General features: G+C 41.4%; 1 protein-coding gene and 1 non-coding gene across 2 annotated transcripts; one reads left to right on the forward strand and one right to left on the reverse strand.

The window, feature by feature from the left end:
* The first annotated feature begins 50269 nt into the window (after nucleotides 1-50269).
* Nucleotides 50270-120031, forward strand: LOC124595058. Its single transcript, XM_047133625.1, has 3 exons — nucleotides 50270-50485; nucleotides 65936-66100; nucleotides 115750-120031. Exons 1-3 carry the CDS (start codon nucleotides 50351-50353, stop codon nucleotides 119197-119199), a joined length of 3750 nt encoding a protein of 1249 aa, XP_046989581.1. The 5' UTR covers nucleotides 50270-50350; the 3' UTR covers nucleotides 119200-120031.
* On the reverse strand, nucleotides 102803-102877 carry Trnan-auu. The gene has a single exon. It is a non-coding gene; the product is annotated as a tRNA-Asn (tRNA).
* Nucleotides 120032-144179: the final 24148 nt, after the last annotated feature.

The following is a 144179-nucleotide window of genomic DNA, read 5'->3' on the forward strand; positions in this document are numbered from 1 at the left end:
GGACAGCCAAGCAGAACATCTGCTATCATCCACTCTAGACACATGTAGTATCATCTAAATGGCCCCTTTCTCAGATGTGTGTTAATTAATAGCTCTGTCGTTTAACGATTTACAGTCATCTTAATTTTTATGTAAATGGAGGTAATTTTGCTTTAGTTACTGAACAAGTTTTAGCTCGATTGCATTAAATTTTTAGAAATTTTAGTAGAACATGACCTCTGTACTGCCTCTTGAAGATTCCTTGTAATCATTGCTATTTACAATAGTACTGAAACTTGGTTCAGCTTTATTATTGCATGAATGTTATCCAGTGCTGCAATTAGAACTTTCTATTACAAATTTAGATGGTACCTACTAATACAAATGATACTTAAACTAACATTAATAAGTATATTTTCGTTCAAAATTTGATTTTTAGTAAATAATTCGAAAACTAATAGATGTAGCATTGTTGTGTCATATACCTAAGCTTTTATATGCAACTGAGGCTACATACGAATTTTCAGCCTTCTGAGTCTAATATTTGGCAGTTTCAATTTTTTGGAAAATGCTGATTTTACCCAAAATATTGCTCTGATCAAGTTGATACTTGCATATTCTGAATTTTTTTTAGTTTTGATGTTGTAGTATTCAGTGCCACTTGTTTTTTCTTAAGGTCATATAATTTGCCTAAAATATTCATTTAATCATTTTGAGGCTTTATCACGTCGACAGTAATACGCTTAAGCATACACTGGCGAAGTGTGGAATAGTTATTTTAATTTTACTGCTAAATTATGGTGCAATCCTTCGTTTGTAAAGCACTGATGTGTTATGATGACATGGTGCTGGTAGTAGTGAACCGGGGTAAGCCTCAGCCCACTCACTTGCCTCTGTACCTTTTACAGTGATACAACCCTTGATTCACCTCCCAGTGTATAATGTAATTCACTATCTCTATTCCTCCTAAAATGTTGCTTGAGAGCAATTTAAATGTGCTAACATTCAATTTCAGGGTGTACTGCGACTTACATCAAGAATAGGCCCAATTAATTGCATTCTGATTGTTAATCCATTTATTTGCTTGCCTGTTTAGCGTAGTATTTTAGGTAACACATATTTCATGCAGTTATAAGCTTGATCAGGTTGGTTTTACGAAATCAATTCCTTAGGCCTGCATTCTAAAATGTCAGCCATTATTAAATGGAAATAGTATTGGAGTATGTACTTCAGAGTTTTAGGCACTAATGTGATGACTGTGTGTCTATGTGCAAATTAACATTAAATACTTGATGTAAACATTAAATTTTTTATTCTGTGGATGCATTTTTGCAAAGATTTTAAAATATTGTAGCACCTGGAAAGCGCCATAGACATGGAAATTGGTCAACTGTTATAATGCATAGAAGTAGCGTAGCAGTACTTTAGAGTTTTAGGTATTAATTTTAGAACTTTGTGTGTACGTGGAAATTGGTATTTCCATACTTGATGTAAATGTCACACTTTCTGGCACTGTAGAGGCATTTTTACAAACACTGTAGAATATTGTGACACTTGACAAGCATCACTGATGTGGAAAATGGTCAACTGTTTATTTAGGCATAGAAATAACATTGGAGTACTTCAGACTTTTAGGCACTAATTTGCCAACTAACATTATGATAATCGACATAAACATTCCACTTTCTTATATTGCAAACATACTTTGCAGACATTTTATACTGGGAAAGAATATTGTGGCATTTGTGAAACCTCATACAAGTGAAACAGAATTAGTTTAAGACTCTGTTGCTCTTAAACCAAGCGTTGCACATAGAATGAAAAATTTTCTGTTTTTACCACTGCAGACGTCTGCTGGTGACAATAAGAACTCATGGTACAAAGCTGGAACAGTGCACGTTTTCAACGGTGCAGCCATCTGTTACTGATCGTGATCAAGCGAGAAATAAAACAGCAGATAACTTTATATCTCCTTTTTCAGGATATATGGAATAGTATTCAAGTAAAACTCATGTCTGGCAACTGCATATTAGTAGTTCATTAATTATATTTTATATATGAATCTTTTTAATTATTTATAGAGAGTCTGTTATATACTCTTTTAAAAATTCCAGAGCAAATTATACATAGCTTTAAATGAAATTTACCAATTTAACAGGTGAGCCAGTACAGAAATGATGTTTTGGAATTCGTTAATATTAACACAGTTGACAACATTTATGTAATGGGATGGACCGAAAGCAAAACGGGCGCATGGAGTGAGAGAAGGGGCTATTCTTGAACATAATGATCATAGTAGCATTAGATGCAATCTGATACCAGTCATGTTGAAGATAACAAGCACAACTGCCTCACCTGTAAACTGATACCAGATGCTGGGCTCATTCTCTCCTTGCTACCCTGCTATCAGTTTCCAAGAACAAACACCAGTAAACCAAAAGAGAAATCTAATTACAATTCAATACCAAAAAAAGAGCTGTCCTACAGACTCCTGCATTTTCTATTCCATTTCAAGAAGAGGCAACCAAAGATGCAAGTATGAAACTTGGAAATGCAGCTATATTTGATGCAATATACCCTGAATTTCTTTCTCACTGTGGACCAGCTCCAGTTAATTGGCTTGCCAACTTCTTCTCAAATATCCCACAAATCGAAAATCTTCCACTTCCGATGTAGAAATCAAAAGTATTAGACATACTGACACCAAATTATGGTCCCACAAAGATGGATAACTATCATCCAATAGCACTTCTAAGTGTCACGTACAAATTTCTTTTGTATCTGATATCCAATAGAATTTTTGAAGTAATCAACAAACATCCCCAAAGAACAATTAGGATTTAGACCAAGGAGAAGTTGCAACGCTACTTATATTGAATATGGATAGAGGAGAAACCAATAAGTGTAGCTGTCTTTTTTAATCTATCAGCTGTTTATGACACTGTTTGGTAACAACGACTTTTAGTGAAATCCATGAATGTTAGCAGATGCCATAAACTTATGGATTTACTTAACAATGTACTAAGCAATACGTACTGTACACAAACAAATATCACATATAATTACAAACTATGTAGGAAAGTTAATCCAACAGCAATAGAGAGTTTTTTAAACCTTGTGAAGGAACAAGAGTGGCAGGATGTTTATAGTGCTGATAACATACATGACAAATATAATGCTTTCCTTAACACATTTCTCATGCTCTTTGAGAGTTGCTTTCCATTAGAAAATTCTAAATGCGGTACTAGCAGTAGAAGACAGCCTGGGTAGACTGACTAGTGGGATAAGATATCATGTAGAACAAAGGGGGAATTATATCAAAAAATGTTAGAAGTAGTCACAGTAGCCCATTACAAGCAGTACTGTAATGTGCTTAAAAATGTTATTAAGAAGGCAAAGAGTATGCGGTACACAAATGTAATAGCTAATTCGCAGGATAAATTTAAAACCATACAGTCAGTTGCAAAGGAAGTGTCTGGTCTACAGTACAAGGTAGACGATATAAAATCAGTTCGCAGTAAAAATATTTCTGTTACTGATAAATCAGATATATGTACATTATTTAACAATCTTTTCTGAGCATTGCTGGTGAATTAAATAAAAATTTAGTTTCTACAGGGAATCATAAAACTCTCATGACAAGTTCCTTTCCAAGATTGATGTCTGAAATACTCCTCTGTGATACAGACAAGGGGGAGATTGAATCATCAATTAAATCACTGAAGATTAAGGACTCTCATGGATATAATGGCGTGCCTAGCAGAATATTAACATACTGTGTTGCACATGTTAGCCCTATATTTAGCCATATTTGTAATTTTTCCTTTACAAATGGTCAGTTTCCTTTATGATTAAAGTTCTCAGTAGTAAAGCTGCTTTATAAAAAGGGAGAAAGGGATAATGTAGACAATTTTAGACCTATTTTTATGCCATCGGTGTATTCTGAAGTTATTGAAAAGGCCATGTGTCTAAGGATAATTGATCATTTTATATCACATGATTTGCTATCAAATGTACAGTTCGGCTTTAGAAATCGTTTAACAACTGAAAAGGCTATATTTTCTTTTCTGTGTGAGGTACAGGATGGGTTAAAGAAAAGGCTTCGAACGCTAGGCATATTTTTTGATTTAACTAAGGCATTTGATTGTGTTGATCACAAAATATTGCGCCAGAAGTTGGACCATTACGGAATACAGGGAGTAGCTCACAATTGGTTCACCTTTTACTTTAGCAACAGGCAGCAAAAGGTCATTATTCACATTGTTGAGAATGACTGTGATGTGGGGTCTTATTTGAGTATGGTCAAATGGGAGGGGGGGGGGCGGTGCCCCAGAGATCAGTGTTGGGGCCACTCCTGTTCCTTATTTATATAAATGATATTCCCTCTAGTATTACAGATAACTGTAAAATATTTCTGTTTACTGATGGCATTATCTTGGTAGTAAACGATGTTATGTGCAACATTGGCTCGGTTTCAAATAGTGCAGTTCATGACCTAAGTTCATGGCTTGTAGAAAATAAATTAACGCTAAATCACAGTAAGACTCAGGTTTTACAGTTTCTAACACACAATTCAACAAAACCCTACGTTTTAATTTCACATAATGGGCATATTATTAGTGAAACTGAACAGTTCAAATTTCTAGGTGTTCAGAGAGATAGTAAATCGCCATGGGAAGCCCATGTTCAGGATTTTGTTCAAAGACTTAGTGCTGCCATTTCTACTATTTGAACAGTATCTGAAGTGAGTGATCATTCGACATGACAATTAGTCTATAATATACTTTGCTTATTTTCATTCGCTTATGTCATATGGAATTATATTTTGGGGTAACTCTTCCCATTCTAATAGGATACTTTTGGCTCGGAAACGGGGGGTTCAGGCAATAAATGATGTAAGTTTATGAACCTCTTGTCGACTCCTTTTCACGAGTCTGGGTATTTTGTTATTGGCCACAGTGTGCAGTATACTGCTGGATGCATTTTCAATAAGCTAACACAAGAATTCAAAAATCTTAGCAGTAATCCAGTTGCTTTCAAATCGAAACTGAAGTTTCCTTATGGGTCACTTCTTCTATTCTGTCGAGGAGTTCCTTGAAAATTTAAGATGATTCTTGTTGTATTGTCGACTGTGTTTACTTAAACTTTTGACTTTTTTGGGTTCATAAACATTTTATTTTTATCTGTTATTACTTTAACGTTGTAATTTCATGTACTGACATGTTCCATGACCTTGGAAATTTGCTCCTCAATTTGGTCCTACAGAACTTGATGTGTAAATAAATAAATAAATCTATTCTGACAATGACAGAAACAGAGTATTTAAACTAAATGACAGTTTACTTCTGGGGTTTATTTTCTGACTCCCTTCCTTTTCAATCTGTACACAAAGAACTTAATGGAAACATCTGCAAGAAAATTCATTTATGCTGATGACATTTGTTTGGTGGCCCAGAGTTCCAACTTTTCTGCTGCTGTAACCATCTTATCCAGGTGTACACTTCAAGAAATGGTGCTTCCACATACGTCCTAAATAAGCAGTTATGCATTTCACCTATGCAATTGACAGGCAGGTTACAAACCAGAAGTAAGATTCAGAGGCCAAGTCTTGCTGTACTGCAGTGCGCCAAAAGACCTGGGAATAAGACTGGCTAGAACTCTAACTTACAAGTAACATCTTTCAAATGAAGCTGCTAAATCAAAAGGAGAAACATTCTTCAAAAACTTGCTGGTATCTTATGGGGATCTAACGCTCATGTTTTAAGATCCACAGCCTTAGCTCTAGTACACTCTGCAGCTGAATACTGTTGTTTGACCTGGATCACTAATACTTTCATTCAGTTCAGTCAGTCAATACAAATAAACAGAAGGAGATCATAGTCTGACACTCTTCCGCCAGTTTTCTGCCACTATTTTTTTTCCTCAACCATCTTGAATAAATCTGGCTACCATGCAAGTTATTCCAGCATTTTCTGACATTTTTAAGCCAACCAATTGGTCAAACACGGGAAAGGGGGAAGGGAGGAGGTGACTTTCACCTTTGCCTTGGCAGACATCTGACAACAATGCAGAGTGCGTCACTTCTCTCTTTGATCTACTACTGATATGCCACAATATATCTTCCCAATACATCACTGGTATACTCAGTGGGATTTAAGTTCGGGAAATCAGAAGGCCAGTCTGTTCACTGAATATCCTCTTGTTCCAAGAGCTCCTTCGCCTGCACTGTTTGACACAGTCATGTGTTGTCATAAATAAAAATGATCTCAGGACTGAATGCACTCCTGAACAGACACATATTGGAAAGTAGTGCAGTGTCACAATAACATTGACTGGTAAGTATAGTGTGTTCGAAAATTGGAGGGGTCAGTATCCCACACAACGTGATGCTTCCCATACCATAACAACTGGACCACCAAAACGGTCATGTTCGACAATGTTGGTCGATGCATTACATGTTACCACCACTCGCCATATGAGGACACAGCCAGAACCACTACACGGATTGAATCTGCTCTCATCCGAGAAGAGCACATGACACCACTCCTCACTGGTCCACTACCAATGTTCCGTTCACCACTGCTGCCATTGATGTGTGGGCGTCATCTGAACAAACTGTACTGGGTGTGGTCAAACAGACCACCATCATGCTGTCGCTATGCCACTGTGGAGCATGAAATTGTGTACCTTGCAGTCCTGTTAAATGTGGTTGCAATTGCACCTGCTGTTCCCTTCTTGCCTGTTGCCCAATTTAGTGGTCATTTTCTGCTGTAGTTGAGCGTGGGTGGCCACCTCCTCTTTAAGTAGCAGTGCTTGTGATTTGGAATTCTCCCAATGGATATGAAACAATGTGTGAGCAATACCAAAATCCTGGACTACACTGAACAGTCTTCTTCCTCCTTCCAATATCCCGATAATTCTTCCCCATGCGAAGTCATCCATATCTTGTCTCCGGGCCAAGTTGTAATGAAGAACACTAGCACAGTGCACCATAACTGCTCGCTGATTGACGCAGACTGCCTTTGCCCATTCCTTAAAATGTCTTGTGCTGTAGGGCCAGCCCCATTTGGCGCTATAGCAACACTGACCTCACACCATGTGGCGTCCAGCTTTCCAAGTATGTCAGGGAGACCTCTGTTAATAATTTATGTTACTTTATCCATCTTATCTTTAAATTTTGCAGACCAGTGTATTGATTATATTACTAATTGAAGGATTCTTGAGGAAATCATCCAGACAATAGAAGCAGCTCACTTCACTAGCTGTTACACAGTTTAGGGTAGTACATTTCCATCTATACTGTAGTACCATTTATTTAAAAAATAAATTTTAGAGCTAATTTTTAATATCACGTGGTAACTCGTAAGTTTTTTCCTTGCCTTCAGTGGCCCAAATAGCCTCAGTTTTGTTTTTGCATATTCACTATGCAGTTCCATTTCCTGATGCATATTATATTTATGTGCTGTTTCATTTTTATACACTAGCTGGTTGTCAGTGTATCTTATTTTCTTAATGAAATATGTAATATGCAGAATATATAAACAAGGAAGTTGTAAAATTTACCAGTCATTAGAAAGTGGCTTGCACGAGTTTGTAGGAATTAGGTTTCCTGTGGTCCTTACAGTAGTTTTTTAGACGATGAAGAAACTCTGCTGGCCGATGTGCTGCTCCCAAAAATACCATACTCAATAGAGACTCCAGCTGTGTGTAGTACATATTTTTTATGCTTCGTTATATCATGTAGCCAGTAAGAATTTTCATACAATATCAAATGATCCTCAGTTTTTCTTTCATTGGTGAAAGTTACATGCTCGTCTCACGATACATTTGCCTGGATCTATATTCCAAGAAATGCTGTATTGTTTACAGTTTCTAATTGTTTACCACACGGCATTATAGTAGGGATTAATGGAAGTGTCCTTTGCGCTGTATTTAATTGCATGGTTACTATATTTTTTCCATTTTATGATATAAGTATTTCTGGAGGACCAAACAGTGATGTGTGATACACATAGTTCGATTTTATTCTCCAGTTCATCTTCCCTCTTACCAGAATTTATGTAGTGTATGCAAATTTTGTACAATTTTGGGATGGAGCTGCTCACTAACTAATTAATAAACAGTAGGAAGAAGACTAGAAGAGAACATTCTCTTTCCCTGATTGATACATATGCACTCTTGATAGTTAAGTCCCACTACGTGTTGTCTGTTTTACAACTATGATTGTACCCAAATATGTCTCAGACCCCTTTTAACCTAGACATTCCAATTTTGTGAGTAGCAGTTTATGGTTAGCGTCAACGTATATGCCACGGTGGATACACTCGTTCCCGTCAGATCACCGAAGTTAAGCTCCGTTGGGCGTGTTTGGAACTTGGATGGGTGACCATCCAGTTTAGTGACAGACGCCGAGCCGAGCGGACGCGCCAGCAGCGGTAGCAGCAGCAGCAGTTGTCTGATACACAGTAATTTAGTTTAGTTTATGTTTTTTTTTCTTTTTTTCACATGCCTCTGTTAAGAATGAACTATATCTGTGTATTATAGTGTGTAGACTAGTGGGTAGCAAATTTCTCTAAGCTTTTGTTTTTCCGTAAATCTTGGTGCACAGCCTTGTGTAAGGCTGCTTCCTAGTGTAATTTTCCCGCTGTCGGATCACTTAAGTCACACGACTAAGTTTATATCTCGTGCTGGTGTACAGCATACAGTTTAGATCAGTGCATTGTATATTGCTTACCTATCTCGCGCAATAGCTTTTGGGTAAGCGGAGTTTCTAATAACAGGTAACTGTAGATATGTCTACTTCAAAATACAGAGGGCTCCAAAAAAAATGTATCCACTGCTTACAAGTCCATAACTGGCAAGCTAATTGACGTAGTTGTCTCATCCTAGGTAGTGTAATAGTTTGTAATTCCAGCAATTGCCACACAAGCGTTGTATTTCGTTGTTTTGTTTTGTCAGATGACAGTCGCCAGATAGTCAGTGTTTTGTTCTTAGTTGCACTTAGTTACTCGAGTAAACATGGTTGGCGCAAGGCTTACACTCGATGAAAGGAAGTCAGTTTTGAAGTGGTATTTTAAGTACGAAAACATTAATGATGTTCAACGGCAATGGCGAAATGAGTATCAAACAGAGCCACCGACACGTTTAACGATTCGTGGCATTCAAGACAAATTTGAAGCCGAAGGCTGTGTTAAAGATGTACACAAACAACGATCTGGACGACCTGTAACAGTAACAGGTACAGCTAACTTCCGTCGTGTGTTACAACAATTCACTCGTTCACCACAGAAGTCTGTGAGACAGTGTGCCGGTGAAACTGGAGTGAGTCGCTCGTGGAAGTGCTACATCCCACGATTGCTACACGCAATGAACGAGGACGACCCAGATCGTAGAATGGAGTACTGCGAGTGGTTTACTTACATGGTGCGCAACGATGAAGAGTTTGCAGAGATGATTGTGTGGTCTGATGAGTCACAGTTCAAACTCAATAGTACAGTAAATCGCCACAATTGCGTCTATTGGGCCGCCGAAGATCCGAACGTCCATGTAGACAAAGCCGTGAATTTGCCAGGAGAAAATGTGTGGTGTGAGTTGTCTTACCGGGGCTTGATTGGGCAATTCTTCTTTGACGGCACAGTTACGGGTAAGGTGTACCTTCAGAAGCTTCAGACATCCATTTTACCTGCCATCCGAGACTTGTATGGAGGCGGAAGAGTTTACTTTCAACAAGATGGTGCCCCAGCCCACTACCAAAATCGTGTTAGGACGTATCTCGACGAAAATCTACCAGGAAGATGGATAGGCCGTAGAGTTGTTGTGGAGTATCCACCACGTTCCCCAGACCTAACTCCTCTGGACTTTTACCTGTGGGGAACACCAAAGGACGTCGTTTATCGACAAAAGCCACGCACATTGGATGAACTTCGAGAATCCATCGTACATTCATGTGCAAATATCCAACTGAAAACGTTGCAGTCAGTAGTTCGTGCTACAGTTCGGCGGCACACCTACAGTGACATCTTTAAGTTGGACTTTAAGCTACATTTTCACCAAAAATGAGATAACTCCGTCAATTAGTTTGCAAGTTATGTACTTTTAAACAGTGGGTACATTTTTTGGACCCCTCTGTAGAATTTTATTTCTGTTTAAGAGCTTCCTTTCTCAGGGCATAGTAAGAAATCTGCAAAGTAGTTTTTAGTGTTTCTTTATTCTCCTCTTTATATTTTACGTACATTCCAAACTCATTAGCGCCATTTGAGATTTTACATCCATTTTACGCAGGCTAGGGACTGCGCTTGTTGTGAGTGGACACAAGGAGAATTGGCTGCAGTCCATAAACAGCTGGAAGCTGTGTTAGCTACCGTCGATGTTCTTCTGTTTAATGCTCAAAGTTGCGGCGACACTAGGGCACTGGTGAAAGTCTGCAACAAGTTTAGTGCCGTTGGAATCACCTGGTGACTCGAGTGTCGCTGCATCTTCTGATACACAAATCTAACCAGTCCATCCCCACTCGAGAGTGGGTGGCAGACAGTGGTGAGTTCACGTGTCACTGGGCGAAAGGCGAAAGAGGTAGCTGGTCGCACTGCTGGCTCGGTACGCCCTAACAGAAGGTACGGGATGCTATCCAGTGCTGATGATAACTCTGAGCCAGCACGAGAAGCTGCTCCTGTTGGGCCAGTGACCCATTTTCCTGAACAATTCGGACAACTGCAGAGGGTGGGTGTGCTCGTCATTGGGAGCTCCAACACTAGACGGGTGACGGAGCGCTTTAGGGAAACAAGAGGCAAGGTGGGAAAGAATGCCAGAGTACACTCGGTATGTTTGCTGTGCGGTCTCGTCCGTGATGTGGAGGACGCCCTGTTGACGGCTGTCGAGTGCACTGGGTGCAACCGGCTGCATGTAGTGGCACATGTCAGCACAAATGGTGCATGCCACTTGGGTTACGAGAGCATCTTCGGCTCCTTTGGGCGGATGGCTGATATGGTGAAGGTAACTAGCATGGCACGTGGGGTTCAGGTCTATTTGTAGCATTGTACCCAAGGTTGATCGGGATCTCTGCTTTGGAGCAGAGTGGAAGGTCTAAACCAGAGGCTCAGATGACTCTGTGACGGTATCGGATGCGAATTTCTCGACCTCCGCTATTGGGTACAGAATTTCCCCTCAATAGATTCGATGTGTACTACATGCAGGAAGCAGCTGTTAGTGTAGACGAATGTGTGGCGTGTACATGGGGCTTTTTTAGGTTAGAGAAACTTTACCTTGGGAATAAAGATTGTTTGTCTGGTAAATTAGCCACAATATCATCAGAGAACGTTCGTCGTCGCAAATCAGAGATAAAAAAGGTTAATATTATTTTAGTAAACTGCAGAACCATCCAAGGAAAGGTCCCAGAATTAGTATTGCTTACTGAAGGCTATAATGCACAGATAGTATTAGGAACAGAAAGTTGGTTGAAACCGGACGTTAATGACAACAAAACCCTAAGTTCATATTAGAATAAGGATAGGTTAGTCGCCAATGGTGGCGGCGTGTTTATTGCACTAAAGAATTTGATAAAATCTAGCGAGATTTTCACAGATTCCGATTCTGAAGTAATCTGGGTGAAGTTAAGTATCAAAGATCGGTCAAAAACGGAAATCGGGTGATTTTATGGACCGCCTAGGTCAACAGCTGTAGTGGTAGAGCGCATCAGAGAGAGCTCGCAGAATATCGTTAGGAATTTTGCTGATCATGCCGTTGCAATTGGGGGTGACTTCATCTTGCTGGGTATAGATTGGGAGTGTCATGCTATCAAAACTGGAATTCATGTGACAGTGTTCTGAAGCAGCAGTTAGAGAATCAATTCGTGAAGGTAACGTCTTAGACATCCTGGCAACAAACAGATATGAACTTACAGAATCAGTTAACATAGGCGAAGATATCAGTGATCATAAGGCTGTGATAGCATCTATGACAATGTGCCTTACAAAGAATGTTAAGAAAGGCAGGAAGATATATTTGCTTAGCAAGAGCGACAGGATACGAATTTCAGAGTATCTGAGCTGTCAGCATCAAATGAGATAATAAGAAGACGTGGAGGATAAATGGAAAAAATTCAAAGGCATCATGTTGTATGCCCTAGAGAAGTATGTTCTGTGTAAGGTCTTAAGGGATGAGACAGACCCATCATGGTTTATAGCTGTGTTAGAAAACTTTATCTCAGATTCAAGTAAAAACCTAGTTTACAAACAAAAGCGGAACGAAGCGAAAATGACCGTGATGAGAGCAATGAAAGAAGCGTTTGATGACTTTGAAAGTAAAACTTTGTCAACCGATCTGAGTAAAACCCGTAAGAGGTTTTGGTCGTATGTAATAACAGTAAGTGGGTCAAAATCATCTGTTCATTCACTCAGTGACCATACTGACACCGAAATGGAAGGTAAAAGAGAGAAGGCCGAAATACTGAAATCGATATTCCGAAGTTGTTTCACCGCAGAAGCTCTAACAGGTTCCTTCTTTCAATCATAGTATGAACGTCGAAATGGCAGATACTGAGATAACCGAAAGCGGAATAGAAAAACAGCTACAATCGCTTAGTAGTGGAAAGCAATCAAGACCAAATGAGATACCTATAAGATTCTACAAAGATTATGTCAAAGAACTTTTTCCAAGCTCTAGCTCTCGGCTGATATACATCTACAGAGTGGTAAGTTAAGTGCTTATCTTTTTCTTTGTTTTCCTCATACCGATACTATATTTACTAGATTAAGTGCGCATTTTTCTGTTTAAAAGGTTTAATCTAGCGTTCTTTAACTGTAAATTCATTCACTCTGTAATGCAGTAGTTGCTGAACAGCTAGCTATATATCATATTAACGCCTCAGCGTCTATTGGTGACACATCTTGAGGGTAGCTAGTTGTATATCTAGGATTCTGTCTGCTTTTATAGTTCACTTCTTCAATTAGTCTAGCTGGGATTGTTAGGATGTGTGTGTGCTGCGTGCAGATGCATGAGGAGCTGGCCACAGTTCGTGAACAGCTGAATGTAGTTTTGGCTATGGTCAGTCACCTTCAAGCTGCTGCTTTGGGGTGAAATGGCGGTGGAGAATCTAGTGCATCACGTGGGACACCTCAGGTGTCGTTAGTTTTGCCCACAGGCTCTGCTTCCGGGGTATCTCATAGCGCCCTTGACGCGGTGGATCCACCTTCACAGCAGGGTGAGTGGCGAGTGGTAACGCGTTCGCGTCGCTCGAGACGGAGGGCCAATGTGGAGACTGGCCTCACCCATTCATCCTGTGAGTGTACAGGTGTCTGGTCCTTCAGCAGGATCTGAGCAGGCACACGATGGGAACTCCAATGTTAGGTGCATTGTGGAGCCCCTTCTGCAGATAGCGTTCAGGGCTGGAAAGAAAGCCAGTGTGCACTCAGTATGTCTGCCAGGGAGCCTCATCCACAATGTGGATGCGCTTTTGCCTGCAGCTATCGAGCATGCAGGGCGCAGTCGTCTGCAAGTAGTGGCTTATGTCGGCACCACTGACGCCTGTTGCACAGGTTCTGAAGCCATCCTCATTTCATACAGGCAGCTGGCACAGGTGGTGGAGACTGCTGGCTTCACGTATGGGGTGCTAGCAGAGTCGGCAATATGTAGCATTGTTCCCGGCGTTGATCAGGATCGCCGGCCGGAGTGGCCGAGCGGTTAAAGGCGCTACAGTCTGGTACCGCACGACCGCTACGGTCGCAGGTTCGAATCCTGCCTCGGGCATGGATGTGTGTGATGTCCTTAAGTTAGTTAGGTTTAAGTAGTTCTAAGTTCTAGGGGACTTATGACCACAGCAGTTGAGTCCCATAGTGCTCAGAGCCATTTGAACCATTTTTTTTTTTTTTGATCAGGATCCCTTGGTTTGGAGCTGAGCGGAGGGGCATTCGAAAGTCGATGCGCGGAAAGGGAAGTCAGACAGCATTCCGAATAAAGACACTTCGACTGTCAAAATTTTATCAGTAAACTGTCGAAGTATTCGTGATAAAGTTCCCGAATTTACTGCTCTCCTGGAAAGTTCTCGTGCTCAATTTATTCTTGGGATCGAAAGCTGGCTTAAACCCGAGGTGGGAAGCTCTGAGATATTTAGCGACTTATGGAATGTATGTCGGAAAGACAGATTAGAGGCCATAGGAGGGGGAGTGTTCATTGCAGTTGACAAAAATATTGTGTCTGTTGAGGTCGAAGTTGAGTTTGACAATGAAGTTACCTGGTCGCATATAACAGATGTACGTGAAACCAAGTTATTGTTATATGTTTTTACTGGCCACCCGATCCTGGTGTGACAATTCCATCGTCATTCAAAGAAAGTTTACGGTCAGCAGCTCGTAAATACCGAGATCATGCAATATTAATTGGAGGCGACTTTAACCTACCGAGTATGAATTGGGATGTCTATGGATTCATTGTGGCAGGTACAGACAGACAGTCGTGCGAAATACTTTTGTACACGTTTTCTGAAAACTGTCTTGAGCAGCTAGCCAGGCAGCCCACATGCGATGGAAATATCTTAGACCTTTTAGCTATAAATAGCACAGACCTTATCCATAACGTCAGTGTAGAAACAGAGAGTATCGATCACGGTGTCATTGTAGCAATGGTTACGAAAGTTAATAAATCAGCAAAGAAGGCTGGGAGAGTGTTTCTGCTAAACAGAGCAGATAAGCAGGTGTTAGCATCTCACTTAGACTTTGAACTGACATCACTTCGTTCCAGTAAGGGGGACGTAGAGGAATTGTGGGCAAAGTTTAAGCAGATTGTAAACCGTGATCTGGAGAATTATGTGCCTAGTAAGTGGATAAAGGATTGAAAAGACCCACCTTGGTTTAATAACGAGATTTGGAGGATGTTGAGAAAGCAGAGGCTGCTGCACTCTCGGTTCAAAAGACAATGCACAAAAGCTGAGTAGAGATTTGTGCGTCTGTGAATGCGCCAAGCATGCAACAACTACCACCGTCGTACCTTAGCAAAACATCTGGCAGGGAACCCGAGAAAATATTGGTCCTATGTAAAATCGTTGAGTGGGTCTAAGGCTTCCATTCAGTCTATTGTTAACCAGTCTGGTGTGGCACTTGAAAATAGCAAAACTAAAGGCGAAGTTTTAAATTTCACATTCAAGAAATCGTTCACATGGGAGAATCTTGCAAACATACCGTCATTTGACCATCGGACAGACTCTCTAGACGACATAATAATAAGCATCCCTGGCGTAGAGAAAAAACTGAAATATTTCAAAGAAAATAAATCACCAGATCTGGATGGAACCCCAGTTCAGTTTTACAAAGATTACTCTACGGCATTGGCTCCTTATCTAGCCTGCAATTATCGTGAATCTCTCGCCCAGCACGAAGTCCAAGTGACTGGAAAAAAGCGTGTGACTCCAGTATATAAGAAGGCTGAAAGAACGGATCTCCAAAATTACATACCAATATCCCTAACTTCCGTTTGCTGCAGAATCCTTGAACATATTCTCAGTTCAAATATAATAAATTTTATTGAGACTGAGAAGCTTATGTCCACGAATCAGCATGGTTCTAGAAAGGATCACTCGTGCGAAACTCAGCTTGTCCTTTTCACACATAATGTACTGCAAACTATGGGTGAAGGGCAACAAGCAAAGTCCATATTTCTAGATTTCTGGAAAGCATTTGACACGGTCCCACACTGCAGGCTGTTAACGAGGGTACAAGCATATGGAATAAGTTCACAGTGGCTCAAAGGCTTCTTAAGTAATAGAACCCAGTGCGTTGTCCTCGACGGCGGGTATTCATTAGAGACAAGTGTATCATCAGGAGAGCCCAGAGAAGTGTGTTAGGACCGCTGTTGCTTCCTATACACATAAATGATTTGGCAGATGAGGTGAGCAGCAATGTGCGGTTGTTTGCTGATGGTGTTGTGGTGTACAGTAAGGTGTCGAAGTTGAGTAACTGTAGGAAGATACGAGACGACTTAGAAACAATTTCTTATTGGTGTGATGAACAGCAACTAGCCCTAAATGTGGAAAAAATGTAAGTTAATATGGATGAGTAGGAACGATGGACCTTACCATTGGTGGGGAGGCTTGTGTACTACTGAGATACAGATAGCCGTACTGTAGGTGCAACTACAATGGAGGGATATCTGTTGAGAGACCAGACAAACATATTGTTTCTGAAGAGGGGCAGCAGCCTTTTCAGTAGTTGCAGGGGCAACAATCTGGATGACTGACTGATCTGGCCTTGTAACATCAAACAAAACGACCTTGCTGTGCCGGTACTGCAAATGGCTGAAAGCAAGGGGAAATTACAGCCGTAATTTTTACTGAGGACATGAAGCTTTACTGTAGGGATAAATGATGATGGTGTCCTCTTCGATAAAATGTTCTGGAGGCAAAATAGTCCCCCATTCGGATCTCCAGGAGGGGACTACTCAGAAGGACATCGTTATCAACAGGAACAGAACTGCCTTTTTACAGATCGGATGTCAGATCCCTTAATCGAGCAGGTAGGGTAGAAAATTTGAAAAGGAAAATGGATAGCTTAATGTTAGATATAGTGGGAATTAGTGAAGTTCCGTAGCAGGAGGAACAAGACCTTTGATCAGGTGAATACAGGATTATAAATACAAAATCAAATAAGGGTAATGCAGGAGTAGGTTTAATAATGAATAAATAAAAAATGGAATGCGGATAAGCTACTATGATCAGGAAAGTCAAGGCATTATTGTAGCTAAGATAGACACGAAGACCACACCAAACACAACAGTACAAGTTTATATGCCAACTAGCTCAACAGATGATGAAGAAATTGAAAAATTTATGATGCGATAAAAGAAATTAATCAGATAGTTAAGGGAGACGAAAATTTAGTCATAGGGGACTGGAATTTGATAGTAGAAGAAGGAAGAGAAGGAAAAGTAGTAGGTGAATATGGACTGGGGGTAAGGAATGAAAGAGGAAGCCACATGGTAGAATTTTGCACAGAGCATAACTTAATCATAGCTAACACTTGGTTTAGGAATCATGAAAAAAGTCTGTGTATGTGGAAGAGGCCTGGGGACACTGGAAGGTTTCAGATCGATTATATAATGGTGAGACAGAGATTTAGGAACCAGGTTTCAAGTTGTAAGACATTTCCAGGGGCAGATGTGGATTCTGACCACAATTTATTGGTTATGAACTGCAGATTAAAAGTGAAGAAACTGCAAAAAGGTAGGAATTCAAGGAGATGGGACCTGGATAAACTGAAAGAACCAGAGGCTGTAGAGAGTTTCAGAGAGAGCATTAAGGAACGACTGAAAAGAACAGGAGAAAGAGATACAGTAGAAATAGAATGGGTGGACTTTGAGAGATGAAATAGTGAAGGCAGCAGAGGATCAAGTAGGTAAAAGGACGAAGGATAGTAGAAATCCATCGGTAACAGAAGATATATTGAATTTAATTGATGAAAGGAGAAAATATAAAAATGCAGTAAATGAAGCAGGCAAAAAGGAATACAAACGTCTCAAAAATGAGATCGACTGGAAGTGCTAAATGTCTAAGCAGGGATTGCTGGAGGACAAATGTTAGGATGCAGAAGCATGCATCACTAGGGGTAAGACAGAAACTGCCTACAGCAAAATTAAAGAGACCTTTGAAGAAATGAGAACCACCTGTATGAATATCAAGAGCTCAGAAGGAAAACCAGCCCTAAGCAAAGAAGGGAAAGCAGAAAGGTGGAAGGAGTATGCAGAGGGTCTATACAAGGGCGACATACTTGAGGACGATATTATGGAAATGGAAGGGGACGTAGATGAAGATGAAATGGGAGATATGATACTGCACGAAGAATTTGACAGAGCACTGAAAGACATAAGTCGAAGCAAGTCCCGCGAATAGACAACATTCCATTAGCCTCATAGCCTTGGGAGAGTCAGACATGACAAAACTCTTCCATCTGGTGAGCAAGATGTACGAGGCAGGCGAAATACCCTCAGAATTCGAAGAATATACTAATTCCAATCCCAGAGAAATCAGGTGCGGACATGTGGGAAAGTTACCGAACTATCAGTTTAATAAATCAAGGTTGCAAAATACTAACACGAAATCTTTACAGATGAATGGAAAAACTGGTAGAAGTAGACCTCGGAGAAGATCAGTATGGATTCCATAGAAATATTGGAACACGCGAGGCAATACTGGCCCTACAACTTATCTACGTTTATAGCATTTGTAGACTTAGAGAAAGCTTTTGACAATATTGACTGGAATACTCTCTTTCATTCTGAAGGTTGTAAGGGCAAATACAGGGAGCGAAAACCTATTTACAATTTGTACAGAAACCGGATGGCAGTTATAAGAGTCGAGAGGCACGGGAGGGAAGCAGTGGTTGAGAAGGGAGTGAGACAGGGTTGTAGCCTATCTCCGATGCTATTCAATCTGTATATTGAGCAAGCAGTAAAGGAAACAAAAGAAAAATGTGGAGGAGGAATTGAAATCCAGGGTGAAGAAATTAAAACCTTGAGGTTTGCCGTCGACATTGTAATTCTGTCAGAGACAGCAAAGGACCTGGAAAGGCACCTGAACGGAATGGACAGTGCCTTGAAATGAGCTCATAAGATGAACATCAACAAAAGCAAAACGAAGACCATGGAACGTAGTCGAATTAAATCAGATGATGTTGAGGGAATTAGTTTAGGAAATGAGGCACTTAAAGAAGTAATTGAGTTTTGCTATTTTGGAAGCAAAATAACTGAGTGTCGAAGTAGGAAGGATGTAAAATGTATACTGGCTACAGCAAGGAAAGCGTTTCTGAAGAAGATAAATTTGATAACATCAAGTATAGATTTAAGTGTCAGGAAGTCTCTTCTGAAAGTATTTGTATGGAGTGTAGCCATGTATGGAATTGAAACAAGGTCGATGCATAGTTTAACAAGAAGAGAATAGAAGCTTTCGAAATATGGTGCTACAGAAGAATGCTGAAGATTAGATGGGTAGATCACATAACTAAAGGAGAGGTACTGAATAGAAATGGGGAGAAGAGGGATTTGTGGCACAACTTGACTAGGAGAAGGGATCAGTTGGTAGGACGCGCTCTGAGGCATCAACGGATCACCAATTTAGTGTTGGAGGGAAGCGTGGAGGGTAATAATCGTAGAGGGAGACCAAGAAATGAATACGCTAAGCAGATTCAGAAGGATGTGGGTTGCAGTAGTTATTCAGAGATAAGGAGGCTTGCACAGGATAGAGTAACATGGAGAGCTGCACCAAGTCAGTCTCTGGACTGAAGCTACAACAACAACAACAGGAAGGAGTAACCTGTAATCTTCAGATACAGTATTACTAGAGTCCTGCTTGACACGGTCAAGTCGCTTAAATATGTGGTGCCGTTACATATTGATATGGAATTGGAACGAGCATTTGAGAACTGTGGTAGGGAAGGTGAATGGTCAACTTCGGTTTAATGGGAGAATTTTAGGAAAGAGTGGTTCACCTGTAAAGGAGACCGCATATAAGATTCTGGTACTATCTATTCTTCAGTACTTCTCGAGTGTTTTGGATTCGTACCAGGTCGGATTGAAGGGAGACATCGAAGCAATCCAGAGGTAGGCTGCTAGATTTGTTACTGGTATGTTTGAACAATACGTAAGTGTTATGGAGATGCTTACGGAGCTCAAATGGGAGGCTCTGGACAGAAGACGACGTTCTTTACGAGAATCACTACTGAGAAAATGTAGCGAGCCGACATTTGAAGCTGGCTGCTAAACGATTCTACTGCCGCCAACATGCATTGCCCGTAAGGACCACAAAGATAATATACGAGAAATTAGGGTTCATATGGAGGCATATAGACAGTCCTTTATCCGTCGCTCTGTTTGCGAGTGGACCAGGAAGGGAAATGACTAATAGTGGTACAGGGTTACCATCCGCCACGCACCGTACGGGTGCTTGCAGAATATCTGTGTAGGTGTAGATGTAGATCTTGCTCCTCTTCTAGCAGTAATTTATCGTAGATCGCTTAAGCAACGAAGGGTACCCAGCGACTGGATAAAATCACAGCTCATTTCCGTTTTTAAGAAGGGCCAGAGGACAGATGCACGCAATTATAGACCTATATCGTTGACTTCAGTCTGTTGCAGAATTATGGAACATGGTTTACGCTCAAGAATTATGAAGTTTTTGAAGCATGAAAATTTCCTCTATAAAAATCAACATAGATTCCTGAAGGAGAGATCCTGCGAAACTCAGCTCGCTCTGTTCCTCCCTGCAATCCACAGCGCTCACGTTGATGCTGTGATCCTTGGCTCCAGGAAGGCATTTGACACCGTCCCGCACTGCCGTTTAGTGAAATAAATACGAGCTTATCGAGTATTGGAACAGATTTGCGACTGGATTTAAGACTTTCTTGCAGATAAAGCTCAACATGTCGCTCTTAACGGAACAGAATCGACAGACGTAAATTTTCCGATTACCCCAAGGAAGTGTGATAGGACCGTTACTTTTTACAATATATGCAGGTATAAATGATCTTCATCAGGTTACTTTCCATTAGGAAAGTGGGTGCACTCAGCGGCTGTTATGTGGTTTATAAATGATAGAGCCCAGGAATCAGTCATCATTTTTTTTGTAGGTTTTATTACGCAAATCGATATTTCAGGTAGGACCTAGCCATTATCAATGCACTATTTTTTAATCTCGATGCATGTTAGTTCCCTGTTGTTTGGGAGTAGTATTCAAAGAACCGTGACTGACGCCAGAACAACTGGGAACTAACATGCATAGAGATTAAAAAATAGTGCATTGATATTGGCTAGGCACTAGCCGAAATCTGGATTTGCGTAATAAAACTGGAAAAAAAGGACGACTGATTGCTGCGTTCTGTCATTTATAAATATATAAATGATCTAGTAGAAAGAGACTAATGCTCTTTAAGTCTGTTCGCTCGTGATGCGGTTGTCTATAACAATATAGCAACATCAGTAGGTAGTAACGATTTGTAGAATGATCTCCAGAGAATTGATGAATAATGCAGGCTCTGGCCGTTGACACTGAACGTAAATAAATTTAACATATTGTGCATACACTAAAAGAAATCCACTACTGTACAGCTACACTATTGATGACAAACCGCCGTAAACAGATTCTACCGTAAAATATCTTGGAGTAGCTATCCAGAGCGACTTTAAGTAGAATGATCACACAAAACAAATAAGAGGAAAAGCAGATACCAGACTCAGATTCGTAGGAAGAATCTTAAGGCAATGTAATTCACCCACAAAGTAAGTGGCCTCCAAGGCGCTTTTTCGACCGATTCTTGAGTATTGTTCATCTATCTGGGATCCCTACCAGGTAGGACTGATAGAAGAGATAGAGAAGATCCAACGAGGAGCGGGATCGTTTAGCCGGCGAGAGAGTGTTACGGAGATGCTCAACAAACTCCATTGACAGACATTACAAGAGAGGCGTTGTGCATCACTGAGAGATTTAGTATCTAAATTTCGAGAGAGCACTTTTCAGGGAGAGTCTGACAACTTATTACTTCCCTCCACATACGTCTCGTGTAATGACCACGAGGAAAAAATTCAAGAAATTAGAACCAGTACAGATGCCTACCGACTATCATTCTTCCCACTCACTATTTGCGAGTGGAACAGAGTTGTAGGAATCAGTTAGTGGTACAAATTATACTTCCTGCCAGACACTATTAGGTGGCTTACAGAGTATGATGTAGATGTAGATCTGGGCTGGCATTAACTGTTAACCTACTATTATGTCAGATGAGGAGCTACTTGACCACTTAGTAGCGGCTCCGACTCGTCTCATGAAAACTGACGATGGCTGAGCGTGTGTTTGCATCTGGTGATGCCAGATGGCTGAGGTTGACAAGACAGTACTGTTGGATCTCCCAAGGCCTGTTCGTGTGTAGGAGTATTTGTGGTTTGTATCTTAAAAAACCTTTGTGACATCTAGAGATATATCAGATATATACTGTTTATACACTGTTTAAGTCAGCAGTTCATTTACAAAATATAAATATAGCAGGTTCTGTGCACTGCATTTCCAGAAATCGTGCTGTGAGTTTGAGAAACACTGTTTACATCTATCAAATGAACCAGTCCCATATAACATATTTTTCACAATATTTTTGATAGGCCAGACAACATAGAGATTGGTCTGAAATTGTTTACCTCTGTCCTTTGTCCCTTTTCAAACAGCAGCCTCACTTTTGCTATTTTTAATTTTTCAGGAGATACTTTAGCAGCCAGTGAGGAATTACAAACATCTGCAACTCGCTTTGCTATTACTTTTGCATATTTCTTTAAAATTAAATCAGGGACGTTATTACTACCAGATAAAAATATTGATTTTAGTCCTCGAGTTGCATTTGATACTTTTTATATTTCTTTCTCATCTGCTGGAGATGAAAAAAAGCTCTTAGTTAAAGTATTTCCATCTTCCTCTTTTGTAGTGTTTGCTGAATGCATTTTAAAAGATTTACTATAAAATAAGAATTAAATTTATTTGCAACTTTATTTGGGCCTGATATTTTGGATGAGGCTTCCAATACTTTAATATCGTGGTATTCTTCACATGTTTTCCTATTTCATTTCTCAAAATGTCATATATCTCTTTCACTTTGTATAGAACACTTCACATCTTAAAGAATGTATAAAACTTCTCATTTGTGTCCCTGATGCTATAATTTTTTTCCCAGGTTTCTCTAGCCAGAAAGTAGAGAAACGAATTTATATTTTGTTCATTGTAGCTTCTAGCACAACAGCCAATAGAGGTTTGTTTGAAATTTAAGATTATTCTTTAGTTCTGGAGAAGTTATTTGTGAATTTTGGCAGTGATGTTACTATTATTCCTTTTGGTGCCTCTACTGCAGCTTTAAAAATAAAGTCTTAAAAAGGGGTTTAAAACATCGATTTACTGTTTTGATTCTCTTAGGATCTTAATATCAAAATCCCAAAATTAAGTTTTTGCATTTTTTTCTTGTTGGCATGATAGACACGTTGTTTGTTAATGCTATAAAATAGGTACTTCTTCAGTTACTAATTTAGCTCCAGATATCACTAGAACTCTTTCTTTGGTTATTTTTTTTTGGGAAGTATATAACTGCAAATTTTATGCCAGTTTTTACATATGTACAGAATCCTGATAATGTTTGTGTTATTGCGCAGAAATGACGACGTAACACAAAATTTTGGACACTCAACATGTTTGGTTTCTTCTCCTCAGACCAGCATTCTGTTAGTGACAGTGTAGAAACAAGTTGCGTTTCATCTTTGAAAGAACGTAAATTCTCTCACTTCATTTGTCAGTGACTGCACATTTTGATGAATCACTGAGAAATGTTCACCTATATTTGCCGTTTGCAACCTACTTGTTACATCACGTTGTGGTTGCGAGTCTACTGTACTTGTTTTCAAGTTACATGAGGCATTGTAATGTTTGCTTGAATCTACGTTTAACTTCTTGTTTTTGTTTGATTCAAAGACAGGTGGTGAAGACATTTCCCTGTTGTGACCCATAAATTATCGTTGCTCCTTTCTGGCGCATTTCTTCTTCTAGACACATGCACAACAGATTTTTTAATTTCACCACTGTGCCTCTCTTGTGCTTTATTGCTTGTTGATAGAATCTGTACTATAGCTTTTCTGTGTCAGACACATACTGATTCCTTGTATTTAACATCTCTGCGTAGACTGGAGATGTCAGTATACAGTTACATGGGAGGTTAACATGTTTACATTTGCAGATAACACACTTCTGCACTGACGTGAGGAGAAGTAGCTTCTACAATGTTTTCATTTCTCTGTATGCTCTAAACACTCGGTATCAAATCTGAGCTGCGTAGGAGATAGCCAAAACCATTTCTTCCTGAGGAGTAAGCTACCTTTACTGGTGCTATCGTGTTCAAGTTGCATCTAGCTGAGGAAACAATACTTTTGCACAGTTTAAGCCTGCCTCTCATGTTGAAGTCCAACACACATCTGACATATTTTCTTTGCAAATAACTGTTGACATGAAGTACATTAATGTGATCAACTGCACCTGCTAGTTTCATTACGAACAAATATGGTTATGTAGGAAATCTCGATGAATAGGTATCCAAACAACACTCGGATGTAGAAGGTCGAAATTACGGAATTTCATTGTATAATTTGCCAAGCAAATGTACAGAGAAGCAAACAAAGACTCCACTAACTCCTAAGTTACACTGCATAGATAAAATGCAACACAAATAAACTAGTCGCTCTGAGGTACTTATGCACTATCAAATACCATTTGTGTGTGAAGACCTCACATAGCCCCTCTCACCTCTCCACACATGCAGTGTGGAGCGCTGGGAAGCAGATCTGGTGGTAGTAGTGCCACTCCTGCCAACAGCATTCTGGCAGATCTTCACACTGAGCACAGCTGGAGTGTTCCTCCATCATCTGCTTGTGACCTGTTGTTATGGGGCCAGGTTATCCTTGGCACATAGCAACTGGACCATTTCTCGTGTATTCGGCTCTGTGGTGGCATCCACTGTCCATAATTCTTTTTTGCATTAGGTCACACAAAGCTTTCTGTGATGAGTCACATTGTCTTGCTGGAGACAAGTGCAGTTTTGTGAAACGTCACACAAGAGGCGTTTATCTGTGTCTGGAACTGTGCAGAGTTTCAGCCAAAAGTTGCAGCAGTGCTTCTATGAATTTGACACAGTCGATCTTTAAAGAAAGGTTGCTGATGCACGACAGGTAGTCCAATGTTTTCCATTCCATGTAATGTTTAACATTGGTAATGAACTGTGCTATACAATCAAGGTGGCGGAATTATCGAGGGCACGTATCCTGATTGGTGTAAGTTATGAGCGGTCTGCCTTCCATAACATCTTTGGACTGAAGAACTTTTTCGTACACTGCTAGTAATTGTTGGTTGTAGTTTGACCACTTGCATTGTGAAGCAGTCACTCTATGCGAAAAAAATGTGTTGTGGACTGGCAAGACAGCCGATCCACTATGACAGGAAGCCGAAAGGCACGCGTTTAAGCTCACGCAGGCTGGCGTGAGGTCTGGAACAGGACAAGGTAATTATAAGAGCCAATAACGTACGTAGCTGCTGGAATACTTAACTTTAATCCATAATTGGTGAACATCGCTCTTGACGGTACCTGTTTTACAGCATCAGTAGTAACTGGTAATGGCGCCTTGCTAGGTCGTAGCAAATGACATAGCTGAAGGCTGTTCTAACTATCGTCTCGGCAAATGAGAGCGTAATTTGTCAGTGAACCATCGCTAGAAAAGTCGGCTGTACAGCTGGGGCGAGTGCTAGGAAGTGTCTCTAGACCTGCCGTGTGGCGGCGCTCGGTCTGCAATCACTGATAGTGGCGACACGCGGGTCCGACGTATACTAACGGACCGCGGCCGATTTAAAGGCTACCACCTAGCAAGTGTGGTGTCTGGCGGTGACACCACAAAATGATGTGGCCGCTCTATTGCTGCCGCCTCCTGTTGCAGAACCACTTCAATAACAAAGTAATTTGCGTCAGTAGTAATCTTGAGTTGAGTGTACAGAAGTCGGTATGGCAACATTGTCGCCTGTAAAAACCAGTCTTTTATTTGCTCGAAGACATGCTGCATGCGAGGGTCCACTCTATTGCATGTATGTCCGTAATAATCCTAATCGACCCAAGAGAATGATGTAGCTCATGAAAGTCCTGTACTGGTGGTAGTTGATGGACGAGGTCAGTTCACTGTGGTGTAGAGCGAATACCAGCTGTGTTGATGACATACCTGAGAAAGCCTGCTTCTGGCTGCTGAAGCTGGCATTTATCATCATTAATCACTGATTGGCAGCGAGTGCATCGAAAACTTGTTTAAGAGTTCGTGTAGCTCCTGGGGGGGGGGGGGGGGGGGGGGGGGGAGAAGATGAGAACGTAATCCAAGTAGGCATAACGTAAAGAGAGTTTCATCAAAACACTGTCAATAAAATGCTGCCAGGATTGAGCTGAATCCTTGAGGCCATATAGCATATATAGGAATTCGTTTAAACCGAAAGGCGTGATAATCACAGTTTTATGAATGTCCTCTGCACTCATTGGCATCTGGAGGTATACCTTGTTACAGTCTAATATGCTGAAAACTGAAGTCCCAGCGAAGTACTAGGTGAAGTTCTTTGTATTCAGCATAGGATAACTGCTAAAGATTATATGGGCATCGAGAGCCCTATAGTCTCACCACAGTCTCACTGTCCCATCTTTCTTGGGCATCAACTTAATGGGAGAAGCCGATGAACTGTCAGAATTTCTCATGACCCCAGCCTGCAAAAGTTCGTCAAATGCTGCTTTGGTGGTGCAAAGCTTGTCCAGTAGTAATCTGCATGGCATGTGGTTGACAGGAGGGCCTAAGGTAGTGATCGCCCAAAACGTGAACAATTTACAGTGGAACGTTCTGTTGCAAATAGCACTTTGCATAAATAACACCCACAGTTGCACAGAGTGCATAGAAACACTCGAAATTTCAGTGGGGTACACAAAAGCAGGAAGTGCCCTACTGTTCTTGCTCATGTGTGGAGGCTGTATGGGGTCAGATTATGTTGGGGAGGAGGCCAGTGTCATGCTGAGATTGAGCATACATGATGTGGCGGAGTCATCTGGAATGGGTGCGAGAGAATGTCATTTCTGAGCACCATCCAGGTAGCATCATGTGGTGTTGAGTTCTTCCAACACTTGGTGAACTGCACAAAGCATGTCGTCGTTTTCATCCCACACGTAATTTCGAAATAATGCACTTGAAGTTGTTGTAGTTCACCGAGGAATGTGATGCATTCTTTAGGTATCGTTGTTTGTCAGTTGAGCTGTGACGCTAAATGTCATGTAATAGAGATGTGGCAGTGGCATGTTGTGGCAGTGGGGGGTGTAATCGATGACGCTGTTAATGGAACGGCTGCTGCTCTAGTGGATCGGAATACCTGGGCCAGGTCTGGTAACAGTCGAAAATGACAAAGAAACTCGGCTCTGAGCACTGGGTCACTGACATCTGCGTTAAGGAGTTGCGTGTAAACAGTTCACTGAGACCAAGATACAATGTGTGGGACTTGGCCCTCTAGATAATGATAGAAGAGTCATTTGCCACGCAGAGCAGTTACACAGGAACAGCGCTTGAGGTAGACAAGGAGGCTAGTCGACCCCTGTCGATGGGGAAATATAGGGTGTCCATAAATGTTTACCCTGATTTCAAGATAAAATATTAATTATGTTTTGTTGCAGGTCAACTAAGGAACCTATGAAGTTTCTGTAAAGCTGTGCCTCATTCAACACTTTTGAAACAAGCGACGCTGTGTGATCTATATAGCAAAAATTGCTTCCCTCCAGGAGAAAGCTCGATGTGTGTAGCTAGTAGAAACCAAATCACTGATTACTGTGCAACGGAAGTTTGTGTCCCATTATGGAAAGAAAGCATCTGGTGTGAAGGTAATTAGAACTTGAATGGAAACTTTTTTAGCAATGGTGTTGGCTCAGAAATCGACAAGCAATAGCAAATCATCTGTTTTGGAAGAGCCTCATTCAGGAGGTAACCACAGAAATTGATTAGACAAGATTCACAGGAGCTTCAAGTGCCAAAGAGTACAGTGCATAAAGTGATCGCCCAAAACGTGAACAACTTACAGTGGAAATGCCATTTGGATGGGGACAATGATTTCTTGAAGCATGTATATTTTTCTGATGAGATTACATTTCATGTTTGTGGCTCAGGTAACTGCCACAATGCCTAGATCTGGTGATCAGAAAATCCTCATGTTATACGAGAACACATTTGGGGCTGTCCAAAGGTTAATGTGTGGTGTGGGTTGATGTATGATCGAATGACTGGCCCATTTGTCTTCCTTGAAAGCAGTGTAACTGCGTTTGTTTACCTACATATGTTCTTGAATTACGCCATTCCACAGCTACAGGATATGCACGACACTATGTTCTTTCCATAAGATCTCTCTTCCCTTCATTGGTCTCTAGAAGTCTGCAGTTTTCTTAACGAAACCTTCCCCAACTGGTGGATTGGCAGAGATGGCCCCTAGATCATCTGACGTTACCCGTTTCAGTTTCTTTCTGTGCTGGTATGTGAAAGATATTGTGTACAAAACAGCAGTTTCTGATATTGTGACATTGCAACAAAGCTTCAGAGATGCCATTGGCACAATCACATCAAACATGTAGTAGAATTTGTGGCAAGAGACTGAATACCGGCTTCATAATTTGCATGTTACAAGGGCTGCATGTTCAAGCGACGTAAATGCTGAAGTGTATACCTATATTAAATGTTTATATAAGGTTCAAAATTTAATGATTAGAGGCATGTGTGGTATAATGCATGTTTCATTTACTGTAACCATTTTGTTTTGTTATCAGGGTAAAAATTTGCAGACACTCTGTATTGTTGATTGATAGGGTCAACACATAGACTCTGCAACCATATGGTGACTACAGTGTGGAAGATGTTTCATTGATGCAAAATCATGTAAGGCAATTTGAATGGCCTTCATGATCTGGTGCACTTATTTCGAGCTGCACATCACTGTCTAAGAGTCACATGGTGGGCGGCACTTCACTGCTGTGTCACCCCAATGCACGTGAAACCAGCAAAATTGCACCCATATGGACATGTCAGCATGTAGGGCGTCATTGCAACTTGTGGGAATGTTTGTTATGGTTTCTTGAAGGCCACCATCGTCTGTGGCAGAACTGACATGACGCCAGTTCAACTCAACTCTGCTTAGCCATGATTAGGTGGTGGGTGTGGCGATGCTGCTGTGATCTACTTCAGCAGACATACTTTTCTTCAGTATATATACACTGTCAGTGTTGTAAAATCATAAAGATTCTGTCTGCCAAGTTTAACTTGCAATCCAGCGATTCATGTTCATACAAAATCAGTGCAAGTTGAACTTGAGGTAGGAGTTTGACAACCCAGAGGTTCCAGAGTGCATGATCCAGAATCAGAAACATGATATTGTGCGTAACTGGCGCCAGAGCCATGAAGGTATCCTGTCCCCCAATTGTTCTTTATAAATAACTTATTTCAACTATTGCTCCAGCATCTGGGAGAGGCATTGGCGAAGAGCAGATTTCACAGTGTTGTATTTGTAGTCAGCTGGGGGTGGGGGGAGGGGGAGACTAATATCACTAATCACGAGTGCGTGTTCACAGAGGTGACTGAGTATCGTCACGAATCTGGCACTGTCACCTGATGTATCACAGGCAGCGACAACGCTGTCAATGATTGTGAACCAGGTAGTGGGTCGATCTGGGCGAAACAGTGGCAGTTTAAGTTGAGCACTATAATGGAATTGAACTGAGTTCACCTTGCAAAGGTATGCTTCGCGAGGAAGTGATCAGAGAGGTTCCTCTTTCAAAGTGTCCCCACAATTCTAACATAAGTGTATTTCTGTGTCTTTCATTTTATGAAAATGAGATTGCTCAACTTTGTTGTAACAGTACGAGAGTGTAGTTGTGCATATCCAACAAAAACTACAAAAGCAAAGCCCACTAGACAGCAGAATTACAAAAGACCTCTTCCAAAATCTAAAATTCAAAATATTTTAAGGGTATTGTGAAACAAAAGATGTGGCAAAGTAATAAAGTGAGTGATGTAGGTATAAATTCTCTAAATTCTGTACAATATTTGAATCAATACTTGTGCAATCATTTTCGAAAGTCTCCATATCAATAGCAATCTCCAGTTAAAAATTTGGATATGAATGGCTGTTATAAAGTCCTCCAATACTATGAAATACCTCAGTTGCATAAGAAGAACCCACAGTGAGCTAGATTATCTGAAATATTGTCAAAGATACAAAAAGATTTACATGAAGGCTGCAAAAAATCAGCGATTGACAAAATAATAACAAAAGCTGAAACTGAAATCATAGCAGTCTGAAAAACTGTTAAATAAGAAATATGAATACAGAACAGATCACAATAATTTACATATAAAAACCGGTAGGCTGATCAATGACAAACAGAACCTTACAAGTAGTGTGAATTTCCAAACTTACATGTCATTCAATTAAAAAAAATCACGTGGCAAATAGAATGATGTTGGTACATATGACAGTACAATAGTACAGGGAAATAGTACAATAATTAAAAAGTAAAAAGTCATCAGACATAGATGAAGTACCAGTCTTTGTACTTAATGAATGTGTTGGGAGTATAAGAGCCCCAATAACTGACACATTCAATGAGTCTTTCAGCTCAGGTACTATTCCAAAGTATTTTAAATAGGCAAGAGTCAAAAAGGTGGAGCAGATTATGTAGAAAACTACATACCTATTTCTCTGCAGACATATTTCTCTGCAGTCTTCATTCTCAAAATTAATAGAATTCGTTATGAAAGAGAGACTAATGGATTACTTGAAGAAATACAGTCTCCTCAGTGAAACACAATCTCATTCCCATACTACACTTGGACAACCTGGAGGAATTTGAAATGTAAGTTACCAAATGTAAAGACCCATAGAAACTGTTAAATGACCACAGGGACTTCAAAGGGATGCATATTTTAAAATATTTGATGACATTTATAAACACATATCATTGTAACCATCATCTGGAGCTACATGTAAATGCTGCAAGAGGATGAAAGTTCAAGTTTGCCTGATGTCTGCCTGTGCAGTCTAAGCGAGAGCACTTTTAACAAGGAAATGATTATCACGTGGTGAGCAGACTGTACTTTCATGTCATTTTATGTAATGTAACTTCTTGTTACATGTGTACCACATCTGTGTCATAATGTGGTAACTGCAGTCTCTGTAATGCAGTTTTATACAGTTTATTGGCTAAAGTGTTCATGTACGATCTGTTCAAATTCTGCTGAAAAATTTTTGATTGTAATACATCAACAGCAAATGAGTAATTAGTCATTAGCACACCAGGGGCTTAGCCTTTATATGAAGAACCCCCCTCATGTATAATCAGTGACAACATCGTTTCTGCAGTGTGATGCTGAAACATGATATATATCTTATGGTATGACGTTACATTAATTTATGTATTTTACTAATTGTTATATTTATGTAACCTGCACAATTTCTCTTTTCTTTTTTTAGAAACTTTATTTGTTTTATATATATGAGGAAACTTGTTATTAGCCAAACCAGTGAGTTCATTAAAAAGAAATATGACTGCCAGATAATTAAATTATTCTCAAAGCAATCAATCACTGTGCTCTACAGCTCAACATAAAAGTCTTTCTTTCCAAAAACAACGAATCACAGAATATGTCACAGGTAAGTTTTTAGATTTTTCGAATATGTTTGATATTAATGACCACAAAATTGTACTAAAAACTAGGAGAAGTGGCAAAGAGTGGTTCTGATAATTTCTGGCAACCAGGGTACAAAGGGTGGAGGTAATACAGGCTTCAATGTTTAATGAAACATTTTTCAGGTCCTAAGTATATTAGCATAAGAGTCCCTCATGGCACTATCTGAGAACCAATATTGTTTTTAGATACACACTAGGGCAAAAAAGTACGCACCGTAAAGAAATTATCTGAATTTGGCGGAAAATCGGTAGATGTGATGTGCATGTAATGACAAACAAATGATTACAAATTCGGGAAAATTAGGTGGTCTAGTCAAGAGAAAGAAAGAGCTTCACAAATTGAGCAAGTCAATTGGTGCATATCTGACCCCTATGCTGGCAATTGTTTAGTTTTACATTGATTGGCAGAATTATTGGCTGGTCCCCTAAGGATAACGTGCCGAATTCTGTCCAATTGGCGCGTTTGATCGTCAAAACCCCAAGCTGGTTAGAGGTCCCTGCCCATAATTCTCCAAACATTATCGATTGGAAGGTATCTGGGGGCTTTTTTGGCCAAGGTAGGGTTTGCCAAGCATGAAGACAAGTAGTAAAAACTCTAGACCTCTGCGGGCAGACATTATCGTAATGAAATATAAGACAAGGATGGCTTGCCATGAAGGGCAACAAAATGGGGCATCCTTACTGCTCTGCTGCAAGGATTCCGAGGGTGTCAACTAACTGGGTCCCACTTCAGATCGTCACTCTTGATTGTCAGGCCATATAGAGGGAAACAGTCCATTTGGTACTCCACCATTATATAGAGCGTCTCCAGACACATCTTCATTGCACATTGGGGTTCATTTCGAAGCAGGATTCATCACTGGAGACAATTCTACTCCATTAAATGAGATACCAGGATTAGGATATGTCTGGAGACGCTCCCGTGGTGGGACACCAAGGCAAGTCAGACTGAATTCAGAGTGAAGACACTTTGACTGTCGAAATTTTATCATTTAACTGTGGAAATATTCGTAACAAAGTAATCGAATTTCCTGCTTTCCGGCAAAGCTCTCGCACTCAAATTATTCTTGGAACGAAGAGCAAGCTGCACCCTGAAATCGAAAGCTCTGAGATATTTAGTGAGTCATGAAACACATATCAGAAAGACAGATTAGACGCCATAGGAGAGGCAGTGTTCGTTGCAGTTGGCAAAATTATTGGCTCTATTAAGGTCAAAGTTGAGTGTAACAGTGAAGTTATCTAGTCACATATAACAGGTGTAGGTGAAACCATGTTGATTATTGGATGTTTTTACCAGCCACCCAATTCTGCTGTTACATTTCTAGGATCATTCATTTCTAGAATCATTCAAAGAATGTCTACAGACGGTAGAGCTTAAATACCCAGATCATGCATTACTAGATGGAGGCGACTTTAACCTATCGAGTATAGATTGGAATATCTATGGGTTCATTGCGGAATGTACAGACAGACAGTCATGTGAAATATTTTTGAACGCATTTTCTGAAAACTGTCATGAGCAGCTACCTCGACAGCCCACGTGCAATAGAAATATCTTTGATCTTTTACCTACAAATAGCCCGGATCTTGTCGACAACGTCAATATAGATTAGCGATCATCTGGAGAGTTGTGTGCCTAGGAGGTGGATTAAGGATGGAAAAGACCCACCATGGTTTAATAACGAAGTTTGGAAAATGCTGAGGAAACAGAGGCTGCTGCAATCTCGGTTCAAAAAGAACGTGCAGATGACGATAAGCAAAGGTTAGGAGAGATTCGTTTGTCTGGGAAAAGATCTATGATGAAGCGCACAACTATTACCACCGTCATGCCTTAGCACCATCATACCTTTGCAAAAGATCTGGCAAAGAACCCAAGAAAATTTTGGTCCTATGTAAAATCACTAAGTGGGTCTAAGGCTTCGATCCAGTCATTTGTTAACTAGTTTAGTGATGCAGTTAAAGATAGAAAAACGAGAGCCGAAGTTTTAAATTTTAGGTTCCAGAAATCGTTCACACTGGAGAATCATACAAACGTACCACAGATTGACCATAGAACAGGTTCCCACATGGACAGCATAGTAATAAGCATCCCTGGCGTAGAGAAACAACTGAAGTAGTTGAAAACACGTAAGTCACAAAGTCGGGTTGAAATACCAATTGGCCTCTCAGAGTGGACACACGGTTAGAGGCGCCATGTCACGGATTGCGCGGGCCCTCCCACCGGAAGTTCGAGTCCTCCCTCAGGCAAGGGTGTGTGTGTTATTCTTAGCATAAGTTAGTATAAGCAGTGTGTAAGTCTAGGAACCGATGACTTCAGCACTTTGGTCCCTTAGGAACTCACACACATTTGAATCCCAATTCGGTTTTTCAAAGAGTGCTCTAAGGAATTGGCCCATTATGTAGCTTGCATTTATCGCGAATCTCTCGCCCATCGCAAAGTCCCAAGCAACTGAAAAAAAACCACAGTGAGTCCTTGGTGAAAGAATGATAAAAGAATGGACCTGCAAAATTACAGACCAATATCCCTAACATCGGTTTGCAGCAGAATCCTTGAGTATCTTCTCAGTTCACATATAATATATTTTCTTGAGACTGAGAAACTTATGTCCACGAATCAGCATGGTTTTAGAAAGCATCACTTGTGCAAAACTCAGCTTGCCCTTTTCTCCCATCATGTAGAGCGAACTATGGATGAAGGGCAGCAGGCTGATACCATATTTCAGGATTTTCAGAAAGCGTTTGACATGGAGCCCCTTTGCAAGCTGTTAAAGACGGTACTAGCATATGAAATAGGTTCACAGATATGTGAGAGGCCTGAAGACTTGTTAAGTAATATAACCCAGTATGTTGTATTCGACGACGAGTGTTTATCAGAGACAAAAATATCGCCAGAAGTGCTCCAGGATAGGACCGCTATTATTATCAATATACATAAATGATTTGGCAGACAGGGTGGGCAGAAATATGCAGTTGCTGCTGATGATGCTATGGTGTACAGTAAAGTGGTCGAAGGTGAGTGACTGTAGAAAGATACAAGATGGCGTAGACAAAATTCTAGTTGGTGTGATGAATAGTAGCTAATTCTAAATGTAGAAAAATTTGAGTTAATGTGGTTGAGTAGGAGAAACAAACCTGTAATATTCAGATACAGTATTCGTAGTGTCCTGCTTGTTTAATTATTTGGGCACAATGTCACAAAGCAATATGAAATTGAACGAGCATGAGAGGATTGTGATAAAAAAGGGCGAATCGTCTACTTCAGTTTATTAGGAGAACCCTAGGAAAGTGTAGTTCATCCATAAAGGAGATCACATATAGAACGCTACTGCGACCCTCTCTTGAGTACTGCTCAAGTTATTTGGGATCTGTACCAAGTCATATTAAATGAAGTCACCAAAGCAGTTCAGAGGCAGGCTGCTAGATTCAACAAACACACACAAGTGCTACAGAGATGCTTTGCGAACTCAGATGGGAATCCTTGTAGGGAAGGTGACGTTTTTTTCGAGGAACAATATTGAGGAAATTTAGATAATTGTCATTTGAAGCAGACTGCAGAACAATTCTGTTGCCTCCTACATACATTGCACATAAGGACCATGAATATAAGATAAGAGAAGTTAGGGCTCATACTGAGGCATACAGACAGTTGTTTAACCCTCATTCTATTTGTGAATGAAACAGGAAAGGAAATGGCTAGTAGTAGTGTGGAGTACCCTCCGCTATGCTCCATAAGATGGACTGCAGAGTATCGATGTAGATGTTGATGTACAACCTGATAGTCACGCACCATACAGCCCAATAACCAAAAGTCTTACTTGAGAAAGCAAATGATATACTAAAGGACGTTCACAACTGTCATTATTCAATAAACTTGCACTGAATAGAAAGAAAACCATAACGTAGAGGACAAGGGGTTATTTTTAGGAAATATGGTGCGAAACTGTGATTTAGTGTGTTTCAGTGTGTGATGCACCAGCCTCACGGCAGGCGGCAGGCGAAGGCTGGCTGGCGCGTTATGCAGGTGACACAGTTTTGCAGCGAGCGTCAGTAAGTGTGTATGTGCGCAGCAGCCATCAACAGCCAGAACGCAGCATTAGCAGAATTACACAGGCGTGGACCACATGTGGCGTGGTTGCGTTAGCCAACTCATCGACAACATTCTAATAAACATGGCACCGCGTAACCAGCGGATTCAGCAGCGGTCTGCACTATTTAAGGGCATCAGAGGTGGGCGTCGGCATCGGTTCGACCGATTGGGCGTTCGGTCGCTGTTATGTCGTCGTCATCAGTGACGTTGTCCCTGAGGACCGGCCAGCGGAGGGCGTTGCCCGTTGCTGCACCGGCGACTCCCGGCGTCGTCACAAGCAGCGTCTGCAGGAGGTGTGCTAGGACGGGCCTCATACTGCTAACCTCCTACTGCCTGCACAGCCGCTGACTGAACACGGCATCGCGTTCTCTGGGCTGCGCTCATCAGCCCGTCTCCACCACGACACAAGCAATGGGACTGAGCTACAGGAAAATATATTGGAAGAACCAACAATAAAGAGGAATAGTGCTAAAAACAGCCACCTTCTTCTACCCATGTGATGTCACCGCCAGACACCACACTTGCTAGGTGGTAGCTTTTAAATCGGCCGCGGTCCATTAGTATACGCCGGACCCGCGTGTCGCCACTATCAGTGACAGCAGACCGAGCGCCGCCACACGGCCGGTCTAGAGAGACGCACTGGCACTCGCCCCAGTTGTACGGACGACTTAGCTAGCGATGCAACACTGACGAAGCCTCGTTTATTTGCAGAGAAGATAGTTAGAATAGCCTTCAGCTAAGTCAATGGCTACGACCTAGCAAGGCGCCATAGCAATTGATAGTTATCGTATGAAGCATGTCTCATCAAGAACGATGTATACAAATGATGGATTAAAGTTAAGTATTCCAGCAGCTACGTACTTTTCTTTATAGCATTCATTACGTATCCTGTTTCAGACCTCACGCCATCCTGCGTGAGCTTATAGCGTGCATTTCGGCCTTCCCTAGCTATATAACAACCCAGCCACGCCCTACAACCCCGACCACCTCACCAGCTCTGGTCATCCAATTACAAGTGGTGTCAGTCGGGCAACCTGTGCATCACACACTCGTGTTACAATTGGTGACAGTTGTGGTCTTCTCCCTCGATTTGGAGGAAATTGTGGGTGGTAATAGACGAGGATATGTGGCACCTGAGAAGGGCAACAATGGATCAGCAACTCCTGCATCATGACAAGTAAGTGCCAATTTTCGTTTCGTGGTTTGTCTGAACCTGTAGCATAGTCCGTCTTCCCTTCCTGTTCTTCTTTCTGGGCTTGCTGTAGTTTTGATTCGATAGCTGGTAGTGATGGAGCGGTCTGTGTCAGCCGAGGTGGCTATTCAGCAGCTACTTGAGCGAGTGTCAGAATTAGAGATAGAGCTTGCTCAATCTAAAGAAGCGAGCAAGGAACGGTTTCCTGTTAATGCAGTAATTCTTGACACTAATGCTGCGTCTTTGGTCACCCCTTTCTCGGGAAAAGCTGGGGAGGATGTTATGATTTTTTTTGAGAACCTTAGCACGGCCGCTAAATTGGGAAATTTTGCATGTGGATAAGTTGAAAGTAACTGAGGATGCCAGAGCGTACGTTACATGCCATGAAGAATTAAGGGATGCTCAGACATTTGAAGTATTCAAAAAAGTGTTGCTGAAGAGGTATCGGAGGAATAATACATATAGATATTATCGGGAACAATTGAACAGAATGTATCAAAAGAATGGGCAAACAATAGAAGCTTTTGTAGATCGAAATCGAAAAATTAATGTTAATACCTATGAGTTAATGGATTCCGATAGGGTTAATGAAGCCATTCTGCAGGAAGCTCAGCAGTGGGCACTAGACGCATTTTTGCGGGGAATACAACCCGAAACCTCTCACAAGATTAGGATGGAATTCCCTAAGCCTCTCAATGATGCCGTCAGAATCGCTGTGGTGTTAGAGGGAGTTGAAGCAGTAACAAAGAGGCGGGACAGAAAAGCAGTGTTTAATGCAGAAATAAAATCTTTCAAATGTGATTGGATGGGACACATTAGATGCGATTGCAAAGAAGTGTAGTGCAGGAAATGCAGACGTTGGGGTCATCGGGAGCGTAATTGCAATGGGTCCTGGCAGAAACATAATAGGAAACCGCAAGGTGGGCCTCACCCCCTCAGTTAAACGGGGCAGGGGGTGGTGTGTCCACTGTGCAACACCCCCGGTAAGGATTAATGCTATTGCAGAATCAGTGGGAGACTTTTTTCTGGCTGGCCTGGTGAGGGGCAGACTGTGCAAATTTTTTTTGGATACCAGTTCTTAAGTATCCATGGCGAGTAGAAATGTACTCGGTGAAGTAGAATTAAAATCACCACGCTGGGCGTTAAGTGGGGTAGGTGGGGGACAGGTGAAGTCACTCGGATCAGTGGTGTTAAAATCCGAGTGGAAATGAGGAACTTCCAGGTGAAGGTAGAAGTTCTTCCAGTTGTTGGCAGCAGCTATGATGTTATACTCGGACTGGATTTCCTGGTTGCACATCACGCAAAAGGTAACCTGGAACGGCGTACAGTAGAACTGGACGGAATACAATTTCGCCTTGGTTCTGCGGCCAAAAAACCATTACTGTCGCAAGGAACCGCCTAGACGCCGGGTGGGCCGCCTAAACTGCATACAAGGTCCCTTAGGGTTAACTCGGGGGATACTATATCGAAGGGTACAGGGAAAATAAACTGGGCAGATGTTGGAGCTAGCGTGCCGGTAAATTCGTTGTGTGTCGTAAGCAAGGGAGTACGCAAAGAATAGAATTACAGGGGCAGGGACTGTTAATTAATGGCACACAGTGTGACATTTCAGAGCCAACTTTACGTTTACCAGCCGTGATTACTGGAGCTACAGTCATGAACATAACGCACACACCGATCTATGTACCCAACCAATTGGTGCATTTCATCACGAAAGAAAATCTCACTCTTTTGAATAGCACATTGGACCCGACTTTGCTCGCCTCTTTGGACCGGATACTAGCAGCTCAGGATGGCCGTATAACTATGGAACATCTTTTCCAATGAGTGCATGAATACTGCAATGCTTACTAGTTACTGGATCATCAACCACCGCCACCTGTATTTTTATCTTTGCCTTAGGATTGGTGTACTATCGGCTCAAGAGGAAGGTAGCCCAAATCCCACCCCTTCCAACCTTTAACCTAAGAGTCCAGACAAAATCACTGAACAGTTGTGAGGCACTGCAGCAGAACACTGAGTAATGTTTATGAACAAAGATTAGACTGAGGATAGAAGTGAATCAACACAGTGTAAATAGTGAATCAATCGCATTTTGTGGTGTTTGTGAAGTGAACTGTAGTTGTTTTGACGAATTCTTTTCGTACGAGGGAGGAATTGTAAAGGACAAGGGATTATTTTTAGGAAATATGGTGTGAAATTGTGATTTAGTGTGTTTCAGTGGGCGATGCGCCAGCCTCACGGCAGACGACGGACGAAGGCTGGCCGGCGCGTTATGCAGGTGACACAGTTTTGCAACGAGTGTCAGTATGTGTGTACGTGCGCGGCAGCCATCAACAGCCAGAACGCAGCGTTAGCAGAATTACGCAGGCGCGGGCCGCGTGTGGCGCGGTCACGTTAGCCAGCTCATCGACAACGTTCTAATAAACACGGCACCACGTAACCAGCAGATTCAGCAGTGGTCTGCACTATTTAAGGGCATCAGAGGTTGGCATCAGCATCAGTTCGACTGATTGGGCGTTCGGTCGCTGTTACGTCGTCGTCATCAGTGACGCTGTCCCTGAGGACCAGCTGGCGGAGGGCGTTGCCCGCTGCTGCACCGGCGACTCCCAGAGTCATCACAAGCCACAGCATCTGGAGGAGGTGTGCTAGGCCGGGCCTCGTGCTGCTAACCTCCTACCGCCTGTGTACCCACTGACCGAGCGTGGCATCGCGTTCCCCGGGCTGTGCGCATCAGCCCGTCTCCACCACGATACGAGCGGTGGGACTGAGCTATTGGAAAATGTATTGGAAGAACCAACAATGAAGAAGAAGATTGCTAAAAACAGCCACCTTCTTCTACCCAGCCACGCCCTACAACCCCGACCACGTCACTTGCTCTGGTCATCCTTTTACAATGAGTACGAATTTCTGCTTAAGGGGGAAGTTAATTCTGTAAATTTAAGGGTGTATGAAAATCTCGAGGATTCTATAGGAAACTCTTAATTGTGTCAGAATTAATATTGACTTTAACCTGAAGGGGAATTTCCACAAAAAGTAAATTAGCAAAGAAAATGTCATCAGCATGCCATGCCTTTAGATTCCTGTCATCACTTTGTAACAAACACAGCATTATAGTTATGTACTAGTTTAGATGCACTCCATTCTTTGCTATGAGATCATTTTTGGGAGTCCCACACATAAAACATGGGCACAGTCTTCAAATTACAGAAAAGGTCTTTTGCAATAAAATCCAAATATTGTAAATGTGCTCCCTATAAAAATTTCTTTAAATGGCTAAGGATTTTTGCTGTGATGTGTCAGAACAACTGGAACATTTGTTATGTACATTCTGATGCACATTAGCTATTACCTCATAAACAGCTACATTCGTGATCAAAGACTACATGTAATGTTTTAATAACTATTTCACAACTGACCAACTCATCAGCCAACCCATATTATAAAGACAAGCTAAGAAGTCATTTCACCTCACTCAATACCCTGAATTTCAATTGAAGGAAATGAAGGAGCAGGACATATTCAAATTAATAAGCACACTTAATAAAAACTTTTCAACCAGATGGGATGGTAAATCCTGTGGAATTACTAAGATGTGCTTAAAACAAATCGCAAAACCTCTTACCTATGTGATTAGTTGGAGCATAAGAGAAAACATGAATCCAACCATTCTAAAAATTAATGTTGTGAAACCAGTGAGTAAAAATGGAAGTAAGGAAGATGTGTCTAACTATAGACCAACATTTACAATTCCCACCTTTATTAAGTTATTCGAAAATATTGTGCTGTCCCATCTTAGTGCCTTTTTGAAAAAAGGAAAAAAATGATTATAGATTCTCAGCATGGCTTTAGAAATGGGCTAAGTACAACCACCACAGTTACACAGTTCTTCCAGTCTTTTGGATAAGGGCATGCACGCTGCAAGCACATTTTTAAATCTGACAAAAACATTCAAAACAGTATACTACAGAGTTCTTCTAGGAAAACTGAAGTAATAATGTATTTCAGATCCTTCCCTGCATCTTATTTTTATTTATCTATTTATTGTTCCATGGGACCAAATTAAGGAAAAATCTCCATGGTCATGGAACGAGTCAATACATGAAATTATAACACAATAGTAGAAACAGATAAAATGAAATATGAGAAACATATGCAGGTGACAAGTCGCAAGTTTAAATAAAGAAAATCAACAATGTAACACTGGAATTTGCTTAATTTTTCAGCTTTTCCAGGAGCTCCTCGACAGAATAAAAGGAGTGAGCCATGAGGAAACTCTTCAGTTTAGACTTAAGAGTGTTTGGGCTACTGCTAAGATTTTTCAGTTCTTGTGGTAGCTTATTGAAAATGAATGCAGCAGAATACTGCACTCCTTTCTCCACAAGAGTCAAGGAAGTGCATTCCACATGCAGATTTGATTTTTGTCTAGTATTAACTGAGTGAAAGCTGCTAACTCTTGGGAATAAGCTAATATTGCTAACAACAAACGACATTAAAGAAAATATATACTGTGAGGGCAATGTCAGAATTCCCAGACTATTGAATAGGGGTCGACAAGAGGTTCTCGAACTTACACCACACACAGCTCGAACAGCCCATTTTTGATCAAAAAATACCCTTTTTGAATCAGATGAATTACCCCAAAAAATAATACCATACGACGTAAGCGATATGAAGTCGACTACCTTTGGTGCTGAACTGTCACTTATTTCACATACTGTTCTAATGGTAAATAGAGCAACATTTAGTTTCTGAACAAGATCCTGAACATGGGCTTTCCACAATAGCTTACTATCTATCCGAACGCCTAGGAACTTGAACTGTTCCGTCTCGCTTATAATATGCCCGTTCTGTCTGATCAAAATATTGGTTCTTGTTGAATTGTGAGTTAGAAACTGTAAAAACTGAGTCTTACTGTGATTCAGCATCAAATTATTTTCCACAAGCCACAAACTTATTTCATGAACTACATTATTTGATACTGTTTCAATATTACACACAAGATCCTTCACTACCAAACTGGTGTCATCAGCAAACAGAAATATTTTTGAATCACCTGTAATAGTATAAGGCATATCATTTATATAAATAAGAAACAGCAGTGGCCCCAGCACTGACCTTTGGGGAACGCCCCACTTAACAGTGCCCCATTGGGACTGAACATCACTACCACTGTCAATATTGCGGAGAATTACGTTCTGCTTTCTGTTCTTAAAGTAAGAGGCGAACCAATTGTAAGCTACTCCCCTTACTCCATAATGGTCCAACTTCTGCAGTAATATTTTGTGGTCAACACAGTCAAAAGCCTTCGTTAAATCAAAGAAAATACCTAGCGTTCGCATCCTTTTATTTAATCCATCCAAAACGTCACCGAGAAAAGAGAATATAGCATTTTCAGTTGTTAAACCATTTCTAAAACCAAACTCTACATTTGACAGCAAATTATGTGAATTTAAATGCTCCAGTAACCTTGTATATACAATCTTCTCGATAACTTTAGCAAACACCAATGGCATAGAAATAGGTCTAAAATTGTCAACATTATACCTGTCTCCCTTTTTATAAAATAGCTTCACTACTGAGTACTTTAATCGGTCAGGAAACCGACTACTCCTAACGGACAAGTTACAGATATGGCTAAGTACTGGGCTAACATACATAGAACAATACTTCAGTATCCTGCTAGATACCCCATCATATCCATGAGAGTTCTTGGTCTCTAGTGATTTAATTATTAACTCAATCTCCCTCTTGTCAGTATCATGGAGGAGCATTTCAGGTAACAGTCTCGGAACACTTTTTTCTAGGAGCGCTATATGATTCCCTGTTGGGACTAGGTTTCTATTTAGTTAACCCGCTATATTCAGAAAGTGATTATTAAATACTGTACATATATGCGACTTATCAATAACACGGACATTCCCCCTATGCACTGATTCTATATCTTCGACTTGTCTCTGCAGACCAGCCACTTCATTTACGACTGATCATATGGTTTTAATTTTATCCTGAGACTTAGCTGTTCTATCTACATACCACATACTTTTTGCCTTCCTAATAACATTTTTAAGCACCTTACAATACTGTTTGTAATGGGCTGCTGCATTTAGATTTTGACTGTTTCTAAAGTTTTGATATAATTGCCACTTTGTTCTACAAGATATTCTTATCCATCTAGTCAGCCACCCTGGCTGCCTGTTTGTGCTAGTACCCTGTTTTGAACGTTCTAATGGAAAGCAACTTTCAAAGAGCACGAGAAAAGTCTTGAGGAAAGTATTATATTTATCGTATACTGTATCAGCACTATAAACATCTTGCCACTCTTATTCCTTGATAAGGTTTACAAAGGTATCTACAGCAACTGGATCATCTTTCCTAAGCAGTTGATAACTATATTTAACATATGTTGCAGCACAAAAATCTTTTAGAGTTAAAATTTGTGCATCATGATCTGAAAGGCCATTCACCTTTTTTCTAACAGAATGCCCTTCTAGTAATGAGGAATGAACAAAAATGTTGTCTAGGTTGTTCTACTGTACCCTTGCACTCTCGTTGGAAAGAATACGGTTTGCATAAGATTATATGAATTAAGGAGGTCTACCAGCATCCTTTTCCTTGCACAATCACTTATACAATTAATATTGAAGTCACCACATATAACTAACTCTTTGTATTTCCTATAAAGTGAACCAAGAACCTCCTCTAGCTTTAGCGAAAATGTTGTGACATTGGAGTCTGGGGATCTATAAATAACAACAGTTAGAATTTTAGCTCCACTAAATTTAACCACACCTGCACAACATTCAAACACCTTTTCAGTGCAGTACTTTGAAACATCAATTGACTCAAATGGGATGCCATTTTTCACATACATGGCTACTCCCCCACACCGCAAAGAGCCCCTAGAAAAGCTGCCAGCTAACCTGTATCCTGGTAAAGGAAGCCTCTGAATTATCACCTTATTTAAGAAGTGTTCAGATATACCAGTAATTTCAGAGTCAACATCTACAACCAGTTCACCAACTTTATCTCTAATACCTTGTATATTTTGATGAAATATACTAATTCCGTCATTACTCGGATACCTGAGCTTTGTTGAAAGTGGTTCCTTTGTTAGAGAGACTTCCCTTAAGCAGGAATACCTATCAGCTGACTTCAATCTAAAAAAAGGTGCAGCTCTAACACCCACTACTACCGGAATTTTCCCATGAGTGATCCTACCATCACCACCTATGCTGTCACATATAAGCTTTGCCAACCTAACCTTCCCATACCTGTTGAGGTACAGGCCATGTCTAGTGAAACCTGTCCTCCTGATAGACTCCACCGACACCACTGAAATGTGACCCATGCCTTCTGTCATCAGCGCACCCCCAAGTCTCATGTTATTATGCCTGACGGTTGTATTAAGATGAGTCCAATTGTGGTGCTGAAACACTCCCATGAAATGCACATTCGTGTTGCCAGTCTGAGTGGCTATCTTTTCCAGGTCACCATCTATGTCTTATAGCAACATATCAATTAAATTGTAAGCAGTACACTCAATTGACATACAATGTAGATGAAAAAATGTAAATTTTAAATCCTTCAATGAAACAGTAGTACAATGTGTATCTCAGGGTTGAATCTGTGGTCCTCTCCTCTGCCTCTCATACATTAATTACACTGCACACTCACTGACTCCCATTTTGTAAGTTATGTGGATGGCATATAGATCTTATTCTAAGGTGGAGAATACAATGAGCTAGAATCTTCTGCTACTAATGGGGCAACAGAATTAACAAAATAATTCACCAATCACTGCCTCAAGGTGAATGTCACTAAATCACAATTACTGGCACTTAAAACATGCAGTTTCGACCATACCAATGTAAATAATGTATGTAATATCTCGGCAACAGAAAGGGGCCACTGTAAATTTTTGTCTGTGTATGTCAATGAAAATTGCAGTGGACAAACCACATTAATGTTTTTGTGGGAAAGTCAGTATTGCCTTAAATCTCCTTAGCCAGCTGACAAAGGTATTTCCTAGCCAAACGTTGTAAGATGTCGTGGTCTCCTGACCTTCATTGCTTACATATTCCGCCCTCATAATCATATTCTGCACATCAAGACGCTTCATTCGAACCCGAACTCGATAAGGTAAAGTCAATGTTGTATGAATTCATGTAAACGATATGCTAATAACAAGTGCGCACCGGGATCGAAATATTCGAGGCTGGCGTTCACACATACATTCCAGACACGACGCTCACAGGAGCTTTTAGTTTGAGAGAGGCAGACCACACACCGGGAGGCCAGTCCCTTCAGAGGACAAGTCAACCTCGGCCGAACGTGGAGCAGACAGCGTATGCCGAAGTGAAAGGGGGAACTACCCCATGTTTGGCTTAAAAGCAAATTCCGCTACATTGGGTGGGAGCATCCAACCTACACATTCTTTACACGTAGCACGGAGTTTCAGAGATTTTCACAGGGAGACAGCAAGCACTAAACGCCGATACTACAGATTTCTGGATTGGTCACCTTAAACGAAACGTCATTCTCCCGTTTTAGAAGAGCAATGCTGATTGGCAGACGATATTTCTGACGCCTTGAGCTGAAGGAGTAATGGGAGAGACCAAGAGATATACCCCTTCACGTCTGGCGTGGAGAGGCGCCGTTCCGTTGTCGTTCTTGGAGCAAGGAACAAGTCTCTCCTCAGTACTTCACTGGGAGAGCACCTCTGTCGAGAGCGAATCAAAGTGCGACACTATATTGAGTCCTTGCGATTAAGCGTTGTTCACTGTGTTGGCCGACACACTTATTGTGTGGTGTGAACAGACAGAGTTATAGTTAAAAGCTTACGAGCGAATTTTTGAGTGGCATCACAGTGGACTGGTTATCTGACCGGTGTTCCATGCCAATAGTTAGACTAGGGGCGAATAGGAATCCTTGACTTCATTAAGGCGGTAGTGAGAGTTTGATTGGCGAAGGTCAATCCAGATAGAACGAGAGTTATCTTATTTGTCAGCAGCGAGCGGTGCAGACAGCAGTCATCGCAGCTTATGCCATTGTGTGCTACAACTATTGCGAGCCCCATATTTCCTCCACAACAGTACACTTCACTGCATTTCACATGCGACAGCCTCGACCGTACCTAGCAACATTCTAAAGGATAATTATTCAAGTTGAGTAGGCATGCCTCACAGCCACTCTGGCAAGTCAATAACAATCTTAAACTTTGTATAGAAATTTCATTAGCGAATCCTATCCTTGAGAGGTAACTTCACATTCCGAAAAGAACCAGGATATAACTTGTTCAATTCATAACTAAAAGTGCCATTGTGATTTCTCAGAGTTTTTGCAAAATAAATAATAATTTTCGTTAGTGTCATGTTTTTCTTACACCAACTAGCACTACTCCAGTACTCAAGAATCCTACTAGTTACGTAAGAAATTTTGTGAATTTTTGTGTCATTTCCTTACAGCGGACGACTCCAGAAGATATTTATTGCTGAAAGTTTTTCAGGCATTTCTCTTTACAACGTTAGGAGCGTCTGTCTGACTTCTCTAGTAGTGTGGGGGTGGAAATTGCATCTTGCGGAGCCACAGGGTAAAGGGTACATCTCAGATTAATCTGTTATTTCTCAGAATTTTTGCAAAATAAATGATAATTTTCGTTAGTGTCATGTTTTTCTTACACTAACTAGCACTACTCCAGTACCCAAGAATCCCACTAGTTACGTAAGAAATTTTGTGAATTTTTGTGTCATTTCCTTACAGCGGACGACTCCAGAAGATATTTATTGCTGAAAATTTTTCAGGCATTTCTCTTTAGAACGTTAGGAGCGTCTGTCTGACTTCTGTAGTGGTGTGGGGGTGGAAATTGCATCTTGCAGGAGCCACAGGGTAAAGGGTACATCTCAGATTAATCTGTTGTGCAGAATAACAGAATAGTAGATCAACTCCACACGCTCACAACGTTAAAAACAGTTTACTGTAAAAACATTTACCCCTTTCTGGATGATTGAATTGGATTATGGAGTTGTGCAGATGATATGCACCTAAAATAATATTGTTGTGAAAGAAGTCAGCAATTAGACTTATCCGTGGAACAGGTCATAGAGAGTCTTGTTTGAAAGTGTTTGTACAGTACAAACACTTAACAATATATTCTTTATGTACACTTAAATTACATTTTATAACAGTCAACCAACTGAAGGTATCTAGTGCAGTGATGTATATGATCAGAACAGAAAAACAAAATATAGCTGCTTCTGCAAAGGAAAAAATTCAAAATAACCCTTTGGAGCTAATAAATCAATCATTTCATTTAGTTTTACAAACCACCAAAATACCTGAGAACATGTATGACGTTTGAATTTAATACAAAATTAAAACCTTTTCAGGCAGAAAAATGTTTATATTCATTCAATGAGTTCTAAGTCAATACCTGTGATGTAAATCTCCGGCATACAAGCTGTACGGTAATAAATATATAAAATAGATATAAGCTCCACCATCTGTGATATGTAACTTATTCTGTATCTGTAATTATTATCGTATTATTTCTGATATCTTCGAAAGCCATCATTCTGAAAGATCCATGCAAAGAAAAAGTAAATAAATAAATCATGGAACAACAGCCAAATCATATTTATATATACCAAAAGGAAACAAACAAAAAACTATGAAAGAACATTCACTACAATGGAATCAAATTGTACAAAAATTGCCCAAGTAGGTTAAGGAAACAATCAAATCCAAATTTTTGAAAATCAATTACAGCAAACTTTTGTATGTTGTTTCCTGTGTTTGGAGTGACCTGTGATATGATACAATGAATAGTGTAAAAATATTTTGTATAGATTAATTGTGTAATTTGTTTGCAAACCAGTGTAAAAAAGGTCTGTACACAATATATAAAAAATAGCAACAGTACCCATTAATCTAGACCTAAGTGAGATAACATTGCAGTTGCAATATTTTATTATTTTTTTAAAATAATTTCGTTTTACATGTCTCATATTTTTGTGAATAATTTATGGATGGACAAGCAACTAACTGAATTGTTTCAGAGTGCTAAGATTTGCGTGAAATCTTTAAAAATTCTATGAATTCTCACACTTACTGAGCGAGGTGGTGCAGTGGCTAGCACTCTGGACCCGCATCCAGGCAGTCAACGGTTCAAACTTGCGTTGGGGCATCCTAGTTTAGGTTTTCTGTGATTTTCGTAAATTACTCCAGGCAAATGCCAGGATGGTTCCTTTGAAAGAGCACGGCCGATTTCCTTCCCCATCCTTCCCTAATCTGATGGGACTGATGACCTTGCTCGCTCTCCTGAAGTGTGAGAATTCATAGAATTTTTAAAGATTTCACACAAATCTTAGCAGTCTGAAACAATTCAGTAAGTTGCTTGTTCATCCACAAATTATTCACAAAAATCTGAGACATGTAAAACGAAATTATTTTTAAAAAATAAAATCAATCAACCAATTCTCATACTTTATAGGTTTTTGTGTGATGTTTGTTATGTATTTATGCTGGCTACAATAAAATCAGATCCTGATAAGCTGGATTTGATTTTTTTTGTCCTGTAGATCATGTGTTTTAGAATAGTGAAGTGAAAGAAAACTACTGCATGAACATTTTAATCATCATGCATACATACATACATATACATGCTGAGTCACAGATAGGCACAACAAGAAGACTGTTCCAAATCAAGGTTTGGGCCCATAAGGCCTTTGTCAAAAATAGACCACACACACACACACACACACACACACACACACACACACACACACACACACATATATATATATATATATATATATATATATATATATATATATATATATATATATATGGGACTGCAGTCTAAGGCAACTGTAGCCACACACATATATATTGTTACATTCCATCCTGGATTTTCCATTATATATATATATATATATATATATATATATATATATATATATAAATTTTAATTACAATTTGTTCCTTATAATATCTGAAGCTACAGTTAACTGGCATAATTTAAGTGAATGCTTAAAATGTTGAATAAATGAAAGTACACTTTTTTATCCTAACAACATAAATAATTAAATATTTTTCATTTTTGTCATCACAATTTAAATTAAAGTACAGAATTTTTATCTTCATAAGTAATAGTATCAGATTTTTTTCTTTCAATATTGTGGTTTTACCTATGTGATTTCCTCTGGTCACATGCTACAGGATGCTTTACAACTCTAAGAATTCATCCATTTTATAAAAAGTTTGATCTATGAGGAAAGTTTATAGTTTTCTTCTATATATCTGTACTTTATTACTTTACTTTGTTATGTCATTGGGAGCTTATTGTATAGTTTTATTACCTTACTCAGAAACTCCTTTGTGGCTTGTTCTTTCAAGAGATTTCAAGAGCCTTGCTGGAAATTTCTGGTCTGTCTTTTGTCACAGTTGTGAATGTCACAGCATGTCTGAAGGACTTACCTGTTATTGGCTACAAAGATATCAATGAGCATATATACTGATCTGTAATAGTAAATATCATCAGAGACTTGAAGAGACCCCCACAGGATGTTCTGTTAGAGACCTCATGCGTTAACGTTACTGCTCATTTTTGAAGTTTAGAAACTCTTTGAGTCCCTATAGCGTTTGCCCAGAAGTTTATTCCAAACAGTATTATAGACTGCAAATACGCGAACTATAACAACAGCATTCTTTCTCTGTCAACAAATTGAGAAATAGCGCTCAGTGCAAACATTGCTGAGATGAGTTTCTTGAGCAACTTATCAATTTCCTCATTCCATCATAAATGATTTCTTATCTCAATGCTTAGGAATACTCGAGTTGATAGTGAGCACCTTCATTTATATTTGAAGAGGATGTAGGTGATAAAATAAGTCTTGCATAAGACAAAATAGTTTAATAAATACAGATATTTCTCATAATTTTCTTGTTCGAATAGAATTAGTTACATTTGTTTCCATACAACTTTTTGGAGCAGTACTGCTATCTCAAAAGCGGTATTAACTATTCGTGGAGGAACTTCTCTTCATTAAAGCAAATAAGTAAGAAACTGGAAGCCATTTTACTATTATTTACTGTAATACACGGTGACAAAGCTGAAAATGTGTTAATTTGATTAATATGCCATTTTCCGCCAGTTTATACATATGTTTCACGTTTCATTCATTATTTTCATGCCTATTAACAATAATTTGCCTTTTACATTTTTGAGACTTTTTATATCCACAGCATTAAAAGTGTCTGGTATTGTGTCTCTACAGCCGGCCGCGGTAGCCGTGCAGGACTAGGCGCTCCAGTCCGGAGCCGCGCTGCTGCTGCGGTCGCAGGTTCGACTCCTGCCTCGGGCATGGGTGTGTGTGATGTCCTTAAGTTAGTTAGGTTTAAGTAGTTCTAAGTTCTAGGGGACTGATGACCACAGCAGTTGAGTCCCATAGTGCTCAGAGCCATTTGAACCATTTATTGTGTCTCTACTTTACTTCTAGCTGCTTTAATTCCGCAAAACAAATTTTGTAAATTCAGTTTACAAATCAGTTACATTTCTAACTTTTCATATTTGAGAGTATTGTTTCTAAAGTAAGTTTTTATTCTTCACATAAACAAATTACATAAACCACAAAAATAAATTGCAGAGATAATGCAACGTAATGGGAAGATATTTCACCTTCTCTGCCTCTATGTGATTACTGCTTATTCTCTCAGTCTGTTCGAGTGCCCGTGGCTGGGGAGAGGTGTTAGTAAATTGCGCGCTTTTCGAGAGCAGTAAGTGGAGTCATAACATTGAATGTGTTGTTTAAAATGATGGGGCCACGTTTCAGACAAGGCTCGTGCCGACTCTGTTTATGGGAATCCAACAGTTTGTGGGATATATTTGGAGAATTGGCAGAAAGACGAAATTTCGCTCGGAAAATCCAAGCATGCGTAAACATAATTGTGAGTATCAATGTAAATTAAGTTTACAGTAGAAAATTTGTGGGTGTTTCGCTTCCAATTTTATATTTTCTTTTACTTATCCATTCTATTTTTTGGCAGTGGTAAGGTTATGTTTTTAGTTGACATTTCTTCTGTGAACAGTATTTATTTACATTGTCATGCATGTTGGTAAATGTTATCTAGGATATAACTTCAGAATCATTAATGTTCGCTGTAAACGTTTAGTTCCTGTATCTAATTCGTTACAGTTCTCATGTAAATTGGGATTTGTTTTCGTTGTGGGTGATGGTTTACAGTACAAGCCGGTTCTATAACTAAAGTGTTACGTCGCTTTCATTGACGTTGTCGAGAGTTTGTAACACGGATGAACTTGGTAAATTGTAAATAATTAGTGTAGTTATTGTTGTCAAATTGGGGGCCTAACGGTAAATAGTCAAGCTATTTAGTATCAGTAGCAGAGTTTATTGTTGCGAAGTTTATATTACCCCGCTACTGTGAGTCTGAAATTCTTATCAGTCAAATTTACAGCTCAGTGTGGTGATTACTTTGAGATGTTAATCTCTCCTTATTGCATGATGATCGTTGAGATGACGCTGATGTTAAAAACGTATTCTTTTTTTAATTTTTAGATATGGTTTTGAGTAATGGTAGTAGCCCTACCACGATTGAAAAGATTTAAGCTATTTGTTATTATATTTGATGTGTGTATGATAATTTAAGTAAATATTTGTATAGATAATTGTCAACAGTCACAGGATGATGTCACTTTATTTCTTTGCGACCTTACTAGGTTAACCAAAAATTTTAACAATCAGATTTACGGTTATTCGTCTGTGATTATGATCACTTTACTAATAGTGCTTTATTGATTGAAACTACGCGTTTCAGGGGCTAACGATTTCGTCATTAGGTTGTTAACAGTTTGCAATGTTTGTTAAACAGCATGTAATTGCAGTTGCGTATATTTACCTACTTTCGACAATAGTACATTCACCTTACACTGAACAGCACCAACCTATGCAAGTAATTTTCTCGTATGATAGAGCATACAAATAATTGTCACTATATTCAGAGCATATTAAACAGTTTCTGCTATGAATACAGTGTCGTATTTACTCAAGTCACAGCAATGTTGATTTAACCGCATAATTTGTTTTTTTTTAGTAGGCTTTATTGTTATTATTATTATTATTATGAAGAGGGTCCATAGTTTCATAGCGTTGGAATTCTAATCTTTGGAGGTTTGCCATTAACAGTTATCTATGTCAACATTTTTTCATGTGTGCTATTTGGATGTTGCACAAATACACTACAAAGAATAACTGATTCAGTTAGTTCAAAACAAATGACGAATAATGAAAAGATTTCGTCTCCATTGAATTCAGGTTCCCAAATTTAGCAGTTTCCTTGCTTTCCCTAAATTTATATGGCTGCAAACATCTCTATCACACTTGAGAAATATTTACTTATTTTCATCTTACATTGTTGAGATCATGGCAATACATAGTTGTGTTAGAAGAGTATATAGCTGGGAGAGGTAGTGTGTTTAAAACTTAAAATGACAATAGGTTTTTAGCTCTTTGGGAATATTTCAGAATGTATTTGTCGTTCTCGTTATGATCATCAATAATGTTTTTGGTCACAAGAAATATAATGATAACAGTAATGATATACTGTTTTCTTAATATCTCTCATTTTAAATTGGTAGATAATTTGTTAAATAAATGGTGTTCTTAAACTAAAATGAAACTTATTATAATGTATATCAGTCATAAAATAAGTATGTTTGGCAAGTTAGAAATACAAAATGAATATTAGTCTGGAATAAACACTTAAGTAATAAACACCATAATTACAAAAAATAGTTAAACCTAGGAATTTAGAAGGGGATAAGAGGATTTGCACATTCTGCTTAGACTTATGACCTTAGCAGTTAAGTCCCATAAGATTTCACACACACACATTCTGCTTATTTAATAGTAATATTGTACTATAAGTGATAACATTAAAAGTAATAATTAAGCAATCCTAATAGTGTTTTATGTATATAATTTTATGTTTATAAGTGTATAATCCATCTTAAAGCTCATTTGATTTTGGAAAGGAGAAAAATGATGAATAAGAAGTTAAAGTATATGTGTTATATGAAGCTACTAGTGGTAACTTTTAATAACAGTTTATATATAGTCATTAAATAACATATCTCTTGGTTCTGCACAATTCTTTTAGTGCTGATGTGCCCATTGCATAAAGTACACAGTAAAAGCTACATGGGGCTTTTATTGAATTCTGCACATACATTGAAATGTGTGGAAAGAACTTACTTTCCATTATCGTCATGTCACTTACATTATCTGCTGGTGGTTTCTGTTTTATGAGTATGTAAGATGATTTCAGATTTTTAGTGTTGAATATATTATGTTGAAAGATGGAGTTCTTATCACAGAGTAATTTGTAATAGGGTGCAAATATAGCATGTTAATTATAATCACTTTCAAATATGTAGTGGATAAGAACCAAGTAGATATTTGTGATTCTGATTGAAATCCTTTACATATACACACAAAACATTACAAATACAAAAATGAACCATTCTTAGCTTCAGCACACCGACACACTAATTTCATCTGACTATTCCTCTTTGTTCCATTGTTTTGCTCTCTCAATTTTATCCCAGAACTTCATACCATACCACCCTATACTGCATGGGTAAACAAGTCTATACTTTTCCAGTGAACTGTGATGCATTAGATTCAGTCTCCTCTCAAGATTCTTTTTTCCCTCCCTCAAGAAGTACAGTCATCTTCACTCTCACCTACCCAAAAGCCAGTGGCTCATCCTGTCTTCTAAAGATGTCATATGTCCTGCAGATAATGTTCACCTCCGCCCCCCCCCTTACTGGCTGAATAGTAAATGTCTCCCACAACCCCTGAAAATGTCATTCCACTGCCACCTCCCCCAATGAAAAAGATCAAAATTCACTCTTCTCTTCCATCTAAATATTTCATTCATCCCCACCCCCTGCTCACCAAACTGGAAAATGGCCTTCTGCTTCCTATGTCCTCATAACTTTCAGCTATTACCCTGTGCTTGCACTTTCTCCACAGATACCAGAGTCCATTCTCACACTACATGATGATTTTTTCTGAAGTTTCTCCCACTTATGTGTTTGCTTGTTCCAGTCTGCTTACCCTTGATCTTACTTGTCCCTTTCTCCAAGTCTATTGTGCTTCCCCTCCTCCCACCCACCCCTCCCCAACTAGTCTCTTCCAATGCTCTCTGTGATCACTCTTGACCTTACACCCTCTAACTCGCATCTCTTGCCTCTACTGGTGGTGTCTCCCCTCACATTCACTTTTGCTGCTCTCTTGCCTAATTTACCACTCCTATCAGTGCCCCTCATTCCTCCCTCTTTACACTATCTTTCCCTCCAGCTCACATCTTTCTGTCACCTTCACTAGCCTTCCTAGCTAATATATAAAATGCTTTGCAACCTTCTTGCAGTAAAGGATGTAAGTAGGAACAGTTTTTTTCTGATACTGTTGCTATTTTTCATTTACGTTTGATATGTCAGTGAATAGCACTGTTACAGATGTTATCATTAGTATGCAGTGATGATATTGGAATTGTTCCTTTTTTGCATAGTTTATTAAAGCTGAAATATGTCACAAGCTTGATTAGTATAACATTTTGCAATTAGTTGATAAATCTGTGCACTGGGAGGAAAAAGCAATGACTAGTGGACAATCTCAAAGGAGAATGGGGCTATGTGTAGCTGTTAAACTAATACTTATTTTCAGTTATGTCAAGAATAAGAAACGGATTCCTGGGAAGACAATATTAAAGACAATACGATTGCTAATTCTTGGCACACCAGAAGTATACTACTTTGATAGCCATATGTGTATTTAGTGCCCATTTACACCCAACAACCTATCATGTCTTTTCCATGAAGTAGATGGTGTTCTCTTGGATTAAAAGTTTTCGTGTTGTTTCCTATTGGTAGTTCATAATGCATCACATGCTGTTTTGTGGTTTCTGTTAAATACTTAGTCAGTATCCAACTGATGGCAGCAACAAACTGTTTTTGTTTGCAGCCAGAATAACTGCTTTGTGTACTACAATCTTAATTTGTTTAAAAATAGGAAAAGGTCATAAGCAAACACACATATAGCACAAAAAGCTCACATGGTTTCTGGGAAAAAGTTTCTGCTCATCACTTGCTGAAAGTGTAGGAGGCTGAGAACAAAAGAGGTCCAGGAAATGCATTGAGTTCTGAAACAATCATCAAGTGTGTGTGTGTGTGTGTAGGGGAGACTGTGTGGGGAAAGTTCATCCTTGAAAATATTCTGTGCAAATGGTTTGTCACTGACCTTAGATAAAATTCAATATATGCAGTCCTGTACTACACAGGCCATGACACACCTCTATAAATAATGCATGAAAGAACATCAATAATTGTGACAGAACATTAAAAATGCATAGGTTTTTGTTCCAATACAAGTATGAACTGGAAGAGGTCACAGGTTAGAGAACTTCTTAAACACCCAAGCTCTGTAACTTTCACATTACATATAATATATTTTGGAGATGAAAATGTTGAGTAATTGACTTGACCTAGTTTCCTTCACTAATTTCAGGTGGTATCATGTACTCACAGTACATTAACTCCATTATAAAATTTCATGTCAACAATTGACCATAATTTGAAAACTACAGTTACATTACTTACTTACTGGTCATACAGGACTCAAGAGTCCATTACCACAGCAATGTATTTTCGCCATCTGTCCCTGTCTTGGGCTATTTCCTTCCATTCACCTTCAATACCTAGGCTCCTTAAATCTACCTTCACATTGTCCTCCCATATACACCTCAGTCTCCCCACAGGACGTTTTCCTTCTAGGTGCCCTACCAGTACTTTGCGCGCTGCCCTGCCCTCATCCATTCGAGCTACGTGACCCGCCCATTGCAGCCTACGTGATTTAATAATACTGATTATTTCAGGTCTTGAATAGTGTTCCTGAACCTCTTCATTATGCTGTTTTCGCCACTCTCTGCTAATGTCATCCCGTTTTGCTCCGAAAATTTTCCTCAAAATTTTTGTTTTCAAATACTCGAATTGGCCAGTTGCATTGACAAATATAATACTAGAAAAGAAGTTATTTGCACTATACTTCATTCAGCCTTAATGTGATACAGAAAAGTCAGGTATTCACTCATAAAAATCTTTGTCCACATAGTTAGGGATGTAAAGAATTTTCTTTGTTCTTTACACAAAATTTGAAAAGAAATAAATTAGGGCAAGACCTGCACTCCTATGACATAATAAGGTGGTACATGGGTTAAGACAGTGCCCTTAGTTTGGGATGATGGCATTTTAAATCCCTATTTGGCCTTCTACATTTTGGTTTTCAAAATTACCACTGTGAGAAGTGTGCTTCATTTTAACCATAGTCTTCTTCCTTCAGTTTCAGACAACCCACACAGTAGGCTCTCTTCTTTCAGTTCACCAGTAGCGTAGCTTTTCAATAAGCATTTTCATACTTCAAAGCTGGAATGGTTTGTCTTGTGGCTTACTGTTGAGGAAAAATCCTGGCTTTGTTCTGTGTTCATCATCGTGTTCCAATAAGACAAACAGCTGCAGTACATCTCGATGAGAAATAATTTGTGGCTTCCCCGTCGAAAACATCATTCTGTAACGTTTACATAACTTTGTGTCTGCTCCACAGTTGCAGTCAGTGTGAACTGTGGAAAGTGTACACAGTATGTGGTTTGATTGTAACATACCTAGAATGTGACAGTGGAGCTGATTTAAGCATTATTCTACATAAGTTGTATTATTTGTCAGTATAACACGTTGGTGTAGGAATGCTCCACATTTGCCCTGGTAAGTTCTGATCCAGTTCAGTGTTCACCAGTATTGTCAGTTAGGTGAAAACTTACTGGTCACTTCCTGGGAGTTTTAATTAGTTTGTAATGCTTCAAGGGAATTTGCTCCTGCCATTGATTGTTCCACACATCTTGTATGTTGAAATCAAAGCCCTGCTGTAAGAAGACTGCAATGGCTAGATTGCTATGTGCCACAATGGTTTTCTAGACTTTGGTGCTAGAGTTCTGATGATGAAATTTCTGAAAGAATTTGGAATTCTGGGTTGTTTCTTATTCTTGTTTACACATTTAGCAGTGGCTGTGATCATCTAAGAACAGTACATGTTTGTGGGATGATTACCCCCTTGTGTTGAGGTGCATTACTTGACTGAGCTGTGTGTTGATTATTTTAACGTGAGCACGATTTCGTCAGGTGGAACCACAGTACTATGTGACTGATCATGAAACAGCTAAAGGATCATCTGAGAACTCTTTCAGTGGCACCCCATTCATTTACTGTTAATTATTGGAGTGCATTGTTGAGGTTTTAATTGTAGGTGCCACATTCTGGAGATGTTTTTTGTTTTTCAAAGACCTGATGGAACTGACCTCTTCACTGCAGTGTTAAAGCATCATCACTGGAGGCTTCAATGTATGCAGTATCGATATTTCTGGCGAACCACTCTACAAACCATGAGGCATGCTGTCTTTCCTTGCATGGTGATATCCTACAATCCTTTCGTTTTTCCATGTAGCCTGTATATTTGTTGTTTAATACATGTAGCTATTGCTTATGCAGTTAAAGGCTTGTTTTTGATCTGTGAAACATTAAAATATTATGATCCCCGTAGATAGTGGGAGCAGTTTCCACTGTTTTCTTTGTTGGATCAGGAAATAAGTAAAAAAAGTACTGAGATACAGAAAACTGTTCAAAATACTAATCAGTAATATTACAGAACTATTATAATAAGTGTGTAAATTCTTTTAGCATGAGATGTTTAAATTCATTTTCCCATGTTACCAATGATCATATGTACCAGTGTTGAACAGAATATTTAATGGTACTAGATAGATTAGGTTATAATAAATAAAGTAAGATTTTTTCATTTGATCATGCAAAAATAACACAATACCAGAAAGCAATATGGCCTGTCTTGTGTGCAGCAGGTAATGTGAACCTTGTAATGATGAACCATCTGCCATGAACTATGGTGGTATGAAGAATATAGTTACCCAGGAGTCTAGAACTTGTGGGAAAAATCATAGAAATATATTCAGACCTGAAAGAACAAGAGACAGTTCATAGAAGATGAACAAAGCAATAACCGTGTATCAGGAATGCAAAAGATATCCAACATTGGCAGGAAAATAAAGGATATATTCTTTAGACCCATCTCTTGGAGAGGAAAAAAAAAAAAAATTGGTGGGATTGACATATCAGAAACTTGCACTTTCTAGTGAGCAAGAAAACCAAAATTATATAAAATCCAAAAAGTACAGAGACCTTTAGAAGCAGTGGTAAGAGGTTAACTTTGAAATGTAAAATTGAGATTTCTACAGGTTTTGCACAGCAGAATTAGATGCAGAGTGAATACAGAGATGTGTGAAGAAAATCGAAAAGTGTGAGGATGAAAATAATACTGAACAAGGATGACAACTGGGTGAAGACAATGATCAGGTCCATAAAAGGTCATAAAAGAAGAAAAACTAAGATTTGAAGTAAATTGCTATATTAATAGTAATAATTTTGTCAGCATGTACTCAAATGAAATTATTCATGTAATAAATTTTGTTGATTACCTGTGAAATGTCATTATGTGACTAAGTTATACTGCCATAAAAAATTTATTAAATCATTACTTATTACAAGTTCCCCACTAATTAATTGGTAAAGTAGTAATACATTTGTTTGGGGGTTTCTTTCCTATTGTATTGTTAATTGAGGGCAAGACTTGGCAGTAGATTCATCACTATTTCTTCGAAAACTTATCTTAACCCAAAGTGAGGTGACATTGATGTTTTTTAAAAGTGTGGTCCTTGCTCTTTTCTGCTTTTTTAGCCAATAGTTTATTCACGGAACTCATGATTTTGTCTCAAGTCCTGCTTCTGTCCTCTTTTCATGTCCTTATCTGGGCAAAGTGTTATTGTACAAAATAATTGTAAATAAATGGATGCTGTTGTGAAATTATAGTGCCTGTACTCCAATTATTTATTTAAAGACATAATAATGTAACATTTCTTGAAGAAGTAACAAATAATGGCTCATCCATGTGTTTTCAATTTCAGGCGTAATTGTGAGTAGATTTTTGGATGCAGATGATACGGAGTTGATTCTTCGGTGTAATCTATAAATACTAAATCAATGCTTATGTATGTACATTGGATGATGACAAATAGTGAAATGAACTACTGACATTGAGCCTTTGGACTTTCATTCATAAATCTGTGATAGTGCAGAATGTGACCCCTTTATGATATCAAACAAATTCAGTGAGAATACAACAGATAGAATGATAAAGGGTACTTTCAGTCAGAGTAGGAGTTACATGTAGATAAAATTTGATCTAATGTGCCCATAAAGTAGTGTACGAGTTATTCAAGCTTTACTTTAGGTTATCAGTTGTGGCATTTGAGACAAACCCTTAAATCACCGATTCTGTAAAGAATCAGACTCCCTTGTACGAAACAGCTTCAAACATCTCATTACAAGTGAGTTAATGTGTTAGGTGTTTCACTTTAAGTGCGAGAGTGATAGGAAGTTTAGGAAAGGTTTGAAATTAAGCTTAAAGTTTGTTGGAAGTTGCTAAGTGCTCTCTCTCTCTCTCAATTACTGGATGAATAAAGTCTGGGTATTTGCATGCTTTCAATTACACTGGCTCCAGAGAAACACACATTATCTAACGGTAATATTTATTTGTTGTGTTAAACTTTTATCATCAGATTATACCTTTTATTGAATGTATTATGACAGCATTTTAATTCTTTTTAAATTCAGTCAGTCATTACATGAAATATTGAAAATCAAATTTTTGTTGCCCCTGGAAGTATTAGATAGGCACCTTGCAACTGGTAGTTGATTCCAGGATAGTAACTCCTTTAGCAATATACATCATGAGGCTGGTTGGAAAAGCATGTATGTGGACATTAATTGTGAAACTATTTCCCCTTCCTACCATTTGCTTGAAGTTTACTGGGGAAACCAAACAAAACAGAGGAAAGGTGATTGTACAAGTATTTTCATACCCAGTGCTTATCTCATATGGAAAGCTCTGTACTAATTCACATGGTCCTGAGTCTTAGATTGTGTAATGGCTCTTATCATAATAGTATCATTATTTTAGTCCAAAGTGGCTCATAAATTCAGATTATCATAAGGGAAAACTTATGAAATGGTGTGATATTTGCTCATTCACTTACCTTTGACAGGCCCTGTAGCAACTCGGTACCAAAATATAATAGTTGTATACAGAAGAGCTGAAGGAAAAATCTGCACACTTATCATTTTATGATGTTTCACCCAGTTCTTGAAGGTATTAAAATTTTCACTCTTGCTGTACACCGCTGTCAAGAAGTTTACTAAAAAATTTACACATTGTATATATCTTTGATAATCGTGACAAAATTGCAGAAGGTACACAGGTGCTACATATATGTAGTAGATTAACTTGGACAGCACAGGACTGGTATATTTGTAGTAACAGCAGTGCCACTTTCCAGAAAACAGAATGTACTGCTCATGCATTCCTTTGTTGAAAATGGAAATTGCAGTGATGAAAACTGAAACGTGTTCGCACACAGGATGAAACTAAAATTAGTCGTATACCTATCGTTCTAAGAAAATACATTGATCCTTCCTGGTGAAGGATATAGACGACTGTGGTTTCCAATGAAGCTCTGTGATGCTTATGTAGGATAACAAATAGTAGCTAGAATTCTTCAGCTGCAATTAGTCATGTTATAGGATTGGGAAGGAATATATTCTTTGAACTGGGAAACATTAGCTGCCCGCATGGAAAAATAACCTGCACTGGTAAGTACAAACTAACACTAAAAAAAAAGGTAAAATGGTTATTTGTGATCTCTAGGAAGAGGGACACTGTTTAGGAGGAAAAAAGACATTATTTAGGAGGAAGAGTTGAAGACGGTTTATCAGCTGTGGTTATAGTTCATAATTTGTATAAATGTGTAGTGCTGTATTACACACTTTTGTTTCTACCGGTAACATCAAGCTTTAGGGAGGTGAGTCTCAGAGGTAACTTGGGTAGAAGGTAAAATATCCTTGGAATATAATACCCTTTAACCTGATGAATAAAACATCCATTACCATTGTCAGCAGTGCATGTGGGCTGGGAGAAGACAGTATTGAAACTATCTGTTGATTGGGATGCACAGTTTAGAGGGTGTAACATGTTGCTCTAAGTCTTTGTAGAAAAGTCTACAATATTTACAGAGATATTAAACACTAGTACATGTAACAAAAGTTATGATACTAAATAACACAGTAACTGATAAATTAAGCAATAACTAAGTTAATTTCTAAATTAATTTGTAGTGTGACATACAGTATATGCTCCAGTAAAAATTAAGAAAAGAAAAGCAGTTAGTAGGAAAACGTAAGCAAAAGCAGTGGACACTCATTTTATGATACATTTAAGAACTGATGCAAAAAAAAGTAGCTGTAAGTTAAAGGTAGTATTCTCAAATTGAATATGGTATTGAAAAAGTACAATATCACCAGGAAAATGAAACATAAATGTGGTTTCTGTGAATTATCTCTAGTTATATGCTGAACAGGAGTGTAAGTATATAATATTTCTCAAGTAATGTAACATTTTGCTGTACATGCTGAAATAAACATAATTTGAGTAGTAAATTTAAAATTTGACAACGGTTAATAACAAATTCTAAAACAAACCTGAACTTCAGAAGTATTAAGTATTCTGTAACATGGAACACATACATGCAGCCTCAGCAGGCAGAGACAGCGATCTCGAACGCGCGCTTGTGTGTGTGTGTGTGTGTGTGTGTGTGTGTGTGTGTGTCCGAAGAAGACCTTAATGGCCAAAAGATAATTTTCTGGCACTCTTTGTGATGTGCCTATCCACAACTCATCATCTCCACTATGCGGTGAGTAGCAACCATCCTTTTCATGATATTGTTACATCCCATCCTGGATTTTCCATTGCTGAAAACATACATTAGTTATATGCCAGTAAGTAATGTTCATTTTATTTTTATATCCAATATCAAGAGTATTCTTTGCAAGTCTACACTGCGTGCCTGCTTCTCATGTAAACCAGTTTATATGACATAATACTCTATTTGAATAACCACAGACAGTGTGAAAGTAGTGGCATCCATTTAAATTTCTTGTTAGTCCCAAATATGTGACATCATTTTACATACTGTGCTTTCTTCTCATATTGACTTTCTTGTCCGTTTATTAATTGCTCGTAAACCGTGTACATTTGTAGCTTAACTATGGTGTATTTATGCGGCTGTCAGGTATGTATAAGTGAAAGATAAATCCTTGTGTAATATTTGTATCTGTCCATATGGGCAAGTAGAATGAAAGTGGAATGATTATCTGATTAAGAACACAGTTTGGCTTTCTTTACATTTATGAAGTCCATCTTGTTTTAACCTATAGAGGCAAATGATTGTATAGTTTACATTTTTTCCATACTATTGAGGAAGCAAGCAAAATTTGTAATTGGCCCAAAGGCTTAGCTGAGAAAAATAGCCATGCTCCTGTTTCTGATAGTGCTTTTTTTTCTTCAAGAATCCACACACACTGCCACTTATGCAGGGTCTTTTGATCTCTTCTTATTTTTGAATACTCAAAACATTGCCAGAGTGGAAGTCATGTGAACTACCATGAAGTCCTAAGGCACATACATATAGGATCAAATGTTGGAAATTTTTGTTAGTGGTATACATGTAATTACACAGCTTCTGTCACCAAAATCATGTAAAGCATTGATTCCGCAAAACTGAGGGTTAAGAATGTTGGGGAAAGTTAATAACAGAACATCCTACAGAACTGTCTTACACTACCTTTCCACCGCATTTACTTTTCAATAACATTATTGGTTATAAAAATGCATAATTGTTTGAACTCTCGCTTGACATCCTTAAATTGGGTTAATGCTGGAGTTAAGTCTTCTGCTGAAAAGCTCCCAGCAAACGGAAGGCACAACTAGAAACCTCAGAAATGTAAGTAATAAAACTATCTACTATAAAACTCTCCAACAAATTATCTTGAGCCTGGTGGGGAGAAACTTATTGCGTTAAAGAATACTGTTTGTTACAAAATAAAATTCCACACACAATTCCAACACACCAATAGTTAATGGCGAACATGGACTCCACCAGTAGTTGCTCTTTCTGCTATAAGTATTTTATCTTCTGCAGTAGCAGCCTTTAGTGATATAGAAATGTTATTAATTAGTTATTTCAAAACTGTGGAACACAAAGAGCAAAACGTTTTTTGGAAAAAGAATCTGGTTAAGTTTTCTAACTTTTAAACACTGGAAAATTCAGGATGGAATAATGACAATATTACGAAAAGTGTACATTGCTACTCACCATGCAGTGGAGATGAGTTGCAGACTTGTTTAGCAGGCTTATTGTTTTCCGTTTCTGGAATTAAATTCTCCACTACATGGTGGGTAGCAATCTATACTTTCCATAATATTGCCATTTTTCTGACTTTCTAAATTTGTATTATACTTAGGATGGGGAAACAATAACACTTTACATAAATATTCATTTGTAGATAAGCAAACACCAGTTGCATAAAATGAAAAATCAGCCAAACTTTGTTGTCAATAATACATACGTGAACCCCAATAAAATTTCCAGGGTAAAATAAACACTTGGTGCAAAAATTATGTGTAAGTAATTTGCATCTTATGTAAAAGATCACTGTAGAAAGTAATCCTAGAAATAAACGGGGATTACAATTGTTTTATGTGATACATTTTTTCTTAAATTCTCATTGAAGAGGCATAGAGTAAGTCATTAAAAAATGTGACAGATGACTTTTCAGTGCAGATCCCTGTAACGTATGACTATTTTGGGTATAATAACCTATTGCCACCTACAATAAGTGTTGTACAATCATGACTCTACAAAAATAAAGTGAGAATTTTACAATTGTGATATACAGACTGGAATGTAGATAAAACAGGATAGTATGATTTTTGATTTAGGTATACAGCTTTTTTGTACTGACAAAAATAATTTGTTTCGATTGTTTCTGTAGTACACAGTGTGTGTATTTAAATTGGATAATGGAAGTATTGTGAGAAAGTCAAAGGTTAGGGATCATGTTAAGCTGATACGTATTAGCTTGTCAATATTTTGGGTATATATTGGGGCACTGGAAATAAGCTTTAATAGTTATTGACACCATGATGTATGAAAATTACTTTCTCACTACCTTGTCATGCAAGCTGCAGAAATGAACTTGTTTGTTATATTACTACCATAAATAAGAAAACTGAATATAGCACTGTTTGATTATTTGCTTGATATACTAGTTCTGCTCACATACAGATTAAAGTGTTACATATACCTTGGTTAGTAGAAATAGTAACATTATGTTTCATGGAAATTAGCAAAATAGATTTTTGCTACATATCATGGTTTTGTATCATTTATTCTGACACATTTTGTGTACAGATAATTTCTTGGCATTTGCTACTTTCAATTAAGTCATATATTTGAAATATAGAAAGACAAGATTTATGAAATACTTCTCAAACTGGAAACCAGATATGCTTTATTTTGATTTACAATAGTTCTTATGCAAGAAATAACAAAGAAAAAAGTTGTGACAACAGTTTACATGTGGAGTTCCGGGCAATGACTGTACTTCAATTTTACTTGCTCATTGGTAGGCAGTACGTTCATTGATGCATAATAAACACAAGTATAGTATATGTGTCAGTTTGTGAAAGTTCCATATTTTTGTGGTTTGTTAGTTGTAGCATTCCTCAGGTATCCATTGTGTTTGTTGTGTAATTTATTGTCACCATTAATATGCTTCATGTATTTGAGTTGGTGTTTTCTAAAAATATCAAATTTATTCTTCTATACTGCCCTCATTTACGACTCTCATATTGGATCATGTTTTAGGTTTGCAAATGATAAATCCTTACTAATTCTGTACTAATATCCTTTTTTATTGGTCTTTCTTGGGTAATAAACATCCATATCATTTTAAATGCAGTTTTGTTATACATTGTAAGTGCATTACTGGGGTCAGTCTTGTGAAAATAGCACTGATGTAATGAAATCTCAATAGTGTAGCTTTGAGTCATTAAAGTTAATGATTACTAAAAAGGAATTATTGTGAATTTCAAAACAAGATTACAACTAGAAAAAGGAACAGTGGGGGGATGCTTGAGAGTGAGCTTTCTGTACTTCAGACAATGTAAATTAAAATAACTAGAAAATCTCCAGATGTAAATAACTGTAGTGTATTTCACTAGGAAGTCAGCTGGTGAGACTCTCTCATTATAAGTGTATTATCTGGACCTAGGGTAAACTGTTTGATCAGCCTTTGTGGATATTCACAGTGTTGGTTTTTTAGAACAATTTCACAAATTCATCATTGCTGTGTTTTTTAGGTAAATGTATGGGCCAGTTAAAAATTCTATTGACTAAAAAGGATTATTGTTATGGTAGTACAGAACAAAAATATATAATAATTTGCCACTATGGGTCAAAACAACATAAACTTCAAACATTTCTGTAATCCAGTTAATTGTATGATTGGTATGTTTATATTATAATGTGTAGTGTTGTTGAGAATGTAAGTTACCATTAACTATGGCCATGTTCATGATGCATTTCACAACAATGTATGTAACAAACATCTCCTTTAAGAGATCTTTCCCTGTCAGAAGGAATGTCTGTCACTATTAATAGTGTCAGATATAATTATGTCATTGGTAGAGAATGAGAAATGGTGCGTAATAACATAATCACTGTCTCTCAGCTCTTCTCTAGAGAAATAAACGTAGATTCTCCGTAAGGCACTATAAAATGTATGAAGGGATACATACTATTCACCCATCAGTTGCTTTCCTACATCTAGGAAAACCACAGGCATCTTCCTTCCCTTTAGGCTATATTAATACAATGATATTCATTTCTTCTGCATTAGTATAGAAATTGATACAGTATAGGTTACTTTCAAAAGAGAAAACTGGTATGGCAGCTTTCATCATTCAATATCAGGATTATAATTTAAAAAATGGACATATTAAGGGACTTTATTCCTGTTACCAGCTAATTATTTCATCTCTTTTGCTGCAGACTTGTACGTATTCACAGCAGATTTCCTTCCTCAGACTGTTGTGCTATTTCTTGTATGATGTTAAATTTTTATGTAACAGTTGCTCAGTTATAACCTGTTCTATCATTAACAGTTCAAAAAGATACCGAAAGCCTTCCCCATTGTTTCGTTTCAGATTTCGAGCTGTTTATAAATGCGAGAGAGCTAGCCGGAAAATTAAAATTTTCTTAATTACTGGAGATACGGCCAGTAAGTGCATGCTGTTGTTGCAGGTGTCAAAGGATGATGGTTTGTCGTCGCTTATCTGCCCCAACTGCATATACAAAATTGAGTTATTCTATGACTTCCAAACAAGTTGCAAGAGGTCTGACGACTTACAGAAGCGCTACAATGGAGTAGAGGACGCTGGTTGTGGAGATTGTGATGCTGCGGAAGATGTAAGTAGGTGTACAGATATAAATCAGGTACTGTCTTTGAAGATTTTTTTAAATGTATTTATAGGCGGAGTCTGCTATATCTGCTCATGTGATGTTCCGTGCGATGCTCGATGTCAAAAGAAAACAGCCGATTTGGTTTTCATTAACAATAAACCTAAATCATAATTTTAGGCGCCCATTCGCGAGATCAAGCTTAAATTAGACTGATGTTGCTGTGTTCCATTGCGTTTTGCCGCCGCAATCAATAAATATTATAGAACTGAGTATTACACTTGACTAATTTGAGGTTGTTCCAGCGATTGGGCGAGTAAAATTAAAATTTAAATCTTCTTCTGTAAAAAAACACAGCTTTAACGACTTTTTCAGTCGACAGCAGTTGAAATGCCGCGTCAAGTGGCGTAGTTCGTGCTGAGCTGCCTATACGTTATAAAAACAAAGTTACATAATTCTGAAAATATACAGACGCAGCTGATCCTGGCTCTGACTTTAATAGGCTTAGAACTTATAATGGATGCTTCAGCACTTTCTCCAGGATTGCAAGAGCTTACAAATTGTGCACATTTATTCCGATCATTTCTTTTTCGCCGTAGTCGTCAGGTGTCATATCAAGATCCGCAACAAGTAATTTGCGTAGTAAGCAAACACGAGTTTGTAGACGGTTGTTTTAAGTTCGCTTGACCGGGTCAGTTTAGTTGCCAACTAGTTAGCGTAGCACGTCTAGAGCTTATACGATCTGTTCATAAATTCCACGCGGCAACGTAATATAGTGCAACTACAGTTATTCGAGCGGAAAACATCCGTTATTTTTGAAATCTCTCTTAGAACACATAGTAAACCAAAAGTAGAACATCAACAGAAAACGTAGGGTATCCATCCGAATCAAAGCACAACATCCTCTCACAACTCACTGACGATGGTCGCATTTGGTTCCAAGGCACGCACGTTTACGTCGATGGCGTCGCTGTTGTTCCTGATAATACTGCAGATTCGTTAGATGGCGAGAGGTTTGGCTTTAGGAAAGGAGGAGATCCAGAGAGGCAGTGGTGAACTTGCGCTTGACACTCTACATCTATACTCCGCAAGTCACCTTACGGTATGTGGCGGAGGGTACTTTGTGTACATTTCCCCCTTTGCCTGTTCCAGTCGCGAATGGTTCGCGGGAAGAACGATTGTTGGTAAGTCTCCGTGTGAGCTCGAGTATCTGTAATTGTACGTTCATGGGTTTTTCGCGAAATGTGCGTAAGAGGGACCACTATATTGGTAGGCCCTTGTAGGAACGTTATGCTAACAGTAAATCACAACTTGATGCAGACGCCTCTCTTGTATCGTCTGCCACTAGGAGTTCGCCGAGCATCTCCGTAACGCTTTCGCACTTGCTTAATGGACCTGTAAAGAACCGTGCTACTCGTCCTTGGCCCTTTCCTGCTTCCTGTATCAATCCTATCTGGTACAAATCCCAGACGATCAGTATTAGATTCGTGGAACGCGATTTTCGTAAGCTACCTCACTTGTAGATGGACTAAACTTCCCGAGGATTCTTCCAATGAATCTGTGTGGCGTCTGCCTTACCTGCGATTTGTTTGCTGTTGCCATTCCACTTTGAATCGCACCAGATGCTTATTGCCAAATATGTTACGGATATGAATGCTTCCAGTGATCGTTCTGCAATAGTAGGGCCTACGGTAATCGTCTTCCTGCTTAGTTATGCCCAACACGTAACATTTGTTTGTGTTTAGGGTCACTGCCGACCGTTGCACCAAGCGTCAAACCCTTAAATGTCTTCCTGCATTTCGCTACAATTTTCTAGCCCTACGACTTCTCTGTATACAGGGTGTTACAAAAAGGTACGGCCAAACTTTCAGGAAACATTCCTCACACACAAATAAAGAAATGATGATATGTGGACATGTGTCCGGAAACGCTTAATTTCCATGTTAGAGCTCATTTTAGTTTCTTCCACCTACGCTCAATGGAGCACGTTATCATGATTTCATACGGGACACACTACCTGTGCTGCTAGTACATGTGCCTTTACAAGTACGACACAACATGTGGTTCATGCACGATGGAGCTCCTGCACATTTCAGTCGAAGTGTTCGTACGCTTCTCAACAACAGATTCGGTGACCGATGGATTGGTAGAGGCGGACCAATTCCATGGCCTCCACACTCTCCTGACCTCAAGCCTCTTGACTTTCATTTATGGGGGCATTTGAAAGCTCTTGTCTACGCAACCCCAGTACCAAATGCAGAGACTCTTCGTGCTCGTATTGTGGACGGCTGTGATACAATACGCCATTCTCCAGGGCTGCACCAGCGCATCAGGGATTCCATGCGACGGAGGGTGGATGCACGTATCCTCGCTAACGGAGGACATTTTGAACATTTCCTGTAACAAAGTTTTTGAAGTCACGCTGGTACGTTCTGTTGGTGTGTTTTTCCATTCCATGATTAATGTGATTTGAAGAGAAGTAATAAAATGAGCTCTAACATGGAAAGTAAGCGTTTCCGGACACATGTCCACATAACATATTTTCTTTCTTTGTGTGTGAGGAATGTTTCCTGAAAGTTTGGCCGTACGTTTTTGTAACACCCTGTATAACAGCATCATCCCCGAAAAGCCTCTTGGAACTTCAGACGTTATCCAATAGGTCATTTATTGTGAGAAGTAATGTTCCTATAACACTCCTTTGTGGTGCTCCGGAAGTTATTTTTATGTCTGAAGATTTCTCTCCGTTGAGAACTGATTGCTGCTTTCTGCGACTTCGTAGGCTTTGCCGTCGTGCTAAGACTTGAAAGTCTTCTCGGGTTTGCTGCCATTACCTAAAATCTGCTTGATTCAAATTATGTCGATCCAACTGTCCGTCATCTTCAGGAGAACGTTGCTGCTGAGTCCTAAGTTTTCAGGGGGACTCAGCAGCAGAAGCAGCGTTCTCCTGGAGATGGCGGACAGTTGGATCGCCGAAATACGGAATTAAGTAGATTTTAGGATCCGGCAGAAAACTCGGAGACTTTCATACAGTGTTCTGTTTGCCACAAACTCTTCAGTCCTCACACAGATGCACAGATATTCCATAATAATACAGGCAAGACTTAAGAAAAATAAAGGCACACGACATGATCATTTATATCACCTTATTTTGCTATTGTCGTTACGACTGATATGTTTTTAGTCTTCTCATTTTCACGATTACGAATTTCCAGGTTGGAAGGCATTATTTATTCCGTCACTGTCTTGGCCCTCCGTGTGGCTGGCGGGATGATGATTCTGTCGCCACAGGTGATCCTGGGGTGTGGGGAGGGTACAGGAAGGGCTCTGATCTGCATACCGCCCTGATCCTTATACTTTTACCTCTCGTTAAATTGTGATCCCTTGCATTTATATTGCTTTCGGTGCCTTCACAGTTCGATCAAGTTTTTGGCTTACGCCGCCAACTCTACTTAGTGCCTGTCTTGACAGAGGGTTTGACGACATCGCTGTTTGATCCCTTAGCACCCCCGTCTCAACCAACCAACCAACCACATCAAGACACATGCATGGGTTGGACTTACCTACATAGAAAAAGCGTTCAGCAAAATGGCTCTGAGCACTATGGGACTCAACTGCTGTGGTCATAAGTCCCCTAGAACTTAGAACTACTTAAACCTAACTAACCTAAGGACATCACACACATCCATGCCCGAGGCAGGATTCGAACCTGCGACCGTAGCGGTCGTGCGGTTCCAGACTGTAGCGCATTTAACCGCTCGGCCACTCCGGCCGGCTGCGTTCAGCAATATAAAATCATTAAAGACGTTTCAAATACTCAGAAAATAAGTATAAGCTATAGGGAAAGATGGACAATATATAACAAATACTTAAGCTAAGAGGGCCCCAAAAATAGAATAGCAAGAGGAAAATGCCCAGATTAAAAAGGAATTAAGACAAGGATGCTGTCTTGTTAGTTTTGTACATCGAGGAAACAATGACGGAAATAAAAGAACGGTTCGGGAGTGGGATTAAAATTCATGGGGAAAGGATATCAGTGACAGAATTCGCTTATGGCGTAGTTATCGTCAGTGGAAATGGAGGAGGATTACAGAACTTGCTGGATAGAATGGAAAGTTTACTGTTCGTACATCATGAATTTAAAGTAAACCAAAGAAATGCTGAAGTAATGAGAAGTTCCAGGGATGAATTAGTAATGAACTTACTTGTTAGCCTCAGAATTGGGGACCATATAATAGATAAAAAGCAGAAATTCTGCTACTTTGAAAGCAAAATAACCCATCTCAGATGGAGGGCGGCCGCTGTGGCCGAGCGGTTCTAGGCGCTACAGGCTGTAACCGCGTGAATCCTGCCTCGGGCATGGATGTGCATGATGTCCTTAGGTTGGTTACGTTTAAGTAGTTCTAAGTTCTAGGGGACTGATGCCCTCATAGTGCTCAGAGCCATTTGAACAGATGAAGGAAGGGGGACATAAAAAAGCAGCCTAGCATAGGCAAACAGGACATTCCTGGCCAAAAGAAGTCGACTAATATAGAATCTCGAACTGCAAGGAGAAGTTGTTGAGAATGTACGTTTAGAAGCACAGCATTGTAGGAAAATGAATCATGAAGTGTGGGAAAAAAGAAGACAGTCGAAGTGTATAACAAGCGTTGTTACAGAAGGATGCTGAAAATAAATAAATTCTTACAGAAGGATGCTGAAAATAAATAAATTCATTAATAAATGCATACGCTAAGAAATGATGTCGTTCAGAGTATCGGCTAGGAAAGGAATCTGTGTCACTAAAGGAAGCGCAGAGAGTAGAAAACTGTAAAGGAAGACAGAGACTGGAATAAATGAAGCAAATAATAAGAGGATGAAAATGTCCGTGGAAGAGCAAGACGTTGCGGGCAGAAGACTGATGAAGAAATTGAAGTGAGGTGGCATGGACGACCGCTCAAGCACACCACGATCGCAGAGCATACTGCGATGTGTCGTGACGCAGTTAGACAGTGATGGCTCGTTCAATGTCTCAGTGATGGTACAGTTCTTGTGTAGGGCTGCTGTAGGCGGACAAAGAAATGTACGTCATTGTGCGGCAGGCTCCTGCCTCCCTCATTGTCGAGGATCTGTGGCAGACATCTCGGGGCCAATTTCGTTCCGTCAGAAAAGGATACCTTCACCCTACGTGAAAAGTGCTGCAGTAACCATCGGGATACATCCCCTTCCGCGATTGTGGACACACCAGAGCCATCGACTTGTGCCTCAGTTCATCAGTCCATGCGACTTGCTTCCATGTATCTGTATTGAAATATCGGTGATATAGCACCCACCTTACCTCTGACGTGCAGCGTTAGAAAGAAACTTATGGGGGCGGTGGCTTTTGTAGCGCATAACACGGGGTTGGTTCTGTACGCTATCCATTGACCCCGGCTGTTATTCTTTCGAGTTGTACACAACAGCGGTTGGTTGCTCTGCAGCCCGTAACCGCGGTAGTTGAAGGCGACTATTGTCGTATCGGCGTTAATTCTTGAAATTTTCCAGGCATATACAGTACTTCATTATCTTTCGGGCGAGTATCCTGGACAAAATTATTTCTTCTTCCGATATTTCACCGATTCACCTTGAAGGTGACTTTATGGTTATCAGTCGAAATTTCGGAAGAAGAAATAGTTCTGTTGCGGATGCGCGTTCAAAAATGATGGAAAATACATTTGTTATATTTTATACCACTAGGCTGCTTGGCGTACCTAAGAGAGGAAAATGAGCCAACTGCCAGTGAAACAATATTTGTCTCAAATAAGGAGTAACACACCGAAGGAACATGAGTTCTTTCAAGAAATTCATTGATCGCAGTCCCCAATATTAAGACTATTGATCACATCTATTGGCTCTGAGCACTATAGGACTCAACTGCTGAGGTCATTAGTCCCCTAGAACTTAAAACTAGTTAAACCTAACTAACCTAAGGACATCACAAACATCCATGCCCGAGGCAGGATTCGAACCTGCGACCGTAGCGGTCTTGCGGTTCCAGACTGCAGCGCCTTTAACCGCACGGCCACTTCGGCCGGCAGACATCTATTCAGACCATCACACAGGAATTCCAAACTGCATCAGGATCCACTGCGAGTACTATGGCAGTTTGGTGGGAGGTGAGAAAACTTGATTTCATGGTCGAGCGGCTGCTCATAAGCCACACATCACGCCCGTAAATGCCAAACGACGCCTCGCTTGGTGTAAGGAGCGTAAACATTGGACGATTGAACAGTGGAAAAATGTTGTGTGGAGTGACGAATCACGGTACACGATGTGGCGATCCAATGGCAGGTTGTGGGTATGGCGAATGCCCGGTGTACGTCATCTGCGAGCGTGTGTAGTGCCAACAGTAAAATTCGGAGGCGGTGGTGTTATGGTGTGGTCGTGTTTTTCATGGATGGAGCTTGCACCCCTTGTTTTGCATGGCATTATCACATCACAGTCCTATATTGATGTTTTAAGCACCTTCATGCTTCCCAATGTTGAAGAGAAATGCGGGGATGGCGATTGCATCTTTCAACATGATCGAGCACCTGTTCAGAACGCACGGCCTTTGGCGTAGTGGTTACACGATAACAACAATACCTGTATGCAATTATTTTATACATGTGTAAATCTACACATTACAAAATTTGATGCTTTATGTTTATATCGGTGTATTTCAGGAAACGTGCTATTCTAGCATTAATTTCGATATTTTTCAGGTTCATTATCGTTTTTACGTTTATTGGCAGGGGAATTCGTAATTTTGCTAAATTTTTCCACAATTATTTTAGTTCGAAGTATGGAACAACTCTGAACATGAAATTTTCTGTTTAACAAAGCTTCGAAGCACGAGAATTGCATCAGTGTTTGTATTTAGATACAGGACAATTTTCCTGTCACCTAATAGGTTCCAAAGGAGAAATACTGACATCTCTTTGGAGGCTGTACTCGCTCACGAATTCTGCGTTTTGTTTCGTCTAGAGAGAGAGAGAGAGAGAGAGAGAGAGAGAGAGAGAGAGAGAGAGAGAGAGAGAGACCGGGGGGGTGGGGGGGGGGGGGGGTGGACGCTTGTTCGCACGATTGTTGCAAAGTGAGAACGTGTGGTTTATCCGCCAAAAATAGAATTCATATAACCCTACCATTTTACGTTTCAATTGCTGCGTTGCAGATATTTTAACGTCTGATATGTTGTAAGCTGAGCTCATCCGTCCAGTGTTTTCGATATTGACCGCTTCTTCAACTGTTTAATAAAACATGTTGTATTGCTTACATCGTTTGCGTGCCGTTAATGGAAGAGGCGGCTATCGAATTCTCGGTGCGTTTACCTAAACGCAATGCCGGAAATTCCGCTGCATTACAGGTATTATACGCCAGAAAATTGTAGCGAAATGCGAGGAAACAAGTGGAGGACCATCGCTTGGTATCATATTGCGTTAAACAGACGGAAGGACAAGTTGTTACTTGAGTACACGACTGACCGTCAAGCACCACAAACAGCAGCAACCGTGAAATACGTAGGTGTATAATTCGCTACGGACGCGAAATGCATAGATCGCATAAAACAAATCGTTGGAAATCAGGTGCTCCACTCCGATTCATGGAAAGACTGAAAAAAAGTAGTGCACCCACGAAAGAGATAGCTTACGAGACCTTTGTACAACAAACGCTTGCATTTTGCTTGTTAGTCGGTTAGTCGAATGCCCGTACTAGGTAGGATTAACAAAGGATACAGAGAGGATCCAAAGATGAGCAGCGGTTAACGTCACGGGTTAGTTTTGTAAGAAGCCACTGATATGAACACCAAAGCACAGTGACTGCAAGAGGGGCGTCTCGGAGAAGTGTACTTTTGAACTTCCGAGGCGTTCGTTCCAAGGACAGCCAAGCAACACGTCACTTCCTCCCCCAAACCTCTCGCGAAACGACCATGACTTCAAAATCAGAGAAAAGTGAACTTGTGCGCAGGCTTATTAGCAGCCTTTCTTCCCACACCACCAGCAAATGAAACCCAAGTGGAAAAGGGGAGAAAGATAAGCTGCAGCTTACACGCCTCATTTGACCATCCTTGCCCCCAGTGCCTTGCATAATTTTAAGCAGAGCAAAATTACTACTCGTCGGACCTCATGATACAGGGTGGACGAGAAGTCCCCGGTACCCCAGTAAACCCCTGTTTGGTATCAAATGTTATTGTGCAGATTGATAGCTATGTTACTTCTTATCGCTTGCTGGAAACTCATGTTTACGTTTCCGCATTGGAGTTTTAATACGTACCCTCGGCAGATGTGAACGGCCATAGTTGCACGATTGAGAAGTGCTTGATAACAAGTGTGTCGGTGCACGAACAACACTCAGAGCGGAAAATTATACATTATAGGAAAGATTCAATAAGGACCCGCCGTGAAAGGCAACACTTCTGGATCGGGAAAGACGTTATTTTGCTTTTGGCAATGTTAAAAGACAGGCCGTGGAGTGGAAGGAAAAAGACGCGAGAAGAAACATGTGACACGTAAAAGTGCTTCTGAACTTGGTATACGGAGGACAACAATGCGAGATCACACGAAAAAAGATCGTAAGGTCAGACATTTTCGACTGACGTTCCTAAAAGAGTTATCAGATACCTACCTGAAACGAGCGCGTTTCGGAATGCCGAGCTTGGTTAACTCAGTTTCCAAATGCAGTGAACCGTGCCAAGATTATGTTCCCAGATAAAGGTTCCATTTATCGCAGCTCACGTGTTAGAAATATTGCTGTTTGTCGAGTTAGAAATGAACCTACCCCACGTAATGATACCGGCAACGATGACAGCACATCTGCTTGGACCGTACTTTTTCCTTTTACTTTTTTAAGAGACTGTTAATGGCGCTAACTATTTACAAATGTTACAAACATGGTTAATAAAGAGCGCCATCTCACCACGTTTTTGCAATGCGCAAGTTTCTACACGAACACTTTCCAGGACGGTGTATAGGTCGTGGTTCATCAGCAACACCAGCTCCCTTGAAATGACCACCAATATGACCTTCTCACCATACCTGACGACTCATTAAGACGCATGGATCCGGACGACGTGATGCTACAAGAACTGCTGTTGATGGTGTCTTTCGCAGTATAACACCGCATATGCCCAAAAATAAGTCAAGAAGAACAAGGAGGATATGGAAATGTGTTTACAACATGATGAGGAACGTACCGATTTACGATGAAGTTTGTGCTAAAACAAATCAAATCAGTTAACACTAGGGGATACGGGGAGTTCTCGCCCACACTGTATTTCACCAGTCAGCTACTGCCCTGTTTCTGTGCTAGTTGGTCCATTGAAGACGTGGAATTTTACGTGCCGCTGTGAGCAATGGTCTTTTGCGAGATACCCGATTCCAAATGTCCGTGGCATGCAGCTCCATTCACAATGTTTGCGCGGGACTGGGATGGACGGGGATTCACTAACAGCAGCAATTGCTGTCAGGTTTCAAGCGGACTGTAACGGACACTGCACGAGGCACATCTCCGATCTTTTTGCGACCTGTGTTTTTAAGCAGTGATGCGTGGCTTCGAGTGGTACACCGTTGGACCGTCCGCCTTGATATAGCAACAAAGCGGGCAGCTGCATTCACGGTGTGTTCATCGGTACGTTCAGCATGGTAGATCCTTTCTGCCACGCCTCCTAACTGGTTAATCTTGCTGCGTTGAATCCTTACAACCGACTGGTACATACATAGCCCATCACGACCACAACTTACGTTAGTTAAACTTTCTTTGGCGTTTTGAGTTGCTTTGTTCTATATTCACAGTCTCTGTCAGTTTTTCAACATAAATACAAAATCGTTAACAAGTTTAGTGAGTAATATAGCCCACGCTAACTCACCGTTTATTCCGGCGATATATTAAAGAAACGCGAGCGCGTCTCTTCACCTCCGCCCCACTTCACAACTCCCAGAAGAACACTAACATCTGCCTCTCACATTTTTCCTTTATTTCAAGACAGCTGAAAATCACACGGCAGCAGAGATAAAATTGCTCAAGTGAGGGTCGGATCTGCACTGATATTTATTAGTAAAAATCTCGAAAATTTCCTGACCAACTTTCGTCAGATTTTTGTGCGATACCCAAATAAACATTCGGGAGGATATAGGCTATAATTTTTTTTTAAAAACAACACTCCAGGTTTTCTGTAAAAGCCGACTACGAGAAAGAAAATGTGCAGTTTTCTTCCACGCAGTCGGTTTTAGCAATCTGTATATTAGGAAAAATTATAGAACGGGAAATCCAGAATGGCATATAACAATATGGTGAAAAGCATAGTTGCTGCTCACCATATAGCGTATATGCTGGGCCGCAGATAGGCACAACAAAACTGTCGAAAAGTGAGCTTTCGGTCAACAAGACTTTCGTGCCGCGCGCGACTATCTCCGTTATATGGTGAGTAGCAACTATCCTTTCGTTATATTAGGAAAGTTGTATTTATGGCTTATGGGCAGGCGTCCGACCCACTACTTGTATAACATCGCGTAGTAAATGTAGCTGTAATAAAAATAGATGACAAGAACACACACACAAAAACGAAAGGGAAAGAGTAAATGAAACAAACAAGCATTAAGTAGGCAAGGCACTAAAAGCACCTGTACTACAAGAAAATAGGATCCAGTGGTTAAAAGTGGTGAAGGCTTATTGTTAGAATACTACTACACTACATGAGTCGTTCGGAACTTTGCAATGCTACCCGTTCACAGATTAAAACTATGCGAAATAATGTCCTGAAGCTACTACAGGTGCCGGAGAAGCCTCTTCATACTCAGTGTACCAGTGATGCCAACTTATCCATTCAGTATCCTGTGCAGTAACAATACAGACGGCTCAAGGTGGGGCATTCAAATACATTTTAATCGATTTACGATCATAGTGTTTTTGTCATGGTCGGTTGTATGTTGTCACGAACTGGTAGTAAACTCAATCACACGGTATAAAAACAAAAGAAAAAAAAGAAAAATACTGTATATTCTGAAGTTTTGTTATTGCATTGTGTACAAAAAAAATTAGAAAACCGTAGAACAAAGCGAAAACAGAGGAGTCTGTTTAGTTCATATTCCATATGATTTATTAGAATTTCGAAATTTATACTGCGAGTGGACGAAGTCTCAATGAGGAGCCGGAATTTGCATTCTGGTACTATTTCCAGGGGTAAATTCCTGATTCTTTAAACAATCCTATCTCTCATGTGTAAAACAGCTCCAAACATCTGATTACAAATGTGTTAACGTGTTAAATATAGGCCGTACATAAAGTCTGGGAACACTTTCAGTTATATTGTACAAGAACCAAACATTGTACAGATATCATACATATGTCATTTTGAAGAGAAACCTTGACAGTTTTTTTCATGTACGCCACAGCGTAGTTTGGTAATTTGCCGATAGTCTGCGCTAGTCGCAAACATTGCAAGTACAGGTGCGGAGCGAGCTTTCCGTGTATTGGAGTTCGACAAAAACAAGTGTGCTACAGCTGTTCAACGGATGTTTAGAAGAAAGTACGGTAAGAATCCACCAACAAGGAAGGCCATTTACCGCTGGCACAACAAATTCGTTGCGACGGGTTGCTTGTGTCCGGCAAAGAGAAGCGGACGTCCCAGTGTGAGTGAAGTGAATGTGGAGCGCTTCCTGCGACGGAAGCTATCTGTGGAAATTTCAATGGAGTGGTGCAGAAGCTAATTGACGACGAAAAAGACAAGCGTTTTGAGCTCTATTCGAGTTGCAACAATTGAATGAGGCTGGGAATGGCATTGTTGATCGCTTAATTTTTAGCGACGAAGGCACTTTTCACACTAATGGGAAAGTGAACATGCATAACGGCCTTATCTGGGGTACAAAGCATCCACACGAATGCATTGAATTTGATTGTGATTCCCCAAAGGTAAATATTTTTTGTGCCTTGTCACTCCACTTTTCCTATTACCATGCTTTTCATTTTCTTCTTGTTAATCTTCATTCCATATTCTTCTAATTTTGTGTTTATATTATCTAACATTTGTTCCAGCTCTCTTGCACTCTCTGCCATCACAACCATGTCGTCTGCAAATCTTATACACTCCACTCTCCGACTCCCTATACAAACTCCTCTCCTTCCATCAAAACTTTCACTAGTAATTTCCTCCACATATATATTGAACAGTGTTGGTGATAAACAACTCTTCCTAGTTCAATTTCTTAACTCATCACACCTCCTATTCTTACTCTTGCTCTATGATTCAAATATAAATTTCTAATTAGCCGTCTATCCCTCCAGTCAACTCTATGTTTCCCTGGAATTTCCATCAGTTTGTCGCATCTGACACAGTCAAAAGCCTTCTCAAGATCAATTAACACAACATACACCTTCCTTTTCTTCTCCTTGTACCTCTCCCCTATCACTCTCAGTAGCCCAATGACATCTGTAGTTCCCACTCCTCGCCTGAAACCAAATTGTTCATCTCCTATTACGCAGTTCAGCTTTCCAAATAGCCTTCTGTTGAGCGTCCTCAGCAAGACTTTGGCTACATGCCACAATAAGCCCACTGCCAGATGGGTATCACTAAGGCTCGATGCACACGGCTAATTGATTACCACGAGCTCGCTGCGTCATTTTCTCGCGCGTCAGCAGTGCGTGTGAAATAACTGAGCCGCGCACACAACGGCGGTAAGGCTGCGAATTTGCGGTGAGAAGGCGACATGATAATTACTTTGTTCGCGAACTAGTGCTGTTGGTAAAATATCGATATTCTTTCCAAGAAATATCGACATGTATCAGCGTTATTTTCCCGTATATATCGATTTATAAAAGGCAGTATCGAATGTCGATATTTTTATTTTATATTTTTTCCCGATTTTCGCTAAATATTTGAAATCGTTGTTTTGAAATTGTGGAACAACATAATTCTACTTTTACTCTGTGAAGGAGTCTTAATACTTTCTGAGATTTTATCCCGTCCAGTCCTTCTCTTTGACTGTGTGAAACAAGTCTAGGTGGCACATAGGTCTCATTGCACTGAAGGCGGGGGGGGGGGGGGGGGGAGGGGGAAAGGTGCGAATGGAATAACAAAATATCCGACGTGAAGAAATAGCGCACCAGTTTCGCTACTTAAAAAAACGGCTTTGACGCGACTAGTGTGCCATTTCTTCTCATGGCATTCTTCAGAAACAGTTGCTGAAAATGAAAAACTAAAATCTAAATGATGACAAGATTGGTTTGCGGTGGACAAAGACACGTGAGAGGAAATGCTGACTAGTCGGCGCTTCCAGCAGAAACTGCAACGCTTAACTTCACTATTTGATAAAACTGCAAGGTCGCTGACGTTGGCAGAACAGGGGAAGTCGACATGAAGTGTTCCAGACAAATCCGATATACGACGAAACCGCACGACGGATCCGTCGGACATATTTTATTGTGCCACTTCCATGTAGTTACCATTGTTAGCAAAGTGGTTATTGCCAAGCGTGGAAGTGCTTTGTTTTCCTTTCAATTTTTGCCCTAAGGGGGAATAAACAGGCTGCTAGCTTGCTGATCTACAGAATATCTAATAATATATCAATACTTATTAAATATAAATATGTAGGATTCCCGATATTTTTAAAAACATCAGCAGTCCTTTCGCCGCGAAGTAGCAATCGACGTAAGCGAACGTGTTTGCTGCGTCAGCCACCGTGGATGCAGCTGGTTTGGACGTGGAACGTGTTCACTGAAGAGGTGGAGGAAGACCGTTAAATGTGGGAGACATCTGTCAAGGAATATCCAGATAGGATTACAACAGAGCCGCGTGATTTGAAGTATGTGAGTAAACAGTTTTGTAAAGGTTTTGCTGTGAAACCGGTTCATGAGAAAAATGATTGAAGTATCACTGTTTCGGTGTTTTTGCTCAAATGGTAGCATCATAACTCGAATGTGGCCGTTCAAAACTTGAAATGGTGTTCAGCAGAAAATGCTTTGATCCCTGGCGTAAGCCCTTTCAGCCGAATGAGCAGATCTTGAGGTAATAATAACAGATTAAAATAAATTCCTTTCAAAACTTAAGTGAAATCTATGCGTTACTGTACTACAGCCACAAAATACATAATCACTCATATTTCAATACTGATATGAAATAGTCCTTCACGTTCGACAGTAAATTGATTCAGTGTTCACTAAGATTGCTACCAGGCACATTGCCAGGATTGTCCGTAAAGCAGTCAGTGAAAACATTACTACTTTTGTTAAATGAACTTCTGCCTTGGGTTGGTGGGATTTCATTGTACAGATTACAGAGCCTCCGTATACTTAGTGTTTACAAAGTTAGAACTATCTCTGGAACGACGGACGAAGCAGCATTTGATAATGCTAACAGTAAAGTTATGCTCAACATTGATAGGTCTGTGAAATATTCTCCACTGATTCGTTAAACTTCCAAATCCACGTTGGGTAGTTAAAGGTCCGTTTCATGTAGGAGAGGAAAGTTCCTGTGTATGGTCCCACAACAAAATAAGAACAGATTCAGCAGCACTGAAAGCCTCATCGCTTTGTTTTTGCATTTGAGGGATGATTGCAATTTCGCTATTAACTCATCAAACTACTGGACACTGATTCAGAAATAATTAATTTACTTTCATCTTTTCATAAATCTATAAGCAGTGACACGAACAATCCTATGAGGAGACGTGAACTACACCAGACGGAAAGTCCAAAAGTTGCTGTTTCGTATCTTAAATGTTTTCCTAAACTAAATAAACAGAATGATGCTGGCCCAGTATATATTTTTAAGACTTACGCAGACATTACTCTTGTTAATGAACAGGAGAACTGCCTCATCACACAAAATGCTGTAAACCGTGATGCACCAGTCAGTTGCTGTCAAATGGCGGCACTCGCCCATCTTCCGCCAGCTCTGTCCCGGGTAGGCCTAATTCATTATAGTGACGGTTGAATAGTGCTCACGATAGAACGGCGCATATTCATTGTCGAGTTTTATGTGAAACACTAGTCGTAGAAAACATTTGCGGAACTGTTTGCGCAAGGAAGCGACTTGACAAAACATCCAGTAAAGTGTGCAATGCAAAACTTTCGGCAGAATGGCGCGAAACGATGAACATTTCCAGCATTTACTGTAGTGATCATAAACAAGAGTCAGCCCTGCGTCAGTTTTACTGTAAAAATATTTCCGTGCCAGTTCTCTCTTGTTCAACCTGTATCAGTTATTTTGTTGTTGTTTTGGTGCGAATGAAACTGGCAACTGCTAAAGCATCGAACATGTTAATGTTCTTTACTGAACGTTTAACTCGTGTAATTAAGAGTGTCAGATCTCGCTGTACAGTCGGTTTTGTTGCGCTTCTTTTATTATTAAACTGAAATTTTGAAATATGCTTAGAAAAAATTGCGTAAACTTAGATTTTCTGAGGGCGCGGGGAATAGTTTTGACAGTTTTATTAGAGGCGCCCGATCACCTCAGTACGGTTCTGGTGCAGACCCAGGGTGCCTTCCTTCTTGTACGAAACTTTGCATCGTAATTCAGAATAACACAGGGACTGCAATATCGTATATATCCGCAGACACCGGGCAACCGACTTTAAAGTAAAATGTCGCCCTGTATGGGAATACACAGAATGGATGTACGATTACAGGTTGTAAACGCATGGTTAACGACATATGGAAGTTATGGGACTGGTCGTGAGTCGTGCACACATAACCAAATGGCTAGGCCACCTTTCGCGATTAGCAGGAAATGTGGGTTCGAGTCCCGGCCCGGCACAAATTTTCATTTTCATCGTTCCATTCTACAGCTAATGGTTGCCCATAATCGGAGTTGCAAATATATTTAACCATAATGAGTGGCCGATTCCGTTATTGAGGCTCTGACAAGACAACAAAGCCTCATTTTGAAATGCTAAAGATCAACTTATCACATCAGAACGCTCTCGCGAGACGATTGGTGGTGGCGCGTCCGTCGTATGGGGGTACCAAGACTGGCGGGCCTACATTGGTGTAACTCGAGAGGAATAGCTTATGTGCTTGCAGCGGGTTTCCACCTCGGCCTTCTCTCATCATCATACAATGCAAACATGACACACATTAGTCATCTGCGAGGGTCGTTCAATAAGTAATGGCCCCACTTTTTTTTTCTCGGAACATATTTGTTGTTAGTCAGAATTTGGTGACAATATACGTCAACATGTCTTGTCCATGTCCTATTTTCCTACGTAGTCTCCATCACGTTCTATGGCCATACGCCAACGTTGTGGAAGAGCATGTAGGCCTATTCCCTGCTAGTAAAAGCTCTTGTCCTGTTGGCGTGGCCATGTTTTCACTGCAAGACTGACACACTCGTCATTTTCAAAGTGTGTTCCCGGAGAGAATCTCTAAGCTCCAACAATTCAGATGAAATGTACTTTCTTTGAAACTTGGGGTCCGCTGTGAGCATTCGTGGAACCCATCGTGAACACCTCTTGGAATATCCGAGAGTCTGGATCGTTGCAGACGCACTTCTAATTACACCGACAACTGTAGAGCCAATTGTCGAGTTGTGATGCGCCGGTCGACACGAATAAAGGCACCCGCACGATTCAGCATGTCTGGAGCAGTGGCTATGAAAGGACGTCCCGAGCGTGGCTGATGATGGAGCTCAGTGTCTGCATTTCCTGGGGCTGTAACTTTCTTTACCCTTCGCCCAACTACTCCTATCAACTGCAGCTTCGCCATACATTGCACACAAACGTTTACGGATGTTCACCACGGTTTCTTTTTCTGCACACAAGAGTTCAGTAACAGCACGCTGCTTGTAACGGAGTCGTATGTAGACACCATTTTGACGCTGTACTACGGCTCTGCCATCTGCCAAAACGGTTCGAAACTTCACCGGCGCGCAGAACAAACGTCAATGTGAAGCACCAACAAGGACGTTTGTGTGTGTGTGTGTGTGTGTGTGTGTGTGTGTGTGTGTGTGTGTGTGTGTGTGTGCGTGCGTGCGTGCCTGCGTGTCTTACACAAAGACAAATCTCACACTTCGGAAAGGAAAGGTGCCAGTGTGCGTGAAGAATAGGGAAAGCCTTCCAGTTAGATGGGTGATCTTGCCCCCCCTCCCCCCCTGGTCTTCCAACGACATCACTTTTTACAGTACGCTACTTACTACTCGCGTTCCGTATTGCTTTTATCGTGGTTAAGTGGGAAAATGTTGAAGTCGACACAGGAATTAATCACTTTGGTACTGGAAAAGTCCGCGCTGTGGAACAAGACTTTCCAACACAACCATATATTTCAGAGCGAAAGCCTAGTGAGAAGTACATAAAGTTACTAACGAGAGATTTGAGGCCCTAGCCACAAGGAAAAAAGACTTGTTAATATCGTCTACTCACTACCTTCATTTTACAATAAAAGCAATATCACATTTTCTTCGTTCAGTGTATGTCTTCTGAAAGCAAAAACATTCATTTCTGTTCGTCAAACTAAGTTACGTATCACTATTCATCATAAAATTAGTAGTTGTTCTTCATTCGACAGTGCAGCTCGTCGAAAAAGGTCAGAGAGATACAGCAGATTTGTTTTTTTAAGTAGCTTGTTCTTCTTGCTTCACAGTCTTCAGACTGGAGATGAAATGCAGCGAACGGTTCTGTTTTTTGATTCATCGAAGGAATCCAGCGGATTCTCCGCCGTTGTTATCGTTGATGAAGAGTGCACCGAGTTCACATCTAGATTGCAGCTTTCGCTTCCCGCAACCGACCTACACTTTTACGTCATACACACACACACACACACACACACACACACACACACACACACACACACACACACACACACCATCCGTACTCTTCAGCGGAGATTGACATCAATTTGTTTCCAAGTGCAAAAATTGTTTCGAACGTTTCATACAGTGCAGTATGTAAAGCGTAGTCAAAGCGAAGTTACACGCAGTCACACTTATGTACCACAAAATATGTGAATTTAGTGGTTGACTGTTGCCGAGATTTGACTGCAAAGACTATGATAAACCATTATACGATAAGATGTTCGTTAAGAAGGTAAGCTGTCAGCCTACAGATGTTAAAAATACATTTTTAGGAAATCTTTATTTCAAAATTTAGGCAGGAACGTAAGAACCTAAAAAAAACGGCGCGAAATTAAAAGTGTGTGTCTTATTTTTTAATGTGAGTAGTGTAATGCATTTACTAAAAAAACCTCTGAGATGGCATAGTCTCATTTACATACACTACTGGCCATTAAAATTGCTACACCAAGGAGAAGTGCAGATGATAAACGGGTATTCATTTGACAAATATATTATACTGGAACTGACATGTGATTACATTGTCACGCAATGTGGGTGCATAGATCCTGAGAAATCAGTACCCAGAACAACCACCTCTGGACGTAATAACGGCCTTGATACGCCTGGGCATTGAGTCAAACAGAGCTTGGATGGCGTGTACAGGTACAGCTGTCCATGCAGCTTCAACACGATACCACAGTTCATCAAGAGTAATGACTGGTGTATTGTGACGAGCCAGTTGCTCGGCCACCATTGACTAGTCGTTTTCGATTGGTGAGAGATCTGGAGAATGTGCTGGCCAGGGCAGCTTTCGAATATTTTCTTGCTGAAATGTAGGGTTTCGCAGGGATCGAATGAAGGGTAGAGCCAAGGGTCGCAACACATCTGAAATGTAACGTCCACTGTTCAAAGTGCCGTCAATGCGAACAAGAGGTAACCGAGACGTGTAACCAATGGCACCCCATACCATCACGCCGGGTGTTACGCCAGTATGGCGATGACGAATACACGCTGCCAATGCGCGTTCACCGCGATGTCGCCAAACATGGATGCGACCATCATGATGCTGTAAACAGAACCTGGATTCATCCGAAAAAAATGACGTTTTGCCATTCGTGCACCCAGGTTCGTTATTGAGTACACCATCGCAGGAGCTCCTGTCTGTGGTGCAGCGTCAAGGGTAACCGCAGCCACAGTCTCCGAGCTGATGATCCATGTTGCTGCAAACGTCGTCGAACTGTTCGTGCAGATGGTTGTTGTCTTGCAAACGTCCCCATCTGTTGACTCGGGGGTAGAGACGTGGCTGCACGATCCGTTACAGCCATGCGGATAAGATGCCTGTCATCTCGACTGCTAGTGATACGAGGCCATTGGGATCCAGCACCGCGTTCCGTATTACCCTCCTGAACCCACCGATTCCATATTCTGCTAACAGTCATTGGATCTCGACCAACGCGAGCAGCAATGTCGCGATACGATAAACCACAATCGCGTTAGGCTACTATCCTATCAAAGTCGGAAACGTGATGGTACGCATTTTTCCTCCTTACACGAGGCATCACAACAACGTTTCACCGCGCAACGCTGGTCAACTGCTGTTTGTGTATGAGAAATCGGTTGGAAACTTTGCTGATGTCAGCACGTTGTAGGTGTCGCCACCGGCGCCAACCTTATGTGAATGCTCTGAATAGCTTATCATTTGCATATCACATCATCTTCTTCCTGTCGGTTAAATTTTGCGTCTGTAGCACGTCATCTTCGTGGTGTAGCAATTTTAATGGCCAGTAGTGTAAATACTTTTTACAGTGGAATCGGACACGCCAATACCCAGTTACTGGATAGGGTACTTCGCCAGAACGTTTGAAAAAATCAACTTTAGAACGGGTATAGCACATGTAATTTCGCCGAAGGCGGAAACGGCTGTGTCTAAAGGCGGTTACAGACGACCTCAAATTCTTCTGTCGAGAATACATTACGCGCGGAATGCCTCTTGCTATAGCGAAACAAACGATAGTAGGCACTGCTCTGTGCATCACAAAAAACTCACCGCACGTGAAACAGAACAATGTGGGCCAAAAATGATTACTGAAAAGAAAACATTATAGTCATATGACGTTATTGAGAGAACTGGATAGACAGGATTTTGTCAATTATCTAAGAACGGACTACGACAGTTTTATTGCATTGTTGCGCTTGGTGATAGCGTTGGTTTCGAAGCAGAAGTGTCATGCTGAAGAAAGACTGGTTGCCACATTAAGATTTTTCGCTACTGAAAGAGGCTGCAGAACATAAATATAGTACTGCAGTTTCTCAACTGTCGTGTTCAGAAACAATCCCCGAAACGTGCTAATCAATATGCGGCGTTCAGAGGAACTGCGCAGACGTAAAGAAAATACTTTCTCAGAATTAAAATTACTTATTCAGAAATTATTTCACGCGAAAAAGCCTTTTATTCCTGAGTACCAATATTCTTAAATACAAGGAAGTCGACAGTGTAAGCACTGGTTTTTGATTCGTGTTGTTCTCCATGTTGTGCAGCAGAACTGTGTGTGTTTGAAATAACTGGGAGAACTGCACGTACTGCTGGAACGACTGAATCTGTACTTGCTTGATGATGGCGATGACTGTGTCGGCGAGGGCACAGGATGCTGACGGTATCACTTAAATTCGCTATTGATTGCTGTACAGCAAGCATCAGCTATTAATTTTTCTGCAGTGTATCGCTGAACATCATTCAGTTCTCCCAGCCGTAGGCCAACAACCCGCCTAAATATCTCTTCTCAGCTGAAAGTAAAGACTGTGCCGTCTTGACTAAACTTCCCTGCTACATCATATCTGTAGCTCGCCTTTTTCTGCATATAACGTTGTGTGTTTCCTTTATCTGTGTTTTTTAGATACCTGCAACTGGTTTCTGTTTCTCTGCGGGCATTCGAAGTGCCTGATTTCTGGCATCACTGTTGCAGAAATATTGCACAAACATTTAAATTACTGATGGTGTTCTAAGGACATCAGAATGACGTGTCGCTTAATAGCAAGAGTGACGATTGTGATGCACGTACGCACGACCTTGTCGCGTGAAGTCCAAAAGCCACTAGCTTCATTGTATGACAGCGCTACAGACGGTCTGACGCGGTCGGGCGGCGATGCCACCTGACAGGGACCAAACAAGACAGCCGACACAGCTAGACACGAACCGACAGCAAGTCTGACCTGAACGAATCAGCCTGACTGCCTAACCATATTAGATCGTCGGTAGGCCGCTGAAAACTAAGCTGTCTTAGGAACAGGGCAACATCAGCCCACTTATGAGTACGGCACTGCAGCTGCTCTGGCCAAGATACATGCATTGACACACTGGGGAAGCGCGTCATAGAGCCGTTGCATCCTTTCCTGAGGCAAGCTAGCGCACAGCTGTTGCAACTGGTCCTTGATATCCTGGATACTGGCAGTGGGAGGGAGTTCTCGTCCGAGCTGGTCCCACGCACGTTCTGTCGGGGGCAGATCTGGACATGTAGTTGGCCACGAAAGTACCACGAAGTCACGTACACAGTTCATAGACACACCTGCCATACGTGGACGAGCGTTGTCCAGTTGAAAGGTGGCACCAGGATAGTGCTCCATCAGAGGTAAAATATAAGCACGCTGGGTACCCGTGACGTCCTGTTGTGCCGTGAGAGTTCGCTAAGTCACTGGCAAGATAAACACCGCTGCGCCTCTCCTACAGATTGGAAAATCGGGTCCTCTCCCCAGAATGCTCCCACATTGGTCGACGATGGTGATCTGCCGTACTTCAGCACGGTGGTTCATCGCTGAACGGAATGAGACCTCATCCAGCAGTACTCCACGACGACATTCATCAGTTTATTTAGCAAAGAAATTCGCCAAACAGCCGTACAAAATGAGAAGTTCTTTTATTTTCACTACCAGTTTCGGCAATTCATTATGCCATCTTCAGGCCCCATATGCACCTCTCAAAATAAGATATTGGCATATTGTGCCAAATGTTTCCGGACGTGAATTCTCAAGAGCTTCCTTCGAAGAGTTCACTGCAGATGCGAATTTCTTTGTTAAATTGTTAAATATTTGAGCAGCCGCTGTCCCACGTCCAATGGATCTGTTGATCCATTCATCAGCAGTCCATGTTTCCCGGTCACAACACCACTCGAAACAGAGTCGTTTGTGTTATGTTGTTAACGACAGCGTACGAATGGGACTGTAATTCCCCAGTCTGGGTTCCGCTAGACTCTGACCAACGATGCGGGTGCCGCAGAATGGCGCAGGGAATGCATTACTTGCCCTCGGATTGGGTGCGTCAATGATGTTGGTGCACAATACGGCGGTCCTACCTTGTGGTGGACAGACGTGGTCGATCGCAACATTGCCGACGAGTATGCATGCCCTCTCGTTCCCATGCAGTTAGACTTCGAGCCTCCGTCCATCCGAATACCGCAGAAATCTGGATACTGCATTATTCGACCAGATGGTCAAATGGGGAACTACAGTTAGGTGGATTTTGAGCTCTGTCAGCTGCTGATGAAACTGTGTCACTTGAGTATGAGATACCTCCGTATCCTTCTCAGTGATGACGCAACATCTGACGCTGTTCACGACCCATTATATACCCTACCGGGCCTGGTAACAACAGCATTAATGCACTCCTGTGGTCGTTCTACGTGACACAGGGATCTGCAGCTCTAGTCATTTGTATAATCGCTTAAGTGGTGCGTCGGGTCTGAATTGTGTCTTCCGGGTGCCACTGGTTTTCTGTATACAATGCGTTGTAATGATACTCCTCGAGGGCTGCTTATTTCTACCGGTTTCGGGCATTGCTCATTTACAGCAGGGAGGTACCAACGTGTACTGCTGACATGCCTGGCAGCTTGAGCACCGCGCCCAGCCTATAATAAAAGTTTCGTCGTTCTTTATCCGTCCTGAGAGTCAGGACGACTTGGTCGGTGTATCCGCACAGTGCTATGAATGACAGCACGCTATAAATGCAAGATGATGGGCACGAGCAGAAGGAAAAGATCAGTAGATTTCAGATACAGCATTAGTCATTTCCCGCTAGACTGAAATTTACCTGTAAAATATCTAGGCACAATACTAGTGAATGGATAGAAAGCGGCGGATACATAAAACCCGTTGCAGGGCTGGTAATTCAGCGACTTTACCGGCAGTATCCCGAGTGCCTGCAATACAACTGCAGACGTCCTCCTTCAGCACTTGATTTCTTCCATACTTTGCCAGCCCCGAAGTAAAGAATCTAATAAATAATAACTTCAAACAAAAACTGAAATTATACCCTACTTTACAGCTCCTGCTACTCCATAGTATTACTAAGTCTGTAATACACTACTGGCCACTAAAATTGCTACACCACGAAGATGACGTGCTAGAGACGCGAAATTTAACCCACAGGAAGAAGATGATGTGATATGCAAATGATTAGCTATTCAGAGCATTCACACAAGGTTGGCGCCGGTGGCGACACCTACAACGTGCTGACATCAGCAACGTTTCCAACCGATTTCTCATTCACAAACAACAGTTGACCGGCGTTGCGCGGTGAAACGTTGTTGTGATGCCTCGTGTAAGGAGGAGAAATGCGTACCATCACGTTTCCGACTTTGATAAAGGTCGGATAGTAGCCTATCGCGATTGTGGTTTATCGTATCGCGACATTGCTGCTCGCGTTGGTCGAGATCCAATGACTGTTCGCAGAATATGGAATCGGTGGGTTCAGGAGGGTAATACGGAACGCCGCGCTGGATCCCAACGGCCTCGTATCACTAGCAGTCGAGATGACAGGCATCTTATCCGCATGGCTGTAACGGATCGTGCAGCCACGTCTCGATCCCTGAGTCAACAGATGGGGACGTTTGCAAGACAACAACCATCTGCACGAACAGTTCGACGACGTTTGCAGCAACATGGACCATCAGCTCGGAGACTGTGGCTGTGGCTACCCTTGACGCTGCATCACAGACAGGAGCGCCTGCGATGGTGTACTCAGCTGCATCACAGACAGGAGCGCCTGCGATGGTGTACTCAACGACGAACCTAGGTGCACGAATGACAAAACGTCATTTTTTCGGATGAATCCAGGTTCTGTTTACAGCATCATGATGGTCGCATCCATGTTTGGCGACATCGCGGTGAACGCACATTGGAAACGTGTATTCGTTACCGCCATATTGGCGTACCACCCCGCGTGACGGTGTAGGGTGCCATTGGTTACACGTCTCGGTTACCTCTTGTTCGCATTGACGGCACTTTGAACAGTGGACGTTACATTTCAGATGTGTTACGACCCGTGGCTCTACCCTTCATTCGATTCCTAGGAAACCCTAGATTTCAGCAGGATAATGCACGACCGCATGTTGCAGGTCCTGTACGGGCCTTTCTGGATACAGAAAATGTTCGACTGCTGCACTGGCCAGCACATTCTACAGATCTCTCACCAATTGAAAATGGTGGCCGAGCAACTGGCTCGTCACAATATGCCAGTCACTTCGCTTGATGAACTGTGGTATCGTGTTGAAGCTGCATGGGCACCTGTACCTGAACATGCCATCCAAGCTCTGTTTGACGCAATGCCCAGGCGTATCAAGGCCGTTATTACGGTCAAAGGTGGAGCTCTGGGTACTGATTTCTCAGGATCTATGCACCCAAATTGCGTGAAAATGTAATCACATGTCAGTTCTAGTATAATATATTTTTCCAATGAATACCCGTTTATCATCTGCATTTCTTCTTGGTGTAGCAATTTTAATGGCCAGTAGTGTAGTATATGCAGTGTATGAAAAGTTGATTAAGACAGTTGTTTAACTGATCAGCATTTTTCCGTATCGGTCACTGAGAAAGTTCACCATAAATGTAAAACCGAATCGTTCCACTTTATAGCGGGAACTGATCATTTTGATTACTGGAATGTGCAGAAAAAAAGGAACTGGCGGAGGATACTGAGTACAAATGTTTAGCCTGTACCTGCCTTATTGCTTTTCCGTTTTGAGCGACGGAAAACTGCCCATATGCCTCTGCACGCTCGTTAATCATTTATCGTACTTTAAAGATCCGCAAGTGAGGCATACGGTGGCGGAATCGAAATTGTCGCGTGGTCCCCGGTCAATATCGCTTATCTAAATTTACGCATCAAGGTTTCGTGAACACAGCGCCGTCTTTCTTCCAAAGGGCATCTCAGATACACCTGGGTATTTACTACCTACACCGATCTAACCAACTACAAACCTTGCAGCAGTTTGTGCGCCCCTCTAGTGGAGCAGCGCCGTTGCGGACGACACATTCCTGCGCCGTCCATTTGGTCTATTTGGTGGGCGTCTCGCACTGTAAGTTAGTTTGTTGACGCACGTTCCACGCAATCAGTGTAAAGAACGCCCTATCCGTGTCACAAAATGGTAGCGACTCTTTCGACTCGAGTAAGGAGACTGCTTGAATATTTTTCTGTTCTTGGCGAAGCGGAACGGCGCCACTGCATTGACTGTGCTTTGATTCACTGGTCGCTAAGCATTTTTGCTACTATGTTTGTATACAGTTCACGACAGCCGAGGTTTTCCTTGATAGTCATGTAAATAGTGACCAGCTTCGAGTCGAGCACCAGAGTACACGCGTGTGTTGGGCCACAGAGGCGGTCATGGGGATAGAGATATTGCAAAGAAGGCGGTGTCGAACAAGGAGAGTGGATACTAACAACAAATTACCAGCAGTGGTAAACGAAAATTTCAGGATGTTTAAGTGGGAAAAAAGATGGTATACATGTCGTTGGTACATATACTGTTGGCCGAAAACATCACGATCATTCCCTGCCGAGAGATTGGCGTCTTGGCGGTTTATGTATGTTGAGCAACCAGTCGTTTATTTTGTTGAAATTGGTGGTAGTATCAGTAGTTTTCGAGCCATTGCAGGCTACGCATCAGATGGAGGTATTAGAGGAACATTGTCTACCGTCTAGCTGCACATCGGCCCGAAAATAATGTTCCTGCACTGGCTCGAAAACTAGTTAATAGTGTAGTAAATCCATTGAATTCAAAAAGCGACTGGTAGCACATCCTTCCCGCATAAACCGCGAATTTAAATCACAGTTGCACCTCGTCATCGACGACGGATATAATCTATTTGATGCAGTCTGCTTTCGTTGGGGGCACGTGTTGATATAAGTAAAGTATACTTATAAGCGGAGTGGAGACGAATGGGGAGTCATTGTAGCGACGATGGGCCACAAATGGGGAAATCCACTGATGCAGGCGGGTTTTGACAAAGGGCAGACTGCAAGCCTCGGTGCTGAAACTATGCTGAAACTAGCATCTCGGAAAACGCGAAATTGATCTGCTATTCTCGTGCTTCCTGTCGTGGGCGCCTTTGCAAAGTGGTTGAAGGAGTAAAACCACAGATAGACGACAAAATATTGCAGGTCCACGCCCATCACGAAACACCCGTACGGCTGGTCCCGGCGGAGGTTAGAGTCCTCCCTCGGGCATGTGTGTGTGTGTCTGTGTGTTTGTCCTTAGGATAATTTAGGTTAAGTAGTGTGTAAGCTTAGAGACTGATGGCCTTAGCAGTTAAGTCCCATAAGATTTCACATACACAAACACCAGTACGTGTTCATACATTGATCCAATGGCATGGTTTGCTAAAACTACAGTGTGCACGAGATCGTCGGTATTGGACCGTGAATCATTGGAAACGAGTCGCCTGGCCGGATGAATCACGTTTCTTGTCATGCAAGTCGACGATAGTGACCGGCTGCTTAAAACATGCACAGCGCCAAGGCCGCAGAGTTTGTGACACTCGCCCGGAGACACACTTGTACGGAGAGGAAATTGTTGACATTTGCACGGAGCCCAGGATGCTGTACGTAGTGGCCAGGGTGTTCCAGAAGTAGTGACAGCGACGTTTTCGGGTAGAGGCCAAAGCCCATTTCCTGCACAAAGTTCCCTGTCACCGCACCAGTTCGTTGTGTGCGTGTCTGCCTTCCAGAGTTCAGTACTTCAGTTGACCTCAGACTGACAAGTATTATTTCGTATTTTAGTGCTGAGATAATGGAGTTCACCGAGACCAACAAAGGTAAACCTTTACTGATTTACAGCGGGCGCCAGTATATTGTGGACGGTACATACAAGTAAGAAGTGACTTCTGGCGTTTGTAAGCTTTAAAACGATTAAATGGAAAGAAAGACTATCCACAAAAAGTAACACAGTTTTAGGAGAAGACTGCAATGTTTGTAGTACAGATGATGCAGCAAATGAAATACGAAAGCTTTTTGTCAGTGCAAAGAAGCGGGCAAAAGAAACAGATGCTACTGTTCCATCAATTTACGTTGAAGAAGTAGGGCAGCACTTCAACCGACACGACGACTTAGCAACATCGTTACCATCACACAGAAGTGTGAAACAAACATTACATCGTATTAGGCGAAAATACACGGACACTACGCGAGATCCCATCGATTCTGGAGGAATATTCTACCAAGAAAAGAATGTTCTGATTAATGATGATAGCAATTTTGTACATGTAGATGATAACAGGGGCCGAATGACAGAATACTGGTGTTTGCTAGCGAAAAGGGAAAAACACATTTATGAAACTACGAATCGTTTTTTGTGGATGGCGTGTTCACGAGTTCGAACAAGCAGTTTGGATAGTTGGTTATACTCCACGCCGACCTTAACAGTTCTTTGGAGGAAACTAACATGATTCCAATTTTTTACGCTTTGTTGCGAAATAAAAAGCGAGAAACGTATGAACGTTTTTCAAAGCTATGGAAACTAACGTGGCCCCGCGGTTTGAGGCGTCATATCACTGACTGCGCGGCCCCTCCCGCCGGAGGTTTGAGTCAGGCTCGGGCATATGTGTGTGTGTGTGTGTGTGTGTTGTTCATAGCATAAGTTAGTTTAAGTAATGTGTAAGTCTAGGGACTGATGACCTATGCAGTTTGGTCTCTTAGGAATTCGCACACATTTGAAATTAACGTGCCTGAATGGAACCCTGCATGTCTGATGATGGATTTCTGAATTGCCATCGTTCAAGCAGCTAACAGTTTGTTTCCTAGAACAGAGATTACTGGTTGACGCTATTTTTTGTGGAAACAAGATCAGTGTTGCGGGCTCGTTCCAGCCTACAAGGAAAACGAGAAAATACGCCGCCACATAAGAATACGTCTTCCCTTGGACATGTTGGATGACGGTTGGCTATGTCCTCAGGAGAGCACGCCTGAAAGCTAAAAGCCTCAGAATTTTTATGAGTGTTTTGTAGGTCAGTGGGTGATAACGAACATAAGAGAGATGCGGAATTCCAGTGGAAGGCGCCATCATACTAATAACGTCTCAGATGCATAGAACCGAAGAAGAAACACATTAATATCAAAAGTTCGTCCGAATGTTAGAGGAAAAATCTTCGAAAAGAAGCAGAGTACCACGGCCACCAGTTGACCGACTAATTTTAAACCTTGAGGGAACAGAAGAAAAAGTCAGCAAAGATTGACGAAATGATGTAAAGGCTTTAAAGAAACTTCAAACTGGTGGTAACTTAAAAACCATATCTGACTTGTGTGTCCTACTCACAGAAATTACGACGACGAGGAAAACGTGAGAATCGTTGAAACACTTGTAAACATTGAAAAGTAGTTTAATGTAATCATTTGCAATCTTGTAAATAAATGTAATAGGGGGACGAAAAGAGACTACCTTCTGGAGGTGTTTCCAGGAAACGACAAAAAGTCAGCTAAATGTCTCTTGAAATTTGTAAAAATGTTCCCTAATGAAGACTGACAAGACCAAGCTTTTTCAAGGGAATAATCGCAGTGTTCGTCTTGAGACGTTCTTAGAATCAAAATCTGTGTGGGAGGGCGCTGAATACAGGATCTTTGCAGCTGAAACGCAGGCAAATGCCATGCAGTGAAATCCATACTTTCTCGCTCCGTTGGAAGGTGAGAAAACCAACATGAAACTAGCAAAGACAAAATAAATTATAAAGTGACTGATCGCAGATTTGCAACGTTTAAACATATGTTAAAACTAATTTCTAGTAACACGTCGCAGTGGCCGAGCGGTTCTAGGCACTACAGTGTAGAACCGCGCGACCGCTACGGCGCAGGTTCGAATCCTGCCTCGGGCATGGATGTTCGTGTTGTCCCTAGGTTAGTTAGGTTTAAGTAGTTCTAAGTTCTAGGGGACTGATGACCTCAGAAGTCAAGTCCCATAGTGGTCAGAGCCATTTGAACCATTTTTGAACACGTAGACTCAGCAGGCCTGTTGAGGATGCGGCTTGGCGAACAATAGCGGTCACATTTCGCTCGTCGCCTGTTTCGTGAGCACTCGCGGTAAAATGGGGCGGTCAGGTGTCGTTGAGTGGCTCAGTACGGCCGACTGGTAGCGCGGGAGAAGTAGAGCAGTGACCACAACTAGGTTCGGCATACATACGTATATACGGCGCAGTGCTTCAGGGGAAATTCCACACAAAAATTTAAATTCTCTTCTAATTTTCCGATAGTAACCACCTCTTAAAATCGTGTCCACTGTGTAAAAATACCGAAGTTAAGTCCATAACTTCATTGGTTTTCGAATATTGAATTTTTAATATGATGTTAATCGTATTCCGGAAAACTAACTTTTGATACTCACAGCAGAATTTTCACGTGACAGGTTTTGTAGGCGCATTCTCAAGACATATTTCAACGGTTCTGTGCATTCATTTTATGAGAAGTATTAATAATTTTGTTTTCAGTGTTTATTGCTAATTTCAGCCTAAATTTTCTTTAATTACCGGTACATAAATGTGATGATAAAATGAACAAATTACATTTTCGATAATACTAATGCATAGAAGTACGCAAACACATCAAGACTACTTCCTGCAAAAATTTCATTCAGATTGGTTAATATTTGTGCTAAATAAAAATTCGCACTGAGCGTATAACAACAAACTTACGGTAAACTGAATTTTAATATTTTATCAAAAATGAATGACACATATCCATTAACATTCACCAGCACCATAACGTTTTCTCTTCTTGCTTATACGAGGCTGCTTCTTGTAATTTCAAGATCAAGGTAGCCATTTTCTTGAATTTTCTGAATAAAAGTCTACTCACAGTCTTGTTGAGGAGGCACAGAGGTAGGGATGTCTGATCGTAAGCCAATGCCTATTTCCTTGGAGATTGTTGATTGTACTGAACAGGACTTCATTCTATTCCTTAAATTTATATTTACACAGTCAACAGGCAAATGAACTGATTTCTAATGACTGACTGCCACTTCTTTCTATTCAGTTTTCCTGGAAATCTTGCAACTTGTTTTTCCCAATTTGAGTTTATGCCAAGTTTGGTCTTAAGCTGGTTCTGTTTGATCGAGATAAAAATCAAAAATTATCTTTGGCATGTCTCGGTGTGCCACACCACCTTACGCAGTCCGTATTTCAAACATGTCTTGGACATACCTGTAATTGAAATACAGCCAAATCGTTTTGGGATCTACGACTAAACACTCAAAAGGTGGATAGTAGTCATCAAATTTCTTTTGGAAAAAAATTGAAGTTTTAGCGTGTAGTGTCCCCTAAAAATAGTGTTTTAAAACAGATGAAAATGAGCATAATGGTCGGGTTAGAAACTTCAACGCAGTCACACACATCAGCATCAGTGTATTAGTGCGGGATGCCGACTCTACATGTTTGTTGTATGTAATGATATCTTGATATGCTTAGCGTTGTATTAATGTGCTTCAAAACTTTGAACACAACTAAAAAAATTCAGTGTACAACAACATTACAATAGCTCCATACAAAAGATTACGCACAGTTGGAAGTCGAACAGGGAAGAAGGAAAAAAACTTTTAAGCGACATGACTGAAAAAAGTATTCCCATCATTTTCACTACAAAAAACATTTTTTTATTTTGTGGAGGAACACTCAACGAATGAATCTGCAGTTAGATCCAGGTTACCATAACTGCTTTTCAGCTTGCAGAGGTCGCTCACTTTCAGTGGTTTTCGGGTTATGCTGGCAGTGCAAAAACTCGGCTACAGCTAGTACTTATACATCTGCAGTGTGACGTTTGGGTGATTTTAGTTTCATAGCAAAATTGATCTCGTCTACTCCTGTTTCCTCAGTGTAAATTTTCACGATCTTAGAAGTCTGCAGTTAAGATTATGTAGATATTTAGACTTATATGTAAATAATGCTTTTTTGCGTAATGAAGAGAACGGAATCCGCCCACAGAAGCTCACTGGCAGACGTAACAGCGTGGCTTCGAATTAATATTACTCAAAACAATTATACCAGACGTTGATCTACATCTACAGGACTACTCTGCAATTCACATTTAAGTGCTTGGCAGAGGGTTCATCGAACCACAATCATACTATCTCTCTACCATTCCACTCCCGTACAGCGCGCGGGAAAAACGAACACCTAAACCTTACTGTTCGAGCTCTGATTTCTCTTATTTTATTTTGATGACCATTCCTACCTATGTAGATTGGGCTCAACAAAATATTTTCGCATTCGGAAGAGAAAGTTGGTGACTGAAATTTCGTAAATAGATCTCGCCGCGACGAAAAACGTCTTTGCTTTAATGACTTCCATCCCAACTCGCGTATCATATCTGCCACACTCTATCCCCTATTACGTGGTAATACAACACGAGCTGCCCTTTTTTGCACCCTTTCGATGTCCTCTGTCAATCCCACCTGGTAAGGATCCCACACCGTGCAGCAATATTCTAACAGAGGACGAACGAGTGTAGTGTAAGCTGTCTCTTTAGTAGACTTGTTGCACCTTCTAAGTGTCCTGCCAATGAAACGCAACCTTTGGCTCGCCTTCCCCACAATATTGTCTATGTGGTCATTCCAACCGAAGTTGTTCGTAATTTTAACACCCAGGTACTTAGTTGAATTGACAGCCTTGAGAATTGTACTATTTATCGAGTAATCGAATTCCAACGGATTTCTTTTGGAACTCATGTGGATCACCTCACACTTTTCGTTATTTAGCGTCAACTGCCACCTGCCACACCATACAGCAATCTTTTCTAAATCGCTTTGCAACTGATACTGGTCTTCGGTTGACCTTACTAGACGATAAATTACAGCATCATCTGCAAACAACCTAAGAGAACTGCTCAGATTGTCACCTAGGTCATTTATATAGATCAGGAACAGCAGAGTTCCCTGGGGAACACCTGGTATCACTTCAGTTTTACTCGATGATTTGCCGTCTATTACTACGAACTGCGACCTTCCTGACAGGAAATCACGAATCCAGTCGCACAACTGAGACGATACCCCATAGGCCCGCAGCTTGATTAGAAGTCGCTTGTGAGGAACGGTGTCAAAAGCTTTCCAGAAATACGGAATCAACCTGAGATCCCCTGTCGATAGCGGCCATTACTTCGTGCGAATAAAGAGCTAGCTGCGTTGCACAAGAACGATGTTTTCTGAAACCATGCTGATTACGTATCAATAGATCGTTCCCTTCGAGGTGATTACAGTATATGCTCCAAGACCCTACTGCAAACCGACGTCAATGATATAGGTCTGTAGTTCGATGGATTACTCCTACTACCCTTCTTAAACACTGGTGCGATCTGCGCAATTTTCCAATCTGCAGGTACAGATCTATCGAGGAGCGAGCGGTTGTATATGATTGCTAAGTAGGGAGCTATTGTATCAGCGTAATCTGAAAGAACCTAATCGGTATATAATCTGGACCTGAAGACTTTCCCGTGTCAAGCGATTTGAGTTGCTTCGCAACCTCTAAGGTATCTACTTGTAAGAAACTCATGCTAGCAGCTGTTCGTGTTTCTAATTCTGGAAAATTCCATTCGTCTTCCCTGGTGAAGGAATTTCGGAAAACTGCGTTCAATAACTCCGCTTTAGCGGCACAGACGTCGGTAACAGTACCATCGGATCCTGTAGTGAAAAGTAAAATAAGCAATATTCATTGACATTCTGTGTTTTTATGGTTAACGTTTAAAGAAAGTGGTAATGAAATATGTTTTCAATTTAAATTTCGTCCTAAAACAGCCGTCGTCATAAGGCTGCAATAGTCGTAAGAAATACCTTACTTCTTACTCTGCTGCCACTCCCCCCGTTCATTGCACCATACAAGTACTAAAAGATATGTTTAATTTCATTGCCATTTCTCATTATGTTGAATTTTACTGCGATTTCTGATTAATACAACAGTCTTAAAAATACATTTGCCACGTAACGCGTTAATGAGCCACCCTGAAGCGATACACGGTTGCTCTCTCAGGGTGTATACGACCCCGGAGATCCAGGAAAGACCCATTCCGGGAATTTTTCATTGTTTTAGTTTTCAGTTACTTTTTTTAAAAATTTTGATTGGTAAGAACCGATACTCTACCAAAGGATATTACTGTATCCTGGTACTACAGAACAATATTTCAAAAATGAAACATAAACGAGAGAAGAGAAAAAGCGAAAATAACGTAAATTGGAAAGGAAAGGCGCCGTATACGACGACGACACACAGTGCTCATGCAAGAGTCTGCCAACAGCAAAATGTGTCAAAGGCTTTAGGGAGGCTATTCGTACCTAGAAATAAGCTTTCCTGCAGACGAAAGGGGACGGGGCTGTACGAGCTGAGCGGAGTAAAGCCGAACGGATGAATGCCAATCGCTTTCTGATAATGAGGTTGACTGGGTTTGCGAATGATCAGCGTTGTAGACTACCAGAATGGAAATAAACGACTGACAGGTATAACAGCTGAGAAAGATTACATATTATCTTGTCGGTGCATCAAATAAAATGATATTTTGACAAAGTGTTTGGCCAGATCGCAACACTAGTAAGAACCAGTTGTACAGTCCACGGCTAGCAGCTGCTTAAGTTCTATTCTGGACGTAACGTGGAAAACGTGTTGTACGAACACGTAGTAACGGCTAACCGGAGAATAATCGTGGGATAACTAAACCTGTGATTCTGACTGCGTTAGTGAAGTTAATCGGCGAACAAATTTTGACAATGGCAGGAATAGCTACAGCTACAGAATTCGTGATAAGATAGTTTGTTAGAACGAGGAAGGAGAAGAAACTGGGACATCACACAAATTATGGAAGAATAAGATGATTCCAAATTTGTATAATAATTTCGTAATACTACTTTTCGATCTCATGCTTGAGAAACTGGTGTATATGAATGAAATGTGAAACTATTTCCTAACACAAAGCTTTTTGCTTTTGGTAGGCCTAATAGGCATTTGATATTGGTACTTCGTGAATTATATTCTGTCGTGTTATAAAAATGGCCATTTGTGCCAAAACAGTCACGTTTATTTGGTGTGTGTTACAAAATTGCTGCAGTATTAGAAAGGCCTATTTTATCTAGCAGTGACAAAATATACGTAATCAGATAGAGAACCCACACCCGTCTTCGGTATTATTTGTATTAACAGCTTTTTCAGTATTAGATAACGACATTTCGAATTTTAATGTAGCAAAACATTTGACAAACTTTGATGAGGTAATAGATTCTTTCGCGGAAAGGAAAGCACTCCGTGTAAAGCTGTGGCAGGATTAGAGAGAAAAGAAATTCTAGGAGCTAAGGATTGAAGAAATGTGTACTTTCTTGCTTGTCTCTTGCCTTCATTGGTTTTATGTATCCTGTATTTAATTTAATCTGACACAAAACAGCAAGTTATTAACTAATAGACAATAAAGAGCGCAAATTTTCTGAAGAGGTATTGTTCTCCCGATTACAAATAATCGCATTGGCTATTAATTGCGAGATTTTTTTAAAGAGGGCCAGGCTGCCAAACAGGCCAACTGGGAGCGGGAGAGGCACCACAGGACATTTCAATTTTCACTGCCCAGTGTAGATTTGATGGCATCCGTTACAAAATATACACGTTTCAATTCCACAGAGCGAAATACAGTGACGTGCTATAGAAGAATGCTGTATGAAGAGGCATGGTACTGCACTTTGGCACACTTCAGACCAAACATGTCTTACATTTCCTCGAAACGTATGTTTTATGTTTCAGACTTTTCAGGAAGATGTGCGCTACAAGATGAATATATTTTTGAAAATTCGATTTTTTGTGTTGTTGACCCGGTTCGCAAATATCGTAGATCCGGGGCTGATGCGCAGAGCAGTCTGAGCTTTAGTGGGTAGTCTCTACATGACCCGTGTTTACATTTAGTGATTTTGCAGTTTCCCCTTCGTTTACTCTCACGTCAAATGAAGACAAAACGGATATCTGTGGCCGGGAGCTATCAAGTGAATTAAAATATATTCACATAATTACGGAAGGCTAAAATATGTTATTAATTTCAGATTTTATTTTATTTCCACCTTTCTGATCGCCTTGTAGAACAATAAAGTTATTGTTTTCTGTTTACTAAAGAAATTTGACTTTTATTTAACTTTTCTCCGCAGAGGCAGTCAATGTATTTGAAACGAAATGTTTAATTCCACGGTATTGGCTAGTTTAAACTGTTTTCTGCATTTCAAGTGCACGTTTTCTTCTCCTAGCACGTATGGCATTATGCCATAATAAAGAACTAAACATGATATAATACAGTACTGATGCTCCAAGAAAATTTACATCCCGGAAACCATACTGAAAATCTTAATATCAGGTCCAGGTCTACTTCATTGGGAATGTGGACGTACGAATGTGCACTTTAAATGTGCACATTTTAGTATGGTTCACGAAATTCCAATGCCCTTAGAGTATCCTCTGATTTGTTTATTTTATGTCATAATGTATGATATTTCAGTGTTTTACACGTACGTACATACGGGCTTCCTACGTCATGGTAGCTGCGCAAGCGCGGTGTCGCCTGTTATCTGCGCTCCGGCAACTGCTGAAACGAACATATTTCTTACAGGTCGCGGGAAAATATTGCGAATGGTGGTTCAGAAAGCGTTACTTTCAAAGTAAATATCCTTTTACGTAAGTTGAACTGTGTGCGAGAATGTACCATGAATTTCTTAAATCACAGAGCGTTTGATTATTCGATGATGAGCCATTTAGAGGAATTTCAAACCCCGAATATCAGACATTTATGTCATTATTAAAAATTTTACTGGCACATTTGTGTGATATATCTTAAAGTGTAACACGCGCATAAAGATCAACAGTATATGCGAAAGCTTAGCTTCTCTTGCAACTTGAGACCAATATTATATGTGAAAGCGTTGCTTTTCTTGTAGCAACACTATGTATATTAATTTAAACCCTTAACTTTCCCTGTTTGTGTGTTCGTGCTACTTAACAATGATGTTGCTGTTGGCTGACTACATCACGTGTCCTATGCTCTGAGTATCCGCCGTCATCGGCTGGCAAGATCACGTGACAAGGGCTATGACTGGCTTACAAAAGCGCATCGAAATCTCGATTTTAATGATTCGGAAAGTAACATGCGGTCTTTGGTGAAATTCCGATGTATACTTTCGTAATATGAAAGTACGTACATCAAAGATATTTCCAAAACATGTCTTTTTCCCTGACTTTCGTATTCTAAAGTGCCGGGAAATTCTACGCCCGTGTATAAAACCATAACGAGTCAAAGGATTTATAAGTTTTGCAGTTCCGAGGGAAAATATGCTATCACTTAACACGGAAAAAGTGTGTTTTCACCCGAGAGAAAGTGTATCTTTAACCGGGAAATCCGGAAAAAATCCGGGAATTTTTTTCCTTGTCCGCGTATACACCCTGTCTCTGCTGGTGCGCGAGCGGCGGCCACCTCGCACGAGTAGTAGCTGGACTTCAACGCCCGGGCTCCGCGCGAGCGTTCTAACCCCAAGGACTCAAACGCCGGCGAGGCCTTTGACTTGGAATTTAATGGGATCTGTGATGGTAGTCGAAGGCACCACGACAGCTGTCAGCTACTTGAATATTTATTTATGTATAAATTGAAGGGGATCACTGCTGTCAGCTGCAGCGGGACATTACGCGGATTCAGCAGCGAAGAGGGAAAATGTGTACCGGACCGGGATTCGAACCCGGGATCTCCTGCGTAATAAGCAGGCGCATTAACCACTGTGCCATCCGGGGCACAGCGTTATCGCAACTGCACGGACTATCTTGGCACGCCTCAAGGCCGATCCACAGTCCCAACGAACGCCACCTACCACTTGGGTCCCTGATATACAGGGTGTTTTCAAAAAGGATTTTACAACTTTGTAAATTCGTATAAATTAATTCACAGTAACTACAGAGGTGACTGTAGTGTCAATTTGTAGGGAAATACATCAAGTTTTGTCTCGCGTAGTTCGCTAGTGCTGAATCGCACCGTAAGGAGCGCTAGCGGCAGTTGCATTAAAGATGGCTGCCTTCACTGGACCGAGCGTGCTAGCTGTGCGTTTTGGCTTGAAGAATCGAAGTCGGCGACAACAGTTGAGCCTAATTTCCGTCCGAAGTACGCTAAGGATCGTCCTAGCAGGCCTACAATTTCTGAGTGGCATAAATGTTTTGTAGAAATAGGGTTCTCGGTAAGACATGGGAAATCGTCAGGTCGTCCAAGCACATCTGACGATGTCGTTGAGCGAGCGAGACAACTTTTGTCAACAGCCCTACGAAATCGATCTGACGTGCATTTCGCGAACTGTATACAAGGTGCGTTCCATAAGTAATGCGACCAAATTCATAAAAAGTCATTTATCGAATATATTTGTACAAATAATCAAACATTTTCAAAATAGCACCCTCTCGCGCCGATACGCTTCTGGAGGCGGCGTTTCCATGCCTGGAAGGCATCCTGGAATACATTTTCCGGAATGTCCTTCAGCGCTGATGTAACATGCGCCTGGATGCTTTCAGTCGTGTCCAAATATTATTCATTCATGACTCCTTTTAATCGAGGAAACAAAAAAAGTCAGCGCATGTGCTTGTGTTCGTTGGTCAACTCTTTTGAGACTAGTTTGGCGTACACTTTTCTCATGTTCAAGTCTTTGGTCAAAATGCGAAAAACGGTTGTTTTTGACATGTCTAGAGTTTGTGCTATCAATTGAACGCTCAGCCGTCTGTCAGAGTTCAAACAATCGCGCACATGCGTCACATTTTCGTCGACTCGTGCGGTTGATGGCCGTCCACTGCGAGGTTCGTCGGTGATCTCCTCTCGGCCCTCCATGAACGACTTGTGCCATCGGAAAACTTGTGATTTTGACAAGCAATCAGTCCCAAGGGCATGCTGAAGTAATGGAAACGTTTCGGTGGCGGACAGTCAAAGTTTAACGCAAAAGTTGATAGCGTACCGTTGCTCTACAGAACGATCCATTGTGCCGTGTTACATAAACTCAAAACGGGGTTGACGGAAACTCACGTCCTGACTCTACAGCAGCTCGCAGCCGAATGAGACGAAGAGCGTTTTGAAGCTAACACCCCCCTCCACTTAGCCCAGCCGGTTACAACCCGCTGTGGTGTACCGTTGCGTCAGAAAAAAAATTGGTCGCATTACTTATGGAACGCACTCTGTATCTCACATGCGACTGTTTTGACTTTTCTTGAGAAACCGTTTGCATTTGAAACCGTACAGATTGACGATTTTACAAGCAATAAGATACTGATAAAATTGCTCTCAAGAACTTATTTGCGAAAATGTTAAATCGATTACATGAGGATGAACATTTCGTGGACAAAATCATATTTTCTTACGAGCCGACTTTTCACTTATAAGAGAACCATCAATGGGATAGTGTACCTGGATATGTTACAATACCACAGATCGATGAGGATGACCAAGAACGAAATGTTTACTTCATGCAAGATGGTGCACTATCCCACTACCTGGCTGACCGCTTCCAGGTCAATTGATTGGCCGTGATGTGCCAATTGCATGGCCCTCACGTTCCTGGGACCGGACACCACTCTTTTTTTTTTTTTAAGGATATTGTATTCGTACCTCCTGTGACGGCTTGTCTACCTGAACGTCGAGCAAGAGTTTATGCCGCCACTGAGCATGTTAACCTGCAGTGCTACAGCGAGTTTGGGAAGAAATTGACTTCCGATGAGATTTGTGCAGGACAACCCACGGAAGCCACACAACATCTTTAAGGTAAAAAAGCTTGATGTGTTTCCCTACAAAATAACACTAACCTCAGACATGGAACATGCTGTCGCAATCAGCTAAACGTCCACAAACCATCGGCCCATAATTTTAATTTAAGGGAATTGCGCGACCTGTGTGTAGATACCTGATGGCACGTACCAAGACTTCGTTGAATCCCTGCCACACAGCATCGCAGTTGTATTGTTACGAGTACGACCATCGAGCAACTAAACAGGTGGTCGTAATCACCGTATGTATTACTGTGCAAACCTCTATGTACTGCATGCAGCAGCAATAATGACTGTTTAAAAGCTTCTGTGCGCTCGCTAGTCCAGTCCAGTCCGGTCCAGCCTAGTCTTGGAGATCCCTACCGGAGCGACATGCAGCTGGCTGAAGAACATCTCTAGATTCTTCACTGAACATATGTTGAAGCTTCGAGTGGCGAGCACCAACCTAGTATAAATTACTCTTGTAGTAGTAACTCTTTCTCCTTTAGTCGTGACTACTTTAGAAAATTACTTTCATTAACTGTCGTAGAGCTCAATTTCTGTTTACCTTTCTAGTTGTAACACCCTATTTTTCTAAAGAAGTAAGACATTTTTGCACACTGTTGGCACGTGCATTGCGTTTTCTCTTGGAAACTATTGAGTGTCGGCAGACATTAATGCACACCTTCTGACAGTAATAATCTACCGTGTTAGTGTAATTTGTACAAGTGATGAAGTCGGTATATTACGAAATGCAGTCATTGGATGAACCTATTGTTCAACCTTTAACCGCGCCGTCTACAGGTACCACTGTCCATCATAGGTGCCTGAATCGCGTTAATTTGAGTGGCGCCATATACAGTTCGTGTGCAGCTTGAGATGCGAGCTGACAGCAACATGAAGGTAACCAAGGACAATTTCAGTATTATGAAAGGTTCGAAAAAACATACCAGAAAGTGAAAAAGTGCGGTTTGCTGAAATAATTTGAGTAGGTAACTACTATTGAATGAAAAAGGTACGTCGTCAAAAGAGGTAAAGATTATGTTTGGGAAAAAATACACGTTGAATACAAAACTGAAGCACGCACACAAAAATCTCAAGAACAGCTTAAAGTAATTTTCAAACACATGAAAGCGAAAGCAAAAAGAATGAAAGCTAAATGTAATCGACAACAGTTCCAAATCTGCTGTGGAGTAGCTCAGACGAAGATAGACAATGTAAGCCAAATGGTTGTCGTGATCCCAAAAGTTTCCGAGGCAATAGCTGGAGTAAAACTACCGTGAAACAACTGAAGATAATGTGGTCGTTTCAAGCGACATCAGTGATAACTTCTCTGAAGACGGCAGTGCAACTGCTGAAGGTGAAACGTTATCCCATAGTCATGACCCTCGGCTTGCATTCTCTGGTGTGAGCTTATCAGAAGATGCGCCAGTGAGAAACGGCGGAGATCATGCGGTTGTAGTGAAGAGCAGGTAGTTGTTGTAAAGAGCAGACAAGTTTCATTTGTTACAAATGCGTTTAATACGAGAAGAATATAATGACAAAGAGAAATCGTGGAAGAAGAATATAAACTTGAAATGGAAGTTACGAATAAGTTCAAGAACGAAAAGGAGCAGACTTCCGGTTCCAGTTCTTCAGGCAATGTCCTCGAGAAATTCAGGTTTCTGTAAATGAATATGAAATTTCCAAAAACATATAAAAAAAGCAAAAAGACAGGGAGAAACATTAGTATAAGATTATACATAAATAAAGTGGGTCACATTTCTCTCCAGTAGTGAACATCCAGTGTCTTGCCCATTCATTTAAGAAGGAAAATTCTTTACCCTGTTATTCTTTACACTTATTACTTTATTTTGTTTATTTTATTCCTTACACGTATTATTTTAATAGCAAATTAAGTACAATTATAATTAAAATAAAAGTATAATAGACTTGACAGCATTTGTTTCTGGCTGAAATGGATACTGATCGATATCATTCACCTCCACATCAGGGTGAAACACGTCTACAACTTCTGTTCTAAAGTTGTGCAGAAATGCATCAGCCACAATAACATTTCACAGTATTTTGTTTATATCGCATTGTTTTATGAGAATTTGGAAACGTTTCTTCCAAACACTGACACTGGTAGCAATGTGGGGTCTGTTGTAGCTCCCTTCAGGTCCTGTGTGGGGTCGAAACACAAGATTCATCAGATGTTTGGAGAGACCATATCCACTCTGTTCAACAAGCAACCCATCATGTTCTCCATTATCAAATTCTGTAGCAACTCTACTGTTGTCCTAAATGCATTATGCCTGGAATCCTGCCAGCGGCTTACCACGTTCAAAATGTTCATATTGGCTTCACAGATAACTTGTGTGGTAATAGAAAAGAAATTCTTGAGATTTCTGTATAGTTGTGCTCCAGAAAACCGAAGTATATGTACACAATCGATGGCCACTGTGACATTTGGGAATCCATCAATTCGATAAATTCCTTTCGTTCCTTAATATATATGGTGGCTTTAAGCCAATTAATCTGTTTATCATACCGTTAAAAGCTCTTATGGAGGTAGTACGATGAACATTAGATCCTGTGCTACGATCGTTAAAGTACCAGTGGGAAAGATTCGCGGTGCACAAAGAAGTTCCAGACTAGGAGACAAACGACGGTTACAAATTACGCTGCCGAAAAGATTCTTTACGAAGCTCAAACTGCACCTTGAAACCAGTCTCGCGATACATCGCAAATGGATCTCTTCTCCCCATTGAAACCCTCATTCTTGGGATGTCTACCTCTTACACCATCTCCATACATATAATCCAGTGAATTCGATATTTAACACTTGGAAACGAATTCCTAAATTACTGACGTCGTGGCCTTCTACATCTACATGGATACTCTGTAAATCACATTTAACTTCCTGGCAGAAGATTTGTCGAACCACCTTCACAGTTCTCTATTATTCCAGTCTCGTAAAGCACGCGGAAGGAACGAACACCTATATCATTCCGTACGAGCTCTGATTTCCCTTATTTTATCGTGGTGATCGTTTCTCCCTATGTAGGTCGGCGTCAACAAAATATTTTCGCATTCGGGGGAGAAAGTTGGTGGTTGGAATTTCGTAAGAAGATTCTGGCGCAACGAAAACTCCTTTCTTTTAATGGTGTCCAGCCCAAATCCTGAATCATTTCAGTAACACTCTCTCCCATATTTCGCGATAATACAAAACGTGCTGCCCTTCTTTGAACTTTTTCGATGTACTCCGTCAGTCCTATGTGGTAAGGGTCCCACAGCGCGCAGCAGTATTCTAAAAGAGGACGGACAAGTCTCCTTATTAGATCTGTTACATTTTGTAAGTGTCCTTCCAATGAAACGCAGTCTTTGCTTGGCCTTCCCCACAACATTTTCTGTGTGTTCCTTCCAATTCAAGTTGTTCGTAATTGTAATTCTTAGGTATTTAGTTGAATTTACTGCCTTTAGATTGGACTGATTTATCGTGTAACCGAAGTTCAACGAATTCCTTTTAGCACCCATGTGGATGACCTCACGCTTTTCGTTATTTAGGGTCAACTGCCTATTTTCGCACCATTCAGATATCTTTCCTAAATCGTTTTGCAATTTATTTTGATCTTCTGATGACTTTATTCGTCGATAAACGACAGCGTCATCTGCAAACAACCTAAGACGGCTCCTCATATTATCTCCCAAATCGTTTATATAGATAAGGAACAGCAAAGGGCCTATAACTCTCTTTGGTGGTGCCCTCTACCAGTTATGGAGTTAATAAATTAACTTCGCGAGTAAATGAAAAATTTACTCCTATGGTAATTTACTCCATTAGTTCAGCCCTCTCAATTTGAAGTTGCCGATTTCCTTAGTACTTCCGTTTCACTTACCCCTGGTTGGTGCTCGCCACTCTTAGTAAGTAGGCTTTCGGGGTGCAACTAGTTTGTAGAGGGTGGCGCAAAAAGAATGCCTTAATTTCAAACTACTGTGATTAGATTTATTTTGATCGCATGTCAGAAGTATTTACACCAGTACAATCTGTCAGTTACCCAATTTAAGAATTCCAGTTTTTTAAAGATAACATTGGAAACCAGGCGCCCATTTTCGTGCACGCACATTAAAAGTCCCTTTTTAGCATATCTGTTTGTCAAAGTGTCCTGTGACATAAGAGTAAGTTCGTGTCGTATTGCAACATTCAGATCGGTGACAACAAGGTTTGCGGCAATAAATTTTACATTTTAAATGACCCAGTAAGACGAAGTCCCAAACCGACATGTCTGACGAGCGTGCAGCACAGTGGAGATAGCCGAAACGTGAGAGCAAGTGTTGAGCAATCGTTTCTCGAACAACTAACTGCCCTGGATGAATTAGCGGTGTGAACTGTGGCTCCCATCTTGTTGGAACCACATTTCTGCCGTTTATTATTATTATTATTATTATTATTATGTCCAACGATACCCACTTCGCAAACTCCACACGCATGGACGCCTTAGTGATTTATGATGCAATACGTTTTGGGTGTTTGCTGCACAATAGCAGCAGTTTTTCTTATTTACAAAACCGCGCAAGTAAAACAGAGCGACATCGCTCATCATTAACGAAACATAGTCAGCATCAAGAACATCAGGGATTCTGTCACCGAAAAGTCTCCGTTCGTTATAATAATGTTCATGAAATTCCTGTACGATTATTTATTTATTTATTTATTGTGTGGCTTGAATTATATTTTAAAAGTACATACGGTGAAGTCGATATAAGATAAAATGGTACGGATCAGTACAAGCAGATACATCTGTTGATCGATATATACAGATGTGTAGCTAATAAAGAAACCTGGAGAGCCGGTAGTAAATAAAAGGAACTTGAGGGCTCCATTTTTCGTCATAGTTGGATATCCAAAGACTCCAACCAGTTAATTGTTGCAGGTGTTGCGTCTACAAAGTCTTTCAGGTACCCATCAATTTTCTTACTGGGCAGTCGTGGACAATGTGTGACAGTGTGTTCCCACGTTCCGCAGTCGCATTGGCCATCATCGGAAATTTCCCACTTTTGTAGCGTTGTTTCGTCACGGCGTTGCCAGGTCAGATACGGTTGAGGGGCCGCCATTTTTTTCTTGGTTGGTTCGCACCTGGGAGTTGGATGGTCGCATCTATGTTGCCTAGTAGTCTTAATGACCCTGGAGGGACGTCCATTGTTTTCTCCATTCATCTCTTAAAATGTGAATCATTTTGAGTTTCATCCATTCATGTGTTACTGCTTGTTGTCGTCTTCGGAGATTTGGTGGGCCAGAATTGGCTAGTATTGTCAGCCGTGGTGTCGGTGCAGATTTACGAGTCCTGTCACGATACTCATCTCATCATTTACAGGGTGACGATTATTAAACCATATGAAAAAAAAGTAAAACGGCGTGCACACACTTAATTCAACATATAAACGTCACTATAGATATTCGGATTTAGGTTGTGACATGTTCGATATGCCTCCGTCATTGGCGATGATCTGTCGCAGATGAATAGCGAAATTCTGCATGACCCGCTGAAGTATCGGAACATCGATGCTGTCGAGGGCCTCCTGAATGGCTGTTTTCAGCTCAGCAGTGGTTTTGGGGTAATTTAATAAATTTAATATAGCCCCACAAAAAGGAGTCGCATGTGTTGAGATACGGAGAATATGGCGGCAATCGGGGCCCTTGCCACTGGCCTCTGGGTACCCCCGAGCCAGAGTTAACTCCCCAAAGTGCTCCTCCAGGACATCAAACACTCTCCTGCTCCGTCTTGCATAGACCTCATCTTGTCGAAATCGGGCTCACTTTGGGTAATGGCGATGAAATCATCTCCAAAACGTTCACATACCATTCAGTAGTGACTGTGCCATCAAGGAATGTCGCACCGATTATTCCGTGACTGGACATTGCACACCACACGGTCACCCGTTGAGGGTCGGAAGACTTCTCGGTCGTGAAATGCCGATTCTCAGTTCCCCAAATGCGCCAATTTTGCTTATTGACGAACCCATCCAAATGAAAGTGGGCTTCGTCGCTAAACCAAACCATATTCACATTAGTCCTGTTTGTCAATTCTGTGGTCAATAGTATGGTTGACGGGTTTGAATTTTGTATAGGAAGAGATGCAGGTTTTCTGTACCGCGACATTTTCAGGTGCAAATGGCCGACAGCAACAAGGCGCTTGCGTATGCGCATAGTATTTCCCATCCTGCCCCGCGGCCAAACGTGCAGTTTGAACGCCATAACGTAAACCGTTCAGAAGTTATGACGATTTAATTTCCTATAGTTCAGTAACCGTCACCCTGTAGATGGAAGTCTATTTTGTTGACGTGACATCATCTTCTCCCAACAGGAAAACGTTTTCGGCGACTGGTTACACAAATGCTTCAGCTGTAGTTCTTAACATGTTTGCATTAGATCCTCAGCTAGCACCAACGAGGTTCCCTAAGATACTATTTCTCGATTTTAGCTTCTGTCCTGTTAGTTCTAGGTTTCTCCTACATGTCGATGCTCTGTTGAGAGCCACACCCAGATATGTGGAGTGTCGACAATGTCGTAATTTTTTTGTTGCCGGAGATTACACTCAATTCTCTGTTTTCCAGTCAGTTGGCTTGGTGGAATGAGCTGGGTTTGTTTTATTAGGGTTCGGGCATAGCCTCCGCTTTTTGTAATGCTGATCGAGCTTCTCTGGCTCGTTAGTGAGTGTTTGTTTACCTTCTTCGAATGTGTTGTTTTGAGTTGCAATCGCTAAGTCGTCGATGTAGCTAAGCTTTACAGAATCTGTGGTGTCTCTGTCGCCGATGTAAAATTTAAATAAAAGCGGAACCCTATGGGACACCAGTCTGTATGTATAGGATTTACTCGCGGTGTCTCCAATGTTAATTTGAAAGAACGGTTTTAAGCATTTTTCTGCTAGTTCTGTGATCTTGGAGCTGGACACGGTTTGATTTAGTGTATACAGTGATCTGTCCAGCCACAAGGTGTCTACGATGCTGTGAGGTCAATAAATGCAACTGCGGATTCTTTTTTCTCTTTGAAGGTTGCTCTCAGCAGCCTCGATTAGCACGAGATCATGCTTGATGTAGGGAAGGAGGGTTGTGGCCGCAATTATTGGACGTAGTCGATTACACAGAAATCTTTCCAGTAGCAATATAACAAATGCTTTGTAGTGCCATTGGACAATAGGTCACTGGATCTTCTTTAGATTTACCTGGCTTGGAAATAGTAGTTTTTGCAGTTTTAAACTGCCGAGGAATTTTTCCGCTGTCCAGTATTGCATTGTAAAATTGTAGTAGCCACTGTCGTACTTTCTTTCCTAGTTGTTTAATGGTCTCTAGAAATATACCATCCAGTCCAGAAGCTTTCCTGTTTCTAAGGTATTTCGTTTATGGGTTTCTGCGGAGTAGTGTTGTCAAGTTGCTGCGAGGCTTTTGGGATATCAGTTTTCCCGTCACAGTCTCAACAATAGCTAAACACAGCACGTGTGGAGCATTGTTTGGATACACAGAAAGCCACGTGCGGTACCGTGTGCGACTGCGCTGTGTCTTAATCATCGCTTTCCCAGCAGCTTTATCGTCTTCCGCAGGAGAAGACCTCCACGTGAACGTATCGCCGGTTTTCTATATTTATTGGCGTCCAGAACTTGGCCATACGACCATCTCAACACTGGAAATGTTATACAGTTTGTTCTGATAATTGAGGTTATAAATTAGTCCAGCCGACCCAATTTTTCGACATCTCCGTTCAGTGCGACGGCCTTTCGCCACCTCTCTGGGAGGGCCTGTATCCCCGCGTAGTACCACTATTGGTCGACATCGGAGGAAAAGTCTTGCTGCAACAATAATCGCCCCCCCCCCCATCTTGCTGCAACAATAATCGCCCCCCCATCGTCCACGTACAGTTTCCTGCGGAGTGCATCCTTCAGTGGGCAAAACAATTGGAAGTCGAAGATGCAACATCCGGGCTTTAAGATGGATTAGGAAGAAGAGTCCAATGAAGTTTTGTGAGCTGCTATCGGGTGCTCAGACTTGGGTGAGGCCTTGCGTTGACACGAAGAAGGAGAAGTTCGTTGGGATTTTTGTGGTTACGAACACATTGCAGGAGTCACAGCTGTGAGCGGCCGACTAGCACGTGGGAGATCGGATAGGTTTGCGCGATCGTGTTGCGATGATGACAGACGCTTCGCTCAACGACACACCGTGCGTTTCTCAGCCAGGTCTTCGTAGACATTCGGCAAGCGTCTTTGAATATCTGCGATGCTGTGGTTTTTCTCCAAAAGAAATTAAGACAGCTCTGCTTGAAAGCACCTCAATTACAGACGGCATTTTGAAAGCTACATATGACGCCGCCACCTATCGGAACTTCATGAAACTACAGGGGCTGAAGCTGTCCACAATTCTCCACAACAAATTCCTTTTTTTTTTTTTTTTACCGAAACTGGCCGAGAAAAAAAGTGTTGCATTGGTTATCGAACGCTCCTCGTATATTTAACAAGAGAACGCTAGTGCCACGTCCAGAAATTCAAACTCGAAATGAGGCTAATCCTGTGGTTACAATACTCATTCACATTTTTAGAGCTGGCGTGGTTTGCCGGGAGTCAGCGACTGATGCTTTTAAACAGTAAACAACTCGTCACAAGTCTTCAGCTGAACTCATTTGTAAATGATTCGAACTTAGAGAAGGATGTATACCTTCAGGTTCACTCTACAATTTTGAACATGTACCTGATGTCTGGATGTACACTGAATGGGTAGCAGTATTTCTCTTACCGAAACTACGCAAGAAATTTAGTACGTTGTGACATACGTATCTGATAACATACAGCTTGGCAAAGCTAAGCTTTTCCTGAGCCAAATCTGCTAAAAAATATTATAATATTGGTGACTTCTTATCTGAAGTAACACTGTGGTATGATTTTTGTACGAGAGCACAAGTATCTATAAGTCTGTCAATCACTGATATTATTGGTAAACATACAGTTTTTTTCCAGTTATGACAAAGGCTGTATTAGTTCTTGTTTATCCTGCTACTGCATGCACAATTCAACTATGCTTCACTGCTGCAGGAAGAGTAAAGCTTTGGTTGTATTCTGTAGTGAGTGAAAAACAGGTTATGTGAGTTATTAATGCTAAATGTCCACAGAGGAAAAGTAATTGAGCGATTGTCATTCGCATTCAAACTCGAGGAAGTGTAACATTACATTTCTGTAGTTTCTTATAATGTGTGTTCTTTAGAGTTACTCACTGAATAGAAGGCAAATGATATCTAGAGCATTTACTAGACATCTGATTCCATGTCTCATGTCACATCATCTTTTGTTTTTGCTAACGTTTCGCGAAGTGAAAATTTTACGCGATCTCGACGAGTCACATAATCTTCATCGTAATTCATCGCTACATGCTTTAATACTGCACTCACGTCCACCGAGCAACTGTTTGAACGTTGCGACTGGCAGCAGTTGCAACATGACGCGATAGTCACAAAGATTACAAACTACATGTACCGAGCAGTGCTAGGAAGCAAAACAACACTGTACCACTTGTTTATATTACTGTTACTGCTGCAGAAAACGTGACACGACAACATTGCCGCTTCACATGCTCGAGTGCAAGTCACTTTTTCTTCGGTGTATAACAATCACGGTTCGATGCAGTGTGATGTGTCATGGTTTCCTCAGCCTAGCCGGCTGTACGGGTGGGGGATAGAGCTTCTCGGTTATAAATTATGAATCCCTTTGGAAGTCAGCTCTGGAACCTAGAGATATCTGGAGAGATTGAATAAGAGTCTCTGACCGTTCTTTCCACCAACCTGTTGTCTTCCAAAGTTGTGTCTCCAGCGCAGAAGACAGCTCGTCGGTCGTGGGATCTTCGTCGGCGGAGGCTGGAACGCTGTCAGTTCGAACCTGTGACTGTGCCTTTTGCGGGCTGCCACTTGTCCAGATTAGTCTCTGTATCTACAGAGGGCAAGATCTGTGGTACTGACAATGATGGTAGGCGACACGTCTCATTATTATTCAAACATTCACACATTTACACATTCTTTTACAACACTCGACATAGCTTTCTTAATTGTATGGTAACTTTTCCATCCAACTTCCAAAGTATAATACACATGTCCGGCTCAGAAGAACACCGGCAAGTGTGGCTATTACGTGTTCACATCTAAGTAACGCACGGTACTGAGATACGTGTCCGACCCTCCAGAACACCCGGAAAAGTGTGACTAGCGCAGCCAAAGTACTTCGTCTCCCAGGCACACCAAAGCGACCCGAAGGTGTCTGAAGCACTTTCGTTACAATATCGTTTCTCTTATGTTTCTCAAAACCAGTGAAATTTAATAAAAAGAAACGATGGACTCATAGAGTGACCATGAGAGATTGTTGTAGTAAAAACTGGGTTAAATGCAATGAAAGGTATAGAATAGTTAATTAGAGAAGTTGGGCGTTTTGGCGCCTAGCACCCAAACGTGCCGACCAATCAGAAGTAAGTTCAGTACAATTAGGCAGACTATCCCATGGGCTTGTACGTACTGTACCACCTGTCGCTTGTACCTCACTCCACTTTTGTACCATATGCTACTTCACGTGTATCAAGCTGCATCAAGGCGAGCTTCTAGCGAAATAAAATACTGGCGGCCACACGGTGTTTTTCATGTTTACGAACATTACCAGAAGAGAAAGAAGTGGTAAGTGACGAATAAAAATTCTAGGACTGAATGGGGACTGAAGCCCAGACCTGTGGATCTGTAACCTGGCACTGAGGCAGTGGGTGAGTGGGGGCGATGAATACCACGATGTCTGAAATAGTCGTCGTCGTTATATTCATCATCAACATCCTTAACCAGTATGTGTACCGATTTACGGAAGAAGAATGAAAGCAATTCCTTCTTTCTGTTCGGCAGGGACTTCCGGGTACGGCTCTGCACTGCGCCGTCTCAAATAGCCACAAGGACGCGCAGGGTCCTGTGGAGACGATAGACATCAAAGAAGAGCCTATTGACGACGACGACGACGATGAAGCGGCGGTAGAGGGCGTGGACGACGAGCAATTCGAGGATGCCGAAGTGGAAATAGAGGTGGTGGCCGTGGCACAGGACAGGACGGCAGAGGGCACCACGGCGACGGAGCAGCAGCAACAGCAGCAGAAGGAAAAGGGCAGGGGGGAGGAGGTGGTCTCGGGGAACGGTAGCTGCCTGCAGCTGACTCCGCCGCGGTCGCCGTCTGTCGCGTCTGAAGCGACGTACTCTGCATCGGAGTCAGGCAGCTCGACAGAAAGGAACTCGCCCGAGCAGCAGCAGCAGGAGGGGGAGGAAAGGGCGGAGGGTCGCTGCTCCGACCTCAGTAGGGAGGGCGGCGGCAGCATCTGCAGGTACTGCGCCAAGTGGCACCCCGACCCGCAAACCTGCCAGGAGCACGAGCGCAGCTGCCCGCGCCGCAGCGGCGCAGACGGCCACCACCAGCAGCAGCAGCAGCAGGAGGAGGTGGAGGAGGAAACGGCGGCGGCGGTGCCGCTGCGGCCGCCGCCGCCGCCGGGCAAGTACTCCAACAGGTGCCGCTTCTGCACCAAGTGGTTCCAGAAGACGAGCGTCTGCCGCGTCCATGAGAGGGAGTGTGCCCCTCTGCACGGTTACGCGGCGCCCGAGCTGGCTAGCGGCCGCGGCTCCGGCAAACGCTGCCGCTCCTGCTCGGCGCTCTTCCTGTCTAAAGCTGGCCGCGGCATCCACGAGTACCACTGCTTCCGCCGCGAACGCCAGATCCAGAGTGGCGAGCTGCCGCCGGTCGCGCCCGGTGCCGCAGAGCCGCAGTCCCAGAGCACAGCGCTGCGCAGACTGCCGCCGACGCCCAAGTACTGCAACCAGTGCCGCTTCTGCCGTAGGTACTTCCCGCGTGTGCCGTTGCGCCGCCTCCACGAGGCCCAGTGCGGCCCCCGTTTCGGCTACCGGCCGTCAACGACGACGCCACAGACGGTCCCCAGCCCTCCCTGTGAGGGCGCCGGCGAGAGGCAGTGCTCCTACTGTGGCAAGCGGTTCAAGACGTTGGCGGGCCGCAACGGGCACGAGCACTATTGCCGGCGCCGCCCCCTCCCGACGCGTCACAACCTGGCCGCCAATCAGTGCCGCTACTGCCACGCGCGCTACCTCTCGCGGTCGCACCGCCTCTCCCACGAACTCTCGTGCGCCGAGGCCTCCGGATGGCTGGATGGGCCGAAAGCGGACGCTGCGTTGCAGGCCGGTGGGAGAGATGCTGTCAAGTGCCGCTACTGCGGCAAGGGCCACCTCAAGTGGCGGTCGCTGCTCACCCACGAGTTCCACTGCCGACGTAAGGTGCCGCCACGTGGCGAGGCGGGCCCGCAGCTGGCTGCGGAGGCGGGCCCGCAGGTGACTGCGGAGGCGAACACGCAGGTGGCTGCGGAGGCGGACACGCAGGACGCTACGGAGGCGGCTGTGGAGGTGGTGGAGCCATCAGCACCAGAGGTGGCGGAGGCACCAGCACCACCTGGTGATACAGGCAGCAGTGGTGACAACGATAAGGACGAGAGCTTCAGTCCTTCTGGCAGCACTGCGTCTGGGGACAAGAGGCAGGGCTCACTCAATCGTTGCAATCGTTGCCACAAGTGGTGTAAGACCAAGCACGGCCGGAAGTTGCACGAGGAATATTGCTCGCGCAATTTTCACATGACTATCGCAGGAAGGTGGTACAAGTGTTCGTATTGCTCTCGAGTCTTCCTCAGACGTTGTTCTTGTGTCATGCACGAGCGTCACTGTCCCCAGGCTACAGACCGTACGTGCGACTCTGGTACAGTCGGTCGTGCAGCTGTGTCTGTTGTGCCAGAAAGACGAGAGCAGCAGTTAGGATCGACTGCCTGTGACGGTGCGCAGTTACGTGGCGGATCGACGGACGAACGGGAAGTAATATTTCCAGGGCTGTCACAGTCAGAACGGAAGAGGAAGAATGTGGACAGCCCGTCGTGTCTACCATCAGCTGCTAATGCCAAAGAAATGGATGTCTGCATGTGCCGGTATTGCGACAAGGCCTTCAAGTACCGCGAGTGCCTGCGTACCCACGAAGTGAAATGCGGTGCAATTGCTGCCTACCAGTATAGCACCCCGCCCCACCGTTCACCCACCTTCTTCACGTGCCCTCTCTGCCGCAAGGCTTTCAAGTTCCGCAGAAAGCTCCACAATCACTGGAAAGTCTGCAGGGCACGCACTTCTGTCGTAGCTGAAGCGGGTGAACTGAACAGGGAAGCGAAATCAACACGGGCCATACCTGAGCGACTAGAGGGAAGTGGTGGAGGCGGAGGAGTAACGGCGCCATTTGGCACAGAGTCCTCTCCGGGCGAAGACCGCGTGGAGTGGCGCGGCTGGCCCAGCGGCTACTCCCAGACAGTTGCGGACTCCCTTACCGATGACGACAGCGTCACCAGTGTGGCAGACTCGTCCGGTCTGAGCTGCAAGCTCTGCCACAAGGATTTCTGCTCGAGGGTGCTGCTAGAGCTGCACACACTAAATGAATGTGTTTACCAGCGCATCCGCAATGACCACGCCTATGCCCAGTGTGAGTCACCCAGTGTTGACGAGTCCACACTGATGCGCATGGCCAGAGTCGAGCTGCAGCGGCTGCTGCTCTGCTCATGCTGCGGCCGTATCTTTGGGGATCGGCAGGAGCTGTCGGACCACGAGCTGGCTGAGAGGCAGAGGCATGGCCAGACGTCGACAGAGGCTCGAGATCAGTCTTCGGGAGACCTCGAGGCCACCCACGTGCAGAAAAGGATAAAACTCGCAGAGGCGACGCGTGAGTTGGGTCTGCATCTGGAAGGTAGAGGACAGCAAGAATCCAACTGCAGGGTGGAGCAGCTGACGGCAAATTATCAGGCAGTTCCAGCAACTGATAAACTGGAGGATGCAGACAGCAGGCGAGAATCAAATAAAAACTGTCTCCTGCAGGAAATTCTTCTGGATGGTGATTGCCAGCAATTGCTACAGAATCTCACTTCTGAAGAAAAGATGAAACAGGTCTATTCAGAGGATAGCGATCAGAAGCTGGAGATAAAAAAAGAAGAGATTGATTTCCAGCACCTGGAAAGGCAGCATTTGGAGAGTGCGAATGGTGAACGAGGATTGAGTAACAAATCAGTACTTCAGACACTGGTCAAAAATAATAGTGATTGTAAGCAAGAACATCTTAAAGATGACCCCGGTAAAAAGGTTCCTTCCACTAACAGTGGACTAGAACAGGAGAGCCAAAGAGTAATAGTTCATCCGCAGCATCAGGAATGTATCTCCGATGACGACAAATGGCAATTGCAGAACAAAATGCCAAATCTGGCTCATTTGCTGCAACAACAGTGACCGGAGGGTCCAAACAATAGGCAGAGTGACCAGAAGTGCAGTGAAGAGCATGGCAGGGAGGAAACAGCACACAGGAAGCAGTGACCAAAGATTACCAGGAGCTGCAATACCACCCAGTGTTACGGGGACAAGGAGGCAATCTTCCATAGGGTTTGTGTAATGGTCTGGACTGTTAGTCACAGAATGGAAGTGCAGCCACTGTTCCTTATATTTTACCATCATAAGCCACTTCTGCTTCAGTATTATCGAAGGCTGTTATACAGGTGGTGTAAGTGCAGATCCAGTAGTAGAAAAATATCTCTCCTACCTCTCGCCGTCTCACCCTTGTGTGGACATGTTGTTGGATTTGAAGGGGTACTAGCTACCTGCACCTGTCTTCTTGGCCTTGAGTTGTCTGCTCTTTTGTGTGTCATGATTCCTGACAAGCACCAGCAGAGGAATGACCTAAACTTGTGTCCTGTTCAATTGTCAACTGCACAGCTTTTCAACTAGTCAACAGCTAATGCTTTATCCTAACATTTCTGTCGATTTTGGAAAGCAGTCACTCATCTTACACCTTCTCTGGATTCTTTTTATTTTTAATTTGTTGATATACTGGGCTGAAAATGGCTGTGAAAGAATGTGTTTTTTTTTCCTAGTTCACAGACATGCAGGAATGTCACTATAATTATCTGAAAAGTGTGTGTGCTTGTCAATTGTTGATGTATGGAGGGGATGATGATCTATGAAATATTGTCCATATCCCTGTTTTGTTCTGTATTGTATGTAGAAATACCATAATTTTTGTAACGCTTTTTTTGAAATCATATAATAAATGATTCAAGTTTTTTTATATGGCCTCTTATACATGGAGAAATATGTACAGAGTGAATCTCTGTTGGTTATAGGATGAATGGAACACTAATTTCTTTATAAGAGTTAAAAAAAACTATATGCTATAACGTAATAGTGTATCTTACCTATATTGCGTATTTTAATGTTGAACCTACTTCTGTTAATTTATAAGGGACAATGTAGTGTTCTATATTGACAAGTGGCTCCTTCACACTGCACTAGCCCAGAGAACAGAAAAAAGTAAGTAAACAAGCCTTTTTATAAAAAATTTAAAAATGGGTGGCTGGGGTCACATGAGCCTTTCTTGTCCAAATTTTGATCTACCTTCAACCATTTTGTGCATATTATTTTTATGAACTATTTGTAAGGCTCCTCCTTTCATCCAGTATGGGAATGTGTTGCCAGTGTGGGTAATTGGGCATGAGCTGGGCAAATACTCTGGAGTTCCAATCTCAGATTACAGAAAGATTTGTGTGTGTGGACACACAGAAAATGCATATAGCAGGAGCAGTGGGAACATGGCTGAAGATAATTTTGTTGATTTCTGTTATCTTTTGCCTTTTTGTTTATTTTGAGCATATGACTAAAAAAATTTTCGATAACACAGATAAAAAGCCTAGCCAAAAACTTTTGGACCTACATTCCATTTTAACAACCTTGTCGAAAAAGTCTTGTCAGTATCGCATTTGTAACCATGTCTTCTTTTTTTCCAGTGAGATAAAATCTCATATGATGTGTCGAGTCAAAAAGTATCCACATCATTTACTATTTTTCCATAACACTGTAATTAAATCCATAGCATCTGCTAATTTCTATGATTCTGCCCCCTTACACTTCCATTCATATCCATATTCTGGAAGCCACTGTGAATTGAATGACACAAAGCCCTTCCTATTGTAAGACATATTACAGTCCCTTCCCTTTCCATTTGTATATGGTGCATGGAAAGAATGACTGCTCAAATACTCTGTGCATGTTGTAATTAGCCTTGTCTTTCCAGTTCCCATGGCTGCAGTATGTAAGGGCTATAGTATATTTGTAGATTTCTATATAATATTAGGTCTTAAAATTTTGTTGAGATACTTTCATGGATTTCTGATTCTTAAGTGTGCTGCAATTTTAACTGTTTCAGTATACTAAATCCCACTGGTAAGTGTGTTGCTGGTAGTTGTGCATGTTGTCAATACATTGAACCTGGATCCTTAAGATACAACTAAGAACCAACATGTCTTGATTCCAATTGCTCCGAATAAATTCCTCTGCTCCAACTGCGTGATCACTTCCTGACATGCCTCGCAGAAGTCTGGCTGATGAGATGGGCAAAAGCACATTACACTCTCTAGTGTAAATATAGATGAAGTTAAAGGACTGCGTTAACAGTTGACAGTCATGTAAATTGTCAAAAGTTTTCTATGAGGGTTTGCTGAAAATTAAATTCCTCCAAATTTCGCTTTTTAAATCAGATAAATCTTATTAAAAATGTACATCTTTATTCTTGATGTTTGTCAACAGTCTCCCTGGTGATGACCACATTTCTCCCAACGAGAGGCCAGTTTCTTAATACCATCACTGCAGAATGTTTGAATTTGTTGAGGGAGCCACAACCTCACCTCTGCTTGCACTGCTTCATCACTATCAAACTAAAGTCCTCTATTGAGTTCTTTAGGTTTCAGAAACTGATGAAAATCGGCTGGAATCAAGTCTGGACCGTGTGGAGGTTTATACGCTGAGGAGCCAAAGAAACTGATACACCTGCCTAATATCGTGTAGGGCCCCCACGAGCATGCAGAAGTGCCGCAACATTATGTGGCATGGACTCGACTGCCTGAAGTAGAGCTGGAGGAAATTGACACCATCAGTCCTGTCCATAAATCTGTAAGATTGTTGCAAGGCATCCCAGATATGCTCAATAATGTTCATGTCTGGGGGAGTTTTGTGGCCAGCGTAAGTGTTTAAACTCAGAAGAGTGTTCCTGGAGCCACTGTGTAGCAATTCTGGACGTGTGGGGTGTCGCATTATCTTCTTGGAACTGCTAAAGTCCGTCTGAATGCATAACGGACACAAATGGATGCAGGTCATCAGGCAGGATGCATGCATACTTGTCACCTATCAGAGTCGCATCCAGACGTATCAGGGGTCCCATATCACTCCAACTGCATATGCCCCACACCATTACAGAGCTGCTTCCAGGTCGAACAGTCCCTTCCTGACATGCAGGGTCCATGGATTTATGAGGTTGTCTCCACACCCTTACACGTCCATTTGCTCGACGCAGACATCTGACCAGGCAATATGTTTCTAGTCATTAACAATCCAATATCAGTGTTGACAGGCACAGGCGAGGCGTAAAGCTTTGTGTAGTGCTGTTATCAAGGGTACACGAGTGGGCCTTCCACTCCAAAAGCCCGTATGGATGATGTTTCGTTGAATGGTTTGGATGCTGACACTTGTTGATAGCCCAGTATTGAAATCTGCAGCAATTTGCGGAAGGGTTGCACTGCTGTCACGTTGAACGATTCTCTCCAGTTGTTGTTGGTCCCGTTCTTGCATGATCTGCTTACGGTCGAGCTACGTCGGAGATTTGCCGGATTCGTGATATTCACGCTACACTCGTGAAATGGTCGTACGGGAAAATCCCCACTTCATCGCTACATCGGAGATGCGGTGTCCCATCGCTCGTGAGCCGACTATAACAACACTTAAATTTTGATAATCTGCCATTGTAGCAGCAGTAACCGATTTGACTGCGCCAGACACTTGTTGTCTTATGTAGGCGTTGGCGAGCGCAGCGCCGTATTCTACCTGTTTACATATCTCAGTATTTGAATACACATGCATATACCAGTTTCTTTGGCGCCTCAAGGTATATGACAGTGAACCCAAGCCATCGAATTATTGCTGATGCAGCACTCTTGTGTAGTCTGGCATTGTCATATTAAAGGAGAGGGTGCTCCATGTGTGGACGATCTTTTCGAATTCGAAACTGGGTGACAGCAATGTTTCTTAAGCACTGACATAATTACGTTACACACCACCATGTTACACGCTAAAATTGGAAGACTTCCAGCGGTACAGGATGGAAAACTGTAGAAATGAAGAATAGCGATGTAGAATGTTAATGACACTCGTTTTATTTAAAAATCTGGGAGTTTTCACATGAAAGGTTCGGAGACATTACTTTTCTGCATACCCTCGTACATTCCAAAACATGTTCCACTTGGTTGGTCACCTCAAGTACACTATCCGTTCCAGAAGTTCCGAGACAGATTTTATTTGTGGTGTATAACTACAGTGACAGCTGGAACTAAGAATTGTAAATAAGATCTGCAATCGAACAGTCAGTTATGGGCGGTAAGTGTGAAGTAGTGGATGTGTGCCCGTTAGTGTGTCAACGTTGTCACAAATCGCAATGGAGAGACATCCCAAAATCAAGTGTTCAAGACATTCTGAAGAATGTTGAAGAAGAGAGAAGTGTGTGCAAAATATGTCCCACACACCTTGACTCCCGAACTAAAACGACTACAAATGGACGTCTGCCACTATGTAATTGGAATGCAAAACATGGACAGTTCTTTCTGGGGAAAAGTCATAAAGAGTAACGAGGCTTAGAGTTATTAATACAAACCTACAACAAAACAAGTGCAGAAATTCACTTGACTTGCTTTGATGACGAAAGCAACATTCAAGCCAGTTGACGCTCAAGTTAAACATCACAAAGACGGACTTTTCTGACAGTTTTAAAACCATCTTCACTCTTCTGTTTTTTTTTATTGTTATTAATCCAGTCTCGAAATGTTCTGGACTCATAAGATATTATTTAGACTCATTTCAAAGCACACACTTTCTCTCTCTTAATTTAGACATAATTATATTGAGACTGTTCTCTACCTTATCTAATTGCTTGATGAATTTGAGCAGCACAGACTGCATGAACTTTTGTCATAGCCCCTGCTTTGAAGTTGTGGCCAGCAAGGCTCCTTAAACAAACCAACAGTTTCATCAGTACATTTTATGACACTCAATACAAAAATACAACAATGAAATATATAAGCACATCATGTACATCTTACGCTCTTCTAATAAAGCATGTTCTTCGAGAATTTTTTTCTCGGGATGTGTTATAGAAATCAATGTCAAATTTGGTCAAGAGGTTTATTGATATTTCCTCTACAAACTAGAATTTTTTCGACCGGAGATGTCAAAGAGCAAAGGCGGAAGTGCCGTCGGAACGAAACAAAATTTCAGTGTAGACCTCCACGCGCGGTATGTCAGCCGGCTCGTCTGAAATAAAAATTGAGCTGACGTTAGTGTAGTATATAAGATTCTTTAGGAGTTGTACCTCGCTGAAGTTATTTGGACCAAAGGAAACAAAATGGCGGCCATTTGAAACAAAATAGGGTTTTTTCATCGATTTTTCGACTTCGTCGGCCAAGTAAAAATATTTATAGTTGATGGATCGGAATAAAAGTAGTACAACTCCTAGACAATTTAGTTAGCTTAGTCGGAAACAAAGAATCACGCCAATCGGTTCAGTAGATTTGAAGTTACCATACCACGCGATAAAAAAAAGTCGTTTCGAGAAAAACGCTTTTGAAGTTTTGACTGCATACAAATGCAATATTATGCAACTTACGTTCTATCTGCTATTCCGGGTGTCCGTAAACTAGTACTTCCTCTTCCTCACAGAGTTCGATCTGGACCATCCTGCGCTGCTCCAGAAGCAATCGTACGGCCGGTGACAAGCAGTTTTCGGCCGCTTGAATCCGGTGGTCGTCCGAATGCTTGGCGAACTGCGTGGAATAGTCCCAGGCTGACGTCCGTCGTTGTCATGGTCTTCAGTATTGCTGAATGCTTCTCGTTGAAGCTGTTCACTAAAGTCGCAATCTCCACAGTCTTCGCACCAGAATGCTTTTGAATTTTGTGTGTTTCCTTCCCAAGCACCGGTACAATAACTCGTCCCCCGAAAGGGCCTCGTAGATAGGATGAATCACTTTTTGAACTTCTTTGGAGAGCGGCTGGTCGTGTTGATATTCATCCAGATGTCCGGTAGCCTCTGTAATGCACCACTTGCACCAACTTGTTTCCCCAGCCGGACAATTTTGGTGTTGTGGGTGGTCATCCGTCGAACACTTGTGGAAATACGTTGCCCAAATTGCCTTCTTCATCTGTTCCACCAAACTGGAATGCCGTCGAATTGCTAAGCCGTAGTACGTCGTAAGCTCCTTGTTCACTTTATCAGTTTTAGTCATGGGCAAGCACATAGAATAATTTTTCGCGGCTACAAAGTCTTAATTCCCGAAAAAAACTGGTGCGTGAAAAAGGCCGATTTCAAGCAGGTGCTTTTTTTGTTCAACAGCGAATAACAAACATTTCCGTTCCGTATTCGGGAAAATCGTTTCAGGGGTGGATTCTAAACACTTCTATGGATCCAAAACTGCAATTTTAAAAAAATCGATTTTTTGAACCAAGAGATAGTAAACCTGCCCTTAAACGAATTCGAATGACGTGGGTCCTCTTGGTTGTTCTGACACTCCTGCTTAATCCCATCTAGTGCGCTGTTTCTTCTTTCATAATTTGTTAGCTTATTTTCAGTGATTTTACCGTAGATAAGATGGAAAACTGAAAAGTTTATGAAAATGTACTTGTGAAAGTGGTATACGGAGTTAAGGAAACACGTTCGAGGAAGTTCTGTTAGCATTTGCAGTCAGTAGTTCATAAAAGTGTCCTAGAAAGGTTTACTAGTTAAGTGACATATCGGTCCTATCACATAAAACCTAATTGTTGTTCAGTACTGCTTGTTTAACCCTCATGTATCATAAAGTAATATTATTTATTTCTCCTTTCAAGGTTAGGGGTGTGTGTGCTATCCATGTATTCTTCATATTTTACCATTACGTTCATTATGACACACATATGTATATAATCTAATATTTAGAAACAGTGTTGAGTGAACGAGTAAAAAGATTATGGAGAAAAGAACATCATTCACATTTGTAAGTGTACAGTGTATAAAGCGTAGAAAAGTAGAGCTAAGCTCTTCACAGGCAGATATATGTAGGTAGAGGAATAATTAAACTTGGTGAAGGGGTGTAACAGAAGTTACGAATAAACAAGAAGAAATACTATGTGAATCGTGTGACTGAAACAGAAAACCACGGGGATGACGCGAACGTTTGCTTCCGTGCCAGAAAAAGAAAAATGCTGTTATCTCAAATGTTTTAGAAGAATAGTTAAAAAGATGACAAGAGGAAGTGCTTTATTTTAAGATAAAATGCAACATGAAATGGAATTTTGTGTAGAGTGGAGCCTGCAGAGTAACTTGTTCAGAACTCGAGGAGTTCAAGAGTGTTCTTGTTTTAAGGATGGGAGCAGTTGGCATACAGAAGAAGTGAGATGTTGTATTGCAATTATGACAGACAATTGTTATACGAGGGTATTTATTGAGGGCTTCACAATGGGAAGCTAATGAAGTAGGCACAATTTTTATAGTAGTAACGTGATTGTCTGGTCGCAACCATTAGATTAATTATTGTTGTCGTTTTCCGTCTTAAGCTGTCGGAAAATAGAGTATTTTTCACCAGAAGCTTTTCGCTTTTATTTATGAAGCATATTCTGTGGTCATTCTGTAAATACGGATATATAATGTCTTCAGATTTTCGTTACTACTTTAAAATTAGTATTTCTTTATGAAATTGATGTAAAATTTACTCGCGATGTTTTTGCCTTATGGTTATATATTGTGCAAACCACTGTATTTCCTTCCTTGTTAGTGGAGGTTGAAGTCTAAATCAAGTTGATGTCATTTTAAATTCTGTCAGTTTGCCGCACTTGTGAGGTTTTCAAAAGTGAGGTGAAGTAGTAAAAACACCACTGTAGCGAAAGGTGATTTAAAGGAGGACCCCGAAAAACCGACAAAATTTAATGTGAAACAAAGTTGCTGTTGTTAATTTCCTCTTAACGCGAACGAAAAAGCAGTGGTTGGCGGAATATATAAATAAAAGATAAAAAGACTGAATAATTTGAATACAAATTTAAAACAGAATACAGTATTAATACGAAAATGATAATACATATTATGTATCCGTATTTCCAAAATGACCACTGAAGATGCTTTCTAAATAAGAATCGAAACGTATCTGATGTCAAGATACTCTTTTAGTAGGAAGCTTAAGACAGAAACACCAATAACAAATTAATTATAGCAGCTGCTGCAGAAGATGGCCATCGAATCAAACATATGCTTAGACTTCGTCGACAACCAGTGCTATGAAATGACATGTCATGCTTTTTTTGTTGTTGTTGTCGTCGTCTTCAGTCCTGAGACTGGGTTGATGCATCTCTCCATGCTACTCTATCCTGTGCAAGCTTCTTCATCTCCCAGTACCTACTGCAACCTACATCCTTCTGAATCTGCTTAGTGTATTGATCTCTTGGTCTCCCTCTACGATTTTTACCATCCACGCTGCCCTCCAATACTAAATTGGTGATCCCTTGATGCCTCAGAACATGTCCTACCAACCGATCCCTTTTTCTAGTCAAGTTGTGCCACAAACTTCTCTTCTCCCCAATCCTATTCAATACCTCCTCATTAGTTATGTGATCTACCCATCTAATCTTCACCATTCTTCTGTAGCACCAGATTTCGAAAGTTTCTATTCTCTTCTTGTCTAAACTATTTATCGTCCATGTTTCACTTCCATACATGGCTACAATCCATACAAATATTTTCAGCAACGACTTCCTGACACTTAAATCTATACTCGATGTTAACAAATTTCTCTTCTTCAGAAAGACTTTCCTTGCCATTGTCAGTCTACATTCTATATCCTCTCTACTTCGACCATCATCAGTTATTTTCTCCCCAAATAGCAAAACTCCTTTACTACTTTAAGTGTCTCATTTCCTAATCTAATTCCCGCAGCATCACCCGACTTAATTCGACTACACTCCATTATCCTCGTTTTGCTTTTGTTGATGCTCATCTTATACCCTCCTTTCAAGACACTGTCCATTCCGTTCAACTGCTCTTCCAAGTCCTTTGCTGTCTCTGACAGAATTACAGTGTCATCCGCAAACCTCAAAGTTTTTATTTCTTCTCCATGGATTTTAATTCCTACTCCGAATTTTTCTTTTGTTTCCTTCACTGCTTGCTCAATATACAGATTGAATAACATCGGGGAGAGGCTACAACCCTGTTTCACTCCCTTCCCAATCACTGCTTCCCTTTCATGTCCCTCAACTCTTATAACTGCCACCTGGTTTCTGTACAAATTGTAAATAGCCTTTCGCTCCCTGTATTTTACCCCTGCCACCTTCAGAATTTGAAAGAGAGTATTCCACTCAACACTGTCAAAAGTTTTCTCTAAGTCTACAAATGGTAGAAACGTAGGTTTGCCTTTCCTTAATCTAGCTTCTAAGATAAGTCGAAGGGTCAGTATTGCCTCATGTGTTCCTATATTTTTACGAAATCCAAACTGATCTTCCCCAAGGTCGGCTTCCACTATTTTTTCCATTAGTCTGTAAAGAATTCGCGTTAGTATTTTGCAGCTGTGACTTATTATACTAATAGTTCGGTAATTTTCACATCTGTCAACACCTGCTTTCTTTGGGATTGGGATTATTACATTCTTCTTGAAGTCAGAAGGTATTTCACCTGTCTCATACATCTTGCTCACGAGATGGTAGAGTTTTGTCAGGACTGGCTCTCCCAAGGCTGTCAGTAGTTCTAAGGGAATGTTGTCTATTCCTGGGGCCTTGTTTCGACTCAGGTCTTTCAGTGCTCTCCCAAACTCTTCACGCAGTATCAATCTCCCATTTCATCTTCATTTACATCCTCTTCCATTTCCGTAATATTGTCCTCAAGTACATCGCCCTTGTATAGACCCTCTCTATATACTCCTTCCACCTTTCTGCTTTCCCTTCTTTGCTTAGAACTGGTTTTCCACCGGCCGAAGTGGCCGTGCTGTTAAAGGCGCTGCAGTCTGGAACCGAAAGACCGCTACGGTCGCAGGTTCGAATCCTGCCTCGGGCATGGATGTTTGTGATGTCCTTAGGTTAGTTAGGTTTAACTAGTTCTAAGTTCTAAGGCCCCCCCATGAACCATGGACCTTGCCGTTGGTGGGGAGGCTAGCGTGCCTCAGCGATACAGATGGCCGTACCGTAGGTGCAACCACAATGGAGGGGTATCTGTTGAGAGGCCAGACAAACATGTGGTTCCTGAAGAGGGGCAGCAGCCTTTTCAGTAGTTGCAGGGGCAACAGTCTGGATGATTGACTGATCTGGCCTTGTAACATTAACCAAAACGGCCTTGCTGTGCTGGTACTGCGAACGGTTGAAAGCAAGGGGAAACTACAGCCGTAATTTTTCCTGAGGACATGCAGCTTTACTGTATGATTAAATGATGATGGCGTCCTCTTGGGTAAAATATTCCGGAGCGTGGAATGTCAGATCCCTTAATCGGGCAGGTAGGTTAGAAAATTTAAAAAGGGAAATGGATAGGTTAAAGTTAGATGTAGTGGGAATTAGTGAAGTTCAGTGGCAGGAAGAACAAGACTTTTGGTCAGGTGATTACAGGGTTATAAATACAAAATCAAAGAAGGGTAATGCAGGAGTGGGTTTAATAATGAATAAAAAAAATAGGAGTGCGGGTTAGCTACTACAAACAGCATAGTGAACGCATTATTGTGGCCAAGATAGACACAAAGCCCATGCCTACTACAGTAGTACAAGTTTATATGCCAACTAGCTCTGCAGATGTTGAAGAAATTGATGAAATCTATGACGAAATAAAAGAAATTATTCAGGTAGTGAAGGGAGACGAAAATTTAATAGTCATGGATGACTGGAATTCGTCAGTAGGAAAAGGGAAAGAAGGAAACATAGTAGGTGAATATGGATGGGGGGGAAGAAATGAAAGAGGAAGCCGCCTTGTAGAATTTTGCACAGAGCATAACTTAATGATAGCTAACACTTGGTTCAAGAATCATGAAAGAAGGTTGTATACCTGGAAGAATCCTGGAGATACTAAAAGGTATCAGATAGATTACATAATGGTAAGACGGAGATTTAGGAACCAGGTTTTAAATTGTAAGACATTTCCAGGGGCAGATGTGGATTCTGACCACAATCTATTGGTTATCTGCAGATTGAAACTGAAGAAACTGCAAAAAGGCGGGAATTTAAGGAGATGGGACTTGGATAAACTGAAAGAACCAGAGGTTGTAGAGAGTTTCAGGGAGAGCATAAGGGAACAATTGACAGGAATGGGGGAAAGAAATACTGTAGAAGAAGAATGGGTAGCTCTGAGGGATGAAGTAATGAAGGCAGCAGAGGATCAAGTAGGTAAAAAGACGAGGGCTAATAGAAATCCTTGGGTAAATGAAGAAATATTGAATTTAATTGATGAAAGGAGAAAATATAGAAATGCAGTAAATGAAGCAGGCAAAAAGGAATACAAACGTCCCAAAAATGAGAGTGACAGGAAGTTCAAAATGGCTAAGCAGGGATGGCTAGAGTACAAATGTAAGGATGTAGAGGCTTGTCTCACTAGGGGTAAGATAGATACTGCCTACAGGAAAATTAAAGAGGCCTTTGGAGAGAAGAGAACCACTTGTATGAATATCAAGAGCTCAGATGGCAACCCAGTTCTAAGCAAAGAAAGGAAGGCAGAAAGGTGGAAGGAGTATTTAGAGGGTCTATACAAGGGCGATGTACTTGAGGACAATATTATGGAAATGGAAGAGGATGTAAATGAAGATCAAATGGGAGATTGATACTGCGTGAAGAGTTTGACAGAGCACTGAAAGACCTGAGTCGAAACAATGCCCCAGGAAAAGACAACATTCCCTTAGAACTACTGACAGCCTTGGGAGAGCCAGTCCTGACAAAACTCTACCATCTCGTGAGCAAGATGTATGAGACAGGTGAAATACCTTCTAACTTCAAGAAGAATGTAATAATCCCAATCCCAAAGAAAGCAGGTGTTGACAGATGTGAAAATTACCGAACTATTAGTATAATAAGTCACAGCTGCAAAATACTAACGCGAATTCTTTACAGACTAATGGAAAAAAATAGTGGAAGCCGACCATGGGGAAGATCAGTTTGGATTCCGTAGAAACACTAGAACACGTTAGGCAATACTGACCCTTCGACTTATCTTAGAAGCTAGATTAAGGAAAGGCAAACCTACGTTTCTAGCATTTGTAGACTTAGAGAAAACTTTTGACAGTGTTGAGTGGAATACTCTCTTTCAAATTCTGAAGGTGGCAGGGGTAAAATACAGGGAGCGAAAGGCTATTTACAATTTGTACAGAAACCAGGTGGCAGTTATAGAAGTCGAGGGACATGAAAGGGAAGCAGTGATTGGGAAGGGAGTGAAACAGGGTTGTAGCCTCTCCCCGATGTTAGTCAATCTGTATATTGATCAAGCAGTAAAGGAAACAAAAGAAAAATTTGGAGTAGGTATTAAAATTCATGGAGAAGAAGTAAAAACTTTGAGGTTCGCCGATGACATTGTAATTCTGTCAGAGACAGCAAAGGACTTGGAAGAGCAGTTGAACGGAATGGACAGTGTCTTGAAAGGAGGGTATAAGATGAACATCAACAAAAGCAAAACAAGGATAATGGAATGTAGTCTAATTAAGTCGGGTGATGCTGAGGGAATTAGATTAGGAAATGAGGCACTTAAAGTACTAAAGGAGTTTTGCTATTTGGGGAGCAAAATAACTGATGATGGTCGAAGTAGAGAGTATATAAAATGTAGGCTGGCAATGGCAAGGAAATCGTTTCTGAAGAAGAGAAATTTGTTAACATCGAGTATAGATTTAAGTGTCAGGAAGTCGTTTCTGAAAGTATTTGTATGGAGTGTAGCCATGTATGGAAGTGAAACATGGACGATCACCAGTTTGGACAAGAAGAGAATAGAAGCTTTCGAAATGTGGTGCTACAGAAGAATGCTGAAGATTAGATGGGTAGATCACATAACTAATGAGGAGGTATTGAATAGGATTGGGGAGAAGAGAAGTTTGTGGCACAACTTGACTAGAAAAAGGGATCGGTTGGTAGGACATGTTTTGAGGCATGAAGGGATCACAAATTTAGCATTGGAGGGCAGTGTGGAGGGTAAAAATCGTAGAGGGAGACCAAGAGATCAATACACTAAGCAGATTCAGAAGGATGTAGGCTGCAGTAGGTACTGGGAGATGAAGAAGCTTGCACAGGATAGAGTAGCATGGAGAGCTGCATCAAGCCAGTCTCAGGACTGAAGATCACAACAAACAACAAGTTCTAGGGGACTAATGACCTCAGCAGTTGAGTCCCATAGTGCTCAGAGCCATTTGAATTTGAACTGGTTTTCCATCTGAGCTCTTGATATTCATGCAAGTGGTTCTCTTTTCTCCAAAGGTCTCTTTAATTTTCCTGTAGGCAGTATCTCTCTTACCTCCAGTGAGATCAGCCTCTACATCCTTACATTTGTCCTCTACCCATGTGTCTGCTTAGCCATTTTGCCCTTCCTGTCGATCTCATTTTTGAGACGTTTGTACTGCTTTTAACCTGCTTCATTTACTGCTTTTTTATATTTTCTCCTTTCATCAATTAAATTCAATATTTCTTCTGTTACCCAAGGATTTCTACTAGCCCTCGTCTTTTACCTACTTGATCCTCTGCTGCCTTCACTACTTCATCCCTCAAAGCTACCCATTCTTCTTCTACTGTATTTCTTTCCTCCATTCATGCCATTTGTTCCCTTACGCTATCCCTGAAACTCTGTACAATCTCTGGTTTAGTCAGTTTATCCAGGTCCCATCTCATTAAATTTCCACCTTTTTGAGGTTTCTTCAGTTTTAATGTACAGTTCATAACCAATAGATTGTGGTCAGAGTCCACATCTGCCCCAGGAAATGTCTTACAATTTAAAACCTAGTTCCTAAATCTCTGTCTTACCATTATATAATCTGTCTGAAACCTTCCAGTATCACCAGGGTTCTTCCATGTATACAACCTTCTTTCATGATTCTTGAACCAAGTGTTAGCTATGATTAAGTTGCGCTCTGTGCAAAATTCTACCAGGCGGCTTCCTCTTTCATTTCTTAGCCCCAATCCATATTCACCTACTACGTTTCCTTCTCTCCCTTGTCCTACTACCGAATTCCAGTCATCCATGACTATTAAATTTTCGTCTCCCTTCACTATCTGAATAATTTCTTTTATTTAATCATACATTTCTTCAATTTCTTCGTCATCTGCAGAGCTAGTTCGCATATAAACTTGTACTACTGTAGTAGGCGTGGGCTTTGTGTCTATCTTGGCCACAATAATGCGTTCACTATGCTTTTTGTAGTAGCTTACCTGCACTCTTATTTTTTATTCATTATTAAACCAACACCTGCATTACCCCTTTTTGATTTTGTATTTATAACCCTGTATTCACCTGACCAAAAGTCTACTTCCTCCCGCCACCGAACTTCACTAATTCCCACTATATCTAACTTTAACCTATCCATATCCCTTTTTAAATTTTCTAACCTACCTGCCCGATTAAGGGATCTGACATTCCACGCTCCGATCCATAGAACGCCAATTTTCTTTCTCCTGATAACGACGTCCTCCTGAGTAGTCCCCGCCCGAAGATCGGAATGGGGGACTATTTTACCTCCGGAATATTTTACCCAAGAGGACGCCATCATCATTTAACCATACAGTAAAGCTGCATGCCCTCGGGAAAAATTACGGCTGTAGTTTCCCCTTGCTTTCAACCGTTCGCAGTACCAGCACAGCAAGGCCGTTTTGGTTAGTATTACAAGGCCAGATCAGTCAATCATCCAGACTGTTGCCCCTGCAATTACTGAAAAGGCTGCTGCCCCTCTTCAGGAACCACACGTTTGTCTGGCCTCTCAACAGATACCCCTCCATTGTGGTTGCACCTATGGTACGGCTGTCTGTATCGCTGAGACACGCAAGCCTCCCGACCAATGGCAAGGTCCATGTTTCATGGGGGTGGGTCATGTTTTTTATTGTTTGTTAATTACTAATGGCATAAGGAAAAAATATACCAGTTACTCTCATTGTAATTTGAAGTGTTTGTTTACAGTTGTCAAAAACTTTTTTTTTTCCCTATGTACCGTAGCTGTAATCAAGAGAATTTTGATATTAATAATAATAATAATAATAATTATTATTATTATTATTGATGATGATGATGATAAGTATATGAGTCACTAAAAGGTATGCCATATGCATACAGCTGCCACGTGGTTTCATTCTAAATATAAGTGTTTCACTGGAGTGGATTGAACAGGACATCCTTAGGTGACCTGGCAAGTGTGCTTGTGTTCTGTATCTTCATAATCCACAGTATGGTAAGCCATTTAGCAAGCAGAGGAAGGGACTGTATTTAGTGTCGAAGCCCACAGTGATATAGCTATCATGTAATGCATATGTGACCCCACTTCTGATCAAAAAATAAGCCAGATTTCTACAGTAACGTGGTATGATACCCATTTCATACACTGATAGGCTGTATTCTGCGCCTATTGTAGCCTGAGTTTTGTGTGTTCGAAGTAAAGATGGAGCGTCGATTGATGAATCATGAAGTAATACAGAGCACGCAAAAAAATTCGTCAGGAATGATTAATTATTGTACGGTGTGTTGTCCCGAGTTTGAGGGAATGTTTTATGCCTTCAGTGTATCAAAAACTTTGAAATACTTCATTTTCACCCTTGACGCTACATTTATTGCAATTTCAAACTTTTGGTCATTTTCAGGTGGGTAACAGACGCTGTAAGCACAACAGTAGTTATCAGTAAAATGATTTGAAGCCTCAGTGCTCGTGTCTACCACAGTTACATACACCACCATTATGAGACAGTCGGGATAAGTTCACATGAAGTAAAATTCTTGCTTACTACACATATCAGTTACTGACTAAATGAGTAGTGTGAATTTCCCTGTGTTTCCAATTTTTTACTGACACTTTCAGGTTCGCCCACTGTGTATTAGTATAGGATAGGCAATTTTTATGTTAAGTTAATAACCTCATGTTTAGGTGAACGGTACTCTTGTTTCTGAACAGGTCTTGAGGAGTTGGATGGTTGGTCACGTGACTGTCCGCCTCCGTAGTTCAATGGTCTGTGTGTTTGGCTGGTAAGCGGCGGCCTGGGTTCGATTCCCGGAACTGCCGGGGATTCTTCCTTGGTGGGAGGACTGGTACGGTGTGCGCTCAGCCTCGTGATACCAGCTGAGGAGCTACTTTAGTGAGAAGCAGTGGCTTCCACGTCAAGAAAGTCGAAAACGGCCGGGAGAGCGGTGTGCTGACCTTTCTTATGTCCCTCCTCATCGCAACCAAACGAAACAGTGGGCAGAGGATGACACGGCAGTCAGTCGGTCCCATTCGGCCCATCAGGGCCACAACGCCGAACTTTGCATATACATAATTTGTGTTAGCATTAATGAACACACATCTCTTTAGTTCTACTCATGTACTCGCGCCACCACTTTTAAAAACGGCTACCAGTTTTTAACTAAAAACTAGTCCTTGGAAACACATTTGTCGAGAAGAAATCATTTTAGGTTAGATTTAAAACTTGCTTTGCCATCTTTTGGGCAAATTATCCAAAAATTTTGTTGCTCCTTTCTGAGCCATCGACAGCTTCAATAATGGATAATAATGGTCATTTTTCCCTCTACTGTTGTAGCTGTGGACATCACTATTCTTGGCAAATTGTGATGGATTATTTATGGCCAATTACATTAGTGAATATATGTATTGTGATGGGGCAGTTCAAATGCATAATGCTTGAAGAGGACGACTGTGGGCGAACACCACATATTCTTACTGCTCTCCTGTTTGCAATCGGTACTTTCCTTCTAAGTGATGCACCCTAGAATATTGTTAGACATTATTGACTGGAAATATATGTCAAGTGATTTTTCGTTTATTTTGAAGACCAAAAGTAGTTAAACTTCATTGCTTGAAAAAAACTATTTCTTTCAGTCTATAGTCGCAACTTTTTTTTGTTACATATTGGCTGCCGATTTCGGTACATAGTACTGTCCTCGGGCTATCTTATGATAAAATATCACTGTACACTGTTAATACAGCTATTTAAGAAACATTAACAAAATATTTCGTATCTATAGTAGCCAACGTATGGTACAGAGTGCAACCTTAAAATATGCCACTCGTATCCAGTCACGGTTGCTTCCCAAGTAGATACGAAAAGTAAACATCGGTGCACAAACTTAAAATGTACACAAATTGCGGCCGGTAGTGATTCAGTGCCCACTATGTACACAGTTTCCTTGTTTTTCTTCTTAAAGTCACTCTATAAAAAATGTCTAAAGAATAAAAATAGCATCGAATGTTTTAAATTATTGACGTAAAATTGATTTTAAGACGATAGGGGCCATAAGAAGTCGATTTAAATTCCGTTGATTTAATGACGTAAATCGCAGAAGCGCAATATATACCGGATGATCAAAAAGTCGGTATAAATTTGAAAACTGAATAAATCACGGAATAATGTAGATAGAGAGGTAAAACTTGACACACACGCTTGGAATGGGGTTTTATTGGACCCAAAAATACAAAAGTTCAAAAAATGTCCGACAGATGGCGCTTCATCTGATCAGTATAGCAATAATTAGCATAACTAAGTAAGACAAAGTAAAGATGATGATCTTTACAGGAAATGCTCAATATGTCCACCATCATTCCTCAACAGTAGCTGTAGTCGAGGAATAATGTTGTGAACAGCACTGTAAAGCATGTCCGGAGTTGTGGTGAGGCACCCCTAGAGATGTTGGTCGATCACGATACACTTGCGACTTCAGGTAACCCCAAAGCCAATAATCGCATGGACTGAGGTTGGGGACCTGGGAGGCGAAGCATGACGAAAGTGGCGGCTGAGCACACGATCCTCACCAAACGGCGCGCAAGAGATCTTTCACGCGTCTAGCAATATGGCGTGGAGCGCCATATTGCATAAACATCGTACGTCCCAGCAGGTGTTTATCAGCCAGGTTGGGGATGATGCGATTCTGTAACATATCGGCGTACCTCTCACCCGTCACGGTAGCAGTTACAAAACCAGAATCACGCATTTCCTCGAAGAAAAAGGCCCAATAACGGTAAATGTGCTAAATCCAACCCATACCGTGACTTTCTCGTCGTGCAATGTAGTTTTCACGACAGTTCTAGGATTTTCGGTAGCCCAAATTCTGCAGTTGTGGGCGTTGACAGACCCTCCGAGCGTGAAATGAGCTTTGTCGGTCCACAACACGTTACTCAACCAATCGTCATCTTCCGCCATCTTTTGAAATGTCCACACCGCAAATGCCCTCCGCTTCACTAAATCGCCAGGTAACAGTTCATGATGCCGATGGATTTTGTACGGATAGCATCGGAGGGTACGCCTAAGAGCCAACCCGTCTGAACAACTCGTGCCTTCGAACTTCGAAATCAGCTGACCTTTCCCCGTTCGAATCCCCTTCCTATGGCGATAGGATCGTAAAGCTGAACTAGCACATTCCCCATTCTGATAATACAGCTTCACTAAAAGCGCCTATTCAGGTAGCGTCAACATGCTGCGACTGCTGGCGCTTCTGATTCTCTCTCTCTCATTACAGCTCCTTTTATACATGACTGTCATGCGCAGTCACTGACGTTTTGCTGTCCAGCGCCATCTGTCGGACATTTTGTGAACTTTTTTTCCCCTAATAGAACCCCACGCCATTCCAAGCATGTGTGTCAATTTTTACCTCTCTATCTACACTATTACGTGGTTTATTAAGTTTTCAAATTTATACCGACTTTTTGATCACCCAGTATATTGACATAAACTGCTCTCATCAGTTAACAGAAGTTAAGCGTTACCAGGGTTAGAACCCAAGCGCGGAGCTATTCAAAGAGAACGAACAGATTTCAAACACTCATTGCTTCCAAAATACAGAAGATAAACACATTTCCAACGTTCCCAGAAAGGCAAAAGTTCAAATTTTTATTCATTCAATGTGAGCACCATGTGTTACACGACAATCCTGCCACACACGGAGCAACTAGTCTTTAGTTGTCGAATCCACAGCTTCAACAATGCATAGTGGGGATAAAACGCGGTCTTTTATGTAACCTCACAGATGAAAGTCATAAGGTGTGAGGTCTGGAGACCTGGGAGGCCACCGGCGGCGAAGTTAATTTTCTGCTTCTCCTTTTCCAAACCAGCGGCCCAGATCTGACATTTTGTGACTTTTGTCTGTGGGGTAGCGCAAAATACCACGTTTTTACCTCCACTATGCATTGTTGAAGCTGTGCATTCGATAATGGAAGACTAGCTGCTTCGTGTGTGGCAAGAAATGGGTCATCGTTTTGATATTTGTCGTGTAACACATGGTGGTCACATTGTATGTCTAAAAATTTGAGCTTTTGTCTTTCCAGGAACGCTGGAATTTTGTTTCTCTCTTTTATAGTTTGGAAGCAATGAATGTTTGAAATCTGTTCCTTCTCTGTGAATAGCCCTGTATTAATTTTAAGTGCCAGAATAGGGTAAGTCACAGCATGACACGGTTGTATTAAATGTATGTATGTATGTATGTATGTGTGTGTGTGTGTGTGTGTGTGTGTGTGTGTGTGTGAATGGTGTCTGGATATAGAGAACGGCAAAGAAAGGGATGGGAAGGAATTCGTGACTTCCAGTCCCACCAGTAATTGTGGTAATGCAATGACGAAAGTGGAAAATTTGTGCCAGAACGAGACTGGAACCCGGATTTACCGCTTGTCGTGAGTGTTTGCCTTAAACTGCTTCGTCCATCCGAACGTAGTACCTGACCGACTCAAATTTCCAACTTTCGCACCCTGCAATGTCCGACAGAACAGACACCACTCAAATATACACATGTCTGTTAAGAGTGCTAGGGGTCTTTGCCGTTTGTTTAAGTGCGAACGCGCTAACATCGTCCGAACTCCAACAGGAATCAGTAATTTCCGAGTAGGGGGTTAGTGGACGAGGGACGCTGCATTGCAGCGTGCGATACGTTGGAAATTTGAGTCGGCGGTCGGGGACCGTGTCCGGATGGCCGAAGCAGTCAAGACCGTCGCTCATGAGGAGCGCTAAATCCAGGTTACAGTACCACACCGGCACAGATTTTCAACTTCCACCATTGTATTGCCACAATGCGCTGTGCGACTGGCAGTCACGAATTACCACACACTCCATCCCCTCCCCATCTTTCCAGATTCTCTCTTTCCTATAAAGGGTTGTATGAATTGATGTTGTGGCCTTCTCCCAGTACCAAATTCCAGCGGTGCAACTTCTCACAACTGACAAGGGGAGGCCGCCAATTGTGAAATTCAGATTCGATTCGTACTGCGCGTAATAAAAGCTCATGGCCAGAGGTGTAATGTGGCAAAGCACCAAGATGCACTTCTCAGCCGCTGTCGAGAAAATCGACAGTTAAAAGAAACCGTTGCCGTGAAATACTCTCTACGATTATGAAGTTTCTACAGCGCCGTGGCGCAGCGGTAAGCGCTCGGGTTCGTAATCCGAAGGTCGCCGGATCGAATCTCGCGCCATGCAATTTTTTTTATTATTAGTTTTTTGTAATTCAAATATATATATATATATATATATTATTAATGAATTGCTTATGCATGTTGGTGAAGGCGGATCGCTCTCCAATTGTACCGCCTCCATTTTTCCGTTTGTTTAACAGGGTGTACCAAAGCTCTCCCGTCCGCACTGATTTTCGACGATGTTATAAGTTGCGCTAGGGACCGCATCTACCTTCTTTCGAAGTTAGCAGGCAACTACGCTGTTATGCGGCGGCTCGTTTCGACCCATTCAACATCTGTCCTTCAAGTGTAACGAGCGAGTAACGGAGTTTATATTTCATACCTGCTACAGCAAATTTGTGTTCGTGGGGTCTCTATTCTAATTCGAACGTTTGGCTTACGCTATACGTATTCGTTTCGGAATATCGTTTCTACGTCTTCCGTTAACTATACGTGGTTAACATTATGAAGACAATTAATAACATTTGTGAAATACAACTTTGTTTGCGGAAAACATAATGATGTTCGAAGTCGCCAGTTTTTCCACGACAAACGACTTTCAACAACTTATTATATGCATAATTGTTGCAACTGATTTCCGGGAATTATATATATATATAACACATTCTAAAAAAAAAAAAAAGGTTGCATAGCGCGAGATTCGATCGGGTGACCTTCGGATTACAAACCCGAGAGCTTACCGCTGCACCACGACGCTGTAGAAAGTTATTAATCGTAGAGAGTATTTCACCGCAACGGTTTCTTTTAACTGTCGATTTTCTCGACAACGGCTGAGAAGTGCATCTTGGTGCTTTGCCACATTACACATCTGGCCATGAGCTTTTATTATGCGCAGTATGAATCCTATCTGAATTTCACAATTTGCGGCCTCCCCTTGTGAGCAGTAGCTGCTAGGAGTGGTCACCACGGACGTGGCGGGTAGGAAGAGCGATGTGGCGCCGGCTAGAGGCCCAGCGTACACAGGGACACTGCCGGCACAAACACGAAACGGAAAATGGGGTCGAACATCGTCAACTGACAGGTGCAGAATAATATTTATGAAGCGACCATCAGACCTGTTAATCAGGGATTTCGATGCATCTTTTGTACGTTGTAGTGGGAGCTGTCCTGAGTATCTCGCGACGGCCCCTAGTTTCCCTGAAAAACGATGCTGAAGCTATGTGCGTACCTACTACACTAAGCAGCCAAAGAAACTGGTATAGGCATGTGTATTCAAATACAGAGATAAGTAAACAGGCAGAATATGGCGCTGTGGTCGGCAACCACTACATAAGACAATTGTCCGGCGCGATTGTTAGATCGGTTACTGCAGGTTATCAAGATGTGAATGTTCGATCGTGGTGTTACAGTCGGCGCACAAGCGTGGGACACAGCATCTCCGACGTAGCGATAGAGTGGGGATTTTCCCGTACGACAATTTCACGAGTGCACCCTGAATATCAGGATTCCGGTAAAACATCGAGTCTCCGACATCGCTACAGCCGGAAAAAGATCCTGCACGAACGGGACCAACGACGACTGAAGAGAATCGCTCAACGTGATAGAAGTGCAGCCCTTCCGCTAATTGCTGCAGATATCAATGCTGGGCAACCAACAAGTGTCAGCGTGCGAACCACCCGATGAAACATCATAAGATTCAGTTTATAAGAAGCACTGTTCTTCTTGTCATCACAACGAACAAAGTTACAAGGAAGGCAGTCATGCTGGTTTATTTTCCCTGTTCGCTATACAACTTTGTTTGAATATATCTTACTTTGCCTCTGGACAGAAATTTATTTGGAGTAGTCGAAACAATGGAAAACATTGTATATTTTCATTTAAAAACAACATCCAGTATCTTAATAAGCAGCTAGTTAGTTGATTAATTATTTAATTTTATCATTGCCTTGATAGTTACGTGGAACGAGTGATTTTATATTCCCATAAGAAATTATTTTGTCCCTATGGATACGTGTTACTCCTATATTTAGTAATACCTACCCACCACCTTTTACACATTGCAAATTTTTCTATGGAATAGAAGGAGTTGTTGAGGAGAAACGTTTTCAGTTTGTTTTCAGTTTTTACTTTGCTGTGTGTCAGACATTTTGTATCACTGAATAAGTGTTCAAAGTTTTAGGTTACAGCATCTTTTCGTGCTAAACACAACCTTAATGTGGCGTAATTAATGTCATTTTTATTTCTGTATTGTAATTATTTACATCATTATTCCTTTTGAGCTGCAGTGGATTATTTACAAGCAGCTTCATGGGGGGATGGATATACTCTGAAATAGTAGTCAGAATCCTAAAACGTGATCGTGGGTGAGCACCACATATTATATTACTCTTACAGCACGTTTTTGAGCGATAAAGACTTACTTTCTCAAAGATAAGTTACCTCAGAACACTATTTCATTAGACATTATTGAATGAAAATATGCCAACTATGTAAACTTACTGATTTATATCTGCCCTAGATTTGCAGTGATTGTTAAGTGCAAATGTGGCTGAACTAAGTTGTTTTCGGAGATCTAAAATGTGCCTTTGCAGTTTACATTCTCATCAATATAGATGGCTAAGAATTTTGAAGTATGCACACTATCTTTTATTTCGTCGTCATGTGTTACACCATCTTTGGTGTAGTACCTCTGGCTGACCAGAAGTAAATATGTTATACCTTGAGAGTGTGACCATTCGCTGGAAACTGGTCAGTGAGACTTCTAAGGACATTGTTTACCATTTTTGCTGCTTCTGTATGTATGCTTGGAATGATTACACTGCGGGTGTCATCTGCAAAAGGAGTTAACGCTGCTTGTTGTATATTAAACGGAAGATCGTACACAATCCAGTGGTCGTCAAATTGCAAAACGAAGTAACTATTAGTGCGACCCACAGTTCTCTGCCGTGTTTTATAGTAATACGCATCTACTGATTAACAACCGAATTGAAAACCGTCAACTAACTTTAAAAGCTTCTTAAGACTATATTCTTAAGTCTATAGCAAACTACTGCCGGCCGGAGTGGCCGAGCGGTTCTAGGCGCTACAGTCCGGAACCGCGCGACCGTTACGGTCGCGGGTTCGAATCCTGCCTCGGGTATGGATGTGTGTGTGATGACCTTAGGTTAGTTAGGTTTAAGTAGTTCTAAGTTCTAGGGGACTGATGACCACAGCAGTTAAGTCCCATAGTGCTCAGAGCCATTTGAACCATTTGCAAACTACTGTGAGGTGCATGGCAGAGGGTACGTCCCATTGTACCACTCGTTAGGGTTTCTTCCCGTTCCATTCACGTATGGAGCGCCGGAAGAATGATTGTTTGAATGCCTCTGTGCGTGCAATAATTATTCTAATCTCATTCTCACGAACCTTACGTGAGTAATACGTAGGGGGATTATAGTACACACATCGAAAAAAGGTTTGACTCACATCAGTTCCCAAAACTCCTGAAGATAGACGTTGACTGTGGATATTATATCACAGACACAGTCCCTTTGACTCTTCAGAGCTGTCAGTAAACCCGCCCAATCATGTAAACAACCATGCATGAGCAGCGTCTATTAGACGGAAGGGTCCAACAGCCGATCAGTTCCGGTCATTCCACTGGGAAGTAGGTACACTGTTCGTGTTGTCCGCAGTTCAAGACGGTCAATACCACGGTTCGATCGCGTCTGAATTGTTACTTTGTGCCAGTCTCAACAAGGGAAGTGTCCAGGCGTCTCAGAGTGAACCAAAGCGATGTTGTTCGGACATGGAGGAAATACAGAGAGACAGGAACTGTCGATGACATGCCTCGCTCAGGCCACCCAAGGACTACTACTGCAGTGGATGACCGGTACCTGCGGATTATGTCTCGGAGGAAATCCTACAGCAACGCCACCATGTTGAACAATGCTTTTCGTGCAGCCACAGGGCGTCGTGTTACGACTCCAACTGTGCGCAATAGGTGACACTCTCCCATGGATTAAACAAACCTGTGACCATTCGTGATGCTCTACTCTGTAGACTTTCAATACTCTGTTAGTCCAATTTGGTACGGGTCCCACACACTTGAGCGATATTGTAGGATGGGTCACACCAGTGATTTGTAAGCAATCTCTTTTGTAGACTGATTCTACTTCTTCGATATTCTACCAATAAAGCGAAGTCTACCACCTGCTTTGCCCACGACTGAGCCTATGTGATCATTCCAATTCATATCCGTACAAAGTGTTACACTGAGCTGAGCCGTGTTGGCTCGTTCTTTGTTTTACATCCTTACCTACTGGCGCGGTCCGCCTGTGTCTGCTGGCCCCCTTAGTAGCGTCTTGGGCAGCTTGTTGATCACCTGGGCGGTCAGTCGACCTTTCTCAGGGGAGGGAGGGAGAGAGAGAGAGAGAGAGAGAGAGAGGCCCATGTGGCGCAAGGCGGACTGTGCGCGGAGTTTACGGGCGCACGATTGTCTAAGCGGCCGGTCTTCACCGAAGTCTGCTGGTCAGTAATACTTGGGCCTAATGTCGACGCAGTCGATCTACTCTTCATTAAGCAGGCGTAGTTTCTGATAAAGGCGTTGGAGTTCTGTTTATTTTCTAATGCCGTCTGGTCTGCCCTTGCAGTAAGGTA

The sequence above is a fragment of the Schistocerca americana genome, chromosome 2, assembly GCF_021461395.2.
Source record: "Schistocerca americana isolate TAMUIC-IGC-003095 chromosome 2, iqSchAmer2.1, whole genome shotgun sequence".
NCBI lineage: Eukaryota > Metazoa > Arthropoda > Insecta > Orthoptera > Acrididae > Schistocerca > Schistocerca americana.

Excerpts from the sequence above, each read along its gene's own strand:
- LOC124595058 (XM_047133625.1), top strand. The coding sequence starts at position 50,351 with ATGATGGGGCCACGTTTCAGACAAGGCTCGTGCCGACTCTGTTTATGG. Across the intron at positions 50,486-65,935 it reads AAGCATGCGTAAACATAATT|GTGTCAAAGGATGATGGTTT; the intron begins GTGAGTATCAAT and ends CTGTTGTTGCAG. Across the intron at positions 66,101-115,749 it reads ATTGTGATGCTGCGGAAGAT|GGACTTCCGGGTACGGCTCT; the intron begins GTAAGTAGGTGT and ends TCTGTTCGGCAG.